The following is a 125,628-nucleotide window of genomic DNA, read 5'->3' as shown; positions in this document are numbered from 1 at the left end:
GCATGGATGGATGTTTTATTCTTCCCCCATTACCCCTTCAAGTTTCCCAATGGCCCAGAACACTTTTACCTCCAGGGCTCAGCAACTCATTGTGGGCACGGTGACCGCCGAGCCCCCAGTGTACATGTTAAGCTGACCCCTGAGCAAAGGGCTTACCTGGGGCCTTATATCTCACAGCTTGCACCAGCCTCAGAGGCATGTGATCAAATTACCATTATTGCAGAGCAGGAGCCTGAGGCTCAAAGAGGGGCAGCTATTTGGTTAGGTCACATTCCTAGGCCTTCCCTGTTTGTCCCTGAGAATGACCGGTTGACCATTAGGTCCTAATTTGCCAGGGTTTAGCATCCTGTGCCCACTCGTGTCAAATTTTCACTCCTTCTCTCCGTGACCCATGCGGACTCATTGATTCATTTGACATACATTTACTGAGCACCTGCTGTGTGCCAGGGCCTGCACCGGGCACCGGGTCACAGCACTCACCATGCCAGGCCCGGTGCCTCCTCGTGGAGAGCAGAATAGGGTACAGCAGCAGTCTCAAAGTGTGGCCCTCGGGCCTTCAGGTGATGCAGATAGCTGAAGCCCAAGTGTTGCCCTGGAGCAAAATATCAAGCAAACCTTTTCCACAAAAAAGCAGCCAAAGACAGCACAGAAACAATGAGCACGGCCATGTCCCAATAAAACATTATTTTATGGGCGTTGAAACTTGGGCTTTGTAGAACTTTCATGTGAAACGAAATATTTTTGAGATTTTTTTCTTCCAACCACTCAAAAATGTAAAAATCACGCAAAAACTGGAAAAAGCTGGTTTTCGCCTGGAGGCTGTAGCCTGCATTTGACAAGAGCATTGCAAGAGAGGTTATGATTCGAGGGTCCAGAATCAGGCTGTTGGGGTTCAAATCGTAGGTCTCCCACTTACCAGCTGTGTGGCCTCAGGCAACTGACTTCGTCTCTCAGCCTTGGTTTCCCCATCTGTAAAATGGGTCTTATAATAGGATGGTTGTCAGGATTAATAAGATACTAAAAATAGTTGACACTATAGCTCTATATGTGCTAGGCACTGTCCCAACAGCTGAGGACAGAGTGAGAAAGATGACAAATAAAACCCCTGTCACCATGGAACTGAAACCGAAGGTGGGGGAGGACAGATGGAAAAATAGATAAGCAGGGCACCTGGGGGGGCTCAGTCAGTTCAGCAGCTGACTCTTGATTTTGGCTCAGGTTATGATCCCAAGGGCCTGGGATCGAGCCCTGTGTCAGGCAGAGCCTGCTTAAGATTCTTATTCTCTCTCGGGGTGCCTGGGTGGCTCAGTCGGTTGAGCGTCCGACTTCGGCTCAGGTCATGATCTTGTGCTCTGTGAGTTCGAGCCCCGCGTCGGGCTGTGCGGACAGCTTGGAGCCTGCTTCAGATTCTGTGTCTCCCTCTCTCTGCCCCTCCCCCGCTCATGCTCTGTCTCTCTCTCTGTCAAAAATAAACATTAAAAAAATTTTTTTTAAATTTTTTTTTTTTCTTCTTTTCAACATTTTTTATTTATTTTTGGGACAGAGAGAGACAGAGCATGAACGGGGGAGGGGCAGAGAGAGAGGGAGACACAGAATCGGAAACAGGCTCCAGGCTCCGAGCCATCAGCCCAGAGCCTGACGCGGGGCTCGAACTCACGGACCGCGAGATCGTGACCTGGCTGAAGTCGGACGCTTAACCGACTGCGCCACCCAGGCGCCCCTAAAAAAAAATTTTTTTTAAAAGATTCTCATTCTCGGGGCGCCTGGGTGGCTCAGTCGGTTAAGCGTCCGACTTCGGCTCAAGTCACAATCTCGCGGTCCGCGGGTTCGAGCCCCGCGTCGGGCTCTGGGCTGATGGCTCAGAGCCTGGAGCCTGCTTCCGATTCTGTGTCTCCCTCTCTCTCTGCCCCTCCCCCGTTCATGCTGTGTCTCTCTCTGTCTGAAAAATAAATAAACGTTAAAAAAAAAAAAAATTAAAAAAAAAAAAAGATTCTCATTCTCTCTCTCTCCTCTCCCTCTACCCCTCTCCCCTGTTCATGCTCTCGCGCTCTAAAATAAAAAATAAAAATAAAGCAGATAAGCAAACGTGTATCTGGTGGCGAGGCAGCATTACAGAGTAAAGCAGGATGTATAGATTGAGTTTGGAGGGTGCTGTTTGGGTTAGGAAGTTCAGGGAAGGTCTGAGATGACGTCTGAACAGAGTTGAAACGGTGAAGGCTCTTTGTGGCTACCTAGAGAAGTGTTCGAGACGCAGGAAACAGCAAGCGCAAAGACCCTGAGGTGGGCACGTGCATGGCATGTTCAAGGAACAAGGAGGCTGGGGTGACCGCTAGAGTAGAGGAAGCAAGGGTTAAATGTGGCCTGTAAGGCGATGGGGATGAGCAACATTAAATTTAACAGATGAAGCGAACCGCATACAAACCTTAGGCTATAGAGTTTGGCTCCTGATAAGGAACATCTAATAGCGGCTCCTAGAATAGGACCAGGAGCCCAGTCGGTCCCCCCCCCCTCCCCCCGACCGTCCCTTGCAAACGTCTGGCCTCATAACTGTTTAATTGGGTGGATAACCAAGAGCACAGGTCAGAAATCCCCAGCATTCGGGGCTTCTGCTGGGCTCTGAGCACCCTGAGGGCAGGCTTGGGGCTATCTTGGTCTCTGCTGTGTAAGCAGAACCCCCACCCCATCCCCGCTCAGTGCAAGGTGCAGGGGAGGTGCTCGGGGAAAAATCTGTGGACTGACTGCATGTCAGTCTCTCCACCGGTGTGTTAACGCAGGCCCCGCCAAGGTCCACACTCCTGGATGTGTACCTGTCCGTGAGAGACTGTACAAACGTGTGCTCAGCCAACATTCCCAGAGGACAGAGCAGGGACGAGACAGCTCTGGCTCTGTGCTCACAAGGCTCAGTCCAGTGGAGAATAACCTGTCCCTAGACGGGGATGACTCATAGTGGGCAGGGCTGAGGTGAGAGATCAGGGAGCTGCGGGATCAGGTAGTCAGGGAGGACTTCCTGGAGGAAGAGATACTGGAACTGCGATGTAGGGGACGCCTAGGGTAAGACAATGAGTTGTGTGCCTCAGGGCACGTCCCAGGGAAGGGAAGAGCAGGGTCTAGAGCCAGAAGATAAGAGATCGTGGCAAGTTAAAGCAAGGGTGAGGAGGGGCGCCTGGCTGGCTCCGTCAGTGGCTGGAGCGTGCAGCTCTTGATCTCGGGGTTGTGAGTTCAAGCACATTGGGCATAGAGATTACTTGAAAATGTTAAAAAAAAAAAAAAAAAAAAAAAAAGCGAGACGAGGCTGTGGGGGTGAAGTCCCTCCCATCCCCTCAAGGTCTCGTTTATTAGGGGCCTGGACTCTTCTCCCAAGCATACTAGGAACCACAGTAGGTTCTGAACAGGGGACAGGCAGGGTCAAGTCTGTGCCTTAGAAAACCCTCTGGCTGCTGAGTGGAGAGTGGACGGGAGGGGCAGGGACAGACGGGGAACAGCTTGGACCAGGCGGTCTCAGCGGAAGTGAAGAGGTGGGACTCCCGAGTGTGGGGGGTACGGCTGGTGGGCCTGGCCAAAGGCTTGGGCGTGTGCCTGCGGGGGGCTAGTGAGTGCAGGGGGCCTGAGAGCCTCCTTGGTTCCTAGAATCGTGGGACAGAAGCCCCGCAGAGGAGTCCGGGCTTTCTCCCGGGGCACTGGCAACCCTGGGATGCTGTAGGGCAGGGACGGGAGTGTTGTGGGTCCGTGGGGCTGCCTGAGGGGAGGAGGGGCCCGCTGCCCACATGTGTACGTGCGGGGCCCTGCGTGTGCCAACGTTTCCCAGGACCTCATGGATTCCCTGCCCGGCTCTGCAGGAGGTCGGCACTGGAGCCCTGTGTGTGGCCCTGGGCGTCCTCTCCCTGTGTTGATGCGGCCACCCCCCAAAACAGTAAATCTGGAAATGTGAGGTCCCAACAGTTCGGAGGGAAGGGACATCCAGAGACGTATAGGGTCCATGTCTATACAGTGGATCGACAGTCCCAGCCCAGACAGCTGGGAAGACGTGTTGGCTGGGTCCTGGGGGCAGATGTCGCCTCCACAGCTACAGAGCACGACAGCCAGGCACACCACCCTGAGTAAGGACTCACCCCCGTACCCCTACCGTGACCCTGGCGGGGAGAGCTCAGAGGCCCAGAGACGGGAGGCTGTGTGTCTAGGGTGCGGGGACTACTCAACAAGGAAGCCTGATGGGGAGTTGCCTCATGGGGTGGGCCTGTGCTGCTGCCCCGCCTGGCAGCACGAGGCCAGGAGAGCATCGGAGGAGGGGGCACAGCCAGATGCAGCCTCGTGGGCAAGAACGCAGGTGCAGTAAGGTCACAGCAAACAGCTTCCCGTCTGTGAAATGGGGACAGTTACGGAAGCCCCTGGAGGGCTGCCAGGAGGCGGAGAAGGGGGAGAAAGGGCCTGGTCACGGGGGGTCACTGTCTCCCACTCTACTCCGTGCTGCACTCCGCAGGTCTCCCTTGCAGACCCAGGAGAGACACCCGCACCCCGGCGAAGCTGCCCTCCGAGGTGGCAGAGGAAGGCAGGCACGAGGGGGGATGGCTGAGTTTAAGTTAAACACCCATATGAATTTATTAAATCCAGACTGTGTTAAAGGGTGGCGGTCTGGAAGGAGGGGCATGGCGGGGGGACAAGGGACAAGATGATGGATGGCCGCAGGCATCCCGCAGAGGGGCCCCAGCCGCCCCCCCGCCTGGGCACCCCCCTCGGCAGCGCCACGTCGGCTTCACCATGATTCCCAACGGTGCTGGGCTGGCAGGGCGAGATGGCTAGAAACACAGAGGGACACACGGACAGACGGCGCCTCCACAAACAACGTGCCCCGGCCTGCCCCGGCCCCCGCAACACACGCTGGGCTCTGGCCCACGGGGGCCTCCTGCCACCCTGGCCCCATCTGTCCAGGGAAAGGGCGACAAGGAGGGGAGGCAAGGGGGCCGGGGCCGCGGGGGTGGTGGTCACCAGGAGCCGGAGCGGAAGAGGAGGACCAGGGGCGGCTAATCCCTTTTCTTGTCCTCTGCTGGCTTTGGAGGGGCTTCCTGGGGCTCGGTGGCAGAGCTGGCCCCCTGGGTGGGCTTGGCGGGCGGGGGCGTGGAGGCCTCCTCCCTGGCGGCGGCGGCGGTGGCTGTGGCGGGGGCCGGGGCGGGTGGGGGTGGGAGGGCCCCTGCTGCTGTCGGGGCCTCGGCCACGGGGGCGGCTGCCGTCGGGGCCTCGCCACTCATGCCAAACTCGTTCACCCGCGTGGGGTCGACGCGGTAGATCCACCGTTGGTAGAGGTAGATGAAGAAGACCACATCTGGTGGGGGGGGGGCAGGGCGAGGGGGGCAGCGTGAGGGGGCGGCCGTGGCACCCCTCAGACCAGGGCCCTGCCTGTGCCCGGGTCTGGCGGCGGCCTCCCGCGCCGGCCCTCCCGCCCGCCCGCTGGACCTCACCGTCCCGCAGGCAGCCGATCCGATACATGACGGGCATCTTGATGACAAAGGCAAACAGGTCGTCAATGAAGGTGTTGAGGGCCTTGTAGGTGAGCATGCGCCAGGGCAGGTGGGCCACAGACTTGAGCTTGTAGTTGATGAAGAGCTGGGGTGTCATGGTGATGAAGCCTGCAGTGACGGGGAAAGGGACGCCCGTGAGCAGAGGAAGGGGCGTCCTGACCCCCGACCTCTCTGGCCGCCTTGCCGGTCTCGCCCTCCGCACTCCGCTCCAGCACCGCCCCCCCCCCCGCCGGCCCCTCACCACTCCTGCGCCCAGGCACATCTCACCACAGCTCCCTCGCCCCACCCCGGGCAGCTTGCAGGCCTCAGTTTACACATCATGCCCCGAGAGGTTTCCCCAAACCCCTTTACTTCGACCCCTTCGTGGCACCCGCTGTAACTCTCCCGCCTGCTTGTTGACTCTGAAGGGGCCCCTGAGGACAAGGACATACAGAAACATGCCGTGTGTGGCCTCCGGAAAATCCTCGTTGACCCCCACGTTGGACCAGGCTCCCCTCACCCCCTTCAAGGCTCCTCACGCGCCACCCCTGCCCACCCAGGGCTGTCCCTGTCTGGGGAGGAGTCTCTCCCGCACCGGGCCGTGAGCATCAGGAGGGCAGGGCCGGGCCTCCTGGACCACCGCTGGGCGCCAGCAGGGCCCGGCGTGGGGCCCGGGAGCGTCTGCGGCGGGTGCCCCGGGAGGCCGGCTCACCGAAGGTCAGCAGGAAGCCGTAGAGCATGCTGAGCACCCAGGAGTACCAGCCCTTGTGCTCCAGGTACAGGAGGCTATAGACCGCGTAGCAGCCCAGGAGCGGAAAGAGGATCCACGACAGGTACCGGAACGCCATCTGCGGGGCACGGGGCAGGGCTGGCACCCGGCTCCCCACCCTCACCCACCCACACCCGGTCCGGCAGGCCGGGCCAGGGGAATTTCCAGGTGGCCCCGGGAACCGTGGACCCGCACAGGAAGTATACAGGGCAGGCGCCGAACACCGGAGGGTGTGACGCGGGCCATAAAGAAGGGCCCCGCCAGTGGGCGGGCAGATGCCCTAGCCCCCCACCCACTGCCCATCTCCTGGGCCCCCCAAGGGCATGTGGGTGCTTGGAGACCCTCCCCGGGGCCCACCGTGGAGGACACTCACATCATCATACACTTTGGTAGAGGACTCGATGTACGTGGACTTGTCTTTGAAGGTTGGGCGGGGGAAGAGTCCTGCCACCTTGTGCTCCCGGTCCAGCTGCAGACGGGGAGGGAGGCCGTGGTCGGCTGCCACGCTGGCTCCCACCCCCACCCTTCCTCACTGTTCCCAGTTCCCCTGTCCCACGTGTGACCCAAAAAATCCCCTGGTGTGAAAATCCCCTTGGTCCTGGGAGTGCAACAGGCACTGGGAAACCCCCAGGGGCCAGCTCCAGGGTCTGGCAGGCGCAGACGACCGCCATTCCAAGTCCCGGTGGCCCCCAGAACAGCACAGCGGCCCGGCCTTACCCGGACGTCCATGACCTTGGTGATCTTCCAGAGGTCGATGAGGACCCCGATGAAGACGCTGACCTGGACCACGAAATTGGTCTCGTTGTCCAGGATGTAGAGAAGGACCACGAAAGACTGGAAGACGCCGAAGAAGACGGAGCGCACGGACAGGCCCTCCAGAGACTGCCGGCTGTTCCAAAACTGGATATCTGCACGGGAGGCGGGGGGAAGCTGAGAGGGTGCGGAGCCCCCGAGCCCCTCCTGCGGCTCCTTCAGGCTCCGTCCTCAGACCCCCAACGCGCCACAGCGGCGCTGGGTCTGTCACGGGCAGCGGCGCGCACTACCCTCCGCTCCCGTGAAGAGTCTCTTGCCAGAGCGGCAGGCAGGCAGGACGACTGCGGTCCTTACAGTGGAACCCCACCCCCACCCCTGCCCCCACCCCCACCCCCAGGGTGCAGTCTGACCGTGCGCACTGCCACGCGTCAGGTGCCGAGGCTGGCCAGGGAACCCACATTCCTCGGGCCACACAGCCCGGCCTGGTGGAATGTGGACGGAGGCCAGGTCTGCATGACACCAGCCCCAGGCTGTCCCCCCGGTGCCATGCTCTCTCCCGTGGGCACGACGCTCTGGGACACGCACTTCAAGACCGGCTCCTCCAGCCCACCGCCCTGAAACCCTGCAGGGCCTCAGACACGCCTGGGGCATAGGCAAAGGACCAGGCACTGGTCTCCAACAGCTCCTTCTAGTGGCCCTGGCGGACCCCACCCACAAGGCTAGGCCAGCCCCTCCCTGAGCCCTGGCCTCCGGTGGGCCAAAGTGGGTAACGGCAGTGTCCCCACCTGCGGCCACAGGAAGCCGACCGCCCCAGTGCCTGCCTCACAGGAGCGAGGCCAGGCCCAGGCTCACACAGGGCTGGCTCTGCATCAGTGTGCAAGGCTGTCCACCCTGCTCTGATTCTGGTTCCAGGGCTCCAGCATGCTCGCCCTGCCCCCCGATCAGACGCGGGGACACCCACAGAACCCCCCAGTCCTGACCGGGACAAAAGGGGACGGAGACGGGGTCGATTGGAGGCGGGTGGATCTGAGTCCCACCTCAGACCAGGGAGGCAACGAGCACGAGTAAAGGCCCCCGGGGCCCATCCCCCTGCTGAGTGACCTCGGGCGAGTGACCATGCCCTCTGTGCCTTCATCTCTCAGGAGGAAGAGGGACCCTAGGCGACCCAGCCGGCAGTCAGCAGGAAGTCTGGGAGCCACGGCGTGCCCAGGCACAGCGAGTGCTCCATACGGCACAGCTACCAGTGGTCGCCACCACCTACTGTCCCATTTGGACGGTAGAAACTTCTAGAAGGTAACTCTCAACCACGGCAGTACCGTCTTAAGAATGCTAGTGCCCGTTAGTACTGCTGCTTGCGCAAGCTGTAGAGCGGGAGGCCCCCCGCCCCCACCTGCAGCTCTCCGGGGAAGGAAGCAGTGGCCCACGGGGCTTAGAGGATGAGACTGGGTGATGGAGCCTCCGCCCGGGTCCAAATCCTGGCTCTGCCACGTGGGAGCTGCGTGACTACGGGCAAGTTACCTAACCTCCCTGAGCGTCCACTTCCTCACCCCTAAGCACAGAGGTAACGACAGGCTTCCTCGTGGGGCCGGGGTCATGGGGACTCGGCAAGTTACCTAGTGAGGGCACTAAGAACGGAGTCCGGCACCTGGCCAGTCCCCCCTGAAACGCTGGCCATCAGCATTGTTGGCCTTTGGAACCTAGGGGCCTTCTGGGGACAGGGCTGCTGCCTCCCCACTCAGGTGGTCCCCATCCGCGCAGCCTTGAGGGGCCTCTCCCACCAAAGAGCTGCTGTGCAGGGCAGCGGGAGTAGCCCTGGGGCTTCCCTGTTCCCAGCCCTGGAGTTCCCCAGCCCCGCTTCCTGGTGGTGCCATCCTGGCTTCTGCCGGCACAGCAGGCCAGCTCCTTCCCCGGTGCCACACCCGCTGGATGGGAGTTTCTGGGCTGGGAGTTTTGGGGCCATTACCCTCCCCAGCTCCTCAGGCCTCTGGAGAGCGGGGCTGAGAGACCCCACGTAGAGGGCGAACCTATGGGGCAGGAGGGAAGGAAGGGGGCAGACCCTAGCCCCCACCGCACACCCTCCTATCCCCAGCCCCTGTGGCCTCTCATCGGCCCCAGGGTCCCAACCCTACCGTTCTTGAAGGCCAGGAACTCAAAGACACTGTGGACGATGGACACGATGATGGTGAGCGCCAGCAGGTAAGGGTTGGTCTCTAGGAGGGCAACCTAGGGGTGGGGGGAGATGCCGGTGAGCACCGTTGCGCCCTTGCCCAGGGGTGACCGCTGCGGCATGTTCGTCAGCCAGCCCCACTCCCCTTCCCCTGGGCCCCAGAAGACCAGAGCCCGGGGGCTGCCCCGGGGCAGAGAGAGCACACTGGCCAGGAGGATAGTGGGTCAGGACGGGCAGGTGGGCACGGAGAGGCGGGCAAGTGCTTTACAGACGGGAGGCGAGGGGGTGGAGAGACAGTAATGGGGAGAGATGCAGAGTGACCAAGACACATGAAGGGACAGCTGGGGTGAGGACTGGAAACTCAACACCAGAGACAAGCCCAGGGAGGCACCACTGAGTCTCCAGGTCACGGACACAGGCCAGGAAGAAAGGTGGGAACAACAGACATTCAAGGACACAGTGAGGGGGAGAAGAGTCATGGAGTCAGAGCTCAGGGTCAAGGGGACAGGCCGTGGCGGCGGGTGGGGGGAGGGGAACGCAGGTCCAGACCCAGAAGGCCCAACCAAGCTGACATAAAGGCTGTGACAAGAAGGTCCACAGGAGCCTCGGAGGCAGGACCCCCGAGCCAGCCGGGGCCTGCCGCAGGAGGGGGCCCAGGAGACTGTGGAGCTGGGCAGGTAGCTCGGGCCGGAGGTCCTCAGGCTGCCACCTCCCCTCCCCCTTCCCCTCTCGCTGCCCGGGAAGGTGCTGGAAAGCCCCCTGTCCCGTCACCTTCACTGAGTCCTGCTCCTCGTCCGACTGCTCATACAGCTCGTCCCCCAGGAAGTTCCAGGGCGACTTGGTGCTCTGGGCGGCATAGAGCTGCCAGCGCCAGAGCGACAGCGGGCAGAAGGACACGCGGAGCGGCAGGCTGGCCAGGCTCTCGTTGATGGGGTAGTAGTCCTTCTGCAGGTTCCAGTAGTCGTTGAAGTAGATGATGGGGTAGTAGTCACCACTCACGGCGTCAAACTTCACATCTGCGGGCACGTGGGGCAGGGGCGCCTCTTAGCCCGGGCTGGAGGCCACCGGCACCCAAGAGGCTGGGGAGAGCCCTCGGACCTCCAAGAACAAAGGCGGCACATCCAGGGGCCTGCAGGGATCTGACGGGGCCCCTCTGACGGGACACTTTTTGGCTACACCACAAGGGGCCAAAGGACTGCCTGACCTCAGCGGAGGGAACAGGGCAAAAGAGCCAGGCGGACCCCGCCGGAAGGGGACAGCTAGGGCTCAGCTCCAGCCCACGGCTGCCCCATCCATGATTCCAACATATCGGCTTTGTGAAAGAAGTCAGAAATCTGGGTTTTTAGGCGATGCTGTCCCAACCTCAGACGTTGGGTCCAACAGCTCATGAGCCAGGTGAGACTTGCCAGGGGACTGGTTTTGGCACGCACGCGGGCGGTCAGTGCCGGGGTCACCAGAAGGTACAGGAAGGAGAGAAGATAAAGGGGAGTTCTGGGGGTAGTGGGGACCAAAACTCTCAGGGAGTGGGGGTGGAAAGACAAGGAAACAGCCCGGGCAAGGGCCCGAGGCGGGTGGGGGCTCACACTGGTCCAGAGGAGGAGGCACGCTGCCCTTCACCCACGGCGTGTGGTCGTCCACGATGTTGATGGTGATGTTGGGGTGCCAGTGGGAGATCACCTCCACGGGCCCATAGTCCTCGGCCCTCTGAGGGGAGACAGAGTGAGGCAGGGTTGGGAGAGGGGGGCCTCAGAGACACCTGCCTGCTTTCTCCTGAGGGCTCCCGTGACATTTGAGACAGCAGAACAATAACCATCACGGTGACCACTGGCCAAAGGCTCACCCCAGACGGTCCCCACGCCAGCCTTTACAGAATCCCCCCAACTACCTAACAGAGCAGGAGACCCAGGCCTGAGGTCGTGGATGGGGTCATGTACTAGGCTGCAAAGCCTGGCCTTGTGACAGCACGGATGTGGGACCCACACGCAGCCTCCGGGCTTGGGGACCATCCCTCTCACCAGGGACCAGCTTGTAGAGAAAGGAAGGTCTTGGTGCCCATCATGGGTTAACACCCCAGCACCCCAGCCTGCCAGGGAGTATTCCTGCTAGAGTCACATCATCAGGTGCCTACTCTGTGCCAGGGTGAGCCTGGGCTCTGGGGCCTGGCTGCTTGGGTGTGAACCCGAGCCCTGCCGGGTCCTGACTGTGACACTCCGGGCAAGTCTCCTGGTCTGAACATGGGAACAGTGACAGGACCCTCCCGGCGGGGCTGGTGAGAAGCGTCTAAGTACGTGCGTGTTCAGCGGGCAGAACGCTTGCTCCGTAGGTGCTGACTGCTGTATGCTTGCCCGGAGTCCTCCCCAGCCTGAGAGGTAGCTCCGATTCCTCACCCGGTTTCCAGAGAGGAAACTGAGGCACAGAGAGGCGAGGTGGCCCAACCAAGCCCCCACAGCGGCTCAGTGGGAGTGCCACAGGGGAACCCGCGGACGCCGGCTGCTGGGCTGTGAAAGGCCAGGTGCTCCCCCAAGATCCGACAGCTGTGCTCGCGTTTACCTTGATCATTTCTGGATCAGCTTCTGTCTCTCCCGTCAACAGGTTCTTGGTTTTCTGAAATCGCCGGCGTTTGTATTTGTTGATCACTGGTTGGGGGGGGGGGCGGTGGGGGGGGCGGGCAGAGGAAAGAGGGTGGACATGAGACCCGCCGGCACCGGACACCGGACCTCTGCCCACCAACAGCCGCGCACTGGCCTCCAGCCCGCAGCGGACGAGAACAGTGGCCGGAGAGCCGCAACTGCCCCCTCAAACCCCGTTGCCCAATCCCCCAACGTCACAGCGACGCCAACATCTGCCATACTGCCCCCAGCAAAGCCCTGGAGTGGCCCTTCTCCAGAATCCGCTCGGCCCATTCCATCGGCCGCCCCGGGGCCGCCCCCCACCCAGCACGTGCCTCGCATCCAACCACTCCTCCCACCCGGGGGCCACCCTCTCCTCCCGGCCCCCTGGTGGCCTGCTCCTGCCCCCATCACCTTCTCTCCACAAGGCAGCGATCCTTTTGAACCAAGGATCAGCTCACGTGCAGCTGCTCCAGAGCCTCCGAAGGCTCCCGCTCCTGGAGCAGGGCGCCTGCCACGGCCGCACCGACCTCCCGCTTTCGCCCGCCTCACTCCTCTCTCCTCGCACCCACCAACCCCGGGCCTTCCGAGGTGCCGCTCCATCTCCCCGGCACGCACCCGCCGTGGTCGGAACCTTCCCGCCTGGCTCCTCTGTACCCTTCAGGTCCCTGGTGACATGCTCCCCTTCCACAGGCTTCCCTGCCCACCCCACTGCAGGAGGCCGTCCAGCCGCCCTCCTTGCCACTTCTGTCTCCTCCACCACTTTCTGCCCCGGCCCCAAGTTCACCTCCCCGTCGGCTGGCTCATCCGCTGCCTCGTCCGGTCTGCCAACCCCAGGACTGACAACTAGTAGAACCCAGAGACACAAACAGGGGGGCTGTGGACAGTTCTGGAGAAGGCCCGGAGCCACCAATGTGAGAGATACTGAGGGGCTGTGAATCCCCAGCCGGCAGTGGACCTCACTTCCCCTTGCAGAGGCCAGGTTGGCTACGGGCCCCCTGCCATCCTGCCCGGAAGACTGCCAAGACTTGCCAGGAAGAGGATGCCGGTGCCCGCCTGAGCTCCATCTCCCCTCCTCCGCCCTGGCCCTGTGCTCTTCAGCTCTTCCTTCTGGGAGCACGACGACAACCCGCCCCTCCCAGGACTCCCTCCTGCCCGAGGGCCGGGGAGAGAGGGGGAAATGCGAAAGGGAGCGGGCCAAGGGTGGGGGCTCTGGGGTCACATCCCGGCTCCGGCTCCCCGAGGGACCTCCGTGAGCTACATCGTTTCCTTGGGCTTCAGTCCCTCCTCCGGAGAATGGGGTTCAAAGCCCCACCCCTTCTTGGCAGAACCGCTGGGAAGTGGCTCCCTGCTCTACAGGGTCCTTGCCCGTCACATTAACACCAGCCACAGGGCCCAGATCCCTCTCACCGACTCGGAACCAGGGCTCGGGACTCTTGGACTCTATGGATGAGCTCAAGTGTGAAAAGGCTTCTGGGAATTGGCTTTTGGTTTCAGGCCAGAGCCTGCTGCTCTCCCTGTCGGTGTCAACATCACCCACCACTCCTCCCACGTCCATTCATTGGAGACCTTGCCTCCATGTCCAGGGAGAGCAGGAAACACCCGAGGGTGGGCATCCTGGAGGGAACCTTCCAGGCGGACGTGCCCTGCTCCTGTTCCAGGGAGAGGCTGTCCAGGGAAGGGAGGAGCCGTATCCGGCCTGGCCCCAGAAGGAGAGTGGCTTCGGCTCAGGTGGCATTCTATGATTTGGTGGCATGCAAAATGGCCTATAACATGAAATGGGCCTGCCTTCCGTGGGGGACAAGAGTCCCCTTTTCTCGCAGTTACAGCTCCCGGAACGGCACCAGCCAGTATAGTCAGTGGCCACAGGAGGCTGTGGACACTGATGATGTGGCTGGGCCAGACCGAGATCTGCTGTGAGTGCATAACACACACTAGATTTCAAAAGTTAAGGCGGGGGGCGTCTGGGTGGCTCAGTCGGTTGAGTGTCCAACTTGGGCTCAAGGTCTCACCGTTCATGAATTCGAGCCCCACATCGGACTCTGTGCTAACGGCTCAGAGCCTGGAGCCCGCTTCGGATTCTGTGTCTCCCTCTCTCTCTGCCCCTCCCCCGTTCGGGCTCGGTCTCTCTCTCAAGAATAAAAATGTCAAAAAAAAAAAAACCAAACCAAAACAAACAAACAAAAAACAAACAAACTTAAGGCAAAGACGAAGATACCCCACCAATTTTCCCCATTGATTCCACACTGAAATGACAACGTGTTGACCTCAATAAAACTATTGCTAACACTAAGTGGCCACTAGAAAACGTAAAGGACTTCTGTGGCTGCTGTTAGCTCTATGACACCATCCTCCTCTATGCCCTAACTACTGGCCCTCTGGGGACAGAGACAGAGGGGACTTCTCTGATCCCACACTCCCGTTCTTCTCCCTGGACTTGACGTGGGACCAGCTCCGAGTCCCTCCAAGCCCCTGCTCCAAGGGGTCCCAGCTGCGAAGCCGGGAAGGGAGGCCTGGAGGGTCCTAGCGGGCTTTTCAGGTCCAAGGGCTACAGATGCTATTTTGCAGACCATGCCAACACGGGTCACGCTGACCACGAACATGACCTTAGCCGCGCAGGAATACGGATCACGTTTCATGGAAAGGCAAAACCCCAGAAAATAACACTGGCGTCGGTCAGGGGCAAATGAGAGGCGGGCGAGCCGCCCCCCCTCCTGGGCCACGTTCAAGGCAGCCTCCGAGGTGTCCGACACATCTAACCCGGAGCTCCCAACAAATCCCATTCCCAGGGCCACACCTGTGGAGTCTACCCACGCAAGCCACGCTCCCTCCGCTTGCCTCTGCCTGCACCAGATCCCGCTAGCGGATGCCACACATCACGTTCCACAGACACACGCACACGGCAGAGCTCAGCACACACGAGGGGACTTCTGCCAATCAGTTCTGGAGACTGAGACAGGGTCATCGACCTTTTTTTTTTTTTTTGCCCAGTACAGGTGATAATGAAAAAATTAGATCGTCCTCTGGGATATTTTTATACCCTCCAAAATTAGCAAAGACCTAACCCGCACGAGGAGACGTACATCTATCACTGCCCCACACAAAAACAGCCGGAGGGATCTGAACTCGATCCCCAGGCGCGACGAAGTAAAAGCAAGGTGGGCACACGAGACTCACAAGAAGGGAACGGGAACTTCCTGAGGGAGCCATGGAGTTTCTAGATCTGCTGAAGCCCAAGTACGGTGAGAGAGTCCTACAGGGCGGCCAATCAGGACACGGTGGACTCCGGGACAAAGACACAAAGTGGGAGCAAAAAGACGCCAACCACGATGAAGCTCGTGCAAAATGAGAAGTTGGACCGGAAGGGAGGAACAACTGTGCTCACCACGTGGCTCGGATGCAAACAAGCCACGCCGCTGAATATTCACGTAATCAAAATCTTACTCCTGTGTTAGGGTTTTCTCTTCCAGAGCAGGAAGTGAAGAAAAACGTCTAAAACTGGAAAACCAAGAAACCGCGGCATCACCCGGTTAATCGGGAACTGTGGAGGTTCAACAAGTAGCCGAAGAACAGCTACCGGAGCTTGAAAGCAGTTGGCTGTGGGCAGTGGGAAGGGGGGCAAAGGGGAGAGGTGAAGGGAGACAGGACTTGCGCCCTCTTGTTGAATTATTTGGATTTTAAACCGCGTATGCGCAAGAAAAGTTGAAGTTGAAGATGAAGCCCCGGGCAGAGAAAAACCCTGGTCAGACTACGTCGGAAGTCCCAAGTGGCCGGCCCTCCCCCAGGGCTTGTCGGGGTCACTCGGAGTCCCTGGGTTTTATCCACAGAGTCGGGATTCTTCTGGTGAACAGCCAGCGCCAGACGGCTGGCCGGCCAGAATGAGGACGGGGAGGGGGGTGCCTCATCCAGCCGCGTGGCCCTCACAGCACACTCACCCGGGAACACCCTGGGAGCCAGGCACCACCCACAGGACCCCCGCAGGGCGGTGCGTTTGCGCAAGACCCGTTCGCGCGGTTACAGACGCCACACAGGAGATGAGCCCCAAGAGTCCTCCCGGCTTCACCCTGCTTACTCTTTGTTGCTCCCTCACAGACCATTCTGGAACGTCCGCTCCCACCAGGCCTGGCAGCGGGCACAAGCCAGCCCCGCCCTCCCCCTGCCCTCCCCTTCTAGGAAGCCCGTCCCGACTTTCAAAAGTCCCTTTCTCTACCTGCTCTCTGACTCCTCCTCTGTCAGTTACCAGTTGGAGCTGGCCTGCCCACCCCAGCTGCGCCCCCACCCCCCCCCGGCTGGGGTTCCTGCCTGCCCTTGTGGGCCTGGCGTTGGGGGTCTGCCGCCCGCTGGGGGTGCTTACTCCGTGACATGTGGACGGTGGCGAGCCGGCGGTACAGGGCCTTCTGCCGGGGGTCCGGGTGGAAGCCGCTCTTGGTGAAGTACACGTGGATGTAGATGGAACCGTTCTGCTGGACGCTCTGCAAGGAAGACCAACGGGAAAAGGAAAGGCTGAGCCCCTCTCGGCACCCGGCTCCGGGCCCCTGCTCCGGAGTGCTGGCGTGGGCCGGCGTGGCCGGGCGCCCGCGGGCCAGCCACTGATGTCAGACACGCTCAGGTCCGAGCCCCGCCTCGAACGCACCCTGGCTGTGTGACCCTGGGCTCCACCTGGCGGGGCCTCAGTGCCCGTGTCTATCACCTACGATCTCCCCAGGAAGGGGACTACTCTCACTCCCACCTGACGCAGGTGAGGAAACCCAAGACGGTGGTCATGTGCCTGAGGCCCGTCTGCTCCTCAAGCAGAGCCTGGATTAACTTGGCCACACCGTGTCCCCGTCACTTCCCTGCCTTTTAAGCCCACCTCTGTGTTAATTATGTTTTGTGTATTTTTATTGTTTCAACATCTTGGGGGGGGGGGCTCCCCTGGCTGGGGAGAGGCCGCCCCTCCCAGGGCTACTAATGCCTAGAGACAAACAACTCACCTGCCCATCCAAGCCCACACTCCTGCCCACTCCCCTGGTCTGCCTGATCTCATACCCCAAGCTGCCCTGAATCACCCAGCACCAGGTCCACACCGCTGGAGACCACCCCTCCAGCCCAGAGCCCACCGAACTAGCCGATCCTAAGCTGCTTCCCTTGCCTGCCTTGCTTTTCCCGTGGAAACTCCGGCAAAGGCTCCTGACCAAACCCGGTGCCTCCCCTGCGGCCCCGAGTGGGAAATGCATGTAGTGAGTCAAAATCAGGCACAAGCGAGCCACCTCCCCCCACCCCAAAGCAGCTGGGAAGGAGGGTTAGACTGGACGCTGGGGAGCAGCTCTCCCCACCCAACCTGCGGCCCCCTCGGCCTTCCTGGGGTCTCGTGGCAAGGACGAGGACGGGGCCGGGGGCCGGGCCTGAGGTCTCGGCCGAGCCACTCCTCTGCAAGCTACCCTACCCGCCTCGGAAAGACCGTGCACGCACCCTACTTCCAGGCACCCAGCCAGAGCAGACATCACTCCCCCCCGACCCAGGGGCTGAGAAGACCCGCTGGGGGGAAATGAAAGACAGGGCAGCCCCAGAGAGACGTCCCCACCCACTGGTCCACCGATCCATTACTTTCACTGACACGCGTATTCGCTGAGGTATCGGCCCCACGCCGTGCAGGGCTGGGGACACAGTGGTGACCAAACCAGCCCTGGGAGGGACAACCCAGAGCGGGCAGGCTTGGATGCAGAAGTCCAGAGAAGGCCAGCTGCCCGAGCCTGAGCGTCAAGGAAGGCTCCCTGGGGGAGACAGATTCGGACCCGGGGCTGCCGGAGTCCAGAGCCAGACGGCCTGAGCTCGAATCGCTCACGAGCCGTCTGACCTTGTAAGTCACCTAAGCTCTCTCTCCACCCTAGAGGTAGCTGGGAGGATCCCAGACCAATTTCAACCCCACCCACATTTTTCAGATGGGGAGGCCAAGGCCCAGAGACCTCGGGGACCTCCCTGTGGTCACACAGCGTGACAACGGAGGACGGCGCCCGGCCTGGAGCCTGCACTCGGCGGCGGGACTGGGAGTCGGAAGAAACCAGGAGCTGCCCCCACCTGCGGGATGTCGAGCTCGGCGAAGTGCTCGTAGCAGCCGTCCGAGTTCTCGCCGCTGGTCCAGTCGCCGTACACGAGGTCGTGCTGCTCCCAGAAGAGCGCCGACGTGGCGTTGAAGTCTGTAAAGTGCTCGTGCTCGGAGATGTACACGTGCAGGTTCTGTGGGGGGGGCGGGCGGGGAGGGGGCTCAGGGCTGCTGCCGAGCCTCTGAAGGCTGGGGGATAAAGAGCCGGCAGCACACTGATACCCCCAGTGTTGTGGAGGGAGCGGAAAGGGGGCAGGTGAAAAACGGCAGCTGCTAGAATAAATGTTTTTTCTCAACCCTCCCCCACCACCACGTCTGTCTTGGTCCGAGCCTGTGGCATCCATGAGCAAGAAACAGCCGAAGAACGGCCAGCCTGCCACTTAGAATCTGGGGGCAGCTGGCTCGGCCGGCCAGCGATGGAGTGAGTTTGAGCCCCACTTCTTACTGAAAGAAAGAAAGAAAGAAAGAAAGAAAGAAAGAAAGAAAGAAAGAAAGAAAGAAGAATTTGGGGTCAGAAGGGATCAAAGTCTCTGGAATTATCTTCTCCCTTCTCAGTCTCTTACAGCCTTCTTGGTCAGAGCTCTGCAGGCTTGTGGATAAAGCACAGTCAGAGCGGCAAGAGGGTTAGCTGGTCCCTGAAAACACCAGGGAAGTGGAGAAACCAGGTCTCAGAGAGCACCCTCCCTTCACAAGTCCCCTTGGCCATCTTTGTCCAGAGCCCCAGAGGCCCACTGATAAAGCACATCTGAGCAGCGGGCACCCGCTAACCAGAACTCTGTGCAGTCGGGGATCCCAGAGCTGCGGAGAAGCGCAAAGGCGGGAGGAGTCTGGGTTACCAGGGTCTGAGCACTGGCTGCGGGTGCTCCCGAACCCCGGCCACTCGGGATCCTGCAGGACAGGACGCGTGTCCCTCGTCCCCCTCTGCCGGGCTCCTCGCTCTCTCCCTCCCGTTTCTTTCCAACCCGTCCCCTGCACACCTCTCTTCGCAGTTCTGAAACCTAAGCGGACTTTTGAAGTACGTACAGGCCCTGTTAAAAGCGTTTGCGAACAAGTGCGTGACACCTCTGGTGTCTCTCTTCCCCACAAAACCAGAATTTACTCTTTCCTTAAGCGTGTTGCTAGATTGACCCAGGTCTCCTGGGCTGAGAATGGACCCGGAGCTCCTCAAGCCCAGACCCGCGCGCGGCTGACAGTGACCAGGGACCTGTCTGTCCCAACTGCTCACGCCGCTCCCTCACACCCTCCCCCACGCCGTCATCTCCCGAGTCTGGCCTCCCAGCCGGCGGTTACCATTAAAGTGTCTTTGGGGAACAGGTTGCGGCTGGCGACGCGCGGGGCTCCTCCGGGGCCCGCCTGGTCCTGAGGGGCCGGCCCTCGGCGGAACCAGCTGCTGATGACCCAGATGATGAAGATCCTGAGGAGGCAAGCAGGACAGGTGGTGAGTCCCAAGCCTCTTGTTTGCAACGTGGGTCTGCCTGACCTCCTCCAGACTCAGCACGGGCTAGGTAGGGCCTGACCCGGGGCAGGTGACGGAGCAGGGAGCAGGGAGGGCCCCTGAGAAGGCAGCCCCCGGGCTGCTGGGAAGACAAGATGGCCCCAGAGGCCGTATCTGGGGTGCTGCCCACGTTTCCCAAAAGGCCCTGGTGGCCGCGGGGCTGCGAGGGCTTGGACCTTCTAACCTCAGACCTAGGAAACCTGACACGCCAGGCCCCTGGGACCCCAAAGTGAGAGGACCCTAAGAATCTGGAACCTCAGCATTTTGGAGGCACGGCACCTTTGAGAGCCACATTTTAGAACTTCAAGTCAACTGAAGTACTTGAGAAGCAGACAATGAGTCAAGGGTTAGTCCCAAATTTTAGTAATGTTGGGCTAGGCGATTCAGGCCAACACTGCGGTTGGAAGCAACTTGGAAAAGATTGGTAAAAATTAATATACTAAGAACATATCAATGCTGGTTTTCTATACATAATTATGTATCTTGAAGTAGCAAAGATATATTCTGCTCGTGGTTCTCTTATGTATGTTTTTTTTATCAAGTTTATGTACGAATATATGTAAATACATACTATCTTTTTAAGTTCTAATTATTTATTCATTTAAATAATCTCTGCACCCAACGTGGGGCTTGAACCCACGACCCCAAGATCAAGAGTTATAATCTCCACCGCCTGAGGTAGCCCCTGTAAATACATTTTCTTAAAAACACTGAAGAATATATCCAAGGGATACAGGTGTGCTGTTTTTTGTTTTTGTTTTTTTTTTAATGTTTATTTTTGAGGGAGACAGGGACAGAATGCGAGTGGGTTAGGGGCAGAGAGAGAGGGAGACACAGAATCCGAAACAGGCTCCAGGCCCTGAGCTGTCAGCACAGAGCCCGACGCGGGGCTCGAACTCACGAGCTGTGAGATCATGACCTGAGCCGAAGTCGGACGCTCAACTGACTGAGCCACCCAGGTGCCCCCAGGTGCGCTGTTTTGAAGGAACACATGCGCCCCCATGTTTATAGCAGCACTATCAACAATAGCCAAAGTATGGACAGAGCCCAAATGTCCATCGATGGATGAATGGATAAAGAAGATGTGGTCTATATATACAGTGGAGTATTACTCGGCAATCAAAAAGAACGAAATCTTGCCATTTGCAACTACGTGGATGGAACTGGAGGGTATCATGCTAAGTGAAATTAGTCAGAGAAAGACAAAAATCATACGACTTCACTCATACGAGGACTTTAAGAGACAAAACAGATGAACACAAGGGAAGGGAAACAAAAATAACATAAAAACAGGGAGGGGGACAAAACATAAGAGACTCATAAATATGGGGAACAAACTGAGGGTTGCTGGAGGGGTTGTGGGAGGGGGGGATGGCCTAAATGGGTAAGGGGCACTAAGGAATCTACTCCTGAAATCATTGTTGCACTATATGCTAACTAATTTGGATGCAAATTAAAAAAAAATTAAATTAAAAACAAAAAAACACTGAAGAATGAACAAGACTATAGATTTACCAGGCAAAAACTGAAGGGAAGACTGGAAACAAGAGAAATGAAACACTACCAGAAGCTTCTTTTTATGTCTGAGGACACTTGCCAGGTATTCTGGTGGGTAACAGAAATGCTAGCCGAGACCCACACCGGGTAACCAGAGACCTACGACATGAGAAACTAAGACCCCACAGGGCCCCACACCCAGGACCCAGGAGGCAGGTGAGGCCGGGCCCTCCTCAGGAATCACCTGGTGGGTGCAAAGAGACCTCCGATGGTTGATGCCCCCAGCAGCCAGTGGATGGAAAGCATGTCCTCCTGGAGAAAATATGTTCATCCTAAGTCCGAAATTATCCCTACAAATAATTCTGAGATGCTCACAACAACTCAACTCTGATGTTGCAGAATCTGTTACAAAAACCCTCAAAATTTGAGGGCACCTGGGTGGCTCAGTCGGTTAAGCGTCCGACTTCGGCTCAGGTCATGATCTCGCAGTTTGTGAGTTCGAGCCCCACGTTGGACTCTGTGCTGACAGCTCGGAGCCTGGAGCCTGCTTCGGATTCTGTGTCTCCCTCTCTCTCTCTGCCCCTCCGCTGCTCAGGGTCTACCTCTCTGTCTCTCAATAATAAACGTTCAAAAAACATTAAAAAAAAAAAACCCTCAAAATTTGCATCAAGAGAGCTTTACTTTTTTTAATGTTTATTTTTGACAGACAGAGAGAGCACGAGCAGGGGAGGGGCAGCGAGAGGGAGACACAGAATCCCAAGCAAGCTCCAGGCTCTGAGCTGTCAGCCCAGAGCCCGACGCAGAGCTCGAACCCGTAAACCGTGAGATCACGACCTGAGCCGAAGCCGGACGCTTAACCAACTGAGCCACCCAGGAGCCCCAAGAGAACTTTCAAAGTACCATGCTGGCAGCACGTGACTCTTGACCTCGGGGTCATGAGTTTGAGCCTCACGTGGGGGACAGAGTTTACTTTGAGGCAGAAGTACCGTATATTCAGTAACATGACAGAAAAAACGAAACAAAACCAAAATGACACAAAAACAAATACACTGGCGTCCTATTTTCAATCCACAAAACTGAATAAACGCAATATTGCACAGCCTTAGAATCAGCATTGACTTCGCAGTTATTTCCAGGACATACTATTAAAAGAGAAAGGCGAGGGGAGCCTGGGTGGCTCGGTCGGTTAAGCATCTGACTCTCGATCTCAGCTCGGGTCCTGATCTCACAGTTCGTGGGTTCGAGCCCCAAGTTGGGATCAGTGCTGACAGCACAGAGCCTACTTGGATTCTCTCTCCCTCTCTCTCTGCCCCTCCACCGCTCACGCAAGTGTGTGCTTTCCCAAATAAATAAACATTAAAAAAAATTTTTGTTTAGATAAAAGAGAGAGGCAAGTATGGAAAGAAAGGAAGAGAAGGAAAGTATGTAGAATAGGACTCCAGTTTTGTATAATAAACATGTTAAAAAACAACAAATCTGAGGGGGAGGAGGGAATGGGAGTTAGTGTTTAATGGGTACAGTGTTTCAGTTGGGGAAGACAGAAAAGTTCTAAAGGGGCACCTGCCTGGCTTGGTCAGAAAACCATGGGACTCTTTATCTTAGGATTGTGAGTTCTAGCCCCACATTGGGTGTAGAGATTACTTAAAAAAACAAACAAACAAACGAAACACAAAAAAACCCAAAACCACACAGAAAGAGAGAGAGGTATGAAATGATACGCATCAGACTTTCAAATGGATTTCCTGGTTTGGGAGAGTAGGGGGAAGGTGTACAAAAACAATAGGCCACGAGACACAATACTGCCTTAAAAATCCTAAATAAAAAAAACCAGGGGCACTTGGCTGGCTCAGTCAGCGGAGTATGCGACTCCTGATCTCAGGGGTTGCGAGTTCAAGCCCCACGTTGGGAGAAGAACCTACTTAAAAAAACAAAACAAACAAAAAACCCCCAGCATTTATACGAATCAACATGTAAAAGGATCACCACCAATAGAGTAATGATGACTGATGGTTATCCTTAGGTGATTTTTACTTTCTTCTTAAGGCTTTTTGTTTTGAATTTGTTTTGTTTTTAAATTTTTTTTAATGTTTATTTATTTTTGAGAGAGAGACAGCATGAGCAGGGGAGGGGCAGAGAGAGAGGGAGACACAGAATCCAAAGCAGGCTCCAGGCTCTGCCCTGTCAGCACAGAGGCCAAAGCGGGGCTCAAACCCATGAACCGTGAGATCATGACCTGAGCTGAAGTCAAACGCTTAACCGACTGAGCCACCCAGGCGCGCCTTTTTTTTGTCTTTTAATGAACAAAAGAAAAGCCCCAAACAAAATTGTAGCAGATTGCTAGATGTTTCCCAATATCTGTCTTCCCCTTTTGTCTCAAAAAGAGAACTCCTAAATAAAGACTACAATTCCAGCCTCGCTAACAGCTAGAAATGGAGAAAAGGTGAAGTCCTGGCCAATAAAATGTAAACACCGTGTATTGTGCTGGGCTTTGGAGGAGTGTCCTTAAAGAGAAAGAATAGGCCTCCTTGATTTCTGCTTCCCTCCTAGAATGTGGATGTGATGGCTGGATGTTCAGCAGCCACCCTGGGCCATGCAGACGAGGGGCAAAGCCTATTGACGGTAGAAAAAAGGCAGGAGGGAATCTGGGTTGCAGAAGATGACAGAATCCTGGTTTTCCTATGTCTGGAATAGCACATGAGAGAGAAATAAACAACTTCTAAAAAAACTTGTGTTAATTCAGGTCTCTCAGACACCTGCTGCTGTGTAATTATTAAATGAGACAGGAACTTATTAATTAACGGTATGAAAAGCAATATAGCAGAGGTTAAGGGCTCAGCCTCTAGTTTGCAATACCCGGACCTGAAGCCCAGCTCTGCCTCTTACCAACTGTGTGACCTCAGGCAAGACTTAACCTCTCCAGGCCTCTGTCTCCTCAACAGTGAAAATGGGGATAATAACACTACTTACCCTGTAGGGTTGTTTATAAGCATTAAATGTATGAACATAGCTCTGTACCCGTATCCGTCTATAAGTACGTATGCATACACACCCATGATATATATACGTCACCGAGAACGAAGCCTGATACACAGCCAGTAAGTACTTTAAAAGTGTTAGATGTTATTAGTTTCATCATAGGAAAAAGGCAGACAAAACTCTTTGGAATGGAAAACTACTACCAGGGAATCTTAGCGCGGGTGGGCCCCAAACCACACGGAAGGGCATGATTGGGCAGAGAGGCTTGTCTTTGCCTGTAGCAGCTACGGAGCCCTGGGGTCTGGGGTCTCAGGGGCGATGGCCCAGCTGAGCCATCTGTTGCCTCCGCAAGAAGTCCCTGACGCACCCGGCTGAGGAAGGTCTGGAGCTGGCGATCTCTGGGGAACCCTCCGCCTCCAAGAGAGGATCCCGTTCTGGTTAATGATGCCGAGGGAGCGTGTGGGAGCAGGGACGCCCACCAGCAGCTCTGCCCCGGCTTAGTGTGGCCTCAGGAGTCCCACCCCTCCTCCGGGCTCCTGGAGGAAGCCCCACGTGTAAAAGGAGGTAGACTGGACCAGACGTTTTTGGAGAAGTCCAGATCCCTCGTCTCCTGAACAGCATCCGTGTGTACCTGTACACCCACAGTTTTGTGGGTCCTCTCAGACGGCTCGTGGACACACCCCTCCATCCACACATCCCAGGGCAGGAAGTCCTACCCTACAACAACAGGCCTGGAGGGGACTGGCGTTCACCTGATGCTTTTCAGCCTACCGGAGTAAGCAAATAAAAGAGACAGTAAATCTTCTCTCCCACCCCACGTCCGTACCCTGCATTCACGGGTTCAGAAGGGTGTTAAATACATGAAAAGTCAAATAATGAAAACTCTCCACCCCATCCATCTATCCACACAGTGCCCATCCCATCCCATCCCCCACTCCAGGTAACCACTGGCATCGTGGGGACGCGCCGAAAACTGGACTCCACTCTCCCCAAAAAAGTCCATTCTTATGCCATCTGCTTGAAGCTTTGAAGAATTCACAGGCCCCTGAACACAAACCCTGGACCCCACCTTAAGAATTCCAGTTAAGGGGCGCCTGGGTGGCTCAGTCGGTTAAGTGGCCGACTTCGGCTCAGGTCACGATCTCGCGGTCCGTGAGTTCGAGCCCCGCGTGGGGCTCTGTGCTGACAGCTCAGAGCCTGGAGCCTGTTTCGGATTCTGTGTCTCCCTCTCTCTCTGCCCCTCCCCTGTTCATGCTCTGTCTCTCTGTGTCTCAAAAATAAATAAATGTTAAAAAAAATTTTTTTTAAAAAGAATTCCAGTTGAGGGGCACCTGGGTGGCTCAGTTGGTCAAGCGTCTGACTTCGGCTCAGGTCATGATCTCACCGTTCGGGAGTTCAAGCCCCACATTGGGCCCTGTGCTGACAGCTCGGAGCCTGGGACCTGCTTGGGATTTTGTGTCTCCCTCTCTCTCTCTGCCCCTCTCCTGCTTGCTTTCTGTTTCTCTCTCTCTCTCTCTCAAAAATAAACATTAAAAAAAAAAAAAAAGAATTCCAGGCGACATGGTCTCCAGGCACCCACCCTGGCTAACGTTTGGTGCTGCCTGGTTCTAAGGAAGGAAATGGGCCTAAGCTATGACCATATTAAAAAATGTCTATCTGAAGGGGAAGCGGCCGTATGCACTGATGTGGGAAGATTCTAAGATATGTTGTTAATGAAAAAAATCAAGGTGCCGAACTGGGGAAAATAGGCTACTCTTATGTAAAAGTGAAGGGAAAGATAAAAATAATCTTTATTCACAGCTGCTTGGAGCACGCAATAAGGAAGAGGATACGGAAGAAAATTCTAGGTCCTAACTGGACCCGGTGGGGAAGAGTGGAACGGAGAAGGAGTGGAGGGAACAGAGGCCGCAGTGGAAGAAGCTTGGGTGCATGTCAGGGATGGCGCCCAAGTGTCTGGGCGGAACAGTGGGGAATTTCCTTCCTGCAGAGCCTCCCCGCATCCTGGGTGACATCCTTGGAAGACACTAGGCAGGCAGGCCTGTCCCACACCCAAATGTGACTGGTGACTGTCTGGGATTGTGGGCTGCTTTTTTTTTTGTTTTTTAAGCTGCTTCTCTTTATATTATCTCAGTTTTTTAACCCTCAGAAACAAAAGCAACCCTGGCCAATTCTGAGCGGGTGCCAGCTCCCGCTGTCTCCAGTTGACAGAGACCTCCTGGCACCCCGTCATGACCTGCGAACTGTCAGGATTCCCTGCTCTGAGACGGAAACTCAGGCACGAGAGGGTATTTCGGCCAGCGAAGGCACACGGCAGGGAGGCGGGGGGCCCGAGGTGTCGGAGGGCACCTGCCCCCCTCCACGTTTCAGCAGCCGAGCCTCTGGTTTGGACACGCGGGCCGTTCCCCATTTTCCTCTATTTTGAACAACTGTCTATGAGCATCTTCACATAGCGTCACCTCAGGCAAACCGCGGGTGTGCGTTTATAGGACGGCCACCAATCCTAACACACTTCTGTGTGACTTCCCTCTCTCTGTGCATCTGTACCGTTTGAATTTGCTTTCTACAGGAAGCGTGTATTACTAATGAGTTTCGAGGGGAAAACGAGGACGACGGCATGGAGGAGACAAGCAGCTGACCCACCCCCACCACCTTCGCCCCCCAGGAACAGAACCCCCAGCTTTCCGCGGGGCGCTCGGTTTCCCAGAAGAAAGATCACATTTCCCAGGCTCCCTTGCGGCAGGCCACAGCCCCATAAGGACGTACTGGCCAAGGGGAGGACTGTTTTAAACAACTCTGCTACGCAAGGATGTGGCGAAAGGAACCCTCGCGCGCTGCTGGTGAGAACGCAAACTGGTGCAGCCACTGTGGAAAACAGTACGAACTGCCCGACGATCCAGGAACTGCACTAGTGAGTATATACCCCCAAGATACAAATACGTTAATTCAAGGGGATACATGCACCCCGATGTCATAGCAGCATTGTTTATACTAGCCAAATTAGGGAAGCAGCCCATGTGTCCATTAACAGGTAAGTGGATAAAGATGAGATACACACACACACACACACACACACACACGTAAACAGATTCTTATCCAGACATAAAAAAGAACGAAATCTGGCCGTTTGCAGTGACATGGAGCTATAGGTTATCATACTAAGCAAAGTAAGTCAGAGAAGGGCAAATACCATAAGATTTCACTCATATGTGGAATTTAAGAAACAAAATAAGGGGCGCCTGGGTGGCTCAGTCGGTTAAGCGTCCGACTTTGGCTCAGGTCATGATCTCACAGTCCGTGAGTTCGAGCCCCGCGTTGGGCTCTGGGCTGACAGCCCAGGGCCTGGAGCCTGCTTCGGATTCTATGTCTCCCTCTCTCTCTGATCCTCCCCCCGTTCATGCTGTGTCTCTCTGTCTCAAAAATAAATAAATGATAAAAAAATAAACAAAATAAATGAGTAAGAAGGAAAAAAAAAAGAGACAGAGAGATAAACCAAGAAAGAGAGTCTTAACTCTAGAGAACAAACTGATGGGGAAGTGGGTGGGGGAAGGGGGAAACAGGTGATGAGGATTAAGGAGTGCATTTGATGCGATGAGCTGCGGTGGATGTATTAAGTCTGGAATCACTGTATCGTACACCCAAAGACAATATTACATGTATGTTACCTATACCCAAATTTAAATAAAACCTTATTAACAGGGGCACCTCGGTGGCTCAGTCGGTTGAGCATCCAACTTCGGCTCAGGTCGTGATCTCGCGGTTCACGAGTTTGAGCCCCACGTGGGGCTCTGTGCCGACAGCTCAGAGCCTGGAGCCTGCTTTGGATTCTGTACCTCCCTCTCTCTTTGCCCCTCCCCCATGCTTGCTCTCTCTCTCAAAAATAAATAAACATTAGGGGCTCCTGGGTGGCTCAGTTGGTTGAGCATCTGACTTCGGCTCAGGTCATGATCTCGCGGTCTGTGAGTTCAAGCCCCGCATCAGGCTCTGTGCTGACAGCTCAGAGCCTGGAGCCTGCTTCAAATTCTGTCTCTCTCTCTGTCTCTGTCTCTCTCTTTCTGCCCCTCCCCCACTCACACTCTGTCTCTCTCTCTCAAAAATAAATAGAAACATTAAAAAAAATTTTTTTAAACCTAATAACAAATTAAATAAACAACTTTGCCACGGAATTTCTTATAGTTGATAAGGAGAGAAAGTGCCTGCCTAAATGCATGGCCTGTCTCTTGAACATTTTGCTGAAATACCTCTCTGGAAAGAAAAAGAAATGTCTGTTTTGCAAATGGGCAAAAAGGGCCCAGATCAGAGAAGGGAGACTGTCACCAGGTCTAGGTGGGCAGTCATAGAACTCAGCCTCAGATAGATCTCCCTGACCCCACTCAGCTTCTCCCCAGGGCCTTGGTCACAGGCCAGGTTTCCAGAAGGCAAGCCCTGTGCTCCCACTACCCAGGAATCGGCCACATGAAGGCACACATAAAAAGACCACCACCAGCCAGGCACAAAAGGACAGCCTGTATGACTCCACTTAAACGTGGTAAGTGTAACAGTCGAGTTCAGAGAGATGGAACGTATACAATGATGGGCGCCAGGGGTTGTTACAGCGGGGGTTTGTGCTGACTGGGGTTGTTAGTGCTTGATGGATACAGAGTTTCTCTCTGGGGAGATGAAGTTCCGGACATGCATGGGAGTGACTGTTACAACTGTGCACTGGCATATTTTATGTAGTAATGTACATGTTGTGGCTAAACTACGCCCCCCCACCCTAAAATTCATAAGTTGAAGTTCTAACCCCGAGTACAGTCACCCCCAGTGAGTGTACTGGGAGATCCAGCCTTTAAAGAGGTGGCTGAAGCTAAGTGATGCCACTGGGCGGACCCCAATCCGATATGACCAGTGTCCTTATAAGAGGAGGGGATTAGGACACAGACACACACAGTGCAAAGACCCTGTAGGCACACAGAACATGGCCATCTACAAGCCAGGGAAAGACCTTGGAAGAAACCTCTATCGTGGTGACACCTTGATCTCAGACCTGTAGCCTCCAGAACTGTGAGAAAATACATTTCTGTTGTTTACAGCCCCCAGTCTGAGCGATCTGTTACAGCAGCCCTAGCAATTTAACATAGTATATTTAGGGGAGCCTGGCTGGCTCAGTTGGTGGAGTGTGCAACTCTTGATCTCAGAGTTGTGAGTTCAAGCCCTGCGCTGGGTCTAGTGATTATTTAAAAATAAAATCTTGGGGCGCCTGGGTGGCTCAGTCGGTTAAGAGTCCGACTTCGGCTCAGGTCATGATCTCGTAGCTTGTGGGTTCGAGCCCCGTGTCGGGCTCTGTGCTGACAGCTTGGAGCCTGGAGCCTGCTTCGGATTCTGTGTCTCCTTCTCTCTCTGCTCCTCTCCCACTTGTGCTCTATCAAAAATAAATAAACGTTTAAAAAAAAAATATCTTTACAAATAAAATCTTAGGGGCGCCTGGGTGGCTCAGTCGGTTAGGCGTCCGACTTTGGCTCAGGTCATGATCTCACAGCTCGTGAGTGCGAGCCCTGCGTCGGGCTCTGTGCTAATAGCTCGCAGCCTAGAGCCCGTTTCGGATTCTGTGTCTCCCTCTCTCTCTGCCCGTAACCTACTCGCATTCTGTCTCTGTCTCTCTCAAAAATAAATAAAACATTTAAAAGAATAATTAAAAAAAAAAAAAAATCTTAAAAGGGGCGTGGGGTGGCTCAGTTGGTTGAGTGGCCAACTCTTGATTTCGGCTCAGGTCATGATCTCACGGATCGTGGGTTCGAGCCCTGCACCGGGCTCTGCGCTGACAGCACGGACCCTGCTTGGCATTGTCTGCCTCCCTCTCTCTCTGCCCCTCCCCTGCTCTCTCTCTCTCTCTCTCTCTCCCAAAAATAAATAAACATTTAAAGCAAATAAAATAAAATCTCAAAAAAGACATATAGGCGTGCCTGGTGGGCTCAGTCAGGAGAACATGTGGCTCTTGATCTCGGGGTTGTAAGTTCGAGCCCCACATGGGGTATGGAGACTACTTATAACAACAACAGCATATTTTACCACAGTAAAAGAAAACCCTAGTCACCACCGATGGTTATGCCCGGTGGCTTTTTCCTTTCTTATGTTTTATGTGAACTTTTTTCGATGACCAGAAGCAGCCCCACCTGCTCACCTGAACAGCACCCCTTTGATGACTTGCCAGGCGTTGGGCGCTGGCTGGGGTGCTGGGTTCCGGGGCTGGGTCTCCGCCCGCGGGTCCCTCCCGATGCTGCCGTTGCTGGCCACCTGCAGGAAACGGAGACCAGGTGAGGAGGGAGGGTGTCGCCTGAGGCACCCCTGCGCGCCAAGGCCCGGCACGGGGCTGAGCACAGAGTGGTGCCTGATCAAAAACTGGAGAACATTTCGGGGCGCCCGGGGGGCTCAGTCAGTTGAGCGTCCGACTTCGGCTCGGGCCATGATCTCACGGTTTGTGAGTTTGAGCCCCCGCATCTGGCTCTGTGTTGACAGCTCGGAGCCTGGAGCCTGCTTCGGATTCCGCGCCTCCCTCTTTCTCTCTCCCTTTTCTCGCTCTCTGTCTCTCTCTCTCTCAAAAATAAATAAACATTAAGAAAAAAACATTTAAAGAACTGGAGAACGGATGAATACAGTCACCCAGGAAGGGTGGTATATCTTGCTCCTTCAAGACAAAAACGCTTCCCCAAAACCTACTCCATGCTGGTGACACCGAGGTGACGGAGACGGCCCTGTACTGCCCTCCTGGGGAATCACAGTCCAGTGGGGGGAGCTAAAGAGTCCCCAGATAGGGATGATCCAGAGCAGACAGGGCTGGGATGTAGGATGATAGAGGGGGCATCTGGTCCAGCCTAGAGGTCAGGGAGGGCTTCCTGGAAGAAGGAACACTGGAGCTAAGACTTAAAACATAACAAAGGGATAATGCAGAGGAGACAGTGAGGGAAGCAGCCGGTACAGAAATGAAGGGGAGAGATACCATCTGACTCTGAGGACTGTCCACTGCTCCCTGAAGCCAGAGCCCAGGATGCAAGGGACAATGCAGGCTGGGGGGACAATGCAGCATGGTGACAAGTGCCAGATCCCATAAGGCTTGGGTTTATCTAAAAGGGTCTACCCTGGGCAAACAGTTCCGAAGGCCTCCTCGGTGGCCGGCCCTGTGCGGGGCCTTGTCCCTCCAGGGGCTCCTTAGCCAGCAGGAGACAGACACAGAGAAACACAGCCAGAGTGTGAGCCACGCCACTGTGAGCCACTGGTACACACTACCCCGTGAGGCCACGACTAGGAATGTTTCCATTCAGCAGCCGGGCAGAGGGAGGCTCGGGCAGGCGAATCCACTTGTCTGGGCGGCTCAGGAAGGGAAAGGGCAGCAGGGTGACAAGGGGGTGTCAGGCAGGGCTTCCTAGAGCAACCTTCACTCAGAAACAGAAGCTCAGAAGCAGAGAATGTCATGTCAGGAAGGGCCCGAGGCGGGGATGTCTTCCCACCCCTCTCCTTGCACCTGCTGGCTCCCGGATCCTGTCCTCTTCCTCCTCCCAGCTCTGTCCCCTCACCGCTCAGCCTTCAAGAGGCAGGACCAGGACTGTCATGGTCACCGTGAGGCAGGAGCACTGCCCAGCACAGAGCAGGGGCTCAACAAACACCTGTGGAATCAACATGTGTTCCCTGAAGGGCTTGCCCGCATCACCCAGGCCTCCCCCCACCACAGCCCCGAGCCCACCCCTCTCTGTCATTCATCACCCCCTGTCCCCTTCGGCAGGAGTTCCTCCCTGTATCTACCAACATGCAGGACAGTACCGTGGTACCAGGTAGGGGCTCTAGGGCCCCACAGTTCCTGACTGTGAGATCTTGGGCACGTCACTTCCCCTCTCTGACCCAGAGGCCAGGTTGTGAAAATACTGGTATGTTTCAGACAGAAAAGATTTCCTTCATGTGTGAAAAATGGACTTCCTGAGCATCTACTGTGCACCAGGCTCAGTACTAGGCAGTGGCCACGCAGCTCTGGGCCCTGCCCTCACGGAGCTCAGGGTCTAGAACAAAACACACCCACGGAACAGCCAACAGGACCGTTCAAGCTGGTAAACAGGAAACAAAAGTGCTCTGGAGGAAACAAGCAGGGACACATGATGCCTACTGGGGTGGGGAAGGGGACCCACTCTGGATTAGGTGGTCAGGAGCCTGCCTGAGGAGCTGTTGTTGACATTTGGGTGAAGGGCATGCTGGGAGGACAGCTTCACGGAAGGGGTTGGCTGGGGGCAGGCAAGGTCAGAGACAGGCACGGGGTCCCCTTATTCAGGCTCGGCCTTGCTCCCGGGAGCGCTGGGGGCCAAGTAAGTGCTTCCAGCAGCTGTGCGCTGATTCTCAGGGTCAAGAGACAGAAGGTGAGGGCCAGGCCAGGATTTGAACCCATGTCTGGCTGACTCCCAGGTCTGTTCTCTTACCCGCACGGGTGGACAAGCTGGCTGGAAACCCTCCCACAGAAAGGCAGAGAAGTGCAGTGAGATGCCACTTCACTATGCTGGCCACAGTCAAAAGGACGGACAATCACAAGTGTTGACGAGGGTGTGGAGGAAACTGGGCCGGTGGGGAGATGGGGTTGCGGCTTTGAAAGATGCAGCATTAATTAAAGAGCATTAATAAGTGAATGTGCACCTGCCATACAAACCAGCAGCCCCACTCCTCGGTCTCTACCCAAGAGAAAGGAGAACACACACAAACACACACACACACACACACACACACACACACACACACACACACGGGAAAGCTTATGTGCAAATGTTCACAGGGGCGTTATTTATAACAGCCAAAAACAACCCAAAGGCCCCTCCACCTTGATGAATGAACCTGGTGTATCCATACACACAATGGAATGCTACTCAGCAATAAAAAGGAGCCCAACTGGCGGCAGAGAGTGGCTGCAAGAGGAAACCGGAATGTTCTGACTGGATGCAGACAGGACGGTGGCGATGGGGGTGCCGCACAATTGCCAAACTGGACTAAAAGCCACTGAACTCCATACTGACAACAGGTGAATGTTGTTGTATCTGTTGTAGCTCAAAAGAAAGGCAACTTCCCTGTGGCTCCCACTTCCCTGGGAGTAAAGGCGAAGTCTTCATGTTGATCCCTAAGCCCTGGCCTGATCTGGCCCCTTCCATGCCTCTCTACTCTTATTCATTGGGTCCAGCCACAAGGCCTCCTCGCTGTTCCTTAGTAGGACCAGGCACCTCCCACCTCAGGGCCTTTGCACTGGCAGTTCCCTTTACCCGAGAGGCTTCCTGCTGACCCTGTATCTGCATGCCTCCCTCCCTCGTCTTCTTCAAGTCTTTGTTCAAATGTCACCTCCTCAGAGAGGCCTTCCCAGACTACCTTGTTTAAATTGCAACCCTCAGGGGCGCCTGGATGGCTCAGTCGGTTAAGCATCTGACTTCGGCTCAGGTCATGATCTCACGGTTCGTGAGTTCGAGCCCCGCGTCGGGCTCTGTGCTGACAGCTCAGAGCCTGGAGCCCGTTTCAGATTCTGTGTCTCTCTCTGCCCCTCCCCTGCTCATGCTCTGTCTCTCTGTCTCAAAAATAAATAAATGTTAAAAAAAAAATTATTAAAATAAATAAATTGCAACCCTCTTACTCACCCCTCACTTCTTATCTCCTTCTCCAGCTTTACTCTGTCCATGGGACTTATCACCACCTGACCTGCTATATTCATTGTACTCCTGTCCATTCTTTCACCCCCACCCCCCGGACCCTTAGACAGAACATGAGCTCCAAAAGGGCAGGGACTCTGTTCTGTTCACAGCTGTATCCCCAGCATGAGCCTGGAGCCTGGAGCCTGGCAAGTAGTGGGGACTCAGTATACATTAGCTGAAGGAATGAAGGGCAGGGCTCTGGGCCGTGTTTGGGCCTCTGGCTGGCAGGAGCATGACACGGCCAAGGGTCCGCCCCCTCAGTGCTAGGCCCCACAGGCTGGGGAGGGTGTGATGTCCCTGCACACAGTAGTGACTAAGACACAGTTCCTCCTCTGGGACCCACACATCCAATCTCACACAATCCCCAGAAACACTGGCTTAGGGGCCCAGAAGCAGCTGAGACCATCAGCCTGGGCTGGAGTATGAAGACCGGCTTTCAAGCACATCTTCACCGACTGCCTTGGTCCACCGTGGGAACTCCATCTCGGCCCAGCCTCTGACTCAAGACCTGTTCATTCCACAAACACTGAGCACCTGCTCTGTGCCGGGTCCCAAGCTGGGCGGTGCAGGGGATATAGTGTTGACCCAAACAGTCCTGGTTCTGCCCTCCAAGGCCTCCCAGTCCAGGGGAAGAGACAGGCAGACAGTACAACCTAGAGTGGGCAGGGCTGGGACAGGCGAGCCCAGGGGGCTGTGGGAGCCCTGACCCAGTCTGAGAGAGTCAGAGAGGGCTTCCTAGGGGAGGGAACATCTGTGATGTACAGAACTAGTAGGGATCGATCTGGTAAAGAGGGGAGAAGTACGTGAGAAGGCCACAAGGAAAGAACAAGGCACACTCCTGGAAATAAAAGACCTTTACAGTGGCTGATGCTCCATCCACTCAGTGGTTCTCAAGCAGGGGTGATTTTGCCCCCCGGGTGGGGATACTTAGCAACATCTGGGACATTTTTGACGGCCACGACTGGGGAGAGGTACGTGTGTTACTGACATCTAGTGTGTAGAGGCCGGAGATGCTCCTGAACACCCCACAATGTGCGGGACAGCCCCTCACAGCACAGAATTAACCGACCCAAAATGTCAATAGTGCTGAGCCTGGGAAATACTAATCTATCTAGCCTGAAGAAAATTCAGACCACGCAAGGCCGTGATCTACTAAAGAATTTGCACTTTACCTTGAAGGCAAAGGAAGAAGTCTTGAAAGGTTTTAAGCAGAGGTGAGACAAAAGAAAAATCAGGGGGTCCCTGGAAGCCTGGCAATCAAGGGAACCTGAGCCCTGGTCTCTCTGACCACCCCCGATCCAGTAACCAGCAGAAACTCAGAGGGGGAAAAGATCTTTCAGCAAGACTGGGAAGTCCCTGAGGACAGGGACTCTGTCTTCGTTCTAGAGTTAACTCAACAAATATTTTCTGAGGCCGCCCCCAGGCCAGGCCCTGGTTGCAGATGCTGAGCCAGGTATGTGGGGCTCAGTCACCAAATCTCATCTGGGTGGCCTCCCCAGGTGATATTATTTGCTCTTCCTCTGGGCTCCCTCAGTCCCTGGCACAGACTTTTGTCACCACCCTAGTCATTCAGGACTATAATTCTTTACATGTCAATCTTCTCTCCCACTCCACTGATGGCAGGGGCATGGCTGGAACCATCTTTGTGACCCATCACATGGCCGGCCATCCTGTGCAACCCCTGCACTTATCACTGGAGAAATAAAGGCCCAAAGAAGGCAAGGAACTTGTCCAAGGTCACATAGAAAGTCAACTTCATTCTTCCCTCTCAACCTGCACCTCCTCTCCCCGGTGCTGCCTCCCACATGTCAGTGACATCCCAGTGGGTGGGTCGACAGCACCTTGCTGTCACTCCATCCATTCCCTAAATGCCTGAAGGGTGGCTGCCTGAACAAGTATGTTCTGCAGCTCCAGTTTAGTTGAAACAGTAATGGGTCAGAAGTCACCACCACCTGGGCTAACACCACCCACCCCCTTGGATTAGTTTATGCTCAAAGCATAAACACCCTTCCCAGTCCTGACCACCCTGGGTCAGCAATGTCTGGACTGCTACACGGAATGGATCCCAAACCCAACCTGGGTGACCTTCTACAAGAGCCTTAGTCTCGCTCTTCCTTGGATTCCCGTCTGTAAAGTGGGTCTGTCGGTCTCCACCGCCCGTGCCCTCACCCACGATGACTACCTGACTTCCCCAGAGCTAGAAAACTCCCAATCAATCAATGATTGCCCACATCTCAGGCACTGCGAGAGAGACTCTGAATGCCAGTCCACTTCAAGAACGGTCTTAGAGCCTGAATCGCAGAGTCGAGAACCAGGGCGCCTGGGTAGAAGTCTGCGCCCCTCCGCGCCACTGTCTCCCGGCTCGAGCCATGAGCCTGGTGGCCGCCCAGCGCGAGCGTGCAGGGGACCCGGCGTGCAACAGGGCCCCGCTCCCCGCACCGTCCGGCCTCCAGGACTGCCCGGCCCGCCTGGGCCCGGTACTCAAGGTCCCTCTGGGCAAGGAGCCCCCAGTGCACGGGATTCCGCGAAAAGGGGCAAGACACGCCCCGTGGGAGGCCCCCCGGGTGGGGAAGAACCCCTCAGGCCCCTCTCGGCCTCCGTACCTGACCGGAGCCGCCTCCCCCGGCCGCAACCACGGCGCTGCCGGCCCCGTCCGCCTCCTGCGCCGCCGCCATCTTCCCGCTCCGGGTCCCCGCCCCCGCCGCCAGCCCCGCCCCGTCCCCGACGGCGCCAGCGCGATCGCGCGAGATTTCACACTTCGCCGGGCCCGCCAGCTACCGTATCCGGCAAGACAGCTCAAGCCACGCCTCTCAGAAGAGCCGCTTCCGGCTAAGAAAGAACCAGCCCGGCCACCGTACCCCAACCACCACCCTGCCGTACATTTGTTTTCACCTAGTAGACCGTCACCCTGCATGGAACGCCCGGACTTTCTCGGCCAGCGTATCAGTGTCCCACGGGCTCCATTCCCTTTGCTTCCTCGAGTTAATCTGCTTCTTCCATTTATATGAAGCCTTGCAGGCCATCCTGCCTTCCTCGCTCGGCCGATTCTTCGAGTCGTTTCCGTTTTCGTGTTTCTTGAGCTTTCCCGGCCACCGTAACTCCTCAAAATGTTCTGCTCAATACACGCCCTTCGTGTGCTCAAGGAACCTCCCTGGCCGCGGTACCGAGACTCAGTGGGCGGGCCTTAGGCCAATGTCATCGCCTTCAGACCCCTCTTCCTAAAGGAACCATTTCCTCCAAGTCCCCTTAGGTTATAATTTTTCTGTGCATTCAAAGTTATTATTTCAGGGTTCTCACGGCCACCACAGCTTCAAATCGGACCCTGTCGTTCCCTTCCCAACCCTTCGGGCCATCGAGTTTAGCCCGCACGCGCGTTTCCGGAGTGGTCTTTGCTTTCTAGCAATTTCGCAACTCTGGACTCGGCTTCAAGGGCTCTTAGAACTTCATTCTTTTTCTTAGCTATGTGTGTTTGTACAGTTCCAAGCCTGGACACGGGTTGAGTGACCCCTGGTCTGGGGAGGATGGTATGGAGGACGGGAAAGGACAGAAGTCTGTCAGCGGCTGTTAAGCCTTATGTATGAATGGAGTGGAGGTGTTTAAACCCTGGTTGTGCTACTGACCTTCTATACGATCCCAGACAAGTGACATTATCTCTTTGGGCCTCAGTTTCTTTTATAAACTAAGCATTTCCCTCCCGCTTTTGCCTCTCCGGGTTTTTGGAAAGACCTAGTGAGATCACTAATGTAAAGCACCTCCCACCACCCCACCCCGCCCCCCCCACACACATACACACCTGCTCTTAGCAAGTGATCAATATTGTGCACTGTTATTATGAACCTTACATATTACCCGGAAGGGAGAGTAGGCTTTGCATTGGGATTCTCCAAATAATTTATTTCTCATTTTATTGTTTACTTCCTTCACTTTCCTCTTAGTCCCAGCTCAGTAGTAATATCACCTCCTCTTGGAAACCCTCCCTGGCCCCCAGGCTGTGCCGGCACAGTCTCCTAGTCTTTCCAGATCTCAGGACTCCCCAGCTCCCCCCCCCCCCCCCGCCCATTTTGTGTTACCGCTGTCAGGGATGGGTGTGGTGGTGTGGTATGTCTTGCCGTGGGAGTGGGCGGGGAAGCCCAGGGCATTCACGGTCACTGCTCTGCCTCCAGCACTGCCCCAGGGGATGGTTGCTAAGTGAAAGGATGAAAGTCTTCGTGCAGCAGGTAGATGACACACATCTGAGAGCCAACACAAAGGCAAGAAGGAACCTTAGAGAACATCTTGCCCAGTCCACTTCTCTTCCCATATAATAAAGGTAGTGAGAACGATTCTCTAAAATTGTAGGCGCAGTCTAGGGATGAAATGAACATACTCACTAAGTCCACCAGACATGAGGCAGACTGAGATTTGCTGGCCTCTTTCTCAAAAGTGCAAAATTAGGGGCGCCTGGGTGGCTCAGTCGGTTGAGCATCCAACTTCAGCTCAGGGCATGATCTGACGGTTCATGGCTTTGAGCCCTACATCAGGCTCTCTGCTGTCAGCACAGAGTCTGCTTGGAGCCTCTGTCCACCCCTCCCCCTGCCCCTTCCCTGCTTGTGCTCGCTCTCTCTCCCAAAAATAAATAAACACTAAAAACATAAATTAATTAATTAATTAATAATAATAAATAACAGTGCAAAATTACGTGTGTAATCTGTAATAGAGGACCACAGAAAGCCCAGGCAAGTGAAGGGCTTTGAAACTTAATCTTCTCTAGCTTCATGTAACCCCATCTTTGCTTTTAACTCTAGATATAAAAGCTCCAGTCGGCCCTCCTGTCTCATAAACTGCAGGGGCGCCTGGGTGGTTCAGTCGGTTAAGCGTCCGACTTCGGCTCAGGTCACGATCTCATGGTCCGTGAGTTCGAGCCCCGCGTCCGGCTCTGCGCTGACCGCTCAGAGCCTGAAGCCTGTTTCCGATTCTGTGTCTCCCTCTCTCTCTGACCCTCCCCCGTTCATGCTCTGTCTCTCTCTGTCTCAAAAATAAATAAACGTTAAAAAAAAAAAAAAATAATAATAATAAAAAACTGCAGAGTCCCGATCTGTCGGAGCTTGAGGGTCAGTGAGCTAGACTGTGACCTTAGGACCCCTGCAAAGCCCTCCCCCATTTCTGTTGAATGACCAGAAAAGTTCTTCCATTTCTATTAACTGCTAATTGAATCACCGCCCAGGGCCACTCTGCACTCCACTAGGGGGCGCCCAACACCAACCAGAGGCCGTGATTTCAGGTTCTAAGGGAGAAGAGAGCTGGAGCCCTGAACGTTTGGGTCCTGAGGAAAACGGGCTGGAGGTCCAGACTCCTGAGTCCCAGGGAGAAGAAGTCTGGGGACCCAGACTCCTGCGTTGGGAGGCAAGAGGAGTCTAGGGGCCTGGACTCTGGGGTCCTAGGGCAGTGCGACTGGGGTGGAGGCCTGAGAAAGGAAGGAGGAATCTAGGAAGGGCACCAGGATTGGTTGGAAGCAGAACTGGCCTGGGCAGTCGTTTGGTTTGGCTTGAGTCCGTGGGAAACAAGTGGACAGAGCAGGGATTGTTCCTCTAGGGTCCCCCCTCCCCATCACCCCCTGGGTTTGGCAGCCTCAGCTCTTCCCAGGCCCTGGGGACTTGGGGGCATTTCCCACAATCCCTCCCCAAGGCCCCTGTTTTCTACTAGACTCACAGCTGCCCATCCTCAGGACCTGGGAAAACTGCCCCAAGAGCACTGAAAGACTGGCTGGAGGTTAATGCCAAGCAGATTAGGAGAAACAGAGGCCCTGGATCCTCGGAGGCCAGCAGCCCCACCCCTGAGACTTGGGGGCCCCGGACCACCCTCTACTTCCTGAGGACCCAGAAGTCCAGACCCCCAGCCTTCTGCCCAGGAGCCCCAGCGCTGTCCTCTCTGACTGTACTATCTCTGCTCTTGTACACCCTGGGCTTTTTGCCTACAATTCCCCCACTGCCCAGACACCATTTCCCAACCACTGACTGCCCCGCGGGGACCTGGGGGCCAAGCCAGCACCCTCCTCCCCGCCCCCCACTTCCCGGCATCAACAGCCCCAAACCACTGCACTGTGATGCATCCCCCCGTGACCAGCCCAGCCAGGATGCCCTCCCCTACCCCAGGGGCCTGCTCCCTGGCCCGGATCTCCTCACTTCTTCTTTTCTTCGTTGCACATAATGTTACTTGAAGTCATCTCCTTTGGTCGTCGTCCTCCTCCTCTGCTTCCTCCCTACTCCTCACCACCAGCCTCTCTGTTTGTGGCTTCAAGACAGAATAGAGCTCCTGACCCTGAGCGGGAGCTCAGGAAATGATATCACTTATTGCTAATAAGGAGAGGGCAGCTAACAAAACATACCACAAAGCCATCATCACTCAAGCTGAGTGGAATTGGGCCAGGACCCAATGAATAGCTTTTGGAAAGACCACAGAGGGCAGGACTCTCTGTCTTTCCCTTGTAGTGTCTCCTGAGCCTAGCAGGGTCTCAATAAATACTTGTGGGACAAGTGTGTAGGAATTGTCACAGGGCATGGCTTTTACGGATCCATTCTCTTGGGTCCCAGACAAGCTGGGCGCTGACTTCCTATGCTCAGCAGTGACGTCTGGGCACCAGTCTCCCCCTGTCGTAGGACCATGGGACACCTCACTGTGATGCACACTTAAAACATCAGCCCAGGGGCGCCTGGGTGGCTCAGTGGGTTGAGCGTCTGACTCCGGCTCAGGTCATGATCCCACAGCTCTGTGAGCTCGAGCCCCGCATCGGGCTCTGTGCTGACGGCTTGGAGCCTGCTTTGGATTCTGGGTCTCCCTCTCTCTCTGCCCCTAACCCACTTGCATTCTGTCTCTGTCTCTCTCAAAAATAAATACACATTAAAAAATAAATAATAAATAAATAAAACATCAGCCCAGGGCCTAGAGACTGCCAGAGGCCACAGCAGGTTAGCGATGTTCATGGTCGTTTTACATGTGAGAAAGCCAGACCTTGGTGAAGGACAGTCTCTAATGTTGTTGTTGTGACGATCCAATGTTATTATTCACCTCTTTATCCCCAATGATCGAGTTAGGGCTACATACGTCCAATGGGCACTCGATAAGTATTGGATGGACTGAATCAGTCCTGCTATCTTGGCCCTCTAAGGTCTTCGAAAAGCAACCACATGGAAGAAAATAAATGTTTGTTTGTTTTAATTTATTTATAAGAAGTCAGGCTAGCATTGGGCACAGGATGCCGAGAGCTGCTAAGAAGTGAGGGGTAGGTCGCGGGAGCCGAGGAGTCATGGGGTCTGGGCTCTCCCCTCCCCCACGGTCGGGGCCCAGCTGCTATGGGTCTCCCGTCAGCATAGAAAGTATCTGGTCAGTGAGAATCCCTGTGTAAATTCTCACAGCTGCTGTGCTTGTGCTGTACATGTCCCTGGGGAGAAAGGACAGAGGCTCTGAGCAGGGAGGAGCCCCGGGTCTTGGGCCCCAGGTCTGAGGGAGGATGAGGCTTGGGGCCCAGAATCATGTGTCCTGTGAGGGATGGTGGCTGGAACCCAAACTCCTGGATCCCCAGGTAAGACAGGGCTGGGATCTCAGAATCCAGGGTTCCGACAGAGCTCGGGGCCCAGACTCCTGGTTCCCCGGGGGGGGGGGGGGACGTGGCTTGTGGATACCTGATTTTCTCATCCATAGCGGTCAGATATGTCTTCTCGTATAGGTCCTGGGCGGCCGCTTTGGCCGAGCCCCAGTAGCCGTAGAGTGATTCCTGCATCTGGGACAGCAGGGTGGGGCCCGTGGCTTCATCTTGCCGGGCCATGTCATCCCCCTGGACCTCTGCAGAGGGAGGGTGTTTTAGGAGAGCTGAGGAACCAGCAGCAGGGGAGAATGAGGCAGGGAAGGAGGGGGACAGGGGTAGGGCCAGGCGAGAACTGGGCTGGGAAGATGCTTGGGGGGTCATCCCATCCCCCTCACACACCCTCCGCCCCCTGCCGACCACACTCACCGCATTTCAATACCAGAAGGACAAGAAGCAGAACCAGGAGGCATCGGGTGCCCATGGCGTCAGAAGACCTGGAACACTGAGGAGGCTGTGGGACAGGGCCCCTGGTGACGTCTAGTCCTAGGGTCCCCCCCCCTCCCCGGAAACTCCAGGGGGAGAGGCTGGCTTCCCTGCCCCTCCACCTCCCCAGCTGAGTACCGGGTGCTAATGCATTGGCTTGGGGCTCATCGTCTAACATTTTATGATTCTGCTTCTGATCTTAACACCTTAATTCTAACATCCCCTCATTCACTCAGGAAGCACCAACTGTGTACCGAGCACAGTTCTGGGGCCCAGCTGTGAACACAGCAACAGCCCTGCCTGTCTACGAAGCCACTGTGAGAGAGATACACGATCGACAATATTAACTGAGTAAAATACACCGGCGGGTCGTATGGTGGGGAGTACTCTGGAGGGGGGGAGGGTGTGTCACAGAGCCTGGGAAAGCCTCAGCAGAGGGTGACATTTATGCCGAGACCCAGTCTGCAGGGTCCCAGGCTCAGTTAAGAACCCACCACTGGGGGTGCCTAGGTGGCTCTGTCCGTCCGTTGGGCGTCCGACTTCGACCTAGGTCATGATCTTGAGTTGGAGCCCCGTGTCGGGCTCTGTGCTGACAGCTCGGAGCCTGGAGCCTGGTTCAGATTCTGTGTTCCGGCCCCCCGCCCCCCGTCCCTCCCCCCTGCACACTCTGTCTCTTTCTCGCGAAATAAATAAACATTTAAAAAAATGTAAAACAATTTTTTTTTTAATAAAAAAAAGAACCCACCACTGGATGAGTATGTTTCGGATGCCCTGGGGCCCTGTTCTACATGAAATTCCATCTATCTTCACCCCAACCCTATGACAGAGGCTCTCGGCTCTGAGGCACACGGTTCCCAGGCCCTGTTGTCATTTGCGATTTGGAGATAAGGTGGAGGTCAGACCCCGAGGGACATCAGCAGGGGGAAACAGTCTAGGATTCTAAATTCCGTGGTCCCAACAGAGGAATCCAACGAATGTCGTGACTCTTGCGGTTTCTGATTTAATCACCTCGGCCCCCTCCCCGCTGACCCTTCCCCTTTTCCATTTTTCCATTTCGGGCCCTCTCTTACCCGACTCTGGCAGGCTGTCCTCACCGGCTCCACGCGTGCAGAGAAGGTCTTTATAGCTCTTGGGACCCACCTCCCCTCCACAGCCACCACCCCCACCTTGTCCCCTAGGCCAAAGTCCTAGCAAACAGGACTGCGGAGGGGGTGGGGTGGGGCAGAGAGGGCAGTGACATCATCCCCGAGGTCAAGCCAGAGGGAGCCCCCCCCCACCCCCCGCAAGGTTCTCTCCCGGGAGATACAGGGGGCCAGGTGGGTGCTGTGGAGAGGTTGGGGGTCCTTGGGGTTCAGACCAGAAAAGGGGTCTGGGGTTTCCCCCACATAGGAAGCAAAGGCATAGGGGTCTCTGGGGACCTCCTGACCCCACCTGCACTCCAGCCTTCACCTTCCATCCCAAACTGAGTTGCCCGATGTCTCCTGCCCCCCCACATTCCCACAGTGGTGGGTCTCAGGGCTGGGGGAAGGGATCATCCCCCCCGACTCTTTCCCCTCAGGGCCCCCCTCACTGTCCCTCCCTTGCCAGGTGTCCCTTCCTCTACTCGTTAACTGCTGGGGGTGGTCACGCTGGGGACGGATTAAGACAGGGACACAGAGAAGCATTTCTTTATTGTGGAGGCTGTAAACACTTTAATTCTTGTCTCCGTCCCTGCACAGAAGCTGGGGGCACAGGCTGTGGGCCTTGTTCAGGAGGCTGTCCCTGGAGCTGCGGAGCCAGGCCTGGGTGCGGAGCCTCAGATGCTTCAGGTGGTCTTCATAGTAGGCCTGCACAAAGCCCTGGAAGGCCTCGGGTCCCCTGCAGAGGAGGGACAAAACCGTGAGACCCCGGCAACTCCCAAGACTTCCGCCCCTTTCATCCCCCCTCCCTCGGGCCTTACCCCACTCAGAGCCCAAGAGTGCGGGCCCTGCCCTCTTCCCCCCTCTGACCCGGGTTCTCCCGCTGACCCAGGGGTCTAGACTCTCAGCCTCGCCCCCCCTCAGACCCAGGAGTCCAGGCCCCCAGCCCCTCCTCCCTCAGGCCCAGGAATCCAGCCCCCAAGCCCTGCTGCACACACGCACCAGAACCACCGCCACTTCTCTCTGGTCCTGGTCACCAATGTCTTCACCTTGTCCTTCATCAGGCTCCAAGGACTATCCACCACCTCCGGAGGCAAACTCGGGGTTGCTGCAGGCACTTCTTGCTGGCATGCTAGGTGGGACCGGAGGGTAACATGGGTGGGCTGGGACCCAAGAATCCTTCCTCCTCCCTTCCCCTCCATGCTCGCCGTCACTATCGCTCCCGGTGGCCCAAGGGGGACCCCTTGACATCACTCCTGGTCTTCACCTTTTCTGTCCCTTTGATCACTTGTCCCCCTTTGAGCCATCCGTCCGATTCCTTGTCCCCCTCCGTGCCCACGGCCCCTCCTGTCACCCCTCTGTCTGCCTGTGGCTTTTCCCCCTCGGTTTGCAGCCCCACCTCTTTGACTCCTGTCCCCCTCTCGAGGCCTCCTTTACTGCCCGATCTTGCTGCCCCCTCGGTTCTCCTGTGACCCCCCCCCCCCGCCCCCCGCCACGCTGTCCGAACCACCTCCGCATGCAGTGGAGGGAGAGCTCAGAGGACTTTCCAGCCCTAGGGAAGGGGTTGGCAGGGCTGCGTCGTGCGTTCCTCCCCGGGGCCGGGGTCGTGCCTCGGAGGGCACTTTACATCCTTGCACACACCTCCCTGCGCGGCGATCACGCCCCCCGGGCGAAGCCTCACCTACAGATCCCAGGCGTCACACGGGGCGCACAGGCGCACGCATGCGCAGAGGCACCCATGGGCCCAGCAGTGTGCTCAAGCCAACGGTGCACATCTTCAAAACTCAGTTTCCCCTTCTGCAGAATGGGATAAGGCCAGGATTCCTGGGAGGACTTGGCGCTAACACCGAACACGCATAAGGCACTAGGAATGGCCCCTTGCACATTGGAGGCACTACGTTAAGTGTTACCATTTTAAATGCGCGTGCAAAGCCGAGGCACGCTCGCATGCCAGCGCCTACAGACACCCTCACAGCGTCCACGCGCTCAAATCCTTGGCATAAATACCCCGTAAAGACACACGTGCACACACACATTTCCCACTGTCGTTTGTACCAGCCCCAAGGACACCCCTCGCGCACGGCCCCCGTGGACACGTTCGCCCGGACACGCACACACATCTGCGTGCGTACGACAAAGCCCGCGAGCTCCAGGCCCGCGCGCGCGTCTACAAACCTGCGTGCCGTCCGGACCGTCACACTCACACCTCGCACGACTGCAGGGTCCCCGCGCCCGCCCATCCCTTCCTTCCTCACCCACGACACAGGCCAAGACCAGAATGCAGAAGCAGAGGGAGGGCAGGGCCTGGGGCCTGCGTCCAGGAACCAACATTTCTGGGGGCTCTGCTCCTCTGTTCCTCTGCGCTCAGCTCTCCAGGCTGGGGGAGGGGGAGACTACGCGGAGCAGAGCCCTCCCCTGGGTGCCTCCCCACGCCCCTTGGCAGGGACTTCAGAGAGAGGGGCCCAGGTGACAGTGACAAGCAGAGGCCTCACCCGCCCCTGCTGGCCTCCCTCCTTCCTCCCCTCCCAGCACTTTGGCCTGACCGGGGAAGACAGCCGGCTCTTTGGCCTCTGACGCTGACTGGTGTTCAAATCCTGGCTCCACCTCACCAGCTGGCCCCTCTTTCTGGCCTCAGTTTCCTGCTCTGAAAAATGGGCCCACCGTCCATACTCCAGGCAGGGCTTTAATGGAATGAAATGCTGCAAGGAGAGGTCTTAACAAGGAGCCCGGCAACGGAGGTGCTCACGGACCATGGCTGTTTATGATTACTTCTTTCATATTGAAGACCCTTGGGCACTGGGCTCTAGGCCAGACACACTCTCCCCGTATGATCTGGGCAATTCCCAGATCTTCTCTGGGCCTCACTGTTTTCATCTGTAAAATGGGGATGGTAAGAAGCGCCTGCCTCCTAGAGTCCGTGTGAAGGCTGCATGAGGCTCTGTGAGAGAAAGTTCCAGGTGCACATAGTAGGAGGTTGTCAATGTCAGGCTCAGGCCCAATACTAGGCAGAAAGAAAATGAGCAAAAGGAAGAAAGAAAGAGAGAAAGGAAAGAGAGAAAGAAAGAAGACATAGAAAGAAAGAAAGAAAGAAGAGAGAGAAGGAGGAGAGAGGAAGGAAGGAACGAAGGAAGGAAATGAGCCTTTATCTCTCTGAGGGCCCAGCCATAACTCAGGGCACACAGCCTGGCCAGGGGACCATGGACTGGATTCTTTGGTCCAGGGTTGCCGAGTAAAATATAGGAAGCCCGTGTGAATTCAGATAAATAATAAGTTTTTCTTTTGATATAAGTATGTCCCATGCAATATTGGGGAATCATACTAGAAATTATTTGTTACTTATCTGAAATTCAAATCTAACCAGGAGCCTGTCCTTTTTTTAAAACATTTTTTTAAGGTTTATTTATTTTGAGAGGGAGAGGGAGAGAGCATGTATGCAGGGGAGTGGCAGAGAGAGGGAGAGAGAGAGAGAGAGAGAGAGAGAGAATCCCACAGGCTCTGCTCTATCATCACAAAGCCCGATGTGGGGCTCGATCTCACGAACTGCAAGATCGTGACCTGAGCCGAAACCAGGAGTTGGTTGCTTAACTGACTGAGCTACCCAGGCGCCCCCGGGGAGGCTATATTTTTATGCGGAGAATCTGACAACCCCCCCCCCCCCCACCGCTTGGCCACAACCCGAACAAGTAGACAGTAGCCCACCCCCACCCCCCACCCCCCGCCTCACCTTTATGCACAGTGTCAGTGACCCAAGGTCAACTAAGGTTTGGAAGCAGATGACCTGACAATGTGCCAGCAGGTCAATAATCACCTAATACTGTGTCACAGTGTCTATGTCATTGCCATCACTTCATCTCATCACGTGGACATCCTATCCTCTCACATCATCACAAGAAGGGTGAGTGCAGTACGATAAGATATGGGGGAGAGAGAGACCACGCTCACATAACTTTTATTACGGTGTATTATTTGTTTTTCTTTTCTTTTTCTTTCTTTTTTTTAATTTTTCTATTTATTTTTGAGACAGAGAGAGACAGAGCATGAGCAGGGGAGGGGCAGAGAGAGGGGGCGACACAGAACCCGAAGCGGGCTCCAGGCTCTGAGCTGTCAGCCCAGAGCCCGACGGGGGGCTCGAACCCATGAACCGTGAGATCGTGACCTGAGCCGAAGTCCGACGCTCGACCGACTGAGCCACCCAGGCGCCCCTGTAATTGTTTTTCTTTATCATTAGTGTTGTTGTTCATCTCTTACTGTCTGATTTTAAAAGTTAAACTGCACCATAGGGGTGCCCCGATAGGAAAAATCAGTGTATCTAGGGCTTGGCACTCACTGTCTATGGTTTCAAGTGTCCACTGGGGGTCTCGGAGTGCATCCCCCACAGATAAGGGGCGACACTGTACAGCTTGGTCCTGACCCAGCAGCTTCCAGCAGAACGGGCTCTGGCACGCAGCAGGTGCACAACGAATGTGCCCAGCAGTTCCTCACTAACAGAATCACAAAATAAAACCTCCGGGACGGGCGCGTGGGCGGCTCGGTCTGACTCCCCAGTTCCGCTCAGGTCGTGATCTCACAGCTCGCGGGTTCGAGCCCCACCTGGGGCTCTGTGCTGCTGACAGTGCGGAGCCTGCTGGGGATATTCTCTCTCTCTCTCTCTCTCTCTCTCTCTCTCTCTCTCTCTCCTCCTCCTCCCTGACTTGTGCTCTCTCTCTCAAAATAAATACAGAAATAAACATTAAAACACACACACCCACCTCCTTGAATTTCTGTTTGGGATGTTGAGAAAGTTCCAGGGATGGAGGGTGCAACTTAATGTACCCCTAAAATGGCTAAAATGGTAAATTGTATGTGAGGTATTTGACCATGAGAAAAAAGGAAAAAAGAAAAACTCACCATGTCTTGTGTTACAAGAAGCACGAGGTGGGGGTTCAGAGCCTTGCTCCTCATCCTCCCTGCTGTGTGACCCGGTGCGAGTTGCTTAACCTCTCTGGGCCGGTTGCTTCATCCACGACTGGGAATCATGGACTACCTATCCCAGAGAGTAGAGGAGACCGTTTATGTAAATTACCACGAGAGGCACCAGAGGTGCTCGGTCAAGGTCAGTGGCTGTTGATTAAGCCTGTGTTTTTCTGAGCACACGCTAGGCACCAGGGGCCACAGCAGGGCTTTGGCACCTTAACTCGTTGATGTAACACAACAGAGCTCTGAGGTGGGCACCTTTATCGTTCCCATTTTACAGATGAGGAAACTGAGGCTTGGGGGCGTGGGAGGGGAGTCCACTTACCAATGGCTCCTCGAACAGCAAGGGGTGCATTTGAACCCGGCTCTCTCAGATCTAGCCAAGCCAGGACATGCCCCGACGCACCTCCCCCACCTGAGTCCCGGAGGCCAAGAGGGTGGTTGGAGCAGGGCTGGCAGCAGGGTGGGTCTGGGGGAGGTCTCTGACCCCTGCCCCAGGTCCAAGGTCAGTGTGGGCTGTTTGCTGTTTGCAATGTTTGTCCATCCTGGGGACAGGAACAGGCTGAAGGTCGTTCAGGGCGGACCTCAGAGTCAGCTCAATAACAACTGGGAGTGGGGTGATGGGCGCAGAGACGGAGGTCACAAGAGGGAGCGGGTTTGGGAGTGTCAGGCCCCGTGAGCCCACAGGGCAGAGAGCACCTCTGAGCCTGCAGTAACGTGTCCGAGAGACCCCCAGACCCCAAAATCACTCTCCCCCAGTCCAGACCCCATCCCCTCCCTCCTCAATCCCCTAACCCGCCTCCCTTCCAGCACTCCTAAGTGCTCACCTCCTTCCTCTGTGCCTCCGGGTTCTGGCAGGGAAGCCCGGGGCAGAAAAGAGGTTGAAACGTCCCCTCTCCGTTATCTCTTCTTTCTGCCTTCCGTCCGGGAAATTCTCCTTTCGTTAATTTTTAAAAACGGGGGGATATTCGCAAACCGTAAAACTCGCCCTCTTCAAGGGTGCGATTCGATGTTTTCTAGTACGTTTGCCGAGTTGTGCAACCATCACCGCCCTCCGATTCCAGAACATTTTCATCACCCCGAAAGGAAACTTCCATTCCCATTAGCCCATTAGGGTCACTTCCATTGCCTTCTCCCCACCCCCCCCCCCCCGGCCCAGCAGGGGGCGACGACTGACGACGGACCTTCTGTTTCTGTGGGTTTCCCTATCGCGGGCATCCTGGGAAGGGAAACATACACTACGTGGTCTTTTGCGTGGTGTGTGACGGCGCTTCCTTCCTTTTTCTGGCAGAATAATATTCACCGCAAGGATACACATCTACACACGCCATGTGGATTTGCTTATCCGTTTCTCAGTTGATGGGCATTTGGGGTGTTCCAGTGGAAACACCACTGCCGTGACCATCCACGCGTACGTTTTTGCGTGAACCTGTGTGCGGTTCCCCTGGGTGGATAGACGCCCAGTAATGGGATCGCCGGGAGCTCTGTTGCACGCTTTGAGGAACCGCCAAACTGTTCTCCAAAATGGCCCTGCTCATTCGCTTTTGGACCCAGTTTTTCATTCACGTGGCTCCTGGCGAACATACATGGGGACGAAAGTTGTGCGGCTTCTCACGCTGTTCCCCGGTTCTCGCTGACTACTTCCGGATTGTCTTCTGGGTGGCAGGTGCTGTGTCGCCTCCTCCAGGGAGCCCTCCCGGACTAGCTACCCCAAGCCAGGTGCCCACTGGAGTGCCCCATCCTTGCCCTGCCCGCTGGGTGGGCCACCTCCGCCCCCCCCTCCGCCCCCCCCCCCCCCCCCCCCGGGAGTGTGGAGTGTGAATGCTCCTACACACATGCTTGGGGCTCTCTGGGTGTTTTTTGTTGTTCTTGTTGTTTGTTTTTTGTTTTGGTGTGATCAGGGCTATTTGCTCTCTGAGGTCCTGAAGGTTAAGTTTGTAAACCTGAGAACAAACATATTGGCTCTAAATACAAAGTGTAACAAGAGGGGCGCCTGAGTGACTCAATCAGTTGAGCGGCCGGTTTCTGCTCAGGTCACGTTCTTGCGGTTGGTGAGTTCAAGCCCCGCATCGGGCTCTCTGCTGTCAGCACAGAGCCTGCTCCGGGTCCTTCCCTCGTGAAAAAAAATAAAACGTAAAAAGAAAATCTTAAAATTAGAATGAATGAAGGGCGCCTGGGTGGCTCAGTCTGTTAAGCGTCTGGCTCTTGGTTTCGGCCCAGGTCATGATCTCATGGTTCATGAGTTTGAGCCCCATGTCAGGCGCGTGCATCCAGGTTCTTGGAATTCTGTCTCTCCCCCTCTCTTGGCCCATCCCCTGTTCTCTCTCTCAAAATAAATAAAGTAAAAAGAAGAAGAAGGAGAAGGAGAAGCATTGTTGGGGCTCTCACTGTGCTCCAGGTACTGTCCTGGGCACTCGGGGGGCACTGCAGGAGACAAGACCGCCTCTGTGAACTTGACTTCCAGCAGTGGGAGACACAGGCAGTAAACAAGTAACCAAAGAGACATATATTAGAGGGTGGCAAATACTGGAAAGACAGGCAGATAAGGAGGTAGCAGGGCGGTGGGAGAGCAGTCTGGGGGGACCACAACGGGGACACGGCTGTTGAACAGACACCTGAAGAAGAAGAGGAGTGAGCCAGGCAGATAGCTGGACATCTGCGGGAAGAACGTTCCAGGCAGGGTGGGCAGCAAGTGCAAAGGCCCTGGGGTAGGAGCCTGCTCAGTGTGTTCGACGAGGCTGAGGAGTTGCACACGAGGGAGGGGAAAAGGCCGTAGGGGTGACCTGGCCAGGTAGTGAAAGGCTGACAGACTCTCATAAGATCTTTTGAGTTTTCCTCTGAGGGTGGTGAGAGTGTTCTGAGTGGAGGAAGGGTGTGATGTGACTTGTGTTCTAACAGGATCCCTCTGGCTTCTGAGTGGGAAGAGAGTATAAGGAGCTTGGAGGGCTGATTAGGGCAGGGGGAAATGGTGCATTAAGTACAGAGGGTTATATGTATTTCCCACCTTTAAAAAAAAAAAAAGGTGGGGAAAAAATGTTTAAATGTTTATTTCTGAGAGAGAGAGTGCATGAGCAGGGGAGGGGCAGAGAGAGAAGGAGACACAGACTCCGAAGCGGGCTCCAGGCTCCGAACTGTCAGCACAGAGCCCGACGCGGGGCTCGAACTCATGAATTGTGAGATCGCGACCTGAGCCGAAGTCGGATGCCCAACTGACTGACCCACCCAAGTGCCCCTAAAAAAATTTTTTTTTAAATTTTTTTTAACGTTTTATTTATTTTTGAGACAGAGAGAGACACAGCATGAACGGGGGAGGGGCAGAGAGAGAGGGAGACACAGAATCTGAAACAGGCTCCAGGCCCTGAGCCATCAGCCCAGAGCCCGACGCGGGGCTCGAACTCACGGACCGCGAGATCATGACCTGAGCTGAAGTCCGACGCTTAACCGACTGAGCCACCCAGGCGTCCCTAAGAAAAAATTTTTTTTAATGTTTATTTACTTTGAGAGAGACAGCATGAGCAGCTGAGGGGCAGAGAGAGAGAGAGAGAGAGGGAGACACAGAATCGGAAGCAGGCTCCAGGCTCCGAGCTATCAGCACAGAGCCCAACGCGGGGCTCGAACTCACTGACTGCAAGATTATGATCTGAGCCAAAGTCAGACTGTCGACTGACTGAGCCACTCAGGCGCACCCCCCTCCCCCCGCAACCTTTTTTTTTTTTTTTTTAGATTTTATTTTTAAGTCATCTTTATACCCAGTATGGGGCTTGAACTCACAACCTTGAGATCAAGAGTCACAAGTTTCACATACTGAGCCAGCCAGGCGCCCCTATCTCCCACCTTTGTTCTCCATCCTCTGTCCTGTCCTCCATCCTCCATGAGCATCCCCGGACGTGCTTGGAGTTGTCCTCAGACATAAAAGAGGTCAAACACACAAGGCCGTTCCACGTGTGTGTGTTCGAATTTTACGTCAATGACACCACCCTATGCATGTTCTGTTTCTTTTCCACTCAGCGCTATACTGTTACATCTCTCCAAACGGTTTCCTGAACATCTAGTTGGTTCTTTCTGTGGCTGCATGGGGTTCCAGGCTGACAGCTCAGCTCAGCCTGGAGAGGGATGTGGGTGTGCTTTAATATGCTGGGGATGAGCAAATAGGGCCCACAGCCAGGTGTGTGTGTGTGTGTGTGTGAGTGAGTGGGTGCCAGGTGTGTGTGTGTGTGTGTGTGTGTGTGTGTGTGTGAGTGGGTGTGGGTGTGGTTGTAGCCAGTGAGTCTGGCAGGGTGACTCAGGAACAGGGAAAGTGAAGTAAGAATGTGGTCCTGGGACTGCCCCCCACCCCCCAGGCGACATTCAAATCCCAGCTCTACCCATTTGTGGCTGTGTAACATCACATAATTGACTTTAGACTTCTGTGCCTCAGTTTCTTCTTGTTTAGGTTTTTTGTTTGTTTTTTCCAGATTGAGAATAATTATGCCACCAAGTATTATGGAACCCATGTACCAGGCCCAGTCCTGTGCTGAACTATGCCTGGGGACAGCAGTGATGGGGCATACAGTCCAGCAGGGGAGACAGACCCATCACCAGACAGTGATGACCCAGAGTGGGCAGGACTGGGATGGAGATGCTTGATCCAGCATGGGGGTTAAGGAGGGCTTCCTGGAGGAGGGGGCATCAAAGTTTCCTTGGAGGGTGTGGATTGTGTTGATCTTTTTCAGGGCTCTAGCCTATGTCCTCCCCTTGCTCCCTTCCACATCCCTCTCTATTTCCCATTTTAAGTGTAATAAACACCTCTTGTGTGCATGGTGATGAACCAACCTGGGGTCCCTCGTTTTGGGCAGCCCAGTCAGGGAAGACTATGGCAGAGCAGTAGCCTCAGGTTGGGGTCCAACCCAGCTCTCCCCTTCCCGACAAGTGACTTCACCTCTCTGCGCTTCATAACTTTTTTTTTTCCTAATGTTTATTTATTTTTGAGAGAGAGAAAGAGAGAGAGAGCGAGCACAAGCGGAGGAGGGGCAGAGAGAGAGGGGGGACAGAAAATCTGAAGCAGGCTCTGTGCCAACAGCAGATAGCAGGATTGGGGGCTCGAACTCACAAACCATGAGATCATGACCAGAGCCGCAGTCGGACGCTTAACCGACTGAGCCACCCAGGCGCCCACCCCTCTGGGTTTCAATGCCCTCATGGAATTAACAGGGCCCAGATCCCCAAGGTACTCATGAGGATTCTTTTGGGATCGTGAAGTTCAAAGTCCTCAGCACAGGACAAGTAGAGAATTGCTCCATACATGTGAATCCTAGCCTCTCTCCCCAAAAGGCGCAACCCCTACCCTGTCCCATAGCCTTCTGCCTCCCAGCAAGGAAGCACTCAGAATTCTCTACGGTATTTTTATTGGAGGGTGGGGGTCTATATGGACATCACAAAGTCCTCCTGCTGAGAGCTGGGGTATGGGAAATTTCGGAGTCCCCTCCTGGGGCACAGCCCAGAGGACAGAGGCAGCTCTCTTGGTATTCAGAGCAGGGGAATTCTGAAATTTTTGATCCTCTCAGCAAAGGAGGTCATCAATTTCCTGTAGGGGAGAGAGGGACAGCAAGAGAGGTCATTGTGTTTCGTCTCCCCTCAGGAAGCCCCAATCCTGCCCCTTACCTGACTCCCTATCTCCTCCTTCCCCCAAAGAAACAGCATAGCTCCCACATCTGTGAGACTGGGCAGAGCCTTGGGGTGGGTGGCCCAAGGTCGGGGTTTCAGTTTTCCAGATGGATCAGAGCCCTTTGAAGTCAGAACGCTTCACCCTGGCCTAGCTGTCAAGGCTTGCTGTCTCTTGCTACGGAGCACACTCTTTCCTAGCTTTCTTCTCCTTACTTATTCAAGGGCACTCTTCAGAGCCTCCTTATCTTTGCCCAGGATGTTCCCCTTGCCTGGAATGCCAGTCTCTCCTTGATTATGTACGTGTCTTCCTGGCTCAGGGCCTTTGTAGTCACAGGGGAACATTGTTCCCATGTTTCTAGGCCTGGCTGGATTTTCCTAATCATTCAGATCTCTCTCTCTTTTTTTTTTTTTTTTTTAAGTAAGACAGCCAAGTGCCCCATGAAGCAGTAACACTTTACTTTTTTTTTTAATGTTTATTTATATTTGAGAGAAAGAAACAAAAGTTGAGTAGGGGAGAGGCAAAGAGACAGAGCCTGAACCAGGATCCGAGCTGTGAGCACAGGGTCCGCCGCGGGGCTCGAACTCACCAACCGTGAGGTCATGGCCTGAGCTGATGTGGGACACTCAACCGACTGAGCCACCCAGGCGCCCTAGCACTAAGACTTTACATGGAGATCTGAAAAAGGAGCACCTGGCTGGCTCCAGTCAGTGGAGCATTCGACTCTTGATTTCCTGATCTCGGGGTCAGGAGTTCAAGCCCCACGTTGGGCATCGCGCTTACTTAAAAAAATAAAGTGTCTCCACTTCAAAGGGGACCCAATAGGGGCGCCTGGGTGGCTCAGTCAGTTCGCGTCTGACTTTGGCTCAGGTCATGATCTCACAGTCTGTGGGTTCGAGCCCCACATCGGGCTCTGTGCTGACAGCTTGGAGCCTGGAGCCTGCTTCAGATTCTGTGTCTCCTTCTCTCTCTGCCCCTCTCCTGCTCGTGCTCTGTCTCTGTCTCAAAAATAAATTAAAAAACATTAAAAAATTAAAAAAAAAAAGGGGGACCCAATAACCAAATCTACAAAAGCCCCTCCCCAGTCTCTGGTTGTCTGTAAGCCTACCCTGTTTAATGTCATCTCGGTGCTTAGCTCTGTTTGGGCTAATCTCCTGGAAATTCACTGGTTTTACAGTCTGTTCCCTGTGGGCTGGGACTTTATCTTATTCACCACGATTATTCCCCACATTGGAACAGTCCTGGACACTTAGCCCAATAACTATTTGTTCCTGAATGAATGATTCTCTAAGTCACCGGATGGAGTCAGTGTTGGTTAAACGGTGTATTGAGCATTTACAATGTGCCAGGCACTACGCAAATCCCCTCCATTTTCAATTCTTGGAAAAAGGCTCAAGATGTACTCCCGAGATCACACTGAGAGTAGTGAGTCTTGGCTGGCCTGTGGACCCAGGTCCGACTGATTCCCAAGCTTGGTCTTAACACCACCACGCAGCACCATTTCTACAGTGTGGTCTAGATGGGAGTCGGCAACCTGTCCCCCCACATCTGAGGGCTCTGTGAGCCAGCTGTGACCACGGGGGAAGCTGTCAGCCGCTCCAAGCCTCAGTTTCCCCACTCTGCTAATCGACAGACCCAGCCCTCCCAAGCCCTGGGATGATTCCTAACCGGGTCGCCTCAGGAATGCTCTCGAAGGTGTCCTTCAGGTTGTTACCAAACTCCTTCAGCGAATTGGGGATGTTCCTGAAGGTGCTGGCGACATCTGGGGCCCCCTGGGCCGGGGCTGGACCTGTCCAGAGATAGGCAGGGGTACAAAAATTTCAGTATTGGGAGCCCTTAGGATGGGATACCAGAGGTGAGAGAGGAGCTACTGTACTTGAAAGTGATTCTTGGAGGTCGTGGTGCTAGAATCGGAAGGAACGGAGTGGGGTGCGGGGGGTGCGGGGGGCGGGTACTAACGCGACCAGATGGAGCTCAAGCTGCTGGCTGGGTATTCGCTTACTCTCAGCACAGCCTCCTCCCCCGCCCCTTTCCAGACTGTAAACGCGAGACAACCAATCGTGGAGGGGCGAGCGCATACATCACCGGTTGCTAGGGCTTCCCGGACAGACTTGCCCGACGCTGGACCGCCCCTCAGAGAGCCCTCACCCATCTTTGCAGGGGTCGGGTGTGGGGGTGTCGGTGAGACATAGGAAAACCAGGGCACCGAACGGGCCGCTGCGCTCCCAAGGGACCTCTAAGTTTGGGCCCCAGGCCCGTGTCCAACTTCGGGCTTCCGAATCTCAAACTCCCAGATTCTCCTATCCCACGTTTACCTTCCATAACCATCAACAGAACCACCACCAAAACCGGGAGCCACAGGATGAGTCTCATGGCTGGACCGAAGGGGCGCTCTGGAAGCAGAAGCAGGGGTGGGAGTGATCGGTGACACCCCTTCCTCCCTCCCCGAAGTTCCTTCCACCCCCTTTGTAGTGCTCTTCGAAGGGCATCCCTCCCGGGCACTGAGCACCAACCTGGATCCGTGGAGCCACAGCAACGAGGGGATGGGAGGTCCCGGCCCGGCCCAGGCCTTTATCGGGCTGGGGAGGGGGAGGCGGAGGAGGGGGCGGGGAAGCTTAATCCCTCCCCTTCAGCTTCCTATCCCGTCCTGTGCCCACCTACCTTTTCCTCTTCTGCCCCTGGCTGCTGGTGGCGGGCGGGGCAGGTGCGGCCTGGGCACACCCCTTAGGGACAGTGCCTCTTGGTGTTAAGCACCTGCACCTCCGAATCTCCCTGACGGTTGGTGGATCTCAGCCCCACAACAGGGGACTGCCTATAGTCTCCACCCCCCGCGCCCCAAGCCATCTTCCCTCTGGGGTTTCTCCTGCGTAACACCTTTCTTCAGGCCTCAGGGCTTGTCTCAGTCACTCAGTCACTCTGTAACTCCATTCGCTGTAACTCCCCAGGCCTCCTCCTCTGCCACCGCTCGTCCCTTCTCAGCAAGTCCCTTCAGCGCCAGCAACTGGGGTCACCCAGTCTGCCCCCACATTCCTACTCCCATGCTCCCATGCCACCTGCAGTCTTTCTTTCAGACTAGCCCTCAAGCCCCCCCCCCCCCCCATCTCCCTGCATCCGGGAGCATCCCGGACTTCCGTGGATGTGTCCTGGGGTCTTAGTCCCACAGCCCCCAATCTCTTCTGGGAGGGGGTCTTTTCAGCCAGTCTAAACTGCAAAGCTTCAGCTTCAAGGATCCCAGTGTGTGTGCTTCCATCCATTCCCCCAGACCCCTCCTTTCCCTCTGCCGACCCCCCCCCCCCCCCCCACTCCCCAGGCCTCCACGCCCCCTGGTAAACACTCCATCTGCCCTGACTCACCCCCTCGGGCCCCTCCTGGCACGAAGCACTCCCCCCCTCGCCTCCCCTCCCACCACATCCGTCCCTCAGGGCTGGAGTCCAGTGTTTCCCCCACCCCCTTCCCCTGGCTGCCTTTGACCGCCAGTGATCCCTGGCAGCTGTGGGGAGGGCGGCCCTGGCCTCAGACTCGAGGTTGGCTGGCCTTGTGCCCCCACAACCACGTGTCAGCTTGGGGGTGGCGGGGGGACGGTTGTGAAAGGGATGCACAGACATGACCCTGGCAGGATTGCGACAACCCCCTGGCCGGCTCAGTGCCTCCAGTCTCTGTCAGCCCCCCAGCTGTCTCCCCAGACATCTGCTTCCCCTGTGAGCCTAGCATTCTCCAGACATCCACCCAAGGGTCTGCTTCCCTTCCTTCCCCATCCCACCGGAACAGAACACCAGCTTTGCTTTTCCAAGTCCCATCCTCAACCCAGCTCAGGGCCTTCCGTTTACAGATGGGGAAACCGAGGCACAGCCAAGCACATTCAATGGCTCGGCAAGGGGCTAAGGGGGGCGGCGGGGTGTTTCCTTGTCCCTCCCCTTTCCGGACTCCTGGGTGTCGCCCTGGATCTCTGTGGGGATCAGCCTCCGCCCCCACAGCACCCCCTGCCAGCCTCTGTTCCCCCAAACTTCTTTAGTCCCTGTGCTACCTCTAGACCTGACTGCTCTCTTCGTCCATGAGAATTCAAGATTCAGCTCTTCGAGGGGAAGAACATGGCTGATGCCAGCCCCCGCATTGACATCTGTGGTTCAGAGGGCTCGGCCCCAGCTCCAGGGCATATCGTGAATCAGCACGCTTGGCTGGGACTAGGTCCCCTGCCTCTGAGCCCACTGACCCCTCTCCTCCTCACCAAGCCTGGGGTGAGTCATCTGGGGGGGTGGGGAGGAGAGCCTGCCTCCCCAAGGGCGCTGGGGGCAGCTGGCAAAAGCCAGGAGCGAAGAGTGTGCACCAGCAGGCTGGGCCCGGGAGTTACCAAGCTCAAGTCCTGGCCTGTCCCCTGGGCTGGGAACCCTGCTCCCCTCGTCTGGGAATTGAGGGGGTGGGGAGAGAACGCCAGCAGCAGGGGCTCCAGGCTCCAGTCCTCACTGCTCTGAGTGTCCACTCCCACCTGCTCCCCACCGCGGACTCCAGGACTCTACCGGGCAGGGCAGACCCTCGTGAGGGTGGGCGGGATGGGCAGCTTCCTTCTCTCTCGAGCTGGGACCGGCACCCAGTAAGCTTGTTGAGATAGATGAGAAGTCAGCAGCGCAGCCGGGGGACAGAAGGGAGGCGGATGCGGGCAGGGGGCAGGCACACAGCTCAGATGAAGAGACCTGCTGACCCAGAGGGAACGAGGGGCCCAAGTACGACAGAATGGTGGAGAGGACACACCCCAGATGGAGGGAGAAGGGAAACAAGAAACAGGCGGCAGGGGTGGGGGGTGGGAAGAAACTGGAGGAGGAAGAGATAAAAGATAGAGGTGGAGGAAAACAGGAAGCCAGAAGAATGAGGCTTCTCAGCCTGGACAGGCCAGGAGGCCAGGAGAGGGCAGGAGGCAGAATTAGGTAAAACAGGCAACAGGGGCGCCTATGTGGCTCAGTAGGTTGAGCGTCTGTCTGACTCTTTGATTTCGGCTCAGGTCATGATCTCACCATCGTGAGATTGAGCCCCCCGTCGGGGTCTGCACTGTCAGCACGGAGCCAGCTCGGGATTGTCTCTCCCCCCCCCCCCTCAAATAAATAAACTTAAAACAAAAAAAAAGTTAAGGGGTGCCTGCGTGGCACAGTGGATTAAGAGTCTGATTCTTGATCTTGGCTCAGGTCATTTCATGGTTTGTGAGTTCGAGCCCTGTGCTGGGTCTAGGGATTATTTAAAATCCTAGGGGCACCTGGGTGGCTCAGTCGGTTGAGCGTCCGACTTCGGCTCAGGTCATGATCTCGCGGTCCGTGAGTTCGAGCCCCCCGTCGGGCTCTGTGCTGACAGCTCAGAGCCTGGAGCCTGTTTCAGATTCTGTGTCTCCCTCTCTCTCTGACCCTCCCCCGTTCGTGCTCTGTCTCTGTCTCAAAAATAAATAAATGTTTAAAAAAAAAATCCTAGGGGCACCTGGGTGGCTCAGTTGGTTGAGCGTCTGACTTCGGCTCAGGTCATGATCTCGCATCGCAGTTCGTGGGTTCGAGCCCTGCGTGGGGCTCTGGGCTGACGGCTCAGAGCCCGGAGCCTGCTTTGGATTCTGTGTCTCCCTCTCTCTCTTTCTGCCCCTCCCCTGCTTGTGCGCGTGCTCTCTCTCTCTCAAAAATAAATAAACATTAAAAAAAAAGAAAGAAAGAAAGAAAGAAAAAGGAGATCGTGATAACAGTAAAGGCTCAATCATAATGGCAGTGGTCCCGGGGCCTTTGAGGTCACAACTCCAGGAAGCAGGTACTATGAAGCTTCGGAGCAAGCCAGGCTCGGAAAGGTGGCTTTTTTTCTTGCCCCTCCCCCCTTTGTCAGAGGGGACTGCAAGGTTTAACCCGGGGAAGGAGGGATCTGTTCCAGAACCATGTCTCAGAGACAGAAGGGAAAGAGAGGTACGGAAGAGACAGCGAGCGGGGCTGAGCAGAGACAGAGCGAAAAAGGGAGCCTCTGAAAGGGGCAGAAGGAAGCAAACACGGAGATGAGAAGAGACAAAGAAGCAGACACACGAGCAGAGGGGACAGGGCAGAGCGGCGTGGCCGGGGCGAGAAACGGAGGCGGGAGCCGGGAGAAATGACACACGGAGGTCGAGCGGCTGCTGTGGAGCTTGGTGAATCTTTATTAAGCTGGGGCCTTCCAGGAGGGCGGCAGGGACGGGGCCTCCTGTAGTCGGGGTGGGGGTGGGGGGGGGGGGCAGGGGCGCGGGGGCAGGAGTGGGGCCCTCACTGTTTCTCCGCGGGCGCCGTGGTGGGGCTGGTGCCCACGGCCGCCTGCAACTTCTCCACCAGCCCGGCCCACTGGCGCTGCATGTCTTGCACCAAGGGCTCGAACCAGCTCTTGAGGCGGGCCTGGAAGGCCTCGGCCTGCTGGCGCATCTGGTCGGCCTGCTCCTCCATCTTGAGCCGCATCTCCTCCACCTGCTCGCGCACCTCGTCCAGCCGCCCGCGCAGCTGCTGGCCCAAGGCCTCGGCCCGCTCCCGCAGCGGCTGCGCGGCCACGGCGGCCACGTTGGCGTTGCGCGCGGCGCGCGCCTGCTCCACCAGCGGCCAGAAGCGCTCGCGGATGGAGCTGACGCTGCGCTCGGCGCCCTCGCGCACCCCGGCGCGGTACACGGCCAGGCGCTTGTGCAGGTCCTCGGCGTCGCGGAGCAGCCGCTTGCGCAGCTTGCGCAGGTGCGAGGCGAGGCGCCCCCGCAGCTCCTCGGCGCTCTGGCCCAGCATGGCCTGCACCTCGCTGCGGTACTGCGCCAGGCGGTTGCGCACGTCCTCCATGTCCGAGGCCAGCCGGGCCTGCGCCGCCTGCAGCTCCTTGGCCACGCGGGCCTGTGTCTCCGAGGCCATGGGGCCCAGCTGCTCCTCCAGCTCCTCCCTGTAGGCCTTCACCTCCTTCATGGTCTCCTCCATCAGCACCCTGGGGGCCGAGAGGGCGGGAGCGTGTGCGTGGGGAGGGAGGAAAACCGAGGTGGGGGGCGGGGGGGGGGGCAAGATGGGGACAGAGACACACGGGAGCGGAGATGGAGAGGGAGGCGGTGCGAGAGACTGAGCTAGCCTGACGGAGGGGCGGCCAGAGGCGGGAGGAGCCGAGAAGGACAGAGAGCCGGAGACCGCCAGGAGCCCCGAGCGGAAAGAGGAAGCAAGACGTGAGCAGAGACGCCGAAGAGTTGGCGACAGGGACACAAAGAGACCCGGACCGGGGTGGGGGGGGAGGCTTGGGGGGTCCAGAAGGAACGGCCCACCAGGAGCGTCAGGGGCACTCACGTCAGTTCCTGGGTGACCTGGGTGTTGAGCACCTCCTCCTGCACCTGGTCAGACAGCGTCTGCACCCAGCGCAGGTAATCCCGGAAGCGGCCCAGGGCCTGCTCCCAGGGCTGGCTGGCCTGCCACGGGGCCTCCGGCTCCAGCTCCCGCTCCAGCTGCGGCTCCGGCTCCACATCGGCCCGACATCCTGCGCAGAGCAAGTTCACGGGCAGTCAGGCGGCTCTGCCCCCTCCAGGCACGCGGCACCCGGTACCCAGTAGGTGCTCCACGAACGCGGGGCTGCTTTACGGGGCACTGGGAGCCGGTGGAAGGATGCCCAGTGCGTTTGACCGGCTGGCAAGCGGCCCCTGCTCCACGCGGGGCCGTGTGGTGGTGATGGGGCATAAAACTAGTCACGGCTGACACTAATCTGGTGCTTGACAAACAACGCATTAGGAGCAGTTAGAACTCCCATTTTAAGGACGGGGAAACCGAGGCCCAGAGAGAGCAAAACAGGTCCACAGAGCCAGTGGATGTGAGAGGCCTCCCCTCAAGGGGGAGACAGACCCGCAGAAGGAGGGACCCAGGGATGGAAGGAGGGCAAGGGGGGGGGGGTGGTGCACGTGAGGATGGGAGGGGAAGGAGGCGGGGAACCCTGAGCAGGCCCCGCCCCCATACCTGCCAGGAGTGCGACCAGCAGCGCCGCCCACAGAACCTTCATCTTCCAGCCTGCGATTGGTCAGTACGGGTGAGCAATGTCAATCAGCAGCCAGTGGGGACCCCTCCCACCCAGAGCCCCGCCCCACCCGTTCCGGGCCTTCCAAGTCTCGCCGTCGCCCCGCCCCGTATCTGCATCAGCCTAATCCGACCACATTTACCAAGAGGCCCCTCCATTGTCTATTTGGCTCCCTCATTGTCTCCTCCTATCTCCCCGTCCCCAGGTCGGCCTCTGCCGCCCAAATTCCATCCCTCTCTCCCGGGGTTCAAATTCCAGTCACCCTGCCCCGAGTTCCACCGAGCCCCAACTCTGCTTTGTAAGTTCCAACTTCGCATTCCTCGTCCTGCCTTCACATTCTAAGCCCCAACTTCACATCTAAACGTCATTTCCCACCTATTAGCTAATTTAATGCTCACTTGAAAGTCCTCCGATGAGCGCTCTAGCTACCTGACCGCCACCCCTGCCTCCCGCCCCGCCCTCACCCCCGCCCCTGCTCCTCCAAGTAATGGAGATCTGAGGCGGCACCGAGTAGGTGCTGAACAGATGACAGTGACAATTGGTGGGCTCCTGATATGTCTCATCTGGGTCTTCCTACAGGTCCAGCTTCCCCCCCCTTCCCCCCCACCTTCCAGCCAAGACGGAATGCCCCTGGGGCCCGCTCCTCCCCTCGATCCGTCCCCTGCTTCGGTCCTGACCCTGGCGTAGGACAGTCACCTAGCCCCCGCCCATCCCTCACAGAAGCCTTGAGCTGGTCCCTCAACTGTTTCTCACCGGCTCCTGGGAAACCTCCTCCTTTGCCTCCGCTGGGGCTGACTAGGACTCAGGGATCCCAGACTCGTCCAATTATAAGGCTCCCCCTGCCCCGCCCACTCCTCCAGGGCCAGGGCGGCTGGGCCAGCCCCCAGTCACGAGGTGGGCTGTCCCCCCCACCCCTTCACACAGCCGGCAGGGGGAAGGAGGTGGGGGTTGGAGGCTCTGTGACGCCCGGCCCCCGAGAAGCGAGGTGACATCTTACCCAGTAACTCAGGCACCCTCCTCCATTCTGGGGGGCTAGGCACGAAAGGGGAAAGAGCAGCATCTTCCCAGAGCACCCACCCCCTGTCCTTGTCTCTTTCTGCGGATGAATGAATAACATTTGGGGAGGGGGCTCGGGCGGAAATCCTGGGTCAGGGAAAAGACTGGGGGCTTGGATTCCTGGGCTCTGAGGGGAGGGGGCTGGACAGAGATGGGATGAGAGGGGTGGGGCAGGGTAATCCATCTGCCTAAGGCCTAGGCTCTTAGAGGGGAAACCCGGGTTTTAATCTTAGCTCCTTCTTTGTGATCTGGGGCACAGATGGGCACTTCTCTGAGCCCCCTTCTCCGTGTGCAGAATGAATATCCAGCCCTTCTCCCTGACGCGAACTTCGTAGATCCCAGGAGCGCCTACACCCGCTCTACTCGCTCCTGGAAGAATTTGTGCTGCCGGTTAGGACCGCAGACTCTGGAACTAAAAGGCCTGGGCTTCAACCCGCGCTCAGCTGCCAGCTGTCTGACCTTGGCCCAATGATCTAGCCTCTCTGAACATCCTACTTCTTGGTCCACAAAACCAGGGGAAATAGTTGCACCCACGCCGTCATTTGTTGATGCAACAAGCCACGGCACGCATGAAATACGGAGAGTTCCTGGTACACAGCAGGGCTCGTCGCGGTGACCCACAGCGAGCTCGGTCACCTTCCCAGCAGCCTGTTCTTGAATCCTGTTTCACAGAGAACCCCAAGCTGAGTGGACGTGGATGCAGCCACAGGGTAAAGGGGCTGGGTTTCCCTCCCGGTCCCTGGAGAGTGTGTGGAACACGGGGGTTCTAGGAGGTCGGGGGAGGCCAAAAGCCTGGTCCCAGGAAGGTGACCCCAGTGCCAGCCGGGCCCAGGCCTGTTTGCTTTGGCCTCAGAAGGCGCCGGCAGGGAACTAGTGGGTGGCTTCTCTGGGTAACGAGGGGTCATCTCTGCTCAACCGTCTCCCTCCCCAAAGCCCGTGTGTGGTGTGGCGGGTTTCAGTTCCCGTCTGGAGAGGTGTGGGGTGGGAGTTTACTGGAGACCTGGGTAATTAAACGGACACCTCACCTCCTCCCCACCTATGCTGGAGACGACTCTGCCCAGGCCAGAGCCAGACTCCGGCCTCTCTCCCGAGGCCCAGAAGCCCTTCATTCCCTCAGGCACAGCTGATTGCTTCTCAAGTCTCTCGAGGTGCTGGAATCCTGGCGTGGCTTCTGAAAGCGCTGACCTTCCGACCATCCTCTGCCCCTTTTGGAAGCCGAAGGGCCCGCGGAGTCCCAGCTTGTGCCCCAATCCCTGCACGGACACATCGTGCCTGTGGCTTCAGCTGGCAGGCACGGTCTTCTGTGGCCACTCTAGCCAGGCCAAGCCGGGGTGAGTGACCACAAGAGCGAGCCCTCCCGGGGAGGGAAGGCCTGTGATGTGCCCGCAGAAGTCACACAAGTCACGGGGAGGATGTGTGATCTCAGGCCAGGCGGGGGCTCCCTTGCCGTCCGCTGGCTTCCAGCCTCCACGGCGCCCCCTGCTGGCCACTGTAAGGTCCGTCTGGGCCGACTGGGCAAGAGGGGCTACACGGAGGAAAACAGAGGCCTCCTATTCCACTTTTTTTCATGTATATTTTTTGTTGGCTTTTTTTTTTTTTCTGTAAAATGTCCCGGTTCTTCCATAACTTATAAACATGATTTATACTGAGGGATGGGTGGGGAAGTGGGCGGGGGCAGACTGACAGGGGATGGGGAAGCTCCTCTTCTCGCTGCCCCCTCAGGGCCGGGCCCAGGGCCCTTTGGGGGACTGGGACGCCCCAACACCTCCCTGAGGTTGTCTGGCCACCTCTGCCCCTGGTGCTCAGAATCTGGCGTGCCCCTCGATTCTGGAATCCCTCCTGGGACTCCAGGCCCATGGGCACCCTGCCTCTGGTGCTCCGAATCCTGAAGCGCCCGTGGTTCTAGAACTCCCCCTCAGCTGCTGGGGTGATGGGTCCCCTCCTTTCCGCTGCCCCCCTGGCCCCCGAGGAGGGAGGGAAGGGAGGGGGAGGAGGGCTCAGGTCTCCCCTCCATGGCAGGGGGAGGGGGAGGTGGGATCTGAAGGAGGAAGGGTGGAAGGCGGGGGGGCCAGCAGGGGCTCAGCCGATGGTGAGGCCAAAGCCGCACTGGAACTTGTTCTTTCGGTGATTCAGGAAGGCCCCGAGGGCCAACGTCAGGGGCAGGGGCGGGAGCTTCTTCTCCAGCGTGGCGCCCACAATCCAGTTGCTGTCCATGGAGCCTGCAGGTAGACGGCTGGGTTGAGAGCCAACTTCCCATCCTGTCCCCAAAGAGTCGCGCTCCAGGCCACCTCAGATACCACCAGCCGGACTGCCGGCTTCTAGATCTCTGCCCACACCGTTCCCACCACCCGGAGACCTCTTCTCGAACCCCAAGTTCTCCAAGCCCAGGAACAACTGGCTTAGTCGTCCTGTCCCACGCTCCCCCCGCCACTCCGGGCAGCCCTCTGCCCCACCCCCAACCGTGAGCCTTGGGAGGACGGTGCCCGGCCACCGCTCTGTCCCCAGCACCCTGGCACAAAGGCTGGCCTCAGAGCAGGTGCTCACATCTGCTGAACGAGAGACTGAGCCCTACGCGTGTGCAAGCGCGTGGGGCCATCCCCACACCGTGCGAAGGGCCAGTCGCTCATCTCACAGGAGCGGAGGGCAGCACAGCGGGAACGCAAGCCCGGCCTCCGAGAGCAGGCTGACTGCAGAGAGAGGGGTCAAGGGGCAGGCACAGAAGGTAGGCTTCAGAGGCAAATAAACCCCTGGGCCTCGGAAAAGCCCTGCCCGGGGCTGAAGGAAGCGGCTTTGCGGGGTGGTCTTCACATCCCGCCAACCTGAGAACCACTGAGGTCCGAGGGGAAAGACTTAAGACTTAGCGTCAGGACCAGAGTCAGCCCGGGAGGAGGCTCTGGACGGGGCTGTGACCGTGCACCTGAGGGAACCTGTCCCCACTCACGTCAGAGGAGCGGGGTAGCCCCGATGCACTCCGAGTTGCCTCCCGCTTGTGAGAAAACAGAAGAGGACCAGGAGTGCCAAGCTCAGGTCTCCACCAGCTTAACAAGAGTCTCCAGGGAATTTGGAGGCCCCCTCCCCCGCCCCCTCCCCAAAGTGCCAGCACGCTGCCCTCCACCAACTCTTTTGGCCTACACACCCGCCCCGGGCCCAGTCACCTGTCACCTGTTTTCCAAGTATGGAAACTGAGGCCTGTACCTTTGAAGAGGAGGTTGGCCTTGGGCAGGTCCAGCTGGTACCCGAAGGAGACACTGGTGTCCTGCATCCTCGTGCTGGCCTCGAACTCCACGCCCACCTGCAGCTGGAGGGGCCAGGGCAACACGCAGACAGTCAGCCTCCCGGGCCGGACTCCCGGGCACGTGGGCCCCTGGCAGCCCGCGCCTGCAAAGTGCGCCCTCGCAGCCGGTCCCTGGACCAGCTCACCTGGTCGCTGGCTTTGTGGTAGTACGTCGCGTGCATGCCCGCCTGGCCCAACGTCACTGTCGCCAACCAGTTGTTCACTGTAAGACAGCAGGGTGGAGGGTGGGGCGGACCACCAAGGGGGCTTGGAAGGCAGGCCCGTCTCCTCTCTCCTCCCTCAGACCCGGGCCCCTGGCCCCCGGCCCTGACCCCTGCCCTCGGGCCCCAGGCTCACGTGTGTATTTCCCAGCTAGAGACATGACCGTGCCTTCCTCCCCGGGCCGCCGGTGGTAGACCAGCTCTCCACCCAGGGCCAGACACGGCGTGATGCTCTGCAGGTAGTGGGCCACGAGGATACCTGCGGGTGAGATGGGGGAGGGGTCACCTGGGCTTGGCGGTCAGCTTCCGCCCAGCCAAGGTGCCAGGCCGGACTCCCACCCAAGGGAGCTTTCCAGGTTCGCCCCTGCTGGAGGCGCAGGGCCTTCCCTCAGGCCTCCCGCGCCCCGTGGGACCTCATCAGGTCTGTACCGCCCCACGAGGCTGGCGTTCACCTGCCACTCTATTTACAGAGGAGACCACAGAGGCTAAGGAAGTAAGTCACTGATCCGTGGTCACAAGGTATGTGAGGGGCAGAATCTGGGCTCCTCTACCTCCCAGGCCTGCGTCCTGAACCACTATGCTGCTGGGAGAGGCAGGAGGGTAGGGCTGGTAAGAGCACACCTCTGGGGGCCAGACAGCCTGGGTTCAAATCCCAGCCCCACCACCTGCTGGCAGAGTTAATGGCGGGCCACTGGCGTCACCTCTCTGTGAATGGGACTGTCTCTCGAGGTTATGCTGTGGCCTAGAGGAGCGAATGAGGCGCAGGGTAGCGTGACCCGCGCTTGGTGATTGCTGGGACTGGCCACGGTGAGCTTTACGACTGGTTTCCTCTGCTCCCTGGCTGTAGGGACAGCCCTGAGACCCCTATTGAGCGCTGGCCAGCAGGCGACCGCCCCCTGGTGGGCGGAAATTCTCGGAGCCGGAGGACTGGAGCCTGGGAGAGTAGACAGCGCAAACCAGGTAAACAGAAGAAGCAGGGGGAGGGCCGGTGACGTAGAAAACAGGGCACGTACACGGACTACACGGACACAGTCGGAGTCGGAGACATGGAAACGGGGTCAGAAAGGGAGGGAGAGAGAGGGAACGGAAGATTCCCTGGGGGGAGAGAATGAGCAGACACAGACAGGCTGAGAGGGTGGCCCAGTGAGGAAGAGGACGGAGAAAAGGGGAAGGCCGGACGCAGAGGGACACGGGGAGAGCGGAGAGCAGAGTGAGGGGCAGGAGGCACGGAGAGGCTTCCCAGACCAAGAAAACCACTGGGTCTAGGGAGGCTGACGGTTCATGGCCACGGCTCTGGGGCTGTGTCTTCTGGGGTCCGGGGTGGGCCGAGCTGGCCCCCTTATGGGCTTTTGCGAGCCTCAGTGCGCATTCCTTCCCCCCCAGAGTAGGAGACTTGGGGCACCCATCCAGCCAGGCTTGTCCCCCCATTCAAGGAGGAGCAAACTATGGCCCAGAGGGGAAAAGTAACAGTCTGTGGTCACAGAGAGATTGGCACTTAAACTCAAGGGTCTCTGGCCTCTCGGCTCTGGCACCTACTGAGACTCGGGGCTGGGGGACCCCCAACATCCCCTCGATCTCCCTGCCCGTCCCCTGCTCTGCTGGTCCCAGTCTCACCCTCTCCAAGCAACTTCATGGGCAGCACAGAGGGACCTTGTTCACGCACACACCTAAACCTGTTCTCTACCTTGCTCAGAATTTGCCATGGCTCCCCAGTGCCCAGGAGAGCAGGCTGCAGGGCCCTGCATGGCTGAGCCCCAGCTTCAAAATCGGGCCCCTTCCTCTTCCTGTGACACAGTCAGCTACGCCCCTCTAGCAAATGAATACGTAGAGCTCACTCTTTCCTCAGGACCACGCACACGCTGTCCTTCCTGCCCGTACTGCCCCTGACGAGTCTGGCCAACTACATACTCGCACCTAAGTGTTTCCTGGAGCAGGTTACTTCTCTCCAACACACTCCCTGATCAGAGTCACGGTCACCAGAGGACCGTGGCAGTCGCCCTGTCCTGGCCTCCCTGCTTTGACCTTGGCCCACGCCTGCAGTTGGCAGGTATACGCTGAGAACTATGGTCAGAACACGGTCTCCACTGCTCGTCTCACTCCAACGGATCCTGGCTGGTTTCCATACTTCGCCCCATTCTCCCTGCTCCCCAAGCACCTTCCCTGGGCCGCTTCGTCCCGGGGCTGCCCGGCTTGCAGATCTTCACCGGCTTCACCCCTTCCCCCATCTCTGTCTCCCAAACCCGGCCTGTGCCTCCCGCTTGCATCCAGACCCAGTTCCCCTAAGGCATCCGGGCGCCCTGAGGCAGGGGCTTCACCAGAATGAGCGGTTCTCAACCAGGGGCCACTCTGCAGTGCCTGGAGTGGCCGGGAAGGGTCTTGGGAGTCCAAAACCCCATGAGAAGGAAAGAAACCGAGTTAGACCTGTGAGCAAAGAGGTGGCCTTGGCCAATGGGCAGAGCCAGGCCAACCTGGGCAAAAGTCGGGTCTCCAGTTTTGCCTCCCCAACCTGCTGGGCAGGGAGCCAGGGACAGACAGGGCAGGAAGAAGGCTTGGGCTGACTCCCCCTGCCTTTCCCCTGCTTGCCTGGGACCCACGCACACCAGGAGTCCTCGGCGAAGTCCCCCACGGGGCAGGAAGGGCAGACACCCCACAGCAGATGGGCAGGTAAGGGCAGCACCCGGAAGGAACGCAGTTCTCGGCCCCAGCCAGTCTGCTCCCCACACTCTGTGCTCCGTAGGCCTCAGAAGCAGTGCCCTCCTCACCCTCCTTTGACTAAACACCATTTTAGAGAAGCTGTTCCAGTCACTTTAGGTGAAACGGAGTGTGTATGTGTGTAGGGGGGAGTGGTAGTTACAAGCTTTCGTGGCAACCTGAACTTTTTCCGTGTTGAGTTTTTCCCAACAGTAATGAAGTCACTGTGTGATTATTTGTTTTAAAAGCAAATGTCGGGGTGCCCGGGTGGCTCAGTCGGTTAAGCATCTGACTTCGGCTCAGGTCATGACCTTAGTTTGTGAGTTCGAGCCCCACGTCAGGCTCTGCGCTGACAGCTCAGAGCCTGGAGCCTGCCTCGGATTCTGTGTCCCCAGCCCCTCTCTGCCCCTCCCCTGCTTGTGCTCTCTCAAAAATAAACATAAAAAAAAAAAAAAAATCAAAAGCAGATGTCTCCTGCACTGGGCTGGGAGCCCTGTGAGGGCAGGAAGGGGCCGTCTCAGGCACTGCTGGGTCCCGGCACCACCCTGCCTGGGGCCGGGCACATGCCGGGTTCTCAGGAGAAGGCAAAGGCTCTAGAGAACGAGTTGAGGCCACGCAGAGGGAACCAAGAAAGAACACGGGCCCTTGAGGCAGGCCACGATTCACATTCCAGCTTCTCTGTGGGATCCCTAGGCCTCACTTCCCCCACCTGTGACATGGGGGCCATGAAAACAGGGACAGCCCCTGCCGGTGGAGGGACAATGTGGAGACCCCACACAGGGAGAAGCCTCGCTGCGCAGCTGGCCCCGCACTCAGGGCTGAAGACGGGCTCCCCCGCCCCAAATCCTTCACTGAGACGCGGTCGCTGTTTTTGTGCCCTTGTGACAGGGGAGGCTCCATGCGGTTGGAGCCACCAGGGGCCTGAGGCCGAGCTGTCCGTGGAAAGTTACTCGCGTGCTCAGCGCTCATCTGGGCCAGCAGTGTTCGTGTCTCAGGGACACGAACCCCTGGGAAAAGGGAAAGACCCCTGGGAGAACTCAGGGGCGGACGGGTCACTGCTGGCCTTGGGCTCCGGGGCAGAGGGACCCGGATGGAGGCCAGTGTTGGGAGGCACGGGGGGACCATCCAGTGAGCGTGTGTGAGGGTGAGGGCGAGGGCGGGGGCGGGGGGGGGGGTACTCGGTGCCAGAGACACAGAGCATGGATTCACGAGTCTGACCCGCTGTGCGTCCTGGGGAAAGCGCTTGCCCTCTCTGGGGCTCGGGACGATGAGCAAGCTGGCAGCGCCCACCTGGCTCTCGGGGACTCAGCGAATGGCGGCAGGACGGACACACGTGCGGGAACCCGCCCCCCCCATCCTGCCAGGTGTTCAAACCCGGACCTACAGAGTCACGCCCTCACCCAGCTCCCACCCCCAACCCCCCGGCCAACCCCAGGGGCTCTGCTCTCACGGCCCGTCCAGGCCTGACCTCCGCTCACCCCTCCAACGGCTCCCGCAGCGGAGCCCCCTGTAGTCTGCTCTCCCGGGCGGGGCCCGTTAGAAGCTACACCAGCTCCTGTCCCTCTCATGCTGACAATGGCCCCTGATGCAGAGTGAAGGCTCAAGTCCTACAGAGCCTCCTGTGATTTGGCTCCTCACCCCTCACCCCTCGGGCTTCTAGCTCTCCCTCCTACCCCACCCGTTATAAAGCCTCCGGCCCCAGGGCCTTTGTGCCTGTTGCCCCCTCAGGCTCAAGACCTCCTTCCCCCCACCCCTCTCTGCCGGGTACCTCCCCTCCCGCCCTTAGTCTTTGTTCAAGTATCACTTACAGAAGGGGGCTTTCTCCGAGGACCCCATTTTCGAAGGCCCTAGTCTTTCCCAGCCCCTATCGCCTGACACGGACACCTTGTCTTTTACGCGATGCTTTGCCAGCATCTGCGTCCTCTGGAATGGAAGCTCCCAGAGGGCAGACTTAACTCTCCTTTGCTCCCTTCTCCTCAGGGCCTGGAACGTGCACGGTACACGCCCAGGCAACACGCATTATGAATGTTGAGAAATCAGACACGCAGAGCCAGAAAAAAGGGGAACCAAGGAGAGACCAGACGTACAGACACAGGTCGGTCGGTCCCTGCCCACACCAACCCGAATGGGAACTTTCCTCGGCCGCTTCTGTCTCAAGACTGCCGGCCCCCCGCCCCCACAACTGCACGGGGACTCACCCTCCCCGTTACCTATGCAGCCCAACAATCCAAACCCGTAAGCAGTCAGAGCAGCTCACGTTTCCCTGGGACCCATTTCGTGTCCCACGCCACTTGAAGTTTTTTTTCACACGGATGAACTTAAACTTAAACTTAACCAGCCTGTGGGGCAGATGAGGAAACGGAGGCCCACAGAGGTGATGGAACTCGCCTACGACCGCAGCGAAGTCAGTGGCAGAACTGGGGTTTGAACCTGCTCGCTTGCGCTCAAATGCTAGACTGCGGGAGGCTTCGAGCTCACGTCTGCCCCTGGCCATTTCCGGACGGTGGGAAAGGATGTCCAGACAAGGGACTGGACGTGCTGGGAAAGCTGGGACTGAGATCTACCCTCCAAGCCCTGCGTCTCTTACCTGAACCCACCAGGACGTCCGGGTTCCCCAGAGTGACGGCGGCCGTGAAGTCAGAACCCCGGTACTCCCCATCCACCTGCCAGTTCACGAACTTGGACTGCTGGGTCTGCAGGCGGAAGGGACGGTGTAGAGGGCAGCCTGGTGCTCGGGGTGGCCGGGGGAGCAGCCGACCGGTCTCTCACTTACCTGGATGGCCATCTTGGACCTGAGGCCAGGGCCCAGCTGGTGAATGACCTGAGCATTGAGGCTGCCGCTATTGTCCATGTCACCCACCAGCACGGGGAATGCCTGTGGCACAGAGGGCAAGGTTAGAGGTCAGAGGTCTAACACAGAAATACACGAGTGATGAGCGTAGGTGAGAAGCCTAGCGTCACAAAAACCCACACTGAAGTCCCCTCCCCCAGGAAGCCCTCCCTGACCGCCTAGGCTGAGTCAGGCTCCCCTCCCCCATTTCAGTCCTGGCTACCCTGGACTGTCTGGGGACAGTCCGAAAGGTCTGTTCCCTTTCTCGACTATGCTGCGAACCCCATGGCTGTGTCAGTCACCGCTCCGTCTCCAAAACTGCCCAGCACAGGGCTGAGCACAAAATGGGGTACGATGAAGGTTTGTCAAACACGTGAATTTATTGAATGGAAATAGTCGATATAAGCAGAGACCCGATTCAATCCCCTGGCTCCGCTGTGTCCTGCCCAGCCTCCTTCCAGGCCCCCCGTTTTGCCCCCATTCCCTTAGCCTCTGCATGGCAGCCTGAAGGGTACTTCTAAAAAAAAATTTTTTTTTCTAACATTTATTTGTTTTTGAGACAGAGAGAGACAGAGCATGAACGGGGGAGGGTCAGAGAGAGGGAGACGCAGAATCTGAAACAGGCTCCAGGCTCTGAGCTGTCAGCACAGAGCCCGACGCGGGGCTCGAACTCACGGACCGAGAGATCATGACCTGAGCCGAAGTCGGCCGCTTAACCGACTGAGCCACCCAGGCGCCCCTGAAGGGTACTTCTAAAAGCACAAATTTGACCACCTTCGTCGTTCAGATCTTTCCGTGGCTCTCCACTGCCCCCTAGAGAAAGCCCACATGCCTTGTTTGGCATTCAAAGCCCTGCACGATCTACAGCGCAGCCCTGCCCTACTCTGGGTCATCGCTGCTTGGTGACCCCGGCCCTGACCCAGCACAGGGCTGGGCAGACGACAGGGCTTCAGGATGAAGGAATGACCAGCCATGTTCCAAAGCACCTCGGAAAGCCAATCCCCACCTCCCGACATCCTCCGCTCCCTCAACAGCTCCCGCCTCCTGCGACACTGAGCCTTGGTTAGCAGACAGACACAATACATTACAGATAAGAGGAACCTCACCTCTGTGGGACTCAGCTGCTTTGTCCCCACGTACGTGACCCCGAAGTGGTAGTTGGACTCCCCGATTGTGCTGAGGGTTACCGTGTGGTTCACCTGGGAGAAGAGGGCGGGCTGTGGAGCCGAGTCTGTGGGCCAATCGCCGAAAAACCCAGCTTCAACCTGCCCCCAGCAAAGCTCCCTTCCAGGCTAGGATGGGGACGCTTGCCAGTCGGGCTTCCCCACCAGGGAGGAAAAGACACGTGGCTAAGGGCTGGGCAGGGGATGAAGACGGGGAGGTTCGGCCCCACCAGACCACGTACTCAAAGAAACAATAAGTTGGGGATGCGGCTACACACCCGGTACTTTGCCTGGATGTTAAGGGGGGGAGGGGTACCTCTGGATTCTGGGTCCCTAAACACTTCCACTGGACCCAATGAGCAGTCAGCCTGGCACTGTGTCTCTGAGAGTCTTTTCAGGTACCAAGGAGCCTAGCCCTTCAGGGGGAGCAAGGGGGTTGTATGTGTCGGCGCAGGGAGATGGCTGGGGTGACCGCTGGAGGGAAAGGGCACCAGGAGGGCTCACCTGGAAATGGTTACTCAACCCTTTGTTGACTGTGAGCTTGACACCTTCCATCTGAATGGGAAACAGCTCTGAAGAGGACAAACACTGTCACTCTCCACACACGCACACCCCCACGCAAACACATCTCACCCCTTCCTGCCCTACCATCCCCGCACTCCCTTCTCCAGGGACCCAGAAGCAGAGCACTGCACGAAGTACCCCGGCCAGGAAAGAGACCGTCTAGGCTAGTAGATGGGGCCAGGACCAGAGCCTCCGCCTGCATCCAAATCCCAAAGCAACCACCTACTGCCCATTTGACTCAAGACAAGTCGCTTTAACTCTCTCTGTCAAACTTGTCACCTATGGCATCTGTAAGCTCACCACGTGGAGACACCGCAAACATTTCGTGGGGTGACATGCCCCGAACGCCAAAACAATCCTCAAGAAGCCATCACCGCCTTTCCTATCATACTTGTTCCAAGCCAAGAGCCAGAAGCCTTGAATTCCACCCCCACCGGACCCTTGCTGACACAGTGACCTTGGGCCTCAGTTTCCTTCCCGATCACACAAGAAAGCTGGCTTGGCTGATCCCGGGGGCTCCTAAGATCCCTAAGGCTTTACTCCACTGCTCTGGCATTCCATCCTGAGGTTCCACCATTTGATCCCCTCGTTCTGTGCTCCAAGTCCAACGTTCCACCTCTCGATCCTAACGTCAACTCCTAACGCTGTTAGTTTCCAATGGTCCGTGCCAATTCCCAAGGTCCTCAGAGTGCTCTCCCTCCCCCACTCCCCCGAGATCCGGGCCCTCACACCCCTGCCGGGTCTCTCGCCCCTCACCCTTGCACTTCCGGTGGCACTCCTCGAACGTGCCCGGGTTGGGCAGGCAGCCGCAGGCCCCATCGTCCGCAGTCCCTGCGGCGCTGCCGGCCGCAGCACCGGGGGTCCTTTCCGAACCTCGACCCGCACCAGCCCCAGCGCCCAGACCGCCCCCGAGTGGCGGCAGCGTGAAGCCCGGAGGAGAGGGCGGAGGCGGCGGCAGTCCCACGAGGGCGGGCGCGGGCGGCGGCGGCGGCCCTGCGGGAGGCGAGCTAGCGGCCAAGACGTTCCCCATGGTCGCCTACAAGGGGAAAGGTCAGAGGGCGAAGGTCAGGGCCCGCGCACTCCAGGTCCAGTCCCAGCCAAACCCGCTGTGCCCCGGGCCCCGGTTCTCACTGGCGGCAGCGCCTGCACCCGGCCTGGGCTCCGCTCCCACCCCGTGCGCCACGCGCAACCGAACCCGCTGCCGCCGCCGCCGCCACCGTCGCCCCGCCCCGCCTAGCCCATTGGCTCAGCGTGCCCTGGGATCCGCCTACTAGCCCCAAGGCCTGGCCCTGCAATTGGAGTCATGGCTGGGAGTCCCACCCACCTCTTTGGGACGTCCTTTTCTATTGGTTCCCACTCACAGGCAGGTCAAGGCACACCTCCCCGCCTTTGCCATTGGCTCGCAGTGCTCACATCTATTGGCTCGCAACGCCGCGGGTTCCGGTGTTCGTCCGTCATTGGTCTGCGCTGCGCACTTTGAAACGCCCACTGACTCGTCGCCTCCGCCCCTCTCGAGAGGGCGTCCCTCTTTCGACTCCGCCCCGCGGCGAAGTTGCCATTGTAATTGGTCTGCTTTGGCCCTTGAAGCATCCTGATTGGCTCCGCGGGTACAGGAGGCCGACCCTGGTGACGTATCCGGCCTGGTACGGTCATTGGCTAACGTGCCAGGGTCGAGGGACGCGGGTAAAGGTGGGTTGCGCGGCAGAAGCTGCTAGGCAGCAAGGTCAGGCCTCTCGTCCCACCAGGCACCGCGGCGGACGGGCAGCCCCTAGGTCCAGAGTCGGCGACCAAAACCCGGAAGTGCTGACCCTTCCCACAGTGCCTCGGGAGAACTCTAACCGGTTTATGTGAACCCTGTCCTGCTGCTTCTTACCCACAATGCCCCTTACCTACTTAACGCGAGACAGTTGCGGTAGACCCACCCCTTTTGTTACCCATCATCCCTTCTGTTCCCCGCCCCCACTTGCGTCACTGCGGCTTCTATCTTTGGCCCATTCATTCCCGTCCTATTACCCAGCATGCCTCTGTCCCATTCATTTCAGCCTCATTTCTTCAACTACCTATAGCTCGTTTCTGCCTGTTCACTTCCATCATCCTAGCGCTTCTTTAATTAGCCATGATGTTTTGGGTCCATTACCCATCATGCCTGCCGGCCCTGTTTCTCTATTATTCCTCTGCCTCTGGCTCATTCATTCAGTTCTATTAACCATAATGCCCTGAGCTCCTATTGCATTATTCGTAATTTTGCCTTTGGCCTATTCTTACTTGCCGTTTATCCTTTAAACCTGAGTCCCTCAAACTGAATTACTGCCATTTCTATCTTTGTTCCGTTTATTCCTGTCCATTACCCATAGATTGTCGTTCCCTGTCATTAACCACCGTTCCCTGGACTCCTCCCCCTTTCCTTCCATTATCCACCATTATGTTTTTGGCTTACGCGTTTTTGCTATTATCCGCTCATATATATATATATATATATATTTTTTTTTTTTTAGATATCTTTGGCCCTTTTATTTTTTGCCTGTAACCCATCTTGACGTCTATCCTACTGATTCCTTCGAGCTCTAGGCACCCTCTTCATTTCCCATCATGTTCCACTCCCATCCCCTTCACATCCCGCAGAAAACACAATTTGACACCCGGTCAAAGTATAAACTCAGATTTTGTAGGAAATGCTGTATTACAAAACTGTATTATATCCCCACCCACCCCCTCCAACCCCCACCCCCTGCCAGGAGACGTTTGGGTTCCATCCCCACTGGGCAGGAGTAAAAGGACTCAGTAGTCTTCAGCGTAACAGCAAATTCTTCTCCTAAGGCTGGGACTGACAAGGCACACTGCATGAGGCTTACCTCATCCTAACCCCGGGCTGGGGCTTAATTCCCTCTAGACAGGAATTGGGGTAGTGGGGGCTCAGGGAAGGGTCTGGACCCCTGAGACTCCTGCCTGCAGGAGGGAGATGAGGAAGTTCCGCTGTGGGCTGGGGAATCCCCTCCCTCTTGCCTTTGGGGAACAGACAGGGTGGGGAGGGGGAGAGTGGGGCTCTGCTGCCTGGAGGGCTCAGGTCTGAGCAGCAGGGTGCCCCCACCAACTACCCCAGGAGAGCTATTGGGAGTTTACTTCCTGAGGACACATCAGAGGTCTGGGGTTCTTCTTTGGGGTTTTGAGGGAGTCTGGAGATGACGGGACGTGAGAGGTATGATCTAAAGTCACAGTCTTAGGAGTCCTCGGGTCAGAGGCTGTGCAGGAATGTGCTTCCCCACCCCCACCTGAGATAAGGTTGCCAGGTTTCTGTTGTCATGACTGGTTTCTCTGGGTCAGAGATCATGGATTAGAGGTCATCGTGGAGCCACCGAAGTAGAAGTCACAGATGAGATGCATTTTTGTGTGTTAACTGACAGTGGCCTGGCCTGGCAGAAAGTTGAGGGATCAAAAAGTGAGAGGCAAGAGGCCAGGGCCACGGCAGCTCACACATACATGGCTCGGGACATGACAAAGCCTTTGCTCCGGTAGGAATCAGCGGGGCTAGAGTAGGACAGGGCGTCATAGATGGGGTTGATCTTGTCCAAATAGTCTTCCTCCTCCTCCTCCTCTTCCTCTAAGTCCAGGGAAACCCTCTCCACAGCAGGTGGCCCTGGAGGCACCAGGATGGGTGACCCCAGGCCTGTAGCCCCCAGGAGCAGGGGCCCTGACCTCTCTTCCAAGGTGGGCAGCTCATGATATCGAGGCATATCCTGGGGGCAGGGAGGGAAAAAGCCCAAGGTCATCTCCTGAGCACACAGAATCCCAATCCGCCCCTTGACCCCCAAATCTCGACCATCTCCTTATGCCAACCAGACCTAACCTTACCCCTTGCGGCCAGGGCTGAAATTGCTCTGGGACAGTCATACGGCTTATCCAGAACTCAAAGCCCAGACCATCGCTCCTGGGCCTCTCCTTTGTCTTTTGATCCCTGACCACAAGTCTTTCTCCACGAACCTTTGACTTCAATCTTCAATTTTATCCTCAACTACTTAACCTTAAGGCCAAAACAGCTCCTTGAACCTCGGTTTGTCTCAACTTTGATAGGACCCCTGACATCCAGCAGACCGCTTTCACTGACTGAGTGACCTTGGGCTCTAACCTCATGTTCTTGCGCTTTTTCAACCAAGATCTCCCCCACTGAATCCTAAACACATCTTGATTCTCTAAGCTCTGACCAGAGACACGGCCCTGACCTTGAATTGTGACCTTTAATATCAGGAGCTGACCCTGGCCCTAAACCCACCCCTGACCTGCCCTGAGCTCCTACCTGCTCAGCACATGAGACGCCAGCATCAAAGTAGGGAGTCTTGAGCGGGCTGTGCTCCGAGGCCCCAAGAGTGAAGAGCTGGGAGGGCTGCAGGGAAGGAAGAGGGGCGGGTCAGGACAACCCCCCCCCCACCATGGCTGGCCTCTCCCAACCAGCTCCCCCTCCTAGCCCCTGCCTCAGTGGGGAAAGGTGGGTATGGGTGTGGGCGCAGCCGGGTACCGGGGGAAGTGCTCACCATCTCTGGCTCCTCGAGCTTCGCCTTGGGTGTTGGTGGCTTGTACGAGGGAGGCCCCTCCAGACTGTGGGGTAGGAGGTAGGTCAAGGTGGAGGCTCAGACGGGAAGAGCCCTCCTATCCCAGGTCACCGCACCTGCTCTCCCCTCTAACTGATCTCCCTTTCCACCGCCCATGTGCCCCCTTGCCCAGCTAATGCCTAATCATCCCCATCAATTTCTCTTCTTCCAGGAAGCCTGCCTGATTCTCCAGGAGGGTCAGGAATTCTGGACATATGGTTACATCTAGCTTTTCTTCCCTCTCAGAGCATTTACTGAGTTTGTGTTTGAAATATTATTTCTGATATCATCCAATAACCATATCCCACTGTGAAGCAATGTGAAGGAAAAAATGAAATCTGGGTCTTCAACAGTGTTCTCAGAACTCGCCATGAGGAAGTCAGGAAGTATTTGTTAATAGAATGAATGAATAAACGAAATGCTTTCCTGGCCTCCAACCTAGGATACAATTCCCTCATCATACATACCCGCAGACCAGAGCATCCTGCATGCATAATGAGTGCCTACTGTGCCTTCAATCCCCAGCTCGGATGTTGCCTCCCCCAGGAAGCCCTCCCTGACCCTCCACGCTGGGTCAGGGGCCCCCTCTGGCCTCTCACAGCTCTCTCAGCTTTTCTAGCCCATTGCCAGCCATGCTGGACTGCCACTCTCTAGGGATGGGTCTGTTTCCTCCAGACTGTGAGCCCCAGGAGGGCAGGGCCATCTCAGGCACCACGGGGTCTCAGCCCTGGGTTGGACAGAGGAGATCGATGGCAAGTTGTTGGTTTGAACTGACTAGATGATTAAGGCAGTGGTTCAGAAACTTTCTTGTGCATCAGAATAACTCAGGGAACTTGTTATAAATACAGATTCCGAGCCCTTCTTGTAAAAGTTCTGATGTAGTAGGTTTCGTATAAGCTCGGGAATCTACATTGTTAACAAGTGTTCCACGCCTGCCGCGCGCGCGCGCGCCCACACACACACACACACACACACACACACACACACACACTGGGTAGTGTTACTTCAGAACCATTTTGCCCCCCAAATGCTTCCTTGCTGGGCGAATTTCAGCAAGTGATCTCAGCCCCCTCTGAACCTGTTTCCTTTCTGATAAAGTGGGTACCATTGGCTCCCTGTGAGAATTTATGTTTCCATGATGTATTTATGTGTGTGAACACTTTAAAAACGTTTGTCTCATCAGTGCGTCACTAACCTCCAGGGCCTGGCCCTAGTGGATACTTTCTGAACGCTTGTTGAGTCAACGAATGGATGTGAGGCTTCCTCAAGGTCACACATGTAAAAATGCATCTCGCCAAGCCTGGCACATAACAAATGTTCTACACAGAGACGTGTAGCTGGTTCCCTCCTGGCCCCCATATCCAGGCTCCTTCTTTCTCATATTAAGAGATTTTAGTTGGGGGTGCCTGGGTGGCTCAGTTGGTTAAGCATCGGACTCTTTTGTTTGTTTATGTGCTTTTTGCATCTGTACAAGGCATTTATTCCGAGAATCTAAAATTTGGACAAAGAATATTGAACAGCATCGGACTCTTAATTTCAGCTCAGATCATGATCTCACGGGTTGTGAGTTCAGGCCCTACATTGGGCTCTGCACTGATGGTGCAGAGCCTGCTTGGGATTCTCTGTCTCCCTCTCTCTCTGCCCCTCTCCTGCTCTCTCTCTTTCAAAATAAAGAAATAAACATAGAAAAGAGAGAAAGAGAGATTTTAGCTGGACATATGATCACCCAGAATAAAGACTACATTTCCCAGCGTCCTTTGCGGCCGGTGCACCATGTGACTAGATTCTGGCCAATGGGAAGTGAGGGGGAGTGACAGGTTCCCTTATAGGGCAGCTCACTGCCTTGTGTTTATCTTTCCCCCTGGCAGGAATGCCTGTTTCGAGGCCAGGATGGCCGTATCTGGTTGTCCAGTATGTAGACGGTGATAGAGCGGGGAGCTATCATGGAACGGGAGGGAAGGGAAGGCTGAGTAATAAGGTAGCAGGAGCCTGGGCTCTGATGGCTTCACGCAGCATAGCTGTCATACCCGTGCTTTGTGGGAGACAGAAATAAGGCCTCCCTCCCATTTAAGTCACAGTTATTTTGGGTCGCTCTGTTTCCCACGGCCATCACAGATGTTTCCCCTCCCCCCCACCTTGGGCTCCCCAATTCTGGGACCCCCTCCTCCACCCACTTCTCAGGGCCCGTCACTCACTCATCATCCTCCTCTGCCCCCTGCAGCCTCTGCTCTTTCCGCTGCTGCCGGCAGATGAGGATGCCTGTGGCGGCCACAGCGGTGGCAATGATGGCAGCGATGATGCCCCCAATGATGCCACCCGTGGCCCCTGCGCCTGCTGTGTTGGGGGTCTCTGCAAGAAGAGGGACAGTGTAAGGGGATCCCCAGGAGAGGAAGCCACAGCTCCTTACTCCCAGGCACCCTCTTCCCTAAGTCATCGCCCACCTGCCCACCTCTTCTCCCAAAGGCAGAGGGCGTTCGTTCCTTTGCCTAGTCCTTACTGAGCATTTGTTGGGTCGCAGTGGTGAACAAAACATACAGGAGTCCCTGCTCCCGCGGGACACACGTTCTAGCTGGGCAGAGAGACCAACAGCACAGAAACAAATACAATAGCTCATCTGCCAAGCGGCAGTGAGTGATACGGGGTGAAAACATAGGGGAAGGTGACAAGGAAGTGACGGGGGGGGGGGCAGGGGTCGCCAGAGAGAGACTTAATAGGAGGTGACGTTTGAGCAAAGACCTGAAGGAGCTGCAGGGGGTGAACCGTGAGGAAATGAGAGCATTGCAGGCAGAGGAAACAGCCAGTGCAAAAGCCCTGAGGAGGAAGCCTCGTGTTCCTTTTGAGGAACAGCAAGGAGACCGTGCGGCCAGAAAAGAGGGGGAGACAGGGGAGAAGAGGGAAGGGAGGTGATGGGGCAGCGCTAAGAGGCGCGGAACCTAGGGGATTCTGGAATCGGATGGGAACCCTTCACTCATTACAGGGAACGGAGTCATCGAGTCATCGGGGGCAGAGGATGTAGCTCCGCCAACCTAACAGGAAAGGAATTGAGAGGAGCTGTGGCCCCCTGGGCTTTCTCGATTGTAGCACTATCTCACCCCCTGATGTCACCTGTTTGCTTGCCAATTTCCACACTGCACTGTGAGCTCAAGGGGCAGGCTCTGGCACACAGCTGGCGTTTGCCAGATGTAGGAGGGAGGGGCCCGTGTGCCAGGTCGGCAAAACTCCCGCCCCTGCCTGCTGGCGCTAGCCTCCCATGTTGGGGAGGAGGGGGCGGGGACCAGAGTGGGTGACAGGACCGTAAACAACCAGAGGAAACCACGCACACGCAAGAGCCCCACCCTCTGTGAACCCCATTGCACAGATGCGGAGATCAAGCTGCCCGGAGGAATAATGGCTGGGTCCCCGGTTTCCACTACTTCCCGCACCCCAGCCTGGCATCCTCCGGAGGGCTTCAGGGCTTGGGGTTCGGGGGGACAATAGTAATCACCGCTCGCTCAAGCCACACATAGCCATCCTAAGAGTGCTGGGATTCCTGGGTTTTTTGTTTTGTTTTTTTTTTTTTTTGACTGCACGCCCAGGGGGAGGGGGCTGTCTGAGTCACCTCTGTGCCCCTGGCAGAATAAGTGGAAGTCAATACTGGTGGGAAATGAACTCCCCGAGCCCCACTTAGCTGCTCAGTGCCGGTTGTTCCTGGCACAGGCTTATTACACCCTGCCCCATGACAGCTGCGGGGGCCCACACAGCTCTACCTGTGTCTCAGAGGGATGGCCAGGGCCACTGGGAGAGCAGAGGTGACTGGGGCAGGACCCTGTCCCCCCCCACCCCCCTCATTCCCCAGCCTGGGTTTGGGGGCTTTTCTAGCTGGGGGTGGGGGGAGGGGAAAGAGGGACACAGACCTGCAGACCCTCCCCTGAATCACCGAAAAGCCCCTTGGGCCCAGGGCAAGGAAAGAGGAAGGAGGCTGAAAAAGGCCCGGGTGTCATCGGTGTCAAGGTGGGGTTTTCCTGGTTCCTTAGTCCCCCAGCACCTGCCCAGGATCCTGAGGGCCCAGAGAACACAGCGGGCAGTGCTCTCCCTCCCAGATCCTCAACAACCTCAAGGTCAGGTTTGAGCTTCGCGCCCCTCCCGCCCCCCCCCCCGCCCCCCCAGCCAAGGAGTCCAGGTTCCCAGTCCTGTTCTGGGGAGCTCAGGGTTCTCACCAGTCTGGCTAATCCACCCGAAAGGCACCTGCAAGTCCTGGGACCGCCCCCCACCCCCACCCCCCCAGTCCAACCTTCCCAGCCTCTAAGCCCAGAACCCAGCAACCGGCTCCCCCGGTTATACTGGCCTCAGGGGTCTCAGGCATCCGGTGCGTCATTGATGGATCCAAAGAGTCAGAACACAGCCCCTCCCCCATCCCGCCCCCGGGACCTAGCAGTCCCTGTCCCACCCCCCAGGGAGGGGGTCTGATGTATTACAAGACACCCCCGCTGTTTTCCTCCAAGGCGTTTATTAACTCCTGAGTGTCGCGGGGCAGGGTGGGGCGGGTCAGAGCCAAAAACAAGTCTCTGGGGGTGGGGTGGGGGTGGGGGTTCCTCTCTGGGTCCCCACTACTGAGCTCCGCAGGGGCCTCTCCTTCCCCCCCCGCGCAGCCCTGGCGACAGAAGTCCAGTGTGTGATTCCTGTCCCCTCCCAATCCCAGGGAAGTGGGAGGGAGCACTTGAGCTCCAGTGTCCAGAAAAACGAGTCCAAAACCAGTCTGGAACCCTTGGCTGGGGCGGCTGTCTCTGTCTCTGTCTCTGTCTGTCTCAGGGTCACACGTAAATTGCCCGCCGGGAAATGAGGGAGCCGTCCAGCTGGGACTCCATGTCGTCCTCGAGAGACTTGGGTGGAGGCAACATGAGACCTTCCTCTGCCTTCTCCTCCTCTTCCTCCTCGTCCTCCTCATCCTTGCCATCTGGCTTCAGGGGACCAGGGGCGGCTGGTGTCCAGAAGACAGGGCCCCCGTTCCCAAACACCTGAGTTTTTGGATCGTAGGATCCTCCTCCATTGTCGCCTCCTCCTCCTCCTCCTCCTCCAGGGCTCTTCCTCCTCCTCCTCACCCTCAGCAAGATGAAGGCCAAGGACCCCCCAGCCAGAAGCAGCAGCACCAGCAGTGTCCCCCCCACGGCCCCCCACACCACTGGACCCACGTCTCGGGGCGAGGCCCGGGGTGTGTCTGAGGAGAGAGAAGGAGGGGCGAGAGACAGAAAGGGAGACAAGAGGTCAAGAGGACACATCTGGGGGACGGGGCACAGGACACGACAGGGACAGTGATGGGAAAATCCGGGATGTGATTCGGGGTGTGGGCAGAAGGTGGGGGAGGCGGAGGGAAGGGAGACCGCGCTAAGCGGTGGGCACCTTGGACAGAGTGGGGGCGGGGGGGGGGGGGCCAACGGGTGGCCAGATGTGGTTCCTTATACCTGCACAGGGTTTTTCAAAACTTAACACTTGCTGGGGGCGCCTGGGTGGCTCAGCCGGTTGAGTTTCCGACTCTTGATTTCGCCCAGGTCGTGATCTCACAGTTCGTGGGTTCGAGCCCCACGTCGGGGCTTGGGGTTCTGTCTCTGCCTCTCTGCCCCTTCAGCAACCCCCACCCTCTCAAAATAAATAAATAAACTGAAAAAAAAAAAATTAAACTCGCTAACATTTCAAAACCAGGCTATCTCACCACAAATCCCGATTTCTTTTAGGGAAAAAGAAAATCAAACTGATGGCGACACCAATCTCTCATCTGCCCCTGGTGATGGGCAGTGGCTGAGTGAAGGCTGGCTGCTCGTATCGGAACAGGGTTCCGCATCTGGCCAGCCGGTCACTTGCGAGGACCCCGTAGGTATCCGAGTTTGTGACCCGCTTGGGACAGGCCGTGGGGTCCTCACAAAGGCTCTGATGTTCGAGTCACAGAACCTTGGGTGGATCCAGCCATCAAGAGGCAGAGCTGGATTTGGGTTCGAGACTGTCACAGATTCCAGAGCTCTCTGGGCTGGACAGAAGGGGACAAGAAGGGTGAGGGTTCTCCTGATAGTTCCCTCCCCTTGGAAGTGGCTGGGGGGCACCTGGTCCGGGCGACATGGCCTGCCTCCTGTCTGGCCATGTGTGGAAAATGGAGCCATGAAGCCCCCTGTCCCCATCAGTGGCCCAGCAGCTGGGAGGGGAGGGGTCTGAGGGAGGTGGAGAAGGAAGCCAGGGAGTGCTTAGGGTGGGGGCGGGAGAGATGAGGGAGGGGACCCTGGGCCCCACATCAGGGAGAGACATTGATGCAGCTGGAACCAGGAACCATTTTCTACACACCCCTTGCCCCACCCCTGCATGCCAGGCCTGATGGGGAGAAACCAGGGGGAGGGGGACCCACTTACACCTGAGCCCCTCCTCCCCACACCCTGCGCACAGGAGAGGCTGGGACCCACGCTCCTGAGGGCACCTGCTTCTCCAGGTGTCTCTTTTCAGAGTGGCATTTTCAAATAGAGCCATGACCCAGAGGGCTGTCACCTCACTTTAGTGGCTCGCAAGGAACAGTAATAATAATAATAAAAAGCAGACCAGAAAAAGTGTGTCCGCAGTGTGAAGGGTCAAGCGGTATTTTGTGAAACAGTTTCTCTGGAATGTGTGTCTGTACCTGCGCACGGGTTAGAGGCGTGGAACAGTTTTCTTGCTGCGGATGCTTATCAGTTAATGTCTGGGAACCTGCTTTAGCGCATGCTGGAATGTTTATCTGTGCTCCTGGAGGTGGTATTTTGGAGACGGCGGGCGTGTTGGTGAAGTCGGCGGGTCAGAAGTTCTCCAGTCGCCCTGAGGCGAGGTCTAGCCTGTGGCACGGCCTGTGGGCCCGCCCGTTTCTGTGTGTTTCAGGAGTTTTAGGGGGTGTCCGTGTTTTCGTGGTTGTGGATCCCTTGGACGACCCTCAGGCAGGACTGCACCTGTGCTTTGCGGGGCTCTACCCCTTGGGGGTGCCTACTGACTGAGGGCGGACGCCCAAGAGGGTGTGTACCTGGGGCACGGGTTCAGGGGATGTATTTCCAGTTGCGCGTCTTGCCGGGTGGCAGGTGTAGCTGACCCTCCCTCCCCGGGGTGTGCCTTCGACGGCAGGGACTGACCTCTCTGCTCGCCACCGTGTTCCCGACATCAAGGAGGCGGCTTGGCCAAGAGGAGCCCTCGACAAATATTTGTCAGATGACCATGTGTTGAAAGCAACGGGGTTTCTGGAGACTGTCTGAGGGCGTGCACCTCTGAGACCGTCTTTGAGTTTCTCCCTTAGCATCTGTGTGAGGGATGGTTTCCGCGTGTGGAAACCGTTGCCGTCCGCAGGGCTCTCCCCACTGCCGGCACGTCTGGGTCTCCCTCCAGGGGTGTGCGTTTGTGCGTGTGAGTGTCAGCCTTGCTGAGGGCAGGCCGCCTGTCTCTATGGGTGCGTTGGCTGTGACCGTGACCCGGAACACGCGTGTCGTATCTCCAGGGCGAGGGAATTCCTGAGAGGGGTCTGTTTCCGTTTGTTTCTCTAGGGGTGTGTGTGTGTGTGTGTGTGTGTTGTAAGATTATGTCTCAGGGCGCCTGGGTGGCTCAGTAGGTTAAAGTGGCCGACTTCGGCTCAGGTCATGATCTCATGGTTTGTGGGTTCGAGCCCCGCGTCAGGCTCTGTGCCGACAGCTCAGAGCCTGGAGCCTGCTTCCGATTCTGTGTCTCCCTCTCTCTCTGGCCCTCCCCCGTTCATGCTCTGTCTCTCTCTGTCTCAAAAATAAGTAAACGTTAAAAAAAAAAAAAAAAGATGGGGCGCCTGGGTGGCTCAGTCGGTTAAGTGGCCAACTTCGGCTCAGGTCATGATCTCACAGACCGTGAGTTCGAGCCCCGCATCGGGCTCTGTGCTGACAGCTCAGAGCCTGGAGCCTGTTTCGGATCCTGTGTCTCCCTCTTTCTGACCCTCCCTCGTTCATGCTCTGTCTCTCTCCGTCTCAAAAATAAATAAAAGTTAAAAAATTAAAAAAAAAAAAAAGATTATGTCTTAGTAAGGGGATCTGTTTTTGTTTCTGGCCGTGGCGCCTGTCTGCCTGTCTCTAGGTGTGGGTGTGCCTGTCCTCACGCCTCTGTGCCTTTGTCTGCAGTCCTGTTTCTGAGGGGGCCTCTCCTCCTCCCCACTATGCCCGGTGTTGTGTGTTTGCACAGGCGTGTTGTGTAGAGTGTCGAGCTGGGAGGGTGTTTCCTAGAATGTTTTTTTTTTGTTTTTTCCTCCAGGTACACATGGCATCTCGGTGGCTCTGTTCGTTGTGCGGCCCTGTTCTCTTGGGGGGTGTGTCTGGGTGACGGTGAGTCTGAGAGTGTGGGTTGCGGTGGGTGAGTTTCTGTTTCCGTTACGATGCCATCTCGGACGGAGCACAGAGCCCGTCTCTGTAGACGTGGGCCCCGCGGGCTGCTGGCTCTGTTCTCAGCCCTGGGGTTCACATGTCTGGGTCTCGGGGCACGCCGCCTTGTAACAGTTCCTGCCTCCCGCTAGGTGGGTGGCTCCACAGCCGTGACCTCGACCCCGCCTCCGTCAGCCTGGGCCACAGGCCCGGCCTGGCTTCGTTCTTTTCCTCTCCTGTCTTAGGGCCCCTCCGGAGTTTGAGTTCAGTATCGGGGGGGGGGGGGGGGGGACTCAGAGAACTTTTGACCCACAGACACATCAGCTGCCATTCCCAAAATACGCCCCCTAGAAACACAAATGTTCCAACACACACGAAAGCTGAGTTCCTGGGGCGCCTGGGTGGTTCAGGCGGTGGAGCGTCCGACTCTTGGTTTCAGCTCGGGTCATGATCTCCCAATTTGTGAGTTCGAGCCCTGCATCGGGCTCCCTGCGGTCAGCATAGAGCCTGCTTCAGATCCTCTGTCTCCCTCTCTCTCTGTCCCTCCCCCACTCGCTCACTGGAGCGTGCTACCTCTCTCTCTCTCTCTCTCTCTCTCATAAGGGGCTCCTGGGTGGCTCAGACGGTTATGCGTCCAACTTTGGCTCAGGTCATGATCTCACAGTCCGTGAGTTTGAGCCCCGCGTCAGGCTCTGTGCTGACAGCTCGGAGCCTGGAGCCTGCTTCGGATTCTGGGTCTCCCTCTCTCTGCTCCTCCCCCCGCTCACGCTCTGTCTGTCTCTTCCTCAAAAATAAACATTAAAAAAAAATAATAAATGAATGCAAATTAAAAAAAACAAACAAACAAACTGATTTCCTAATGTTACTTGACCGGCACTCCCTGTAAGAAATCAGTGTTTGAGTGTGTTTCTGTTTGCCTAGCTGTCTGACATGCGTCTCTCCAACTGGAGCCCAGGGCAATATCCCCGGGTCTCTTCCTGAAGACCCTTTCCGAGCCTCTAGTCTCGAGCAAGCACCTAGCAGAGGCCTCATCCTCCCGATTCTCCTGCCAGTGCCTACTCTATCGTCCTGATCCAGATCCAACTGGGGGGGGGGGGGGGTGCGAGACAGAAAAGCCCCACTGCCCTCCTTTCTCATCGGCGAGGCGGGTCTGGATCCCTCCCCAGGCCGGCGGCACAGCCTCCCCGCAACGCGGCCCCGGAACCCAGGAAGGAGGAGCACTTGGGGGGTTGACCCGATCTTCGCCCGCCACCTCCGAGACCCGCTCACCTCGGACGAGGACCACCTGCTCAGCACGGCCCGTGCCCACGGCGTTGGTGACGGTGCAGATGAACGTGGTGTTGACGAGTTTGTCCACCGAGTGGATGATCAGCTGGGGGCCCTGGGCTACTGCGGAAGCGGGGAAGACGCCTGCGGTCCTGGAAGGCGTGAGGGGTCACCGGAGGGGAACATCAGGGCCCATAGCGGGGCACAGGCCTGGTCCCTGATGACGCAGCCTTTAACACCCAAGCTCCAGGGACATAAAACTTAATACTTAAGACCCGACACTGCCAGCCATCTCCTGGAGGACTCATGGGTTCAGATCCCTGGTGCTGCTCCCTCAGACCCAGGAATCCAGCCCCAGCCCCTCCTCCCTCAGACCCAGGAGTCTCAGCCCCCAGCCCCTCCTCCCTCAGACCCAGGAGTCCAGACCCCAGCCTCCTCCTCCCTCAGACCCAGGAATCCAGCCCCAGCCCCTCCTCCCTCAGACCCAGGAGTCTAGGCCCCCAGCCCCTCCTCCCTCAGACCCAGGAGTCTCGGCCCCCAGCCCCTCCTCCCTCAGACCCAGGAATCCAGCCCCCAGCCCCTCCTCCCTCAGACCCAGGAATTCAGCCCCCAGCCCCCTCCTCCCTCAGGCCCAGGAGTCCTGTCCCCAGCCCCTCCTCCCTCAGACACAGGAGTCTAGGCCTCCAGCCCCTCCTCCCTCAGACCCAGAGTCCAGGCCCCCAGCCCCTCCTCCCTCAGACACAGGAGTCCAGACCCCCAGCCCCTCCTCCCTCACACCCAGGAGTCTAGGCCTCCAGCCCCTCCCCTTTCAGACCCAGGGACCCAGTCCCCCCAGCCCCTCCTCCCTCAGACACTGGAGTCCAGGCCCCAAGCCCTCAGATATAGGAGTCCAGACCCCAGCCCCCTCCTCCCTCAGACATAGGAGTCCAGACCCCCAGCCCCTCCTCCCTCAGACCCAGGAGTCTAGGCCCCCAGCCCCTCCTCCCTCAGACCCAGGAGTCCTGCCCCCAGCCCCTCCTCCCTCAGACCCACGGGCCCAGCCCCCAGCCCCCTCCTCCCTCAGACCCACGGGCCCAGACCCACCCAGGACTCACGTGCTCCAGTCGTAGCCTGTGGGCTCTGGTTTGCTGCGGACATCACAGTTCAGGGTGGCCTCGCTGCGGCCGAGGTACCAGTTGTCATCATAGCCAGAAATGGAGACCTCAGGGGGGTCTGGAGGAAATGGGGGGGGGGGGGTGCTGGCTCAGAGACGGGCGGAGTCCCCAGAGAGCAGATAGGTGAGCAGATAGACGGGAATCCTAAAGAGATGAGGTGGGTTGGCAGGACGTGGACCCGTGGAAACTGGGGCAGGTCAGTTTGGGCTACGTCTGCTGAGGCCAGCGCACCTGCTGTCCCGGAATGCCACCTGGACCATTTCGAGGAAGGTATCGTTCAATGGCGGCAGCGTCTGAGGGTGCCACAGAGATCGTGTTATTGCTGCCACGACGGGGCCCACAGGGGCCAGTGTGAATCATACGGGGGGGGGTGGGGGGGGGCAGGAGCTGGTATGGCGACCCCAGCAGGGTCAGTTTAGATGGTGTGAATGGGGGTGGGGGGGGTATAGACAACGTTGGGTTGGTTGCTACAAACCCACAGTAGTCGATGCACACGGTAAAGCAAGTATCAACCGGGGCCCCCTCGGGAGCCACAAAAGATATCGTAGGGGGGCCGGTGGGGGTTGGTAAACCGGCTTTTTGAAAAGGGGGATGGATGGGCGCCTGGGTGGCTCAGTCGGTTAAGCGTCCGCCTTCGGCTCGGGTCACGATCTCACGGTCCGTGAGTTCGAGCCCCGCGTCGGGCTCTGGGCTGACGGCTCAGAGCCTGGAGCCTGCTTCCGATTCTGTGTCTCCCTCTCTCTCTGGCCCTCCCCCGTTCGTGCTCTGTCTCTCTCTGTCTCAAAAATAAATAAACGTTAAAAAAAAAAAAAGAAAAAAAAAATAGAACAGGCCTGATTAGCAGTGTTTGCCGATTTCCTTGGTGTGAATAGCCCTCAGCGATCAACATCAAGCTATCAGTGTGACCTCGCTGGATGTGGGACTGGGAAGAAATGTATACAACCGGCCCCTGCAAACCTTGCTTTACCACCGATGGGGGCGGCAAGGAGAGAGCCTAGAGAAGGCAGTAGAGACAACGGGGACCCAGGGTGTAGGCGTTGCCCACGAGAGCCAGTATAGACAACCGGCAGGAAGGCAGGGCAGAATCTGGCCCGGGGTGGGCTAATGCAGCCAGCACTCGGCGGTAGTGTAGACAGTGCCCTAGAGAAGCCAGCGTAGACCACACGGGGGACGCGGTCACATCCTGAAACACTCACAGCGCACGGAGAGGGTAACAGGCAGCAAGATGGGCTCCTCAAAGCTCTCGTGCTCCACTTTGCAGGTGACCTTGACACCATCCACTCGACTCAGGGGCACCAAGGTGAAGCGGCTGGTGACGGTGACTGTGCCGGGCACAGGTCCGGACACCTGGCTCTCTCTGGCCTCCCCGTCCAGGGGCGAGAACCAGGAGATTCGGGCGGGTGGCCGGCCCCCCTCGGAGACACAGCGGGCCACGGGCACAGGTTCCAGGCTCAGGGTGACCTCCTGTGTTTCAGCGTGGTTCTGGGGCTGTGCTGGGGAGAGCAACAGAGGGGTGACGTCACTCCTCACCCGCAGTCACTCAACAAACACCTCAGCCTAAGTTAAGCCCCAACTGCCTGGGCTTATCCAATCCCAGTTCTGTTCAGCAGCTGCACGGCTTTTGGCCAGTCATTTCCCAGCTCCGGATCTCAGTTTCCTCTTCTGTAAAGTCGGGATAATAAACATTCCCACCCCAGGGGGCCTGGGTGGCTCAGTTGGTTGACTGTCCAATTCTGGACTTTGGTTCAGATCATGATCTCACAGTTTGTGGGATTGAGCCCCACACTGGGCTCTGGGCTGACAATGCAGAGCCTGCTTGGGATTCTCTCTCTCTCTCTCTCTCTCTCTCTCTCTCTCCCCACCCCCCCCGCCCCTCTCCCGCTCTCTCTTTCTCTCAAAAATAAATAAATAAACTTAAAATAAATGCCCAGGGTGCCTGGGTGGCTCGGTCAGTTAAGCGTCCAACTCTGGATTTCAGCTCAGGTCACGATCTCACAGTTCGTGAGTTCGAGCCCCACATCAGGCTCCATGCTGTCAGCACAGAGCCTGCTTGGGACTCTCTCCCTCTCACTCTGCCCCTCCCCTGTTCACTCTCTCTCCCAAAATAAATAAACTTGGGGGTGCCTGGGTGGCTCAGTTGGTTAAGCGGCCGACTTCGGCTCAGGTCATGATCTCACGGTCTGTGAGTTCGAGCCCCGCGTCGGGCTCTGTGCTGACAGCTCAGAGCCTGGAGCCTGTTTCAGATTCTGCGTCTCCCTCTCTCTGACCCTCCCCTGTTCATGCTCTGTCTCTCCCTGTCTCAAAAATAAATAAAACATTAAAAAAAAAAAATTAAAAAAAAAAAAAAAAGAAAGAGCATCCTTCAAAAAAAAAAAAAAGCCCTTCTCAAAGTCTCCCCCATTTTCTTAAGTGGCTGTGCTGGTCACCCCCCGTCCCCTGCCCCCTCCCCGGCTGGAGCTGGAGGCTTTATCCCACCCACTCCTCCCCACCCCCGCTGCATCTGCCCCCATGGAATCCTTCGCCCAGGAGGCCCATGCGATCTGGCTCTGCTGGTTTTCCTGCTTCGGTGAGGGGTCACGCGAGCCCTGGCCACCAGCCTCCTTTCTGTTCCTGGTACATGCCAAGTGCACTCCTGCGTCCCAGCTTTTTGGTACGCGGTTCCCAGCTTTTTGGTACGGGCTTCCCTCTTACGGGTGCATCTATTCCCCTGCCCGAGGGCACACGTCCCCCGCGTGACTCCTTACGCATCAGGACCTGACTAAGAGGCTTTCTTTCCCTGCCCATTCCGTCTAAAAGGGACCACCGGGGTCGCTTACTCGGAGTGAGTATCACATCATCCTGGTGTGTCCCCTTTGTTTGTTGGCTAATTGGATCATTCCCCGGCACTACCTGTTTCCCGAATCTGATCTCTTCTTGCTGCCCCAACTGCCTCCGCCTTGCTGCCATTACCTCCTGCCGGGACTCGCGCGCTCCCCTGCTCCCCTGCGGCCCCTGAGCTGCCACCCTTGCCCCCCCCCCCCCCCGACCTGCAGCTAGAGGAGCCTGTGAAAACTGAAGCCAGATCACACCTATCCCCTGCTCAGAACCTCCCACAGTTCTGGTTCTCTCAGGGCAAAATTCAAAGTCCTCATGTGGCTCATGGGGCTGTCTGTGATCCCGTGGCTCCCACTATCTTCTTGACCTTGTCCCCTCCTCCTTTCCCTTTAGTCGCAAGCCTCCGGTTACACTCACTTCCCTGCTCTACGGCAAATGTTCCAGGTGGGCCCTGCCTCAGGGCCTTTGCACCTGCCATTCTCTCTGTCTGAAATGCTGTTCCCTTAGAGAACCTACGGGGCTCCCTTGCCTCCTTCGAGTTTTTCTTCAGATTTCACCCGGACTCTACAGCCAAAATTATAATCTGCCCCCCACCAGCTTCCATGGCACCTAGAGCCACCTGACTCACTCCTGTTTTTCTTACTAACGTTAGTTACTGTCTGACCCTCCCTTATTGAACTAGAAGCCCCAGGAGGGCAGGGAGCTGTCTTACTGCTTTGTTGCTAGAGCCCCAAACAGGGCCCAGCACATAATAGGTGCTCAGTATGTCTTTGGCGAATGCCTTGTGCCTGCTGTAACCTCAACCCGCAGGACAGAGTCTGGCAACGGCAGGCGCTTAATGGATATTTGCCAACTGACCGAAGACCACGGAGAAAGCCGATATTACCGCTGGAGCAGAGGGAGAGACAGATCTGCGAGAGGGCTCTCCCGCCCGACCCTGCTCACCTATGGCCCGGAGCCAGGTCGTCCCCCGGCTGGTGCCACTGGGGAACGTGGCAAATTCGCAGGTATAGTTGCCCTCATCCTCCACCGTCAGTCCCCGGAGGGCCAGCGTGGCATCCCGCAGCTCCGTCTCCGTGCCCTGCCTGGTCCCACCGCTCTGCCCGGCGGTGACGAAGGACAGCCGCTCTTCGCCGGGCTTTGGGCTGCGGAAGCTGGGCCCGTACGAAGGGTGGAAGGCGGCCACGCTCCTGCTGGTGCCGGTTGCGTCCACGTGCAGCCACGTCACCTGCGAGACTCTGACGTCCGGTCCCGACGGCAGCAGGTGACACGGTAGCTGCACGGTGCCCCCCAGGTTGCCCCGCACCTCGGGCGGCACTCGAACTTGCACATCCTGGGCTCCTGGAGAGAAAAGAGAGAGAGAGAGAGGTGGGTGGGGGAAGGAGCCAGACACCTCCAGGCCAGGCAGGGCCATCGCTGAGGGGCCCCACAGGGAAATGCAAGCCCCAGATGCGACGCAGGAGCCTTTGTGAGGTCCCGATTCCCAATTCTTCCAGAGAGCACGTTTCACAGAAACACTGGGGACATAGGAATCTCGACTAGATTACGTGCTAGTGTGGAATTACTGTTAATATCCTTTTAAAAACCATTTGTTTATTTTATTTTATTTTTTTATTTTTATTTATTTTTTTTAACATTTATTTATTTTTTGAGACAGAGAGAGAGCATGAACAGGGGAGGGTCAGAGAGAGGGAGACACAGAATCTGAAACAGGCTGCAGGCTCTGAGCTGTCAGCACAGAGCCCGACGCGGGGCTCGAACTCACCGACCGCGAGATCATGACCCGAGCTGAAGTCGGCCGCTTAACCGACTGAGCCACCCAGGCGCCCCCCCGTTTGTTTATTTTAATATTTATTTATTCTTGAGACAGGGAGAGACAGCATGAATGAGGGAGGGTCAGAGAGAGAGGGAGACACAGAATCTGAAACAGGCTCCAGGCTCTGAGCTGTCAACACAGAGCCCGACGCGGGGCTCGAACTCACGGACCGCGAGATCGTGACCTGAGCCGTAGTCGGATGCTTAACCCACTGAGCCACCCAGGTGCCCCAACCGTTTGTTTGTTTTGAGAGAGAGAGAGAAAGCACAAGTGGGGGAGGGGCAGAGAGAGAGGAGAGATCCAGAATCCCAACCAGGCTCTGCATGGGCAGCACGGAGCCCAACGCGGGGCGGGGGAGGGGGGGGGGCCTCCAACCTATGAACCTGAGCCAAAGTCGGACGCCCAACCGACTGAAACACGTAGGTGCCCCACTTTTTTTTTTTCTTTTGAAACAACTTTATTGAGATATAATTCCCACCCACTGAAAGCAGGTGAGTATATATTGTATATTCATTCACAAGACTTGTTACATATGGTATCTGTCACTGCAATCAATTTTAGGGAATTTTTATAATTCCCCAAAGAAACTCGGTACCCACTGGCAGTCGCTCCCCGTGCCCCCAGCCCCTGGAAACCCCTCACTCACTTCCTTGGCCTCCACACATCTGCCGCTTTGAGACATTTCATATAAATGGAATCATACACTAGGTGGCGCTGTGACTGGCTTCCTTCACCCGGCATCCTGTTTTCAAGTTTCGGCGCTTGGTTCCTTTTCGCGGCTGAATAATCTGCCACTGTGTGGGTGCATTCTGTGTCATTTATCGGCTCATCAGTTGATCGACACTCGGGTCGTCTCCACTTTGTGTTGATTGTGAACAGGACGGAATATGAGCAAACGGGTTTTTGCTGTGAACGTCTCTTTTCCCTTCTCTTTTGTTTTCTCGCGTTTATTAAAAACACGGAATAAGGAAGGATGTTGCTCTGTGGTGCGAGGCAATACAGCACGGCGACCGCGGGCCCAGGCCGCCTGGGTTCGCATCCTGGTGCTGCCACGTGCTGGCCGTGTGACTTTGGGCAAGTCGTTGAACTTCTCTGGGCCTTGGTTTCCTCCGGTTGTAAAATGAGGGTACTCAGAGGGCTCCGCCCCCTATAGGGGCTGTTATAAAGATTAAAGAATATTTGTGGAGCACTCAGCACAGGGCCACAGGAAACAGGAGATCAGTGCTTGTTACATAAACACAGCCAGGTAAGTATAATTACGAGTGGCCCTTGATACTCAGCCTTGAGGCAAGGCCGAGGGCACATGCCCTTGCTCAAGGGGCAAAGGCTGCCCAGCTGTCTTTGACCGAGATGGGGGTGGGGAGCACTGGCCTCACACAGAAACCCAGGGCACATTAATAGGAGACCCTAATGAGAGGGTCCCCGCAGAAGGCAGTTGCATCAGTGGGGCCGGTCCCAGAAACTTTTGGAAAGAAGCCCCCAGCCAAGACCACCGTGTAACAGATCTGTCGCCTCGGGGCACCTGAGTGGCACCATCGGTTAAGTGTCCGACTTTGGCTCAGGTCATGATCTCACGGTTTGTGAGTTCGAGCCCCACAAGACTCTCTCTGTGCCCTTCCCCCACTTGCTCGCGTGCACGCGTGCTCTCTCTCTCTCTCTCTCTCTCAGAATAAATAAATAAACTTAAAAAGATACGTAAGGGGCACTTGAGTGGCTCAGCTGGTTAAGTGTCCAACTTCGGCTCAGGTCATGATCTCACGTTCGTGGGTTTGAGCCCCGCATTGGGCTCTGTGCTGACAGCTCAGAGTCTGGAGCCTGCTTCGGAGTCTTGTGTCTCCCTCTCTCTCTGCCCCTCCCCCGTCCACACTCTCTCTTTCTCTCAAAAAGAAATAAACATGAAAAAAAAAAAAGTTTTTGAAAAATACTTTAAAAAAAAAAAAGATCTGTTATCTCATGAAATCCCCACGCATGTCCCCAAAATAACCTAAGAGTGACATGTTGGGAAGGGGGCCTCCTCCCCTTCAGACAGGCCACACTATAGAATGTCAAGAGTGTGGGACCCCTGAGCAGGGTGCCATGGGTGGTGTCCTGCTGGCTCAGTCCCTTTCCGGGGTGGGGAGGGGGGGTGGTGACCTTATTTCTGAGCCTAAATCCCTCCATCTGTAAAATGGGGATGTTCAAGCAGGATCCCTCGTGACGATTCCATGAGACGACTTCCTGCCACGAGGCCTTTGAGGGGCCCCGCACGGGTGAGTCAAACAGAGGCCAGAGGCCGTTAGCTGCCAGCCCGCCGCAGGCCAAATCCGGCTTCGCGTGTATTCACTCTTGGCCCACACAGCATTGTTTCCAACACGAACCAGCACTCACCCATCTACTGACTCACAGAAGGGTCTGGAGATTAAAGCTCAAAATCCAGACCAAAATCAGGATATGGGGTTCCTGGGGGTCACCAACTGGGTGGAGCTGAGGAAAGGCTGTCCCTTCTCTCTGGTGCCAGGATCCTTCACCCACTCGGCCTCCAAAGGCGCGGAATGTGGGACAAGGGTCCCCCAACGGCCTGCCTCTTTCCAGCTGGGTGGGGAGGGACGGGCCCTCTGTCAGGAAAAATCACCCGGCCTTTGTGGGCTCTGGAGAGAGCAAAGTAGGGTCGGGCCAGGAATGGAGGTTTTCCCCTTTGAGGCAAGTGGGAGCTACGGAGGGTCCCGCAGCTGGAGAATGACTAGGCTTGAACCCAGGGAACCCGAGGGGCAGGTGGAGCCGGGCAGAAATGCCTCACCAGACAGCAAGAAGTCCTGCAGAGGGGTCACTGGAAGACCCAGAGGTTACGATGGAGACTGGGTGCAGGGCTGGAGGCTGGCTCCTGGAGGGGGACTCAGAACTTAAAGGGATTGCGTGGTGGGGGAAGGAGGGATTGGAATCTGCTCCCATCCCAGGCAAGTTCGTGGGGCAGTGACTCAGCAAACAGGTCCTGGGTGCTAGAGGGTTGGCCCCTGGGGATGGAATGTCTGTCTCTCGTTCCCTGCTGTATCCCCGGAGCCGATACCAAGGCATGGCATGCAGTAAGCGCTCAATAAATACAACCAAATGAGTATCTGGCTCTGTGTGGGGTGCAGGTGCCTCAGAAGAGACAGGGACACGTGTATCAGGTGAGGGTAGACAATGGGGCGGGGAGACCCACGTTGCCCCAAGAGTCATTGTCAAGGTGGCCTGGAAGACTGAAGGGGGTGAGGTGTGCGCGTAAGAACCCACAGCCAGAGGCCTGACCCGCCTGAGGGAGGCCCGGAGGGCTTCCTGAAGGAGAAGGCATTCCTTTTCAAGGGAAGCAGAGCTCAGGCTCGCGGAGCCCCACCCCTACCTCTGGGTCCCTGGGACCCTTCGCTGAGCCAGATTTCACATGCTGGGGAGGTCCTTGTGGCCGCGTGACAACTGGATCTTCTGAGGGAGGGCTGCCCTCCTGTATCTAGGGGGGGTGTCTCAGCATTGTCCGCTTCGGAGGTTTAAAAAAGACCCCACTCTTGGCTTCTTATGGGGCAGGCTCCCCAGACAGGGTTTTCATCCCCAACACTCTGCCCCAGAGGGCCATACGCGCCTCCCCCTGCCCCCCCAGTTCCTCTGCAGAGCACTGCTCCCCCTCTTCCAGCCTGGACTTTCGTGACTTCTTTGCCCAGTTAGGCCCACAAGCTATGCCCTCAGTATCTGCGACAGCAATCGGCTCCTGGTGGACACTCAATATTCTCCGAATGAATGAGGTTCTAAAATCCCATGGCCTGAAGTTCCCCATTCTGTTTTTTTTTTTTAAATGTTTATTTATTTTGAGAGACAGAGAGAGAGGGAGACGGAGAATCCCAAGCAGGCTCCACACTGTCAGCACAGAGCCCGGCGCGGGGCTCGAACTCACGAACCTCGAGATCACGGCCTGAGCCGAGACCAACAGTCGGACGTTTAACTGACAGAGCCACCCAGGGGCCTCTGGAAGTTCCCCCAATCTGTTTCTAATTCAGAATGAACAGGATGGTTCAGCCCCTGTGGGGTTAGGGGTGTTTCCACCTAAACGTCGCCCCTCGTCCTCTACCCCCACACGCGGTCCATCAGGAAACCCTGTCGGCTCCATCTACAAAATATACCCACCAACAGACCACGTCTGAGCTCCTAATTCACTGGTATCTGCCCGCACGGAGGACTGCAGTTGCCCTCACGGTCTGTTCCCAAACACAGCCAATAGGTCCCTCCTCCCGGCTCAGAGCCTGCCCTCCGGCGGCCCTCCTCACTCAGAAAAGAAACTCTCAAGGCCCCGCACGATCTGCACCCACCTTCTTTCTAGCCTCACCCCCCACCCTCTCCCCTTGGCTCACCCTGCTCTGACCACACTGGCTTCCCCACTGTTCCCCAGATGACCTCAGGGCCTTTGCACTGGTTCCGGCATCCTGAAATGCTTCTTCCCCACATGTCCCCATGGCTCCCTCCCTCGTTTCGTTCAGGTCTTTGCTCAGCTAGGCAAAGACCCCCTGAGCACCGTAATGGTAATAAAAACTGCCTCGACCCCGCTTCATTTCCCTCAAAGCACCTGATGTATCTCCCCCACTAGAACATCAGTGCCCAGGGGGAGGGGTCTTTGCTGACTAATGTGTCGCCAGAGCCTACAATGGTGCCTGGCACACTGTAGGAGCTCCAGAAACATGATGGATGAACGAATGAGGTGAAGCCGGGGAATCAGCTGTGCACTAGATCCACGGGCAGAGGCTCCATTAAGAGTTTGCGCTTTGAGGGGCGCCTGGGTGGCGCAGTCGGTTAAGCGTCCGACTTCAGCCAGGTCACGATCTCACGGTCCGTGAGTTCGAGCCCCGCGTCAGGCTCTGGGCTGATGGCTCAGAGCCTGGACCCTGCTTCCGATTCTGTGTCTCCCTCTCTCTCTGTCCCTCCCCCGTTCATGCTCTGTCTCTCTCTGTCCCAAAAATAAATAAATAAACGTTGAAAAAAAAAAAAAAGAGTTTGCGCTTTGGGGGCCCCTGGGTGGCTCGGTCGGCTAAATATCTGACTCTCGGTTTCCGTTCCGGTCATAATCCCACGGTTTGTGGGTTCGAGCCCCGCATCGGGCTCCACACAGAGCCTGCTTGGGATTCTCTGTCTCTGTCTCTGTCCCTTCCCTGCTTGTTCTCTCTCTCTCTCTCTCAAAAATAAATAAACATTAAAAAAGATGTTTGGTGGGAATGCAAACTGGTGCAGCCACTCTGGAAAGCAGTATGGAGGTTCCTCAAAAAATTAAAAATAGAACTACCCTAGGACCCAGCAATTGCACGACTAGGCATTTATCCGCGGGATACAGGGATGCCGTTTTGAAGGGACACACGCACCCCCATGTTTCTAGCAGCACTATCGACAATAGCCAAAGTATGGAAAGAGCCCAAATGCCCATCGATGGATGAACGGATAAAGAAGATGTGGTCTATATATATACAAGGGAGTATTACTCGGCAATCAAAAAGAACGAAATCTTGCCATTTGCAACTACGTGGATGGAACTGGAGGGTATTATGCTAAGTGAAATTAGTCAGAGAAAGACACAAATCATATGACGTCACTCCTATGAGGACTTGAAGAGACAAAACAGATGAACATAAGGGAAGGGAAACAAAAATAATATAAAAACAGGGAGGGGACAAAACATACAAGACTTAAATATGGAGAACAAACTGAGGGTTACTGGAGGGGTTGTGGGAGGGGGGATGGGCTAAATGGGGAAGGGGCATTAAGGAATCTACTCCTGAAATCGTTGTCGCACTCTATGCTAATGAATCTGGATGTAAATTTTTAAAAAATTAATTAAATTTAAAAATAAAAGAAAAAAAAAGTTTGGGCTTTTGCCTGAGGGTGCTGGGAAGCCATGGAGAGTTGTTCCCAGGGGGAGGAACAGGGTTAGGTTTGTGCCTTCTGGAAGAACCCTCGGAATGGGATGGGGCAGGGACGCGGGGGCTGGGCTGTGAGGAAGAAGGATCAACCAGACGTGGCGGCAAGTTCAGCAGGGAATGGCTGGGACGTGAGGCCCACAGGCTCTGAGAGTCAGGGGCACAGGGGTGGGCTGGTGCCCAGACATTCTGCGTCTTAGATGGAGGCTGGGGAACCGAAGCCAGGAGGACGGCTGGCCTGAAATTAGGACCCTGGTGTCCAGCGTGCTATTGGGAGTGTGCCTGTGCCCTGACCTTGGCTGGGACGTGGCTGGCACCACGGTGGGGGAGAGTCTGGCCATGGGAACACGGGCCTCCCTCAGCTTCCCTCAGCAAGGCAGACTGGTGACAGCTTCATGAGGCATCAGCTGGGTCCCCAGACACGCTTCCTGTCCCTATGGCCTGGGCCTGCAGGCTTTCTGGTGGCGGAGTGGGGGCTGCCCGGGGCATCGCATGAGCCCGGGAGAAAACTTAGAGAGACAGAGACACACAGCCTGAGACCCTGAGATCCGGGGTTGGAAGATCGAGGCAGAGAGGAGGGTGCCATGGTGACTTCGAGTAGGGGGCTGGGGGCCCTGACTCCCGGGCTCCTGCCTGGCTGGCTCCTGAGACCCATAAACACCGTGACCTGCCCTGTCGGGTGCGGCAGGACTCGAGCAGGCCCTTGAAGGCCCGCGTGCTATGAGCGCTGGCCTCGGCTGCTGCCTCAGCCACCTTGCTAATTAATTAATTGCATTAATCACAGTGCCCACCCCCGCAGCGGACATCCGGGAGCCGGTCTGGGGTGGGGAGAGGCGAGCCACAGCAGCGGTGGCCTGGAGATGGGGCTCTCTGTGCCTGGCTTTCTGCACCTGCCTCCCTGTCTTCCCCAACCATCTCTCAGAGGGTGGTTATCACTCCCTCCCCAGGTTGAGACCTCCCTGCCTTTCTGCAGCGGCCACCCCCACCCCCACCCCAGAAGGACCCAGGACCCCCGCTGTGGGGTCTAATGTTTCTGGTGCTGGATCTCTAGGACTGCCCTCCCTGGCCGAGCCCCTCAGACAGAAGCTCTCACCGCTCTGCCCAGTCCACATTTACCCCAAAATGTTTCCATCCCCGAGACTCTGCCCGCCCACGCCCCCCCCCCCCCCCCCCCCGACCCCCGCAGGCCTTGATCTCTCTCTGCATCTGGTTCCTGGGCCCTGAGTCTGTCCCTACATGTCTTCAACTCCCCAGCTCTCTGGTTTCTGCCTTTGTCTCTCTCAGACTTTCTGCTTTCTGCGTCCGTCATTTCTCTCTCTAACAGCTTTATTTTTTTTTTTAAGTTGATTTATTTATTTTGAAAGAGAGAGAGAGAGAGAGTGAGCGAGAGCGCTTGCACGAGCAGGGGAGGGGCAGAGAGAGAGAGAGAGAGAGAGAGAGAGAGAGAGAGAATCCCAAGCAGGCTCCTTGCTGTCAGCACAAAGCCTAATGTGGGGATTGATCCCACGAACTGTGAGATCACGACCTGAGCTGAAATCAAGAGTTGGATGCGTAACCGACTGAGCCACCCAGGTGCCCCTCTAACGGCTTTATTGAGATATAATTCCCATAGCATCCAATCTGCCCACTCAAAGCGCACAGTTCAGTGGCGTTAGTATATTCCCAGACCTGTGCCTCCCTCATGGCAGTCCATCCCGGAACATTTTCACTGGCCCGAGAAGACGGCCCACATCCTTAGCTGTTCTCATATTCTCTTTCCTCTATGTCTGACACCTGAGAGGCCCGTCTTTCTGGGTGTGGGTCTCCTAGTCTCTGGAATTCGGCTCCCTGCTTTGTCTCCTGGGGTCTCTAAACTCTCGGGGTTTCTGGTGTCTGTCTCTCACGGTCTATGTCTCTGGTGTCTATCTCTCACGGGCTGTATGTCTCTGACCCTGGGACCTCCCTGCCTCCTGGGTCTCCCCATCTCTGCCTGCCTCTCCGCATCTCTGATACCCTTTGTCTATGCCTGGGCCATCTCCCTGGGTCTCTCTTCTCCTCCCCCTCCTCCTCCATTTCTCAGCATGGTTGGGACATTAAAAATGTAACAGTGTCCCCGGCGGGGCGGGGGAGCTGGCCGGTGTGCCTTAACTCCCTGTCCTTTCTGTGTCCACCACTCCCTGCGCCCCCCACATACTGCTGGCCTTGAGACTGGCCTGTGCCCTGACCTCCCTGGGTCCTGGCATCTCGTCACTGATGGCTGGGGGCTTCTGGGCTCTCAGTCCGTCACCAAGGCTCTAAATCTCTCTCCTTAGGCTGTTCCTGCCTTTATCCTAGTGCGTCTGTCCAGCTCCCTCCCCCTCCTCCACCTTTCTGGCCCCATCTCAGCATCTTTCTGTCCCACCCTTGTGGGCCACATCTCATCCTCCCCCCGCCCCCTGCCATCTCTCTCGGTTCCAATCTAGGGTTTGTCCCTGACCCCATCCCTAAATCTGTTTCTGATGCATTCTCCGTCGCCTTCCACCTTCCGTCCCCAGCCCTGTATCTCCCTCCCTGTCTGTGAATCCCTTCCCTGCTCCCCTCCCCACCTTGCTGCCCAGTCCCCCTTCCCTAATGAGAAGAGACAGCAGGCCCTCTCCTCCCATCCCCCTCCACTATGGGCTGACTGACAGGGAAGAGCCAAGAAAGCTAGGGAGGACTGGAGAGGAGGCGACCCAGCAGGGGGCCCAGGTGGAGAGGCCTCAGTCCCCCAGGGGCCAAGGAAGGGGGAGACAGAGGAGCCAGAGACAGGTAAAGAGAGAGATGGATGGCAAGGAAAGACAGAAAGAAGGAGCTCTGTGAGAGGAGAGAGCCAGAGAAGCAGAGAGAGGCGAGAAATGAAGAGGGGAGGAGGTGGAGAGAAAGTGAGGGAAGGAGGGAGAGACAGAGGGAGAGAGAAAAGGGGGGAGGGAGAAAAGGTGGGAAGCAAAGGCACAAAGATGAGGGGTCAGGAGGGCGGAAGGCCCCCTCCCCAGGTGCTAAGAGCTTTCACACGGGCTCAGTGAGGCCTCTGAACCCTCCCACTGGCCCTAGAGGGAAAGGGTTACTGTCTCTGTTTTACAAAGGAGGAAATGGAGCCTCAGGGGCACCTGATGGAGCGGGGCCCAAGAAGGCTCTGAAGTCTGACACCTGGCTTCCTGGGGACTGGCTGTGGACCCCGGGAATGTGGCTTGCCCTTTCGAAGCCTCCGTGTCCCCATCTGCAAAATGGAAATAGGAACAGAGGACCTGTCTCCTAGGGCGATCTAGAATTCTCCATGAGATCACGAGTCAAGTCAAAGCCTGGCTCAAGGTCAGGTGGGTTCTGAGCGTTTCTCCCAAGCGGCAGGTCCTGACCTCATCTCCCTATCTCTGACACCAAGGGAGAGCCAGTATCCAACTCGGAGTCAAGGCTTGGGATACAAGTCAGCGACAAGCTGGGGCAAATGAGGTCAGAGGGATAGCCAGGGTTCAGGGTTCTCCCAAGACACCCCCCCACACACCCCCACCCCCCGCTCCCGCCTACACTTCCTGGGCAAACCCTTGGGAAACTCCAGTGTCCAGAGTTTCTAGCTGGGAATAAAGAGCCCAGTCACCTGCAAGGGGGCGGGGCCAGAACCTTCTTCACCTGTTCGTCCCAGCCTCTCCCTCCTCTGAGAGCTGCGCCCTCCCTCAGAGGGGTTGAGGGGACTGGGAGGGAGTCGGTGGGCAGAGCAGAGGGAGGGGCGGGGGATTAGGGCGGCGGCTCCTCGAGTCCCCCCCCCCCCCCCCCCTGCGGCGGCTCCAAGGGCGCGACCGGAGGAAAGATAAGGTCCCGAAACCTGGGAGTCCGGAACCGGGAGCCGGGGAGAGCTCCTGCCCCTCCCTGCCGGGGTTCAGCTAAAGTGAAACCGGTAAAACTTCCCCAGGGACGTCCCAGCCGACGGCTCACAAGGAAAGGGAAGCGTCTTCTTTCTTCAGGGGACACAGCCGACCGAGCGCCAGCTTCTAGAGAGAGCCTCCTGCCCTTGATTACATCTAGAAGCCAAGAACCGGGTGCCCCGCCCGCATTTACATCTGGATCTCAGGAGACATTCCAATGCCTACAATTAAATCTGAAACCCAGGAGATAGGGCCTCTTCCGCCTCCCCCCTCACCCCCTGTTTTACCTGGGACCCAGGAGCCACAGCCCCCTGCTCACAATCTGGAACCCAGGTTTGAGCCCTTCCTGCCCCCAATTCGACCAGGACCCCAGGACACATAGCCCCTAGCCTTCATTCCACTTGGGACTCAGACCCCGAGCCCCTAATTTGTCTGGGTCCCAGGAGCCAGGCCCCAGCCCCTTGTTTTCTGGGTCCCAAGAACCGACAGCTCCCGGAGGCCCCAGGTTGGAGTCCTCAGGCCCTTCCCCAGGTCGCCAGAACTCTCATCCTTGGCCCTCCAAGGAACACGAAGTTCCAGCCCTCCAGCCCCTCTGGAGAACCTGGACATCTGGCCCCCTGCCCTCAGTTCTCCCAAGGCCTCAAACGCCCAACCCTGGGAGAAGGAAAATGGGGGATGGTCTTGTCTCCTCGTCGCGACCCTCCTGCTGGGGAGCGGGGGGAGAAATTCCCCACATGCCTGAGCGGGGAAGCGGAGATGGAACCTCAGATCCGGGTTGACAGCTCAGTGCGGGGTGGGGCGGGGGGCGCGAAGGCTCAGATTTAACCCTTTTGGTGTTAGAGTCTGAGGAAGGGGGAGGGGATAACCGAGAAGTCCGGTGTAGGATGGATGGAGAGTTGGGATTAAGAAGGGTGGTGGTGGGCGGGGGGAGAGGGCTGCAGAGAGATAAGGGTCGCAGTCGGTGCGGCCAGCCGGGAAGGGGGCTCGAGGGAGGGGGCTCGGTGAACTGGGGGTAGAGCGGGGAGGGTGCTCGGTCTTTCCCCACTCGGAAGGTGGGGAAGGGGTTGGGTCCGCGCGGGGGGTGGGCGTCTGCGGTTTCTCACCGGTTTCCCGGAGCAGCAGCAGCAGCAGCAGCGGCAGGAGTGGCAGCGTCGGCGACGATCTCGACGGCGAGAGGGCTGCGGCCCGGGCCATGGGGGGGCCCGGGGTGGGACTGGGCCCGGGCGGGGGCCTGCGGGCCACTCCGTGAGCGCCGATCGGCTGGGCGGTCGAGCAGGTGCCTGAGGGGCTCCGGCTCCCGGCCGGTTGCCGCCCGCTCTGCTCCCGCGGCTCTGCTCTCGGGGCCGGGCTCTCCCCGCTCGGCGCCCCCGGCCCCAGGCTTCTCTCTGGCAGCTCGGACTCGCTGACGTCACAGGACCCACCCCTTCCCTCCCCCCCCGCGGAGCCGACCTTGGGCTCTGGCCGCACTCGCTCACGCTGTCCCGCCCTCTCTGAGATTCCACGCCGGTCCTCCCCGGGATTTTATTCCCGCCCCGCCCAGCATTCTGCGCCCGCCCCCTCCCAGGGTTTTACACCTGCCTCTCCCCAGAATTCGATGTTGCCCCTCCCCCAGAATTCAATCTCCGCCTCCCCCGGAGCTCAAACCCCACCCCTTTTGCCCTCCAGGAGACCGCTCGCGCCCCGCCCCCGTCTCCGGGCGGCTGGTTGAGATTCTGTCACGCCCTCTCGGGAGTTTACAGCGGTCTCCGCCCCCCTGAAGCCACGCCTCCGCGACGGCCCCGCCCACCCGCTCTACTGGCAGTGGGTCCAGCCTCTTCCCGGGAACTCGGTCCCGCCTGGTTTCAGCCCCGCGCGAAGTTCTGTCCCCGCCTCTTCAGCTGTAGCTGAAGCGTCGTCACACCTGCGTGAGGCACGTGGGTTCTCATAGGCCCGCCCCCTCCTGGAGCCCCGCCCCCAAGCTGAAACCACCCCACCCACCCACCCACCATGCCCGCCAGGAGACTTTCCTAGTTCTTGCCCCTCGCCCAGTGACTGTCTCGCTACTGGGGGCGTCTCGGTTTATCCTGTGTCTTTCTAAGCTCTGCCCCGGACTCTGGGCGTCGCTGCGCCATTCCTTTCCAGATTTCTCTTTGCCTCTCTGTGCCTCTGGCTTTATGTCTCTCACAATCTTTGGATCGCCTTCGTCCCTTTATTTCTCTGCCTCTGGAGTCCGCACGTGTCGGAGTCGCTTTGTGTTTCTGGTGTTTCTGCTCTTTGTCTTTCTAACACCGTTCCTGTGTCACTTGGTCCCCGCGTCTCTTTCCATCCCTTTGACTCTGTCCCTGTGTCTCGATGTGTCTTCTTGTTTCTGTCTCTCTCGACGTCTCTGTTCCTGCCTCTGTTCTCTGTGGCTCTCGCTCCCCGCCAACCCCCTGTCCTCTCCTGTCTTCGGTCCCTACCTCCCCGTGACGGCGGCCTCCCGCCAGGGGGCAGCACAGACCGGCCCCCCGCGCTCTGCTAGCCCTGCGGGGCTGGGCTAGGGTCGGGCCTCCAGATTCCGCCAGTCCCTCCCCTTGTCCTTGTCCCACTTCTATCTTCCCAGCCTCCTCGCGTCTTTGTGTCTCTCGCTCTGACTCGGCCCCTTTGTCTCTCCCCGGCGGCTCCCGCTCCTCCCCACCCCCACCTACCTCTTCACATTCCTAGGGCTGACCGGGGGAGCTGGTGAGGCCACCCAGTGTGGCAGGGTGAGGGCGGGAAGCGGGAGGCTGAGGGAGGGGATGCCACTGAGCCCCTGAAATCCCTCCTTTCCATTTCCTCTAGGGTGAGGGTGTCGCCGATCAGCTGGGCGCAGATGCTTGAGACCTTCTTGTCCCCACCAAGAGGAGCCCCTAGACTTGCCCTCCTGCCCCACAGCACACGCCCCAGCTTTCCTCCCCAAAGGGCGAGGTCTCGAGTAGGGGAGACTCTTACTGACCTGCCTTCTCTTGGTAATGATACTATTAATAACCGTATTTAGCACTTACTGTGTGCCATGTACACATTTAAGTGCAGTATATTATCTCAAATAACCCACACCTGACCCTATGTGATAAGGAAACTGAGGCACAGAGAGATGAAAGTGACATGGCCCAACAAAGTTACAAAATGGCAAATCCAGGGGCGCCTGGGTGGCTCAGTCCTTAAGCGACTTCCGCTCAGGTCGTGATCATGCGGTTCCCGGGCTGGAGCCCCATGTTGCGCTCTGTGCTGACAGCTCAGAGCCGGGAGCCTGCTTCAGATTCTGTCTCCCTCTCTCTGCCCCTCCCCTGCTTTCACTCTGTCTCTCTCTCTCTCTAAATTAAATATATATTTTTTAATGGCAAATCCAGATCTGACATATCTTAGTTAATTCCTCGCAAGAATCCCACGGAGGAGACACTGTCGTGATCCCCATCCGACTGAAAAGTGCACGGAGCACAGGGTGGCCATTGGCCCCAAGCCACCCAGCAAGGAAGTAGCAAGCAGGGGTTTGAACCCAGGCAGTCCGTGCTCTTATCCTCTCTACCCTACATGTCTTTCAGATAGCATGTATCTCAGGCTTGGCACAAGCCTGGTATTGGCCCAGCTGGACAAATGTGGGTAGTAAATGTGATCTCTCTGGCCTCTCCCCACTCTGGAGCCAGCCTAGAGGGTCAGGATCTCTGGCTTTTAGTGAGGGCTTTGCCACTAATTTGCTCTGTAACATCCTTGCCTCTGTCCCCACTCCCCTCTCTCCCTTCAACGAAATACCCAGTCCCCAGGGAGATTTCTTCCAGGAAGGGCCCGCAGCACCTGCTCTTTTCTGGCCCTGTCAGTGAGTGAGCTCAGCTTTTCTTTCTGGCTGTTCTTTGTTGGGTATGTTTGAGCCCAGGAGGGAAGCCCCAGGAAGGTAAGCTGGACTTGAACGCCCCTTCACAGGCGGAAGGGGACATACATGAGGCTGCGCACTGCCATGTTTATTGACAAATGCCTGGGTGGGTCTCATGCCTGAGGAGTCAACTTTCAGTGTCGAGAAGTCCCATGGCACTTCGCTGAAGAGCCATAGCCTCCGGGAGGTATAGGCACAAGGCCAAGGTCTTTCTGATAGAGCTTTGAAGTTGGTGCCGAGTATTTACCTGCCTGGCAACCTGTAACCTCTTTTTCTTCTTCCAACAGTCTACTACCCTACTACCAAGTTTTCCTATAGGGCATCCCCTACACTCAGTCCTTTTGGTTTAGAGGGAGTCTGATCCTGTCCTGGCCAATCAGTGCATTTGATCCCTTGGCCACTAGGATTGGTTCAAAGGTGGGGGTGGGGCCCATTCCTGTCCGATGGGAATTAGCCCTGAGACTTCCTCTTGAATTAATAGTAAAGGAACACATTTTTTTTGATAAGACTTTTATTTTATTTTGTTATATTTTATTTTGTTATATTTTATCTTATTTTATTTATTTATTTATTTTTTTTTTAAAGTAGGCTTCACACCCCGACATAGGGCTTGAGTTCAGGGCCCCGATGACAAGAGGACTTGAGCTGAGATCAAGAGTCAGATGCTTGGAGTACTTGGGTGGCTTGGTCAGTTAAGTGACTGACTCTTGACTTCAGTTCCAGTCATGATCTCATGGTTCAGTTCATGAGACGGAGCCCCACATTGGGTTCCTTGCTGAGAGTGAGAGCTCAGAACCAGTTTGGGATTCTCTCTCTCTCTGCCCCTCCCACTCTCTCTCTCTCTTTCAAAATAAATAAATAAACTGGGGGAAAAAAAGAAAAAAAGTCAGATGCTTAACTGACTGAGCCACCCAAGCACCCCAGGACAGCTTTCTGATGAGACTATTTGAGCCCCTGGATCCAGCTATGCCTGAAGATAGTCAGCCTGGTTATACAAGTGAATAATTTCCCTTTTCATTTACACGAATTTTTTACTTCCATTTTTTTTTTTTTTTTTTTTGGTCGTTTGCAGCCAAACATATCCTTACTAATAAAAGCTATGGGAGCCCAAAAAAGGCACAGATTCCTGTAAAGTTGCCAGGGCAGGAAAAGGGGAGTGAAAACTTTTCAGAATCCTTCCAGATGCCCAGGCTTTGAAGGACAGGCAAGCTTTATGACAATGGGGGAAACCGGGAAGGGCATTCCAGGAATAGTAAAGTCATGAAGAGACAAGGCAGGGGCATGTGTGAGAGGGAGGGGTGGGCTGTGTGTGAGGGGCAACATCTTAGGTCCTAAATGCCAGGTGAAGGGCGGTTCATGCACTTGAGAGCAATAGGGAGCCACAGAAGGTTGTAAACAAGGGTAGTTTACTGCAAACTTGCTTTTACTTCCCGGAGCCCCAGATCCTGCAGGAGATCCCTCTTGCCCCTTCCCCCAGACCCTTGTCCAAGGTGGGAGGGGTCAGGCTAAGGGCACAGGCTGCCATCTGTATGCAAATTGCCTGGGATGCCAGACAGATGAGGGACCTTATGCAAATGTATATCTTCCAGGGAGGAGGGCTGGGACCCTCCTCTCATTAACTCAAGGACCAGGTGCTGAGCACCCCCTTCCTCCCTGGGGTCCCCTCTCTTCCCTCCCCCTAGCCATCTGCTCACCCCCTCTCCAGCTCCCCAGATCCCTCCTGACCAATGTCTGTTCTTACAGTGGTCTCTCTCTCTCCACCTGGTCTCTTCCCTGGACCAAAGGACCCTATTTTGCTTTTCTCTCTTTCCCTCCATTTTCCTCGGATGATGATACTAATAATAAACACATACCGAAAACACACTCTGTGACAGGCTTTGTAGAAACACTTTGCATGGTTATCAAATTCTCTCAACTAGTCTATGACCCTCTATATGTTTCTGCTGTATTTTTTTTTTAAACATTCACTTCTGCCATATAGAAAACAAGAAAACTGCACAAATAAGGAGACAGATAGGTGATGAATCAAAGGATGGAACTGAAGAAGCGACTCACAGGGGCGCCAGGGGGGATGGCTCAGTCAGTTGAGCGTCCACTCTTGATTTCGGCTCAAGTCCTAATCTCACGGTTGGTGAGTTCCAGCCCTGTTATCAAGCTCTGCAGTGACAGTGTGGATTGAACATAGGGGCGTCTGGCTGGCTCAGTTGGTAGAACTCGCAACTCTTGGTCTCAGGGTGGTGAGTTCAAGCCCCACCGTGGGCGTGGGAGCCTACTTAAAGAAAAAAGAAACCTGCACAAAAATGATTTCCATATAGATGGGAAGGATGGACGGGTCGAGGCAGCCCCAAGTGTCTGTGTGTCCATAGGCGTTTCTTGTTGGTGACCCCCAGCTTTGTTCCCTGACGCCTGTGCCCAAGCCATGGAGGTAAAAGCCATGGCTGGCAAGCAGGTTTTCAAACAGCTACAGTCGTGGCTGGGGGCGTTTGCCCCCAGGTGGCCCTGACACCCTTTTGGGTGCAGAACCCCCTGGTTCACCCTCCACCGTGAGCATCAGAGCCATGCCGTGAGACACGATTTTAGAGCTGTGTGTGTCCCAGAACTCAGGTGGTGGGGACCTTTGATCACTCGTGCCCTGATCTAAGCGGGTTAACCCACCTCTTCTCTCCAGCTTCTCTCATTTGTTTTAAGCTGATTCAATAAACAGTGGGATCTGAGCATCTTAATCAGGCCGGTGAGCTCTTCTGTACCGGGGGACCCCGGCGTGCTGCTCGGTCGCCTACCAGGAGACTCCCATAGCAGCTCGCCAGTTTCCCAGGGCGATGGACCCCACTTTGTCCATTTTGTGGATGAGCAAACTGAGGACAGAGAAGCAGAACCACTTGCCCGAGACTGGAGGCCAGAGGGCAGAGACCTCCCGGCATGCGCATGCCTTATGGTGGCCCTCCACTGGCCAGATGTGACTGATCTCCATTTGATGGGCTCCGGGAGGTGGCCCCTCGGCCAAGGTCACACATGCCCATCTCCCACCCCCCTCCCGCTGCTTCTCAGCTGCTCCTTTCGGCCTTATTTTCTTTCCCTTTCTGACGGTACTTGTCTTGAGTTCCAGTTGTCTGGCTCTCCTTGTCCCTGTTTGTCCGTCTCTGCCTCTCTCTCCCCAGATCTCTGTCTCGCTCTTATCTCCTCTGAGCTTCTGTGGTCCACCCCCTTCCCCACCTCCCCTTCTTTCCATCTCTCTCTCAAATCGCTCTTCCTTAGCCTCAGGGAGTCTAACTGGCCTCACTGTTTTTGCTATCTCTCTTCTCTGCCCCGGAAACCCTTCTGTGGGTTCCTCTAAGCCACCCCTCCTTCCCTAGGGAACCCTCCGTTGCAAACACCATGCCTCCCCCGGAGGGCGCGGCTCCACCCTAATTCCATCCCCTCCACAGCTCCCAGAGAGAGAGAAAGCTTCCCCCCATCCTGCAGCTTCAATTCCCTTGGGCTCTGCAAGACAGATTTGAGAATTTTCCTTATGGGAAGAGCACCCCATCCTCCAAGAGGGCGCCGGTTCTCAGCACCCTCTGGACCCTTGGCGCCTCACTCTTCCACCCTCTTTCTTATTCTTTCTTCGTGACACCAGACTTCTCCCAGGTCTTGCAAGGAGGGTGGGGGCAGGGAGTGTCACCTGCGCCCCCTTCCCGTCTCGTCCCCCACAGGAGGCTCTGCCCACAGCCTGGCGTGATGTGACAGACAGCATTTATTCCGGACTCCAGTGTCCACAGATGATGGGAGCTGGGGTGGGGGCAGGGGCCCGGATCCAGTGTCGGACTATGCAGTAGGACGTCAGGTGGGGTGGGGGACCAGTAACGGGGGCGGGAGGTAAAAGTCGCCCGCGCCGGCCGACCCTCAGAGCCTTGGAGCCTCGGAGCCTCGTCCTGTCCCGGGCCAGGTCCCGGGCTTGGGTCCAGGAGCTATTCTGGGGCCTGAGAGTCACATTCCCTGGAGGAAGGTCCCCTCCTCCCCACCGCCCCTCCCTCCCTCCCCGCAGCAGTGGCTGCTGTAGGTCCCTGCCCAGCCTGCAGAGGAAGGAAGGGAAGGGAGGGCCGGGGAGAAGTGGGAAGGTGGGGGCGGGCGGAGGCGTGAGCAGGCCTGGTTCTCTGACGTTGATTCTCTGATGTCTGGTCTAGTGCAGCCTCCCGGAGGCCCTTGGGCTCAGCACTGGGGACGAGGTAGAGAGGTCAGCCTGCGCTTGTGCTCACAAGGGCCGTTCCACCCCTCCCCGCCTCCCTGCAGCTCCCCCCCCCCCATCAGGGTGCCCAGGCCCTCACCCACCTCATCTCCGAAGCCCCCGCTGCCATGCCTGGCTCCTCCAGAGGCGCCCCCTGTGAGAAGACCTGTCTGCTCAGGCCGCTCGGACCCTGAGTGGCTCAGCTCTGGCTCCCCAGGTGGCCTGGGAGAGGAGAGGGCACGTTGGAGGCGGTCATGCTTGGGGGAAGGACTGAGGATGGGGCTCTTCCGGTTGGGATGGCCTTGGGGGATGGGGTGGGGGGGTGGTAAAGGCTTTGGGGTTAGGGATGGGTGGGCAGGACCATGTAGGAGTTGGAGATGGGTCTGGAGGTGGCTACGGATTGGAGCATTGGAGCGGAGGGTGGCCGTGAGCTCGGAGGGTTGGAGAGGTTGAGGTTGGCTACAAACCAGGTTTGGGGCTGGGGCTGTCTGGGCATGTGTTCGGGGTCTGGGGTTGAATATAAGATGCGGGTCGGGGTTGGGGTCAGGGCCGGGGATGTGTTTGGGTCTGGGGTTGAGGACGGGAGGGAGCTGAGGTTGGCCACGTGGGCTGGGTTCGGGGTTCAGGTTGGAGGCGAAGTCAGAGTCGGGTGCAGGGGTGGGGTCGGGTCAATTCCAGGGTTGCAGGCCACTCACGGAGCCCCCTTTTCCCCCTGCTGGCAGCAGCCGGGGCGACCCTTGCGTCTCATGCAATAGAAGGCAGCAACGACGAGGAGCAGGAGGCCCACGCTGACGGCCACGGCCATGACAGCCACTCCGGCCTGGGAAGTCTGGGGCGCCACTGCAGGGACAGGACGGAGGAGGAGGGGGTCAGCCAGCGGTGCTCTGTGTGTCCCCCCGCCAGGGTCCTGTGCACAACCGCCCCCCCCCCCCACCAAGTTCCTCACCAGAGCCGAAGTGAAACACGTGCAGGACGTTCCCGTGGGGGTTGGAGGCCTCACAGGAGACCCCGTCTCTGCTCAGGGCACTGGTCACCTTCAGGGTCAGGGAGCTGCTCACCCAGCCCTGCCCTCCGGGGGCCGGCTCTGCTGGCTGTGGAGGCTTGGGTCAGCCCCGGCCCGTGGGCTCAAGGGCTCGGGTGAGGGCAGAGGTGAAGACGGCCAGTCCCCCGGGGAGTGGCTGGCCACGATCGATCGGGGAGAGGGCAGGATTCCCCAAGGGGCTTGGGGGAGGGTGCCTGGGTCCCGCAGGGCTCGGGATGGGGGGGAAGGTCCCTTACACTGCCCCCCAGTTGGCTCCAGCTGAGTTTGGGCTCCGGGTAGCCACGGGCAGAGCAGACCAGCCTGACTTCATCTCCTTCCCTCCAGCTGCCCTCACTCCTGGGCTGGGTCTCTTCTGCCCTTAATTCTGGTGGCCCTGTGGGTGGTGGTGGGGGGAGAGTGGGAAGCCCATCGGAGAAGGGGAAGGAGGAGGAGAGAAAGAGAAGGACAGAGGGGACAGGAACCGAAGACAGAGGCACCAGCCGTGGACCTGTCTCATTTGTCCTGCTCCCCCACCCCCACAGCCGCCCGCCCGCTGTCCCCAACCAAACCTGCCCCATCCCGAACCTTGGACCAGCAGCTTGAAGCTCTGGGAGCGGCTGAGGAGGGGGACGGTGGGCATGGAGGCCTCACAGATGTAGGTGCCCGCAGAATCGAAGGTAATGGAGCTCAGAGAGAGCGTGGGGCCGTTCCCCAGGGGGATTGAGTCCTGGCAGGGAGAGGAGGAGGCGGCCAGGCGGGTGTGAGTGAGGGGGTCGAGAGACGGGAGAGGGTGCAGGCTGAGGGTCCCCAGGCTGCGGGGCTCCTTTCTCTCTCACCTTGGTCCAGCGCAGGGCAGGCGTGGGCAGACCTTGCACGGAGCAGTTCACGGCTGTGCTGTTGCCCAAGGGTAAGGAAAGTTCCTCCCTGGTGCTGAGCTCAAGGGGGTCCAGGTCTGGAGGGGGGGACAGACTGTCACCTTCCCCAGACCCTCACCCACTCGGCTTAGGGGCTCTCTAGGGCGACTGGGTGGGGGTGGGGGGCGCAGATGTGAGTGCACAACCAGAAGAAGAGCTTGTCAGGTGTTTCTCCTTGTTTTCTCTCTCTCTCTCCACGGACTTTCCACGCTCCCATCCAGGCCAAGCCTTGAGCCCACATCTAACTCCAAAACACAGGCCCCATCTCAGCCACCTTCTTCCAGAGCCGATGACTGAGCCCACAGTTAATGCATGACCGGTGGGGGGGGGGGGGTGTGATGGTGGCAAGGTGTTCCTTCTCGGATTGACCACCCAAACCCCTCTACCCATCTTTTCGTCGAGCCCCTGTCTGCCCCGCCTTCGAAATGGACCTTCCCACTTCTCTCCGTCTCTGACGTCCGGGTCCGACTGCCCGGACCACCTTGCAGCCACCTCCTCGCCGGTGTCCCCGCTGGCCAGGCTTCCTCCCCTGAGCTGCCAGACGGATCTTTTCGAACCACACACCCGTCAGCCCTGCCCTCCGTGTGAAACCTCGCAGTGGTTGCCCAGTATACAGAGGCCAAATTCTTTGATAAAGCCCCCAGGATCCTGCTTGGTCTGACCTCTACCTACCTCCTCAACCTCACTTCTCACCGCACGCCCCCACCCCCACCCCCACCCCCAACCTTTGTCCCAAACACCAGCTACCCTACTCTCTTGGTTTCTCTCCAGTACGCCATGTTGGGTCCTGCCTCGGGGCCTTCGCACCTGCTGTTCCCCCGGCCTGGGAGCTCCTCTTCCGGCTCTTCGCGTTTCTGATCCCATTCTTTGGTTTTCCCAAACGGCCCCTTCTCAGGGAGGCCTCTCTGTCCCCCCGTGGCGGACACTGAGATTTCCCCTCTAGCGCTGAAGGATTTGTTCTCCCCCAGCTGTTGAGAAGGATGTCAGCTGTCAGCCCTCAGCTGTCAGCCCTCTCTGGGAACTGCCTCAGCTGCGGAGAGCCCCTCGCTCAAGGTCATGCCCCCTTCCTCGGGCAGGCCACGTGCAATGCCCGGTTGGTGTGGGGTTATAAAGGCCCAGCTCCCTTACCCCCAAGTGGGGCCATCCCAGCTTGCCCAGCACCCTGCGGGGCCGACTGAGACCTTTAGACTACAACTGAGACCAATCTTCTGCCTCTGCCCGGTCCTGCTTCCGTGCCCTCCCCAGCCTCCACTCCAGCCTCCATCGGTGGGGATCCCAAGGCGCTTCCCATAAACCTCCTGCCTGCAGCTCTCTGAATCCAAATCTGCTTCCTGGGGAAGGAGACAGACGGAGCCTGCACCACCCTCCATCTAGAACAGTCCCCGCTCGCCTGGCCAGTCCCTCATCCCCTCACTCTGCGTCAGTCTCTATAGGGGCTCCATCGCTACTCAAAGCACCTTGTTCAGCATTCACCACCTGTCTCCCCTACTTGACCGAGATCTCTGTGAAGGGGGGGGGCTGGGCTGTCTCGTTCATAGATGTCTCCCCAGCCCTGGTCACAGGGTCTAGCCCCAGGGAAGGAGGCAGAAGGAGGGCCAAGGAGGAGCAGGGCCTTTGCACAGTGCTCAGGTGCAAGCAGACTCAGAAGGCTGGAAAGTGGATGGTGGAAAGCAGGGGTGTTAACCTGGAAACGGCGAGAGGCGCTCGGCTGGGATGAGGAGACTGCCTTGGTGGGGAGATGGGTCAGCCAAAGGCGCGGCCAGCCAGGTGGGCCTTGAAGGCCGGGGTGGATCGGGGCACTCGGGAGCCACGGCAGGTTCAGAGTGGGGGGATATCAGGTGTGTGCTTTGGAGGGAGCTCCCTGGCTGCTTCGTATGGGAGACTGGAGGGGGCTGGGGCTGGGGCAGGCACCCAGGGGGCAGAGGGGACCATCCAGACCAGGACGAGGACCCCAGAAGTGGAAAGGGTTGCCGGCGGGGCTGTGTGGGGGTGAGGGCGAGGAGGCCGCTGGTGCCGGGGTCCCCCTGCCCATCCCCCCGGGACGCTCACAGGCCACGCGCAGCTCCAGGGTTTTGGAGAGCTCCGCGTCCTCAGCAGCGTCGTAGTCCTCCACCCTGCAGCCGTAGGTCCCGCTCTGGCCCCGCTGAACCCCCTCCAGGGTCAAGTTCCCCTCAAGATTTGTTTTCAGCACGTCCTCCTGCTTGTCCTGGGTGACCAGGGATGAGGAACCCGGCTCAGGAGCCGCCCTGGTCCGGGGGTGGGGGCGGGGGTCATGCTGGGTCGGGGTCAACCGGGTCAGAGTCAGGGGTCACCGGGTTAGCATCGTGCTAGATCAGAGCCCACTCAAGCAAGGGGGCAGAGGCCCTGCCAGGCCAGGGGCCACCCTGGCTGGGTATCGAGCTGAGTTCGGACTCTCTCAAGTCAGGGCTCAGAGGTCCTGTGAGCTCCTGGGTCAACAGGCAGGCGCCTCGCTGAGCCGGGGGCCACCCAGGTGAAAGGTCAGAAGGCGGCGGGGACCAATATGTCACAGAGGTCAGGGGCCAGGACTTCCAAAGGAACGACGGGGTGAGTCACCTGAAGGCGGAAGAATGTGTATTCGGGGTTGGGGCTGCCGTCCCCCCGGCAAAACAGCTGGACGGAGTCCCCCTCGCGTACCCAGCCCTCGGTGGTGGAGGGGCTGTCCACCCAGAAATTCACGTGTTCCGTGGGATCTAAGAGAAAGGGCAAAGGGGAAGACGGGTCAGGGCAGACTCATGGTCAGGGTCGAGGGTAGGTCAGGTCAAGGGTAAAAGGCCAGGGCTGGCTCAGGGCAGAGAGGTCAGGCCCCAGCCAAGGGGAAGGCTGCGGTCGGTCAAAGGGTAGAGGTCACATCTGTCACAGCTCAGGTTCCCGCTCATTCTGAGATCAGCGACCAGAGAGGTCACAGGTGGAGCTGAGCTGAGAGTGCAGCTCAAGGGTCAGAGGTCAGCGTGGGCGACAGGTCCGCGAGGGATTCCGGGCCCCCGAGCTGGTGTGAGAGGGCGGGGCGTGGTTCGGGTGCGAGGCTCTATGGGCCTCCGGGCGCTGGAGGCGGTCAGAGGTCAGGATGGGGGGGGCCCCCCCCGGAGGGCTTGCGGGGCCAGGCCTCAGGCAGGTGAGGGGGGCCGTGGCCGGGGAGGTGGGGACCAGCCTGGACTCACAGTGCAGGGTGAGGCGGAAGGCAGGGCTGTCCAGGCGGCCGTGCCGGCCCGCGGGCAGGTGGTAGCGCACGGAGCAAAGGAAGCTGGCGTCCCGGTCGGCCTTGTGGAGCCGCAGGTACAGGGTGCTGGTGAGAGACTGCAGGCCTGAGGCCTCCCGCACCGTGCGGCTGGTCATGTAGCCGTCTGGCAGAGAGGGAGGAGGCGGCGGGTCAGCCAGCCCCCCCCCCCCCCCCCCCCCCCCCCGCCACCACCCGGCGCCGTCCCGCGTCCAGCTGGGCTCCCGCGCCCGCTCACCTGAGTTCACCTCCATGGGCACCTCCAGCCGCTGCCCGTTCCGGTACCACGTGATCTGGGGGGCCGGGTTCCCGTTCCGGCTGTTGCAGGTGGCGATCTAAGGCAGACACAGGCGTGGCCCTGGGCCCTGAGGTCGGGGCGGGGGGGACCCGACTTCTCCTCGCTCCGGATACAGGAGTCTGGGTTCCCCAGCCCTCTCCTCCCCCAGGATGCAGGAGTGCAAACCTCCCCCCACCTCCCAGCCCCCCCCCCCCCCCGCCCCGCCCCTGGAATCCAGGTCCAGCCCGAGGTACCTCCTGGGCAAAGTCATCCACCACAGACAGGATCCCTTTGTTGGGGGAGACCTCGGTGGCCTCTGGTTTTGCTGTGGGGGAGACGGTCGGGTCAGGAGCCCCTCTCCTGGGCTCTCGCCCAACCGCCTCTTCCGTGGGGGGGGGGGGGGGGCCCGCAGACACTCACCGAACATGTGCAGCCGCGTGGTGGCCTCGGCGCTGCCCGCCGCGCCCGCCTTCACCACGCACACATAGTTCTGCTCGTCGCCCACCTGGGCCTCGGTCAGCACCAGGCGCCCCCGGGCGTCCAGCTGGTACGGGGGGCTGCGGCCCCGAGAGTCGTGCACCGTGCCCTGCAGCTCGGAGCCCTGCAGCTCGGCCGAGGCCAGGCGGTGGCGGACCCCAGAGCGGTCTGCCTGTTGGGGGGGGGATGTGGGGCGGGGGCGGGGCTCAGCTCCAGGCCGCCTGGCCTGCCTCCCCCAGTGTCTCTTTATCTCTCTCCGCGACCTTTTCCATCTGCTGCTCTCTGGGTCACCTGCCTCCTCTTGTCACCTCCCTCCGGTCCCCTGTTCCCTGGCCTGTGTGTCAGTTTCCTCTCCCCAGGTCCAGGTCCCTTGTTCTCCATCACACTCTGTTCTTATCTCTCTTCCTCTCTCTGTCTCCCCCTCCAGCCCTGTGTCTCTGCCTCTTATCTCCTCTTTTTTCCTCTCTCCTTCTAGTCCTGCACCCCTGGGGTCTCCCGCTATCTCCTTGTCTGTCTCTGAATGGTCTCTCTCTGGAGCCCGCGCTCTGAACGGGGCGTCTTCTTTCTAGTCTCAGCTGTGCCCAGACACCAGGGGACCTTGGAGTGTCCTTCCCCTGGCGGGGTCTCAATTTCCCCATCTGTAAAATGGAAAGGCAGCTGGATGGAGCCCTTAGGTCCTTTGGGCTCGGAGGAGGGAATGCACGTTCGCAGCCCTGTGGTGCCCTGACCCCCAGGCCCCTTGGCCACCCTCTGGCCCCCAGCCTGCAGCACTCACCAGGAACCATTCCAGCACAAAATGGTCGTGGGCCCCCAGGGGGGTGCAGTTCAGGGCGATGGGCTCCCCTTTCATCACCTCCACCAGGGAAGGCACGGATAAGTGGACCTCGGCCTGGGCACCTACAGGAGAGCCACTGAGCTCTTTCTGCCTCTGTTGGGGACAGCCCTCCAGACAGAGCCCCTCCTCCCCCAGGTCCCAGGAGTCCTGGCTCCCAGTGCCCTCCTCCCTCAGACCCAGGGTCCAGGACCCCAGCCCCTCCTCCCTCCCATCAGCATTTGTCTCCATCTCTCTCCACAGGGCTACGGGCTCCTCCCCCGGGCCACACTGGGCCCTGGCTGCTTCTGTCCAATCCTCCTGGGGTAAGACCGCACCTGTCCTTGTGCTTTCCACTAGACCAGCCGCCCCCCAAGGGCAGGGCCAGCTCTGGCTCATCCCTTGGCCTCCAGCACCCTGCGCAGGGCCTGGCACGTCGCCAGGGATCTGTGTCTCTCACTCTGGGTCTCCATCTCTAGTCCCACAGTCCCTGCCTCTCTGTCAGCCTGACAGTCTGTCTCCGTCTCTCTCAGCCCCTGGGTCTCTGTCAGGAGTCGGGGGCTGGGGCTGCAGCTGAGGCAGAATGGGTGTGTGGGGGCGGTCAGGGGGGACAGGGCTGGGCAGGTTTCAGGAATGTGGGAGGGACAGGCTGGCCCAGACCTGCCCGGCCTGGCACCAGATCCCCCTACCCACCCCTTGGCCCCTCTGCCTCTTTGCCGAGCAGGGAAGGGGATAAGGTGTGTCCCCTCCGATTAGGTGAGCGGTGAGGCCCAGGATGGCGGGTCCTCAGGGAGAAGGGAGTGGGAGTGGGGGCGGCTGGACTCCTGTCCCAGGATCCTGGCAGACAGAGCTGTTCCCATTGGAGAAACCATGCTCTCTCACCCCCTGGGCTGGCATCCTGGCATCAGCTCTCACTTCTGAGAACCTCCCTTTCCTTCCCCGCCCAGCTTGACCCAGCCCTGCCCCTGGGGACCCACTATTTGCCATGCTTGTGCCGGGGGCCTGGATTCCCAGGCACCCACCTCTGGCCCAGGCCTGGCCCAGGGGAGGGGTGTGGGGCCAGGCTGGTGCCTGGGGCTAGTCTGAGCAACAGACAGGAGGAGGATGGAGAGATCTCTCTTCCCTAATCTCTCCCATCCCTCTGTCCCTGGCTGCCGGCCCCTCAAGGCCTCCTCCCCATCCCACCACCACGCAGGTGTGTGGATTTATCTGGGCCCCAGGAAGAGGGCACGGTCACTCGGAAACACTGTTCTGCCGTCACTGCCCAGGGCCAGCGCTCCAGCCCTTCCGCGAGGGAGGGGAGTTCTTTAGAGCCTGGCTCTGAGTCCAGATCGGGGGAAGCCTCAAACGCATGTGGTTCCCTGCGATCTAGCTGGAAGGTCCCCGACCCTCGCAAAACTTGAGAACCTTTCAGAGGGAAGCCCCGGGGTCTTGGTCTCCTGTGTCCTGGGGAAGCCACTCCGGCCACTGGAGGCCTGGACCTTTGGGTCTGAGGAAGCAGGAGTCCCGGGACTCCGATTCCAGGGGCTGAGGGCCCCTTCGCTCCTTGGTCCCGAGCGCGGAGGGGGCTGGCTTCTCAGGTGGTGACTAACCCGCTGCCTGCCGGCGTCTGCCCAGCCCCTCTGCCGGGCCGTCCCCAGCTCGCTCGTTGGGAAGGGTATCCCCCGTGCTCCCGTATCCCTCCTCCCCGGGGCTCCCACGTTTGGCTTCCTGGGGTCGAGGAGATCCCCTTCCCCCTTCCCTTTCCCGGGGTCCCCGGGGGCCGCCCCCAGCGGCTCCCTGCTCTCTGCCCCGGCCGTACCTGGGTGCGCCCCCAGCAGGAGCGCGAGCACCAGCAGCCTGGGGGCCCTGCGCGCCCCGGCCAGGGCGTCCGGGGGCTCCATGTTCGCGGCGGCGGCAGCGGGCGGCGATTGCCCGGGCTGCGGCTCCGGCGGCCGCGGGGCTGGGAGCGATCAGGCCCCGCCCCTGGCAGCCCCGCCCCGCCCCGCCCTCCCGAGCCCCCCCTTGGGTGCCCCCCCCCTCAAACCCGGGCGCCCCGCCAAGACCTCCCACTGCCCGGAGCGGACCTCCCAGCGCCCGGCCCGGGCCCGGAGCGGGGCTCCCTCTGCCCCCAAGCTCTGGGCTGCCTGGCTCGGGCTGACCGGTGCCCGCGGCGGTGGCCTGACCGACCAGTCTAACCAGTGTCCTGGGCTGTGACCTCACCACCCCGCTGCGGCCGCCATCCCCCCTAATTCGGACCAGGGGTCATCACGGCAGGTGACCGGGGCTTGCCCAGTTGATTTTACCCAGCCGACCCCGCACAACCAGTGAGTGGCCTGCGCTGGCCTCTCCCAGGGTAACCGGTGGTTCCCAGCATGACCGGGGGCTTGCACTCCCCTCTCCCAGTACAACCAGCGGTGCCCCGCCTGATCGGTGGCCTAGAGCAGCTTCCTCCAGGGTGCCTGGTGAGGCTCTTCCCTGGAGCCCGTGCTAGGGGCTGCTTTCCTGTGTGACCAGTGGCCTGGAACCCATCAGTTCAATCTCTTAAATTTCACGGCCTTCAAACCTCAGTTCAGCCCGGGTCTCTGTGATGATGGGGGGGAGGGGTGGGGAGAGCGAGTGCTGTGGGGTGCTCTTTCCTGGGCTCTCCTCCACTCCGTAGGGCCCTCCCTCTCTTCTCCCCATCCAGGGAATCCCAGGAATGCCACCCTCCTTCCTCCCTTCCTCTCCCCTTCACTCCCTCACAACCTTGGGGGGCAGGGCAGGAGAATTAGGCTGGAGGGAGCAGGTGAGAGGGGGAGGGGAGCAGGCTAGGGCGCCTGAGGGGAGGAGGGAAGAGCAGAGCTGTGGGTTGGAAGGGTCACAGGTCAGTTGGGGGGTCACAGATCAGACTGTCCGAAGCTTCTCACAAGCCAGGTCTGACTGGGACAAAATCCTCTGGGGGTGGGGGTTGGGGGGGGCGGGAGAAATGTCACTGGTTATATAGGGAGTAGCTAGCCCTGGACACTGGTCAGAATGGGGGGGGGGGTGGTCACTGGTAAGATGCCTTTGCCCATCAGACACGGAAGGAAGGCTTCAATTACAGGTCAGCTTGGGAGTTGTTGGTCAGACTGGTCAAGGCGCTACTTTATTCTTTGGTGATACAGGAGAGCAACCGTTACACCGGCAGAAGAGACCCTTTAGTATTAGTCACACCGTTGCCTCCTCCGGGATGCCCTCCCTGCTCCCTGGCTGGATCAAGGGCTCCCCCAACCCCCTGGGCTCCCCCACCCCGGTCCTGCACACTCTGGGTCATCCTGGAGATGACCACCACTCTGGGGATTAAGCTGTCCCCTCACTGGACTGTAAATCCATGAGGGCAGGGCCGGGGCGGTCTCTGTTGGTCACTGCTGTGTCCCCAGCATAAGGCCAGACACAGAGCAGGTGCTCAGGGAAGGTTTGCAGGGCTCAAAAGTCAGGAGCACACGGGCTCACTGGAGCACCGCAGGACACATGATACAAAGTCACTCATGGACATGGGGTGCCTGGGTGGCTCAGTGGGTTAAGCATCTGACTTTGGCTCAGGTCAAGATCTTGCGGTTTGTGGGTTCGAGCCCCGTGCTGAGCCCCGTGCCGAGCCCCGTGCCGAGCCCCGTGTTGAGCCCCGTGTTGAGCTCTGTGCTGACAGCCTGGAGCCTGCTTCAGGTTCTGTGTTTCCGTCTCTTCTCTGCTCTTCCCCTGTTCGTGCTCTGTCTCTCTCTTTCTCAAAAATAAATAAACATTAAAAAAATATTCACACTCACTCCTGGACAAATACACCTTCAAGGGCTCCCTGGGACCAGCTCACACACTGCGACCCCCGACACCCACTCCCCAGCTCTTCTGGCTCCCGCTCGTGCCCCTGTTGCTTGGGCTGGACCCTAGTAGGCACCCTCTCATCAGTCCATCTTCCTCAAGAATCCAACCGGCCAAGGGTCTAGGTGAAGAGAAGGACTGGTGTGGAATGTGAATGAGGGAGGGAAGGCATAAATACCAGCCACAGTCCCTCACAGACCTGCAGAAACGGGTACCCTAACGTCATCTGCCCTCATCCCCTACCATTTCTTCCCACAAAACAGCCGGAGGGATCCCGTTAAAATGGGAGTCAACCCACGTCACTCTTCTGCTCAGAATCATTCCAGGGTTCCTCCCAAAGTAAAAGCTAAAGTCTACTCCATGGCTCACCAGGTCCTCAGTCCTTGGTACCTCCCTGACCCCATCGTTCTTTCTCTTCCCCTTTGCTAGCTCTGCTCTTGCCGCGCTGGCCACTTTGCTTCCGTGCCATTCCTCCAATGCCAGCCGTGTGCTGGCCTCAGGACCTTTGCACTTGCTCCTCCCTCTGCCGGGACATTCTTGTCCACACAGCTCCCTCCTTTACTGGCTTCAGAGCTCTTCTCCAACATCACCCTCATCAGTTTCCCTTGACCATCTTATTTCAAATAGCAATTCCTGCTATCCCAGCCATTCCTTATTTCCCTTATCTTACTACATTTTCCCTCCATAGCACTGATGCAACATGCTTATGTTTTATTGTCTTGCGTAGAACATAAGCCCTAAGAGAACCGAAACTTTGTTTTGTTTACCACTGAATCTCCAGCGCCTAGAACAGTGCTTGGCAGGAGGAACAGAGTAAATACAAATGGAATAAACGAATTTCCCAGTCCCATCCTTCCTGTCTCATGTGTATATAGTACACATTTCATATTTATTTATTTTTTATAACTATTTTTTTCTATTTATTTGAAGCACAGTAAAAAAAAAAATTGGTACACTTTGGAAATTCAGTGGCATAGTTATTTAATTTTTTAAATGTTTATTTATTTTTGAGAGAAAGAGAGAGAGAGAGAGAGAGAGAGAGAGAGAGAGATCCCAAGCAGGCTCTGTGCTGTGAGTGCAGAGCCCGATGCCGGGCTCGAACTCACAAACTGTTGCGATCATGACCTGAGCCGAAATGGGAGAGTTGGCCGCTTAACCGACTGAGCTACCCAGGCGCCCCCACATTTTATTCATTTCATTTTGTTTTAGGGAGAGAGCAGGAGCAGTGGGGGGAGGGCGGGGGGGGGGGGGCGGGGGCGGTGCAGAGGGAGCCCGACACGAGGGCTCCATCCCGTGACCTTGGGTTCATGACCTGAGCCGAAATCGAGAAAGAGTCTGACAGTGCAATGGACTGAGCCTCCCAGGTGCCCCTGGTGTCACTACTTACACATTGTCATTAACAAGCCTCATTTTTCCTCTACAGCCCCTCCCCCCCTCCCCCATCCTCAGTTTCCCTTTCCAGGTTGCTTGCCCTCCACAGTGGCCCTGGAAGCAGATGATTCTCCTTTTGAAGTCCATTTAGGAAGGGCAGGTGTAGCCCAAGTTTATGTCCTCATGCTTAAGTCATTCCCCTCGCTTCAGCTTATTCCGCGGGCCTTTCATCGTCTCCCGTCATCAGAAGAAGGGCGAGTACAGTACAGAAGGCATTCCCAGGGAGAGACCACAGTCACGTAACTTTGATCACCGTAGATTGTTTGAACTGTTCTTTTTCGTCGTTAGGTGTTGCTTATATCTCAGTGTACCTAGCTTGTGAATTAAACTGTATCGTAGGTTTGTCCAGACATCCACGCACTAAGTCGCTAGTCGAAAACAAAGTATGGCTGGCGTTCGATACCCTCTGTGGTTTCAGGCATCCAGTAGGGGTCTTGGAACCGTCCCCCTCGTGGATAAGGGGGACGAGTGTGTCCATTATTTTACACACACTGTGTGATGGTCCACTTGAAACTAGTTCGCAGCTTGGGCAACACGGGATCAGGATACGTTTGGAGGGGAATGGTGATTCCCCCGTCATTCCAGATTTGCGTCTGGAAGATGGAACCATCGGGAGTCTGTGTTGTCTTGGAGGTCACTGTGTGTGCATTTTGGGTTGGACAACAAGAGTTAGCTGTGCAGGGAAAGTTTAGATAAGAACTTTAAAAAAAAAAAAAAAAGTTTTCTATTTATTTATCTTCAAGTAATCTCTGCACCCAATGTGGAGGCTGAGCTCAGAGTCCTGAGGTCGAGAGTCACACGCTCTTCCGAAAAGTGTTCAACATGTATTCATCTTTGAGAGAAACAGAACGTGAGCGGGGGAGGGGCAGAGAGCAAGGGAGACGCAGAATCCGAAGCGGGCTCCCCGCTCTGAGCTGTCAGCACCGAGCCCGACGTGGGGCTCGAACTCACGAACCGTGAGATCATGACCTGGGCTGAAAACAAGGGTGGGATGCTCAACTGACAGAGCCACCCAGCTGCCCCCGTCCTGCTATGCTTTGAATCAGGAACTAATAATGCCAAAAAGCGGGGACTGGTTTCTCTGGGACACCTTCTATTTTCCTAAGATGCCTGCGACGGTATCTCCCGTTCCATATGCTACAACCCCACCTTGACGCTCCACTGAGGTGGGGGGGGGGGGGGTGTCTAGGTCCCTTCCTCTTACATCTGTGCCCTTTGGGGACTCACGTGTAAAGATGAGAACGGGGCAGGGGTGATGCTGCAGGACTCCCAAGATTAGGTAGCCTCTGCCTGGGTCACTAGAAACCTCTCCATCAAGCCTTCAGCCACCACGTAAGCAGCCAGACTGCCTCAGGGGACCACGCTGTGGGGCGGGGCGGCGCCTAAACTCGAAGCTTGGCCACCACCCGGAGAGGTGCGATTGCACCCTGCCCAGAACCACAGGGCCGAGCCCTTCCCCAAATCCTGGCCCATGAGAGATTCTGTTCCCTTTCACGGCTCCCTTTCCCATCCTGGTTCTCTAAAATCGTTCCCCTCTGCCCTGGGATACCTTCCCCACATCTTTTCAGTCCCAGCTCGGATGTCTCCTCCTGGAGGCCCTCCCTGACCTCCCAGGCCGGGTCAGCTGCCCGCTCTGGGCCCCTGTAGCGTCCCGGTTTCCCCCATCCTAGCCCTGCCCGCGCTGGGTCGTCACTATCTGTCCTCCACTGGGCTGTGAGCCACCAGAGATGGGGGGGGGGGGGCGGGTAGTGATTACTGCTCCGTGCCAGCCTCATCCAGCCTGGGCTGGGCACAGCGCAGGGCAGGGCTCACGGCTTAAACCGAAGTGGAGGGAGGCTTGAACCTCCGAGATGAGTGATGAGGTAGGGAGACACTTCTTCAGTTTGATTTGGACTGGAAATCACTGTTACTCTGGGAGAAGATCCCAGGGACGGATGGAAGAAAGAGAAGGTTAGGAACGCTGGGCAAGACCAGGTGTGTACCTCTTAAAGAAACGAGAGATCTGTTGGAGTAGGGGCTCGGGACTTGGATATCTGGGTCTGGGTTCAGGAATTAGTATTATTTTTTCATTAATGGGGTAAGGGGGTTGGTTGCCTGATTCTCTGAAAACTTGGGACTCCGGGCTCCTGGGTCTGAGGGAGGGGGCTGGCGGCCTGGACTGTTGGGTCTGAGGGAGGAGGCTGGAGGACTGGACTCCTGAATCCAGAAGAGCTGGGTTCCCCACCATTGCCCCTCCAGACCCCTGGATTCAGCAGGTGGCGATCAGGCCTCAAGGACCACCTGTTCCCAATGCCAAGCTGCCCCCTGGTGGCTGCTGTAGTTTTCTCCACACATCAGACGACAGACCAGGCTTGGCAGTTTATTATTCACAAACCCCTTGCAGCCCCTGGGGCTCCCTTTAGCAGCACGTGTGGTGCCCTGCAAGGCAGAAAGAGAGGTGGGTCAGATACTATCCCAGTCAGGTTGGGGGACAGGGCAGGGCCAGGCCGAGGGAACCTGGCCAGCGCTGGGGTGGGGTCGACTCACCGGCCCCCATGCCTGGGCAGCGATCACGGGCCCCACGGGGGCAGCCAGAGGGGTGACTTTTCCTTCAGGAGTTTCTGCAGTGGAGAGAGTTGGAAGAGGGGCTATTAATTTTCTGGAACCAGTGTTTTTCCCTTCTGCCCCCCATCCCATCTTCCTTCAGACCTGGGAGCCCTGGACCCCAGCCGCCTCTCCACTCACCCTGTGGCTCCCTCCCTGGCCTGAGGGTTGGAGGTGATTTCCCAT

General features: G+C 57.5%; 9 protein-coding genes and 1 long non-coding RNA gene across 16 annotated transcripts in view; 1 reads left to right on the top strand and 9 right to left on the bottom strand.

Annotated features, from left to right (window-relative positions):
* Window positions 1-4,571: 4,571 nt before the first annotated feature.
* CLPTM1 (CLPTM1 regulator of GABA type A receptor forward trafficking) lies at window positions 4,572-36,253 on the bottom strand. Its single transcript, XM_053905457.1, has 14 exons — window positions 36,124-36,253; window positions 29,998-30,110; window positions 19,163-19,286; window positions 17,848-18,006; window positions 16,145-16,262; window positions 11,732-11,817; window positions 10,765-10,885; window positions 9,953-10,197; window positions 9,144-9,237; window positions 6,979-7,169; window positions 6,635-6,730; window positions 6,205-6,340; window positions 5,454-5,621; window positions 4,572-5,317 (listed from the first exon to the last, which is right to left on the bottom strand). Exons 1-14 carry the CDS (start codon window positions 36,193-36,195, stop codon window positions 5,019-5,021), a joined length of 2,022 nt encoding a protein of 673 aa, XP_053761432.1. The 5' UTR covers window positions 36,196-36,253; the 3' UTR covers window positions 4,572-5,018.
* Window positions 36,254-40,698: 4,445 nt separating this feature from the next.
* APOC2 (apolipoprotein C2) lies at window positions 40,699-41,625 on the bottom strand. Its single transcript, XM_019426048.2, has 3 exons — window positions 41,508-41,625; window positions 41,179-41,338; window positions 40,699-40,937 (listed from the first exon to the last, which is right to left on the bottom strand). Exons 1-3 carry the CDS (start codon window positions 41,560-41,562, stop codon window positions 40,847-40,849), a joined length of 306 nt encoding a protein of 101 aa, XP_019281593.1. The 5' UTR covers window positions 41,563-41,625; the 3' UTR covers window positions 40,699-40,846.
* Window positions 41,626-43,215: 1,590 nt separating this feature from the next.
* APOC4 (apolipoprotein C4) lies at window positions 43,216-48,737 on the bottom strand. 5 transcript variants are annotated; one of them, XM_019426044.2, is made up of 5 exons: window positions 48,463-48,737; window positions 47,570-47,705; window positions 45,433-45,556; window positions 43,685-43,814; window positions 43,216-43,421 (listed from the first exon to the last, which is right to left on the bottom strand). In XM_019426044.2, the coding sequence occupies exons 2-5, from the start codon at window positions 47,621-47,623 to the stop codon at window positions 43,256-43,258; spliced, it is 474 nt and encodes a 157-aa protein (XP_019281589.2). In that variant the 5' UTR covers window positions 47,624-47,705; window positions 48,463-48,737; the 3' UTR covers window positions 43,216-43,255. The 5 variants fall into 5 exon arrangements, with proteins under 5 accessions (XP_019281589.2, XP_019281592.2, XP_053761442.1 ...); XM_019426047.2 differs by lacking the exon at window positions 48,463-48,737 and having other exon boundaries at window positions 45,429-45,620; window positions 47,570-47,675; XM_053905467.1 differs by lacking the exon at window positions 48,463-48,737 and having other exon boundaries at window positions 45,433-45,620; window positions 47,570-47,675.
* A 4,265-nt stretch (window positions 48,738-53,002) lies between these two features.
* APOC1 (apolipoprotein C1) lies at window positions 53,003-55,724 on the bottom strand. The gene is made up of 3 exons (XM_019426050.2): window positions 55,592-55,724; window positions 54,945-55,065; window positions 53,003-53,198 (listed from the first exon to the last, which is right to left on the bottom strand). Exons 1-3 carry the CDS (start codon window positions 55,647-55,649, stop codon window positions 53,141-53,143), a joined length of 237 nt encoding a protein of 78 aa, XP_019281595.2. The 5' UTR covers window positions 55,650-55,724; the 3' UTR covers window positions 53,003-53,140.
* Window positions 55,725-59,398: 3,674 nt separating this feature from the next.
* APOE (apolipoprotein E) lies at window positions 59,399-62,098 on the bottom strand. Its single transcript, XM_053905466.1, has 4 exons — window positions 62,028-62,098; window positions 61,217-61,267; window positions 60,560-60,746; window positions 59,399-60,212 (listed from the first exon to the last, which is right to left on the bottom strand). Exons 2-4 carry the CDS (start codon window positions 61,257-61,259, stop codon window positions 59,525-59,527), a joined length of 918 nt encoding a protein of 305 aa, XP_053761441.1. The 5' UTR covers window positions 61,260-61,267; window positions 62,028-62,098; the 3' UTR covers window positions 59,399-59,524.
* Window positions 62,099-63,874: 1,776 nt separating this feature from the next.
* TOMM40 (translocase of outer mitochondrial membrane 40) lies at window positions 63,875-74,335 on the bottom strand. The gene is made up of 10 exons (XM_019426051.2): window positions 74,205-74,335; window positions 73,830-74,109; window positions 73,014-73,081; window positions 72,453-72,545; window positions 71,290-71,391; window positions 71,104-71,209; window positions 65,962-66,084; window positions 65,751-65,827; window positions 65,526-65,628; window positions 63,875-64,549 (listed from the first exon to the last, which is right to left on the bottom strand). The coding sequence occupies exons 2-10, from the start codon at window positions 74,101-74,103 to the stop codon at window positions 64,410-64,412; spliced, it is 1,086 nt and encodes a 361-aa protein (XP_019281596.1). The 5' UTR covers window positions 74,104-74,109; window positions 74,205-74,335; the 3' UTR covers window positions 63,875-64,409.
* Window positions 66,084-68,925, top strand: LOC109253259 (uncharacterized). The gene is made up of 3 exons (XR_002074306.2): window positions 66,084-66,344; window positions 66,673-66,785; window positions 67,672-68,925. It is a non-coding gene; the product is annotated as an uncharacterized LOC109253259 (long non-coding RNA).
* Window positions 74,336-76,431: 2,096 nt separating the features above from the next.
* On the bottom strand, window positions 76,432-104,312 carry NECTIN2 (nectin cell adhesion molecule 2). 2 transcript variants are annotated; one of them, XM_053905460.1, is made up of 9 exons: window positions 103,915-104,312; window positions 92,184-92,579; window positions 89,621-89,917; window positions 88,365-88,482; window positions 87,274-87,422; window positions 79,852-80,005; window positions 77,600-77,663; window positions 77,365-77,451; window positions 76,432-76,807 (listed from the first exon to the last, which is right to left on the bottom strand). In XM_053905460.1, exons 1-9 carry the CDS (start codon window positions 104,003-104,005, stop codon window positions 76,541-76,543), a joined length of 1,623 nt encoding a protein of 540 aa, XP_053761435.1. In that variant the 5' UTR covers window positions 104,006-104,312; the 3' UTR covers window positions 76,432-76,540. The 2 variants fall into 2 exon arrangements, with proteins under 2 accessions (XP_053761435.1, XP_053761436.1); XM_053905461.1 differs by lacking the exons at window positions 76,432-76,807; window positions 77,365-77,451; window positions 77,600-77,663; window positions 79,852-80,005 and adding an exon at window positions 82,124-82,850 and having other exon boundaries at window positions 103,915-104,310.
* Window positions 104,313-110,391: 6,079 nt separating this feature from the next.
* On the bottom strand, window positions 110,392-119,557 carry BCAM (basal cell adhesion molecule (Lutheran blood group)). Its single transcript, XM_053905459.1, has 15 exons — window positions 119,417-119,557; window positions 117,580-117,701; window positions 116,748-116,976; window positions 116,582-116,652; window positions 116,289-116,385; window positions 115,995-116,177; window positions 115,390-115,526; window positions 114,865-115,021; window positions 112,738-112,853; window positions 112,487-112,628; window positions 112,159-112,295; window positions 111,827-111,971; window positions 111,576-111,720; window positions 110,985-111,102; window positions 110,392-110,870 (listed from the first exon to the last, which is right to left on the bottom strand). The coding sequence occupies exons 1-15, from the start codon at window positions 119,496-119,498 to the stop codon at window positions 110,865-110,867; spliced, it is 1,887 nt and encodes a 628-aa protein (XP_053761434.1). The 5' UTR covers window positions 119,499-119,557; the 3' UTR covers window positions 110,392-110,864.
* Window positions 119,558-125,198: 5,641 nt separating this feature from the next.
* Window positions 125,199-125,628, bottom strand: part of CBLC (Cbl proto-oncogene C) — an 11,282-nt gene continuing 10,852 nt past the window's right edge. For both annotated transcript variants that reach the window (XM_019426058.2, XM_019426059.2), the window contains 3 exons: window positions 125,584-125,628; window positions 125,386-125,459; window positions 125,199-125,277 (listed from right to left, as the gene is read on the bottom strand). The exon at window positions 125,584-125,628 is cut by the window's right edge and continues 71 nt beyond it. In XM_019426058.2, the coding sequence (XP_019281603.2) occupies window positions 125,450-125,459; window positions 125,584-125,628 (55 nt within the window). In that variant the 3' untranslated portion in view covers window positions 125,199-125,277; window positions 125,386-125,449. The remainder of the gene's footprint in view (window positions 125,278-125,385; window positions 125,460-125,583) is intronic.

Source organism: Panthera pardus, unplaced genomic scaffold (assembly GCF_024362965.1).
Source record: "Panthera pardus isolate Hobbes unplaced genomic scaffold, ASM2436296v1 HiC_scaffold_18, whole genome shotgun sequence".
Lineage (NCBI taxonomy): Eukaryota > Metazoa > Chordata > Mammalia > Carnivora > Felidae > Panthera > Panthera pardus.
Note: the sequence above shows the minus strand (reverse complement) of the source record. Positions and strands in the feature narration are given on the sequence as shown.

Excerpts from the sequence above, each read along its gene's own strand:
- BCAM (XM_053905459.1), bottom strand. The coding sequence starts at position 119,498 with ATGGAGCCCCCGGACGCCCTGGCCGGGGCGCGCAGGGCCCCCAGGCTG. Across the intron at positions 112,854-114,864 it reads CCTGGAGCTGCGCGTGGCCT|ACCTGGACCCCCTTGAGCTC; the intron begins GTGAGCGTCCCG and ends CCCCCCCTCCAG. Across the intron at positions 111,721-111,826 it reads CGTGTTTCACTTCGGCTCTG|TGGCGCCCCAGACTTCCCAG; the intron begins GTGAGGAACTTG and ends CTGTCCCTGCAG.
- APOC1 (XM_019426050.2), bottom strand. The coding sequence starts at position 55,649 with ATGAGACTCATCCTGTGGCTCCCGGTTTTGGTGGTGGTTCTGTTGATG. Across the intron at positions 55,066-55,591 it reads TCTGTTGATGGTTATGGAAG|GTCCAGCCCCGGCCCAGGGG; the intron begins GTAAACGTGGGA and ends ATCTCTGGACAG. Across the intron at positions 53,199-54,944 it reads AGCATTCCTGAGGCGACCCG|GAAATTGATGACCTCCTTTG; the intron begins GTTAGGAATCAT and ends TCTCCCCTACAG.
- TOMM40 (XM_019426051.2), bottom strand. The coding sequence starts at position 74,103 with ATGGGGAACGTCTTGGCCGCTAGCTCGCCTCCCGCAGGGCCGCCGCCG. Across the intron at positions 73,082-73,829 it reads GTGCCACCGGAAGTGCAAGG|AGCTGTTTCCCATTCAGATG; the intron begins GTGAGGGGCGAG and ends TGTCCTCTTCAG. Across the intron at positions 71,392-72,452 it reads AGCAGCTGAGTCCCACAGAG|GCATTCCCCGTGCTGGTGGG; the intron begins GTGAGGTTCCTC and ends TCTGTGCCACAG.
- NECTIN2 (XM_053905460.1), bottom strand. The coding sequence starts at position 104,005 with ATGGCCCGGGCCGCAGCCCTCTCGCCGTCGAGATCGTCGCCGACGCTG. Across the intron at positions 92,580-103,914 it reads GCTGCTGCTCCGGGAAACCG|GAGCCCAGGATGTGCAAGTT; the intron begins GTGAGAAACCGC and ends TTTTCTCTCCAG. Across the intron at positions 77,664-79,851 it reads GGGGCAGAGGAGGATGATGA|TCTGGAGGGGCCTCCCTCGT; the intron begins GTGAGTGACGGG and ends CCTACCCCACAG.
- APOE (XM_053905466.1), bottom strand. The coding sequence starts at position 61,259 with ATGAAGGTTCTGTGGGCGGCGCTGCTGGTCGCACTCCTGGCAG. Across the intron at positions 60,747-61,216 it reads GCTGGTCGCACTCCTGGCAG|GATGTCGGGCCGATGTGGAG; the intron begins GTATGGGGGCGG and ends TGCTCTGCGCAG. Across the intron at positions 60,213-60,559 it reads CAGGTCACCCAGGAACTGAC|GGTGCTGATGGAGGAGACCA; the intron begins GTGAGTGCCCCT and ends CTCGGCCCCCAG.
- APOC4 (XM_019426044.2), bottom strand. The coding sequence starts at position 47,623 with ATGAGGAGCAAGGCTCTGAACCCCCACCTCGTGCTTCTTGTAACACAA. Across the intron at positions 43,815-45,432 it reads AGTAATCATAAACAGCCATG|CATGCCAGCAAGAAGTGCCT; the intron begins GTCCGTGAGCAC and ends GGTCCCACCTAG. Across the intron at positions 43,422-43,684 it reads GAGAAGTGGCGGTGGTTCTG|GGGACCCGAGGCCTTCCAGG; the intron begins GTGCGTGTGTGC and ends CCTCCTCTGCAG.
- APOC2 (XM_019426048.2), bottom strand. The coding sequence starts at position 41,562 with ATGGGCACCCGATGCCTCCTGGTTCTGCTTCTTGTCCTTCTGGTATTG. Across the intron at positions 41,339-41,507 it reads CCTTCTGGTATTGAAATGCG|AGGTCCAGGGGGATGACATG; the intron begins GTGAGTGTGGTC and ends CTCCCTCTGCAG. Across the intron at positions 40,938-41,178 it reads GCTATGGATGAGAAAATCAG|GGACATGTACAGCACAAGCA; the intron begins GTATCCACAAGC and ends CTTTCTCCCCAG.
- CLPTM1 (XM_053905457.1), bottom strand. The coding sequence starts at position 36,195 with ATGGCGGCGGCGCAGGAGGCGGACGGGGCCGGCAGCGCCGTGGTTGCG. Across the intron at positions 10,886-11,731 it reads CTGATCCAGAAATGATCAAG|AGGGCCGAGGACTATGGGCC; the intron begins GTAAACGCGAGC and ends GTCTCCCCTCAG. Across the intron at positions 5,622-6,204 it reads CGGCTTCCTGCTGACCTTCG|GCTTCATCACCATGACACCC; the intron begins GTGAGCCGGCCT and ends CCGTCACTGCAG.